We start from the raw sequence: 121,632 nt of genomic DNA on the forward strand, positions 1-121,632 counted from the left end.
TGTTGGTGTCGAGTCCTCTCAGGAAATTTGTGAAAATCATCGGTGAAAGCGCAGATGTCCTATTCCGTTCTCGACCCTTCTATCCCTGTCCATATCTCTGTTGACTTTGACAGGTTTGCACCAGTTTCTTTGCTTTGCCTGCAGGAGTTGGTCTCTCACCTGAAGCTCTCAGGTTCCCCTTATGATGCTCTCCCTCCTCGATTTTTCAAAGAGGTTTTCCTCACTACAGCACCATTTGTGCAATCCATTGTAAATAGTGGTTTTCCCTCTGGTGTTGTACTTGTGAATCTTAAACATGCATTGATTCAGCCTCTACTCAAGAAACCTGCTCTTGATCCTGATATTACTGCAAATTACAGGCTTAATCTCCAAACTGCCTTTGATCTCAAACATTAATGAAAAGCAGATTACAAGCAATTAATGTCCTTTTTAGAAGAACACAGTATTTTAGAAGTTTTTCAATCTGGTTTTAAAGTTTTGCATAGTACAGAATCTGCCCTTCTAAGAGTTTTTAATGATGTGTTTTTAGTAACTGTCTCGGGTGAGTCTTATTATCGTGCTTTTACATTTAACTGCTGCCTTTGATAGAGTGGATCATAAGAGTTTAATTTACAGCAGTTGGCGGGTGTTAGGAGTACCACACTGCAGTGGTTCACATCCTATTTGGCACAGCGAACTTTCTCTGTGAAACTTGGTGAATTTTTTTGTTTTTAAATCTCTGAATGACCGTGGGTTTGCTGTAGCCGCTCCAAAGTTGTGGAATGATCTGCCCTTGTACGTTAGGCAGGCCTCTTCTTTCTCAGTTTAAAACTCTTATTATAACATATTTATCTGCTGAAGCCTTTGGCACTCTTTGAGGGGTTGACTCAACTTGTTTTATCAACTTGTTTTAACATGTTTTGTTTTATTTTTATTTTATTCATTTATTTATTTTATCTTATTTTGTGTTATTTTGTTTTATTGTGTTTATGCTATTTGTATATGTACAGAACTTAGTGATCCATGGTTTTAGTGCTTCATAAATAAAGCTGGTATGGTATGTTTGGCACCACTGTAGCAAGTCTCCAGCTACTGAGGGGACCCACCACGACACGTCAACACACAGGATGTGGATGAGTGCACAGTTCACTGCATTTAATTGGTTGAGGCTACAGAAGCCACGCAAGCCTCTATCTTTAGACTCTAGCTCTGTTCTGTTTTCAGGCTACTAAAATAGGGGAGGCAAGATTAGGTTCTGATAGCTTTCTTCCTTTAATAACTAAAATCATCAATTAAAAATGTATTTTGCATTTACTTATCTTTGTCTAACAATAAAATGTATTTGATGATCTGATCATTTTAAGTGTAAGATATAAAAAAAATCAACAAGGGGGTGAATAGTTTTTCAAGGCACTTTCATGGTCTGTAGAAGAATCAGCCAAAGGTTTGAAGCAGTTCAATGTAAAATTAGAATAACTGTCTTGCCTCCTCAGCTGAACCTTGACTGTATGGATGAAAACATCCCAGCTCATCACTGTACAACACTGCACTTCACTGATAACCACACGGGTGACTTTGAGTCCACAATCAAGTCACTGCCTGCTCACTAAAAAAAAGAGTTTGTAACCAGTGATGGTTTTATTGTCTGAAATAACTTCAGCATCAAAACAGAGACACCACAGCTGGTATATCGGTCAGTGTTCACTCTGTGTTCGGGGATATTATACAGAAGAAATTAGAAGAAAAGTAGCAGTGCTTGAATTGTTCAGTTGAAAAATGTGTAATAATGAACTTCATGTTTCACAAATGTCCTGCAAAATGCAAGAAAACTTGTTAGTACTTCAAAAAGGGCAGTTTTCATGCATGCTGTCAGAAATGAAAACTTCTGTCATCATGTTTCTTAATTTTTTTACACCACAAAAGAAAAATCCAGTAACTGTCAGGGTCTGTGGGATGAGCAGACCAAGTGTAGAGGTCGAGGACCCAAATGCGGACAATGGGAGACAATAATACTATAATAAAAGGCACCATTTATCAGGTTGGTAATCCAGACAAAAAAAATTACAATAAAACTAAAACTTTAAAGAACTACACTAAGCAAAACATTAGGAGGCACAAGAAGCTAGAAAACACTGAGGGAAGGTGAGCTGATGATCCATAAAGGACAAAGGGAGACTGACACAATATATACACAGGAGAGAGCTTAGGGGATATTGATCCCCTGATCCACACGATCAAGATATGCAGCAACAACGTTGGAATGCCATTCGTACTGGAGAAGTGTAGTCAGATGGTAATGAAGACAGGAAAAGTGGTCAGAACTGAGGGGATCGAACTACCAGAAGATAACATTCCAGACGCTGAGGACAGCTACAAGTATCTGGGAATTCCACAGGCAAATAGAAGACACAAAGAAGCCGGTAGGAAAGCTGCAACCACTGAGTACCTGTAGAGGGTTACGCACGTCCTGAAGAGTCAGATGAATGGTAAGAACTAGATCCGGACTATCAACACCAACGCCCTGCTGGAATAATAAACTGGCCAACTGAGGAGATGGAAGCCACTGACATCAAGACAAGGACGCTCCGAACCGTGTATGGAGGGTTTCACCCCAAGTCCAGCACCCTGAGGCTCTATGCTAAGCGGAAGGAAGGAGGCCGGGGACTAGTGAGTGTCAGCACCACAGTCCAGGACGACACAACGAACATGCACAAATATATCAGGCCGCATGCTCAGTGAATACCACAGGCAGCAGAAACCCAAGAAAGAGGAGGAACCATCACAAAAGGTTAGTCCCCTATGCAGTATGTACCACCATCAGATAGAGGAAGTGGCTGACATCCAGAAATCCTACCAGTTGCTGGGCAAAGCCGGACTGAAAGACAGCACAGAGGCACTAATCATGGCAGCACAGGAACAAGCTGTAAGTACAAGATCCATAGAGGCTGGGGTCTATCACACCAGGCAAGACCCCAGGTGCAGGCTGTGTAAAGGTACCCCTGAGACAATCCAGCACATAACAGCAGGGTGTAAGATGCTAGCAGGCAGGACAGAAACATCTGTGGCCTGGAAAATGTTCTGGAAGTCCCGAGGTCAAAATGGACCTCCCTCTAGGGGGGTGGTCGAGAATGACCAAGACTGACCGAACTAAGATCCTGTGGGACTTTGAGATATAGATGGACAAACTGGTGATGGCTAAATGAATGGACATAGTAGTGGTGGACAAGGAGAGGAAGATGGACATAGTGATAGACGTAAAGATACCGAATGACAGCAACATGGGTAAAAAGGGACATGAGAAGCTGGAATTCTTATATATAATTTTACGGTACTGAACTTTTACGTCATTTAATTGTTTACTTATTACTTAATTACTTTAGTGTAGTATGGTGTAGTATACATTGGTGTTGAGAAACTTACAGTTAAAGATGAGATCTTCAATATCAAAGTGTCATTACTGACTAATTAGTCTAAAGAAGAAGTCTGTAGAGAAACAGTATAGATCCAGATGTGTGATAATAAATTGCTCTTTCAAAAGTGTTGCTCTGCATGCATCATAGTGAACTACAGTATCATAGACATCATCTGCCTCTTTCTCTTGGTTTCTTTTTCTCACGCCACAAGATAACCACAGACAGCTGTGTTACAAGTCTCTACTCTCATTCTGGTAAAACTCTCATAACTAATTCGAATTTGCTGTTGCTGCAAGTTTTATGAGCATATCTTGTGATTTTTTTCTTTTTACAGGAAAGAAAGAAAATAAGAATCATGGTAAAGTACAGAGCAGCAAAGAATACTTCAAGTTGATTTGAATGATGGCAGATAGCTGCTGCACTACACTGACTGTTCATCGTGTCACTTTCAGGTCGTCATGTCTGCAGGTTTCTCGTCACTTGAATTTTTTTCTGAACCACCAAATAACCACATGAGATTCACGTTGCAAGTAGCACGTTTCTGCCTCTAAAAGAGGAGTGTGGTGGAGAGATTCTAAACACAACATCCATGCAGCACAACCGGACTGCTCCTAGTCATACACTTCTTCTAAATGTAAGGACGACAGCATCTTATATCCATCTAACTTCAGGGTCGGGGGGCCCGCTGGAGCCTATCCCAGCTGTCTTAGGCACCATGTCTAATACATGTCGCTAGTCTAATACATAGACTGAGACAACCATTCACACCTATAGGCAATTTTAGTGTTTCCAATAAACCTAACCCCACTAGCTGCATGTCTTTGGAAGGAAGCCAGAGTACCCAGGGAGAACCCACGCAAACTCCACACAGAAAGAGGCTGATGGTGGAATTGAACTCAGGTCTTTCTTGCTGTGAGGCAACAGTGCCAACCACCATGCCGCCATGTTGCCCAGTATATTATAGCTGGGGACCATAATTTTAACAGAATGTACTCCTTTTTCTTTTTCAAAGAAGACAACTGCATCAATGATGGTATTTTAAAAAATTGACAATACTCTCCAGATGCTTGAAGCTTGGTACGAGACACACATATGTGGATAATTAGCTTAGACTTTCCCTTGTAAAGAATAATCACTGATTTTTATTTCAGATTTGTATTTCAGAAATTCTGCAACAACGTGTTTCTTTTACATTACTGCCATCTTGTGGCTGCAGTTTGATATTTTCACTGAAAACTGGGCTTATTTCAATTTCACTAGAGACTGTGAGTATCTAGTCAAGACTTTTAATTGCTTATCAGCTGCTTTCCTTTCTATAAAAGTCACTGCATGCCACTGCTAAGTATTGTGTCAGAAAAATGCTCTTATAAAGGGAGACAGTTACACAGTGAGCATAACAAGTTCATTCTCTGTCTCCAAAAGTTGATTCTGTTCATCTGGACGTAACGTTTTCACTGGGAGAAACATTTCATCACTCATCCAACTGACTTCTTCAGTCTCAGCTGACTGCAGGTTTCCCCAATCTTATAAACAGTACATTTGCATAATGACTGAAACCAGCTCACTGAAGGAACGATGGGCTGGGAGGTCAGTTCCTTCGTCATAATTATGCAAATTCTCATGACCATTGATCAACAACCACCATCTCTGAATCGAGCAGGGGGCCTAAGGGTACATCTTTCACCATGTTACAATGCTGTCATTGCAGCCATTCCCCAACTCTCAGTGAATGGAACTCATAGCCATTGATCAGCGGTTGTTGATCAATGCTTGCAATGTTGTTGAAAATGTTTACATCCTGGTTGAAAACATTGTTCTGTGAATGATATCCACTGTATTTGTGCTGTTGATGCCTTTTGAAAGCATTCCTAATAGCATCTATCTAGTAATATGCCTTGCTCAATGGTTCATGGAAGTATTAACAGTTTTTTTTATCTGCCTTTATAAATTGAAATTCTTCTCCCTTATAGTAGTAAACGCTTGTGCTACATGCAAGAGGCAGGTAGAGTCAGCTCAGTATCCAGCTGTTATTATGAAAATTTTCTCTTTGGCATGCACAGATGCAACCGCTGATAACAAAATGGTGCAAACAGAGGTGAATCCACATAAATATACTTTTTATATCTCAAAGTCCTGAAGACCACAGTGGTTATGATGGCGTCCTTATATGCCGACACCCGTGTTTTAGCTAGCAAAGCGCTGTGGTCAATGTGGAGTGAAGACACGCTAATGACAACGAGATGTGAGCAGGGCAGACGTTAAATTAAGGTGAAGTTTAAGTTCTCAGTCAAATATGTGCTTATCTAGTGTCATTTAGTTCCAATATTCATTTGTGGATATTGATCATTAAATACTGACACGAGCTTATGAGTAGTGGAAATGCAGGTAATCGTGTCTTTATCAGTGGTGGGAATAACGGCCGTTACTTTTTTCAGTAACTAGTAATCTGAATAATTACTATTTCTATTGTTACATCGCCGTTACTAAGAAGAAAATGCGGTGTGGACTGATTAGCTGAGGAATAATAAAGAAGTTGTGGTAAACCAATCACATGACCAATTTAAGGTGGCATAGCAACAAGATGTTACGTCAACCCAAGACTCAGGGTGGTCAAAAACCAAAAGAAAAAATCTCCTCTGCAACGTGTCCAAGCACACTGGCTTCACCTGCACAGCGGTGGTACCAAGGTAGGTATCCCCAACAAAATTTTAATCCCCCTGCATCATGAGCATGTTTTGCACAGAGAAGCATTTTTTTGAAAAATGCATTGATAGCACAAAGATTTTCTTGTAAAGCAAAGGGGGCCGAGCAAAAAAAGTTTGGGAACCACTGTAATAAATAAACTTGGATGGATTTGATGCTGGCGTGACCAGAGTGCACACATCTGCTGTTGCTCACAGTGGTCCAAGGGTCCGCTCAGGGAGTTTGTGTGTTTGCTCAGGCACATGAAAAATTAGAGGGAACATTGTCTGTGAGTCAATGTCCCTGACATGGATCCTGGAATGCCTAGAACTGTACAAGGTCAATAGGACCAAAGACCCCTCATCACAAATCAGTGGGGGTGTGGGGAACAACTGAGAACGTGTATTGGATTAATCCCTGTTTCCCCCTGGCCCCTGGTCCCCCGGACCCTTTCCCCCACCACACTGTATATATATTCTCACCTGGTGTCTCACTGTAAATAAACGCACTTTCTCTTTGCCAAGGATACCTGGTCTGCACGTGAGTCCGTTTCAAACACTGTGACAGTTTCTTTCTTCCCCCATATCACTGGAAAAATGCTTACCTGTTGACAGTGCAAGCCAGACCACAATACACTGTGTTATTCAGCTTATTCTACAATACAATTCATATAGCACATTTAAAAACCCTAAGGCACACCAAAGTGCTTCACAATAAAACAGTAAAATAATAAATCTGAGACCAGATTTTTAAAATATTTTTGTTATTTGGTTCAAATGCTGATTTTTCTGAGTTTATGAAGAAATTCTTTTACTATGACAGCAGGACTTTACACTCTTTTCTTTTTCAGATGTTGTATTAACAGGAATAGTGAAGTGCACTGAACATACCACTGGATGGCACCAGAGGAATTTTCCGCACTCATTTTTTTAATGTGAGGGTTATGTACTTTCACTTCACTGAGGCAATGGAACCTGAAAACTAAGCCTGTGTGTGAACACAACACTGAAACTGAGACTGTGTGCTGTTCATGAAGGAGTCGTGTCCTGTGCTGTTTGAGTGCCAGCTTTGTTGTTGTTACAGGCTGGGAGGATGAGGATGTGTTAATAGTAGGATACACAGAAGAGCCACCCGGAGGGCATAAGAAGGTGACAGATGAAGGTGTGTGTTTGTGCGTACAGAAGCAAGTCCTGGAAAGTTGTGAAAAATAATTTTTAAAAAGGATTTTTAGACAGACAGGAAGTGATAAATATGAACTCAAAGTAAATATGAGTTCATATTTACTTTCTTTTCTTTGTAAGCTCTTTTGACTATGAATATAAATATGAACTCAAAGCAGGGTACTTATATTTACTATGGATTACCTCCTTACCATATCAGAACAACTTGTGGGCAGAGCTCCCTGTGTGCCTTATTTGGGAACAATGAATATGATGATTAACATTTTGAATTTTTCCAGAACATAAACCCTTTGTGATAAAGAAGGTAAGATTAACTGGGCCTCGGCTGAACTCACTTTACTTTTTGTTCTTTTAAATATTATTAAACACTAAGTAAATGTAAAAGTAAATATACCACTTTATTAGGTACACATTGGTTCCCCATTTTCCCTTCAAAGCTGTCTTAATTTTGGAAACATTTCCCACATTTGGTCCATATTGACATGACAGCATCAAACATACTGTGCAGATTTATCAACTGCACATCCATAATGTCAATTTTCATCCCACCACATTCCAAAAAGTGCTGTAAATGGCCTGCATTTGTATAGCACTTTTCACTACATTCAGTCATTCACCCATTCACACACACATTCAGACACTGGCGATAGCAAGCTACATTGTAGTCACAGCTGCTCTTGGGCGCACTGACAGAGGCGAGTGCTGTAATGGATTGAGTTCTGGTTCCTGTGAAGTAAAGTAGTACGGGGAACTCATTGTCATGTGCAGTAGAAAAGAAGCATGAATGCAGATCCAAAACCTCTTTAACAACAATGGTGAACTTTTACTGTACTGGTGTTTTTAGAGACAAATTAACTGTTTTTATTTAGAGTGATTTTTACATATATACACTTTGTCAGCTCCTTTCTCCGCCTTGCACATACCACACATCTCTCTTCTCTGGGCCCCAGTAGCTACTGAAAATAGGAAAGGTGTAGTTGGTGTGAAGGCTGACAGACCTGGCTGTGCCAGGTTCCCCTGGCCAATTCACAACCCACTGCTCCACCCCTAACCTGCAGCTAAGCCACACACCATACCCTGCATACCCCCATCAATCAACTTGGCCAGCCAAGCTCTGTCTGTATTATTGCCTCTGGACCTCCCCTCACTACAGACCCTCCCTCATTCTTCCACTCTCGCTCCCACTTTTCCCTCTGTGAACACCGCCCCCCTCCTCGGGCACATACCGCCTGGTATTTGGGACAGAACCTGGCTTCCAGCACTGGATGATGCAAACCACAGGGCAGTTTTGTCATACCCCATGTGACAAGCCATCAGGTTGTAATGAGCCGCCTGGAAAATAATTTCCTGGCAGCTTTTAGGCACCGACAACTGGGTGTGGTCTTCCTTATTGTGATTGTCAAGACCAACGCTATATAATCTGACCCTGTGTGCAGGGTCAGATTTAAGGTGCACTGTTTGACCATCAATCATCATAACTTAGTCAAAGGCTGAGTGTAGAGTGATGTCACAAGACTGCTCCAGTGGAAGATCTTCTGTGGAGCACCCACACACATTGACGCAGTCCTAGTGGATGTTTTGGGACACTTAGATTATTTGATGAGAACAGGGAGGTCCTCCAGTCTCTGGCAAAATTACTATTGACAAACTGAAAGCACAAGAACATCACAAATGGAGGTTGTGAAAAGTGTTTGAATGGAGCCTAGTGAGCTGTGTGTCTGACTAAAGACTGTAATGTCTGTGTTAGTGTGCTCTCTTTACTGAATGACAGTTTGACCACAGTGACTTCCACTTTTACTATGAAATATGAGTGTGAAGTGGTTTAAAGCTGACTCAGGAAACAACCGACCCACTAAAGTCTGTTTAAAGATGTTTCATGTAGCATCATGTGACCTTAGCACTGATCCTGTTGTGGTTGATCAGGTTTACTTCTAACATTGAACCAATAAAGAAGTTATACAGCTTATCCTTTTTTGGACCGAGTATTAAGGAAATGTAAACTCACTGTGACAGTGTCACGTAAGTCTCTGCCTCTCCCTACACTGTGGGTTAATCTACCTCTGATTGGTTGATGTAAGTCTGCAGTATTTGCTTCCCTTTTCTTTTTTAATTGTTCTTCATATTCACTCCATACATACACTTACAAATACACTCAAGTCATTGAAGGTTTCCCTTAAGCTGTGCGATAAAAGGGACCCTAAAATGCCACCAGACCATCAGCAGTATATGGATCCACATACCATAACACAACCTCCATGGTGCTTTACAGCTAGCTGCAGACAATCACTGAACCACTATATTCACATTGGATTGAGTTCATTAGACCTGTTTTCACTGATTTTCAGTCCAGTTCTTGTGTAAATTAGCACAGCTCAGCCTTTTACAGAAGATAACAGTATGTTTTTAAGGCCTGCCACCAGTTTCATCACATTTCCTTAGAGAGACACTGCACACCACACATATAGCTCTATGGGAATTTTCTTGCAAGTGTACAAATACTATTGCACGCCTGTTGTGTGTTATATTAAACATTTTTCATAGACTCAGCTGAAAAATTAAAACAAATTACGAATTTTTGATACATGGTGGCAGTAATGAGCTTTGAACTTGTATTGATACTTTAATGAAAATATTATTTTTGTTTGAATTTTTTTCTAATCAATTAGTGTCTTAATCAAATTGCCTGGATAAATTGTTTGGGTGAGTTAACTTTGATTCCCCCAAAATAGAAGAAGCACAATGTAAATAATATCTCTTCAAATCTCAGTTGTTACCCTCAATGGCTAATCAAAGCACTCGAAATCACTTTCAGTTATGTACTGATGTACAAAACAATGGACATAAGGAGCTTCTTTCAAAGAAAAAACTCAGGTAGATGTTATTTTATATATTATGCTTTGTGTGTTGTTCAGTATATTTCTATGCAAAACAAGATGAATTTCAATACACAGCAGTATATTCACAATTGAAACCAGATATTTACATACACTTTAGTGAAAAACAAAAAAATGTTTTTTCTTTACTGTTGAACATCAATTTTAGAGTAAACTTTTTTGTTTTAGATCAATAAATATTGAAATATCTTTTGAATTAGTTAAATGTCAGAATAAAGAGAGACCTGTCTATTTTTATCACTTTCATCAAATGTAGGAGTACATGTACACTAAGTTTATTGTTAATTAATAAGAAAACTCCAGACGATTGTATTCTGAGCTTAAGAAGCTTCTGGTTGGTTGGTAGAGTCCATGTGAGTAAATTGGTGGCACAGCTGTGGATGCATATAAGGCAAAACACAGAGCCTGTTTCTCTGACATGCAAAAATCAAGAGATATCAACCAAAACACCAAGAAAAGAACTGTGGAGCTCCATAAGTGTGGCTCAATTTTGAATACAATAATACATTCAATTTCTCTCTATTTAACAAATATGTTGTTTATATTTATATATGTATTTTATATCTAAAAAAATAAGCATTTAGTCTGATTTGATGTTTAACAATTAAACAAGTGTTTATGTTTTTATCTGAAGAGCCGGTGCTTAAACGATGCTCGAACAGGTGCTTAAAGAATGGAGAACACATCTCATGTTTAGCTGTTTTTTTGTAAAAATAATCAATGTTAGCCTTTTCTGCAGCTATAGGGCATATATGGTATCACTCTTGGCTGGAAGCAGTGCTTAAACAATGGAAAAAACACAAACTTTGTTCACAGAGAGAGAGAGAGAGAGAGCAGAAAGAGAGAGAGAGAGAGAGAAAGAGAGAGAGCAGAAAGAGAGAGAGCAGAAAGAGAGAGAGAGAGAGAGAGAGAGAGAGAGAGAGAGAGAGCGGGTTTTGAGATGTGAGAGATTTGTGACGTTTAGCGTGTTTGGAGTGTGTAGTCAATCTGTTGTCTTGTGTAGTTAGTGTGTAGTGTTGTGGATAGTTTTGTGTTTTGTGTCAGAACAATGAGGTGACTGCTGTCTCCAGGTAGAATCAGGATGATGCACCTGCTGCTGTCAGACCTGCAGGTATCAGGCTGTGATGTTCTCCTTTATAGAGGACAGAAATTATTTTTTTGGAGTGGCACAAAAAATTTGTGTGGCATCTTATTGCATGCAGAACAGCTGATTGTTCTGTAAATAGTTTGAAATGGTTATTTAAAAAAGGGGTAAAAGGTAAATGGCTGCAAGTAACTTTGTTATTTTCAAAACTTGTGCGTATGATTTTAAAATTGACAATTTATATTTGTATTTAAAGAAATATGAAATGAAATATGATTCATTACACATGTCTGTTACAGTAAAAAATATAAGCTTTTTTACTCGGATTTTATGTTTTTTGTCTGATTTTAGATCAGTTGTGTTAATACAGTATGTCAAAATGTAAACCTGACTGTAAATTCAGACACGTGAGGCTGTGCTGAAAAGGATGATACCAAACAAGGCAAAGTAAAAAGTTTTTAAAGGTAAAATGTGGAGGGAAAATCAAAAGTAGTCAAAAATGGCCAATTACACCCAGGACCCCAGAGGGTTAAACATTTTTTTAAAGTAATGCAACAGTTACTTTTCAAGTAATTAATTACTTTTAGAATATTGTAACTCAGTTACTAACTCTTACTTTTTTGAAGAAGAAACTAGCAAATGGGAGCACGTTTGTGTCATGAATGACGATCTTCTATTGTGTCTTTATTAAGAAATGATATCCTTTTTGTGATTCTATGATTAATCTTGTGTCAGCATGAAAACTTCTCTACCAGACTCAGGATGTCATAAACTGGCCGTAGCGACTCTACTGGATGCACGGCAGTAAGAATCAACACACCCACATATGCCTACAGCTGCATTCGATCCATTATTCTTCCTCTCTCGTTGTCCTCATTATACTAGAGGACAATATATGCATTGTTCTACTGGTCATTGCTTTGCACAACATGGTAAAAAAAAGTACTCACAAATCTCTAGTGCAATGGAGGCCTATGAGCATACTTTCTGTGTATGTATTATTGTAGGGTCTACCTTACAATACGAAGCACCTTGATGCGACTGTTGTTGTGATTTGGCGCTATATAAATACAATTTCATTGAATATAGAGCACCTGCCTCCTCATTGTGCTGCCTGTTGTTGTTGTTGTTGTTGTTGTTGTGGTTGTTATGACCATTGCTTAACCCCACACATCAGTGATCCAAGATCAAAGATGTTTGAAAGCAGTATGGTGTGAAAACATGGCCCTTTGCAACACTTTGGGGTCATTGTTGTCCACAAGGACCACAGGTATTATAAAATCCAATAAAAACCCCATTAATAAATCAAATTACTTAAAACTTATTCCAATCATGCATAGCATAGTAATGAATAACTTCTGTTATTTTCAGACCATTTGATGAATAAAAAACACATTTTTGATAGCAAAAGATTTCTTTAGAGGACAAAAATGACCCAAGGACAACACAAGGGCTAAAGATAAAGTTTATTATTCTACTTGTAATACAAAATGTTTGTTACATGTTCATAAATATGAAGTCTGTCCTATAAATCTCCAATGGATTTATGATGAAGACATTTTTGACTTTACAAGAAATTGAGTTCAACTGTTTGTTTGTTCTTTAATGCAATTTTTAGAACAATTTTGCTGGCATGTTGGGCAAAGCCTGAGATAATGATGACCTTTTAATGTGTCAAAGACACTTTAAGAAACACATTTTAATATATACATATATAGATAAAGAGCTGCTCTTGAGGGTTCCTCTTATCTAGTGTGAGACAGAGCCTGAGAACGATTGTCTCAACATAAAAAGCTGGTAACCATTACAAATGCTTTAGTTTCAGTTCCTATGAGGGTTTGAACGAAGCCTGTCAAGAGTGACCACAGTTTGTTCATACTCATCAGAAAAAGTAAATACAAGAAGTGAATGTAATACCAACATCATGAACAGAACAATTTAAGTCCAGATGTGTTTTTATATTTTATCTTCTTTAAGTTGATGTGTTGTACAGGCTCTAGGTGTCCACAGCCTGGTCATTGAGTTTTATTGATAATCATAAAACAAACTCACTCAGGTGTTGTGTTGTCTCTGAAGTTGACAACAGCGTAGGGGACATGCTCCTGCTCTTGAAATGACTGAACAGTGGAGTAGGGATGTTCTGTTTGGATCTTGGACACGTTGATCTCGCTGTAGTCAAGTTCCTGCTCTGCTGGTTGAGCTGAGATGTCGTCATGCTGGGGTCCAAAATTTACCTGATAAAAAAGAGAAATAACATGTTAATAACATGTTAAAAGGGGCTAACGATGGCTCCCGGGCCTGGCAGATCCCCATGTACTAAATAGAAGCGAAGAAGTTAAAGAATGGAGAACAAGGAGGGAGGGAGGGTGGAGCATGTAAACAAGAATGATCAGCTTGCAGAACTGGGGGAACCTATATAGATGACAGCTGGAACTACGGTGTTTGTAGGGGTAGTCCTGCTCCTGAAATTCCAATACATAATCTCCAATATCTGTTAAAATGAAGCTGCTCTGTCATGCATGAAGGAATAATCTAGATAGATCAAGGGGATGTTCCTCTGTTGTAGAAGAATTATTGCATTTATTTTGTTTACCTGCTCCAAGTTTTCCATTGTTTCACTTGTTGATGATTGGCTAGAAGTTCTCCTTTTTCTGGTTAATGAAATAAGGGAATATGAAAGTGAACAGATGGTGTCAGGTCAGTGTGTGAATGACAGTTTGAAAGAGAACACAGTGATGCTCACCTAACACACCAGCAGACAGTGAGAAGTATTAAACCCAGCAGAGCTGCAGAAACTCCTGCAGCTGCTGGTGTCCATGTTCCTGTGATACTTTGGACAGTGAGAGTCTTTGGAGCAGAGCTGATATCTTTGTTGGTTTTCACAGCACAGGAGTAGTTTCCTGCATCCTCCCTGCTGACTGGGTCTAGGATCAGATGTTTGTTCTGGTTCTCTCTCGGGGTCAGAGGTCGACTGTTCAAGTACCAAATGTAGTTTGTGTTGTCAGTCAGAGGACAGCTGGTACTGCAGGTCAGTGTGACTCTCTGACCCTCTGTCACCACTGCAGAAGGACTCATCTTCACTCTCAGCTCTGAAAAACACTTAAACTTGTCAGTAACTGTAAGAGATATTTTATGTTAAGTGTTTCTTATAAACAGCAGGTTGGTGTTTAGCGTCAATGTTACAAAGTGAGAGAATATTTTTCTTTTACAAATATGAGAACTGTATTAGGTTTAAGAAAAGAAAACTAAATAATTTAGTAAAGATTTTATTGTAAAGGATAACATGAAGAGCTTTAACTCTATGTAGGAGATGACAGATTTAATTGCTCACATAACTTAACATTTGTCTGTCTGTTCTTTCTCTGTTTGGGGACTGATAACCATGCATGGACTGAAACAGAAAAATTAGACTAAAAAAACCTTTCATCACTGACTGAATGAGGAAATAAAATTGCATCAGTTTGTATAAACATCTTGAAACGTCTGATGACTCCATCATGGATCAGGTTGTGTCTCCTTGACCAGTTTGCATAGATGAATGATGGTGCTTCATGCTGTTTGTAACCCAAAATGAGCCCACTGGCAGTAAATGGTCCAAGGGCCACAAATCTTAGTGTACGTGTGACAGCTGTGACATTACTGGAGGACATTTTTAGTTGTAAACCCGAGTGGATGAACCATAATCAATGGATTTATGAACTGGAATTCATGCTGTGTTGGACTGAAACCTGGAAGAGGTTTGGTGATTTTGTGCTGAGTCTCTGCTTCTCCTCATTGATGCTCTCTCTCCTTCAAAGCAACACAAGACTACATTTAAAGTCTAAAGTTGTGGACATTTTCAGTAACAATAAAGCTGAAAACGTGTGTATAAATATTACATCTCTAAAATCGTTCTCACAGATTGTTCTAGTCCTTATGCTAACACATACCTGGGATCTATTTTCACCACTAAAGTAACAAGTGCAAACATAGGTGAGCAGAGCTTCTGTTAATTGCCATTAATAGCTAATAATTGCAGCTAACTCTGGAGTTGCTCGTGGATTTCATCATCAAGCTGAAACGTTGTAGTCATGCAGCTGTAGGCTGTTAGAGCTGGGTGAGTCTCCCCACTACCAGCTTAGATTAGTTTCTGTTAGCTTATTTGAGTAACACACAGGACTAACTGGGATCTAAACAATGAACAGTGAGTCAAACAAGCTGTAATTACCTGTGACAATCAGAGTAACTCCAGGAAAATCAGACTCTATCACTTCTTCATTTTCTGTTGTGATGGTGAACCTGTATTCTGCTGAGTCATCTCTCTTCAGCTTCTTTAATCTGAGGATGTGTTGGTTCTTCATGATGTCATCATACTCCACATGATCTGCATCCTCAGTCAGGTTCCTCCTGATGTCCTCCTCAGCTTCTCTCTTGACTTTATACCAACATTTAGACTGTATCTGCTCGTAGTCAGGATGTGAGTATTTACTGGAGATGTTGACTGAAGATCCTTCCAGAGCACAGATTCTGCTGTGGACATAATTCAAACTCCAGCAGGAATCATCATTAACACCTGAAATATCAATGAAACAGAGAAGAGATATTTTAACTTAATTAGTCAAATCAGTTTATTTCTATCACACATTTAAACACAACAACAAGTAAAAAGCACTTTGAAGTATACTTAGAATAAAAACAACCAAATAATTAACAAAAGCAATAATAAAATAATAACATTAAATATATATAAAAGAAGAAAGAAATACACTGGGCAAAATGACAGACTGAGTTACTCTTGGCTGAGACTGAAAAAGCTGAGCAGAAGTCAGGAGATGAATACTGTTAGTATCATAGATGAGCAGATCTGAAGAGGGAGAGTTTTGGATCTGCAGCTGAGAATTGTGATGTGATCACCAACGTTTTAAAACTGATCCTGAACTTTACAGGAAACCAGTGTGATGATTAGTCTTAATTGCAAGAAGTGGTGGTAATACTTTGTAAGTGGAGAGACAATAAGTTTACTCACAGACGTCAGCAGAGCGCACATCCTCAAGACCTTTTACAGCACAAGACAAACTGTCTGGATGAGAGATGGAAACTAGAATTTGTTTTCCCTCCTGCACTGTAGGCTTTCTGGTCTCATACCACACAAAGGAAATCAGAGGCTCAGTCAGAAAACAGCTGCTGTTACAGGTCAGTCTGATGTGACCTCTGTGTTCAGCAGGAGTCCTCTGGACATGAATTTCTGTTGGGAGATGATGAACACATTTTCCACCAGTTCATCTCTGTCATGTCAAATAAATTAACAAATAAAAATGAAATTTCAAAGTGCAGTTTGTCCAGAACTTCACCTCTGGGATATGTGATGGAGCAGGACTCGTCCACTGATGTCTGCTGAGAAGAACACATTCTCCCTTTAGCATAGGTCACACTGAAGCAGGTCTCTGTGATGGAACCTGAGAAAAACCAACAACTTTCAGTAAATTCATTAGAGTCTGAAGAGTAAAGTGTTTGTGTTTAACATCTCATAACATGATGAGGAGGTGTCCATCATGACTCACCCACAGAGACTTCAGGGGCTCTGAGATGCTCGTAGCCTTTGACAGCACAGGAGTATGTGACTGCTTCCTCACTGCTGAGCAGCTCTTGGTACCAGGGAGACCAGTCCTCATAGAGAAACTCTCTGTTCTTGTACCAGATGTAGGCTGCAGGCTTTTCAGTCAGAGGACAGCTGCTGCTGCACATCAGTGTTACTGTCTGTCCCTCTGTGGCAGGAATCACCTTTACCTGCAGCTCTGAGAGGTCACATGACCAACATGAATACACTGATCATCCATAAACTCATTCATTTGTGATGCATTTGTAAAAAGAACTGTACCTGTAACATGGAGATGAATTCCACTTTGTTGGCACTTTGATCTGTCAGCAGTTTTAATGCAGCAGTAAAAATTTGCATCTCTCTCTGTCAGATTATTGATTGTTAGAGTGAAATTACTCTCTGCTGACATGCTGTACTTTACATGTGTTTCCTCTACTGAGAACTTTATCTTGGAGACAGTATCGTATCCAGTGTACCAGCCATTTCCTGCAGTGGGATGTTGATCTGAGCAGGGCAGATTCACTGATGAACCTTTCAAGGCACAGATGCTGTTTGCTTTTCCCTGAACACCTTTAACACAACATGTGATTAGAAAACATGGTGAACATTTATGCTAACTTTCTTTTCTGTGCTAATCTGTGATGACAGCATGTTACTGTGAAAGATCACAATCTGGTGCTTTGATACACTTGACAGTTCAGAACAGTAAAAGTACAAATCCTGTTAACTGTCAATCTTCTGTTTTCTAAAATCATTTTGTAACTTTCTGCAGGTTTGACACTAAAACTCCTGCCTTCCAGAAACAGCATCACAGTCATCATGAGGAGGAGAAACAAATTATTCCTACCTGAGAGACACAGAATGAAACCCATGAACAAACATCCAGCTTCGGCCAACAACATGGCTGCTGTAGATTTTCTCTTCTAATGAGAAAGTTGATGTATGATGATTATAAAGAGCCGATCACTGCTGCTCTCAGAGTTTGGAAAATATCAGAAACATAAATGTTAAAAATCAACATCTGTCTACCAGGAATCACTGACTTGTGTGAGTGTGTCAGCAGACAAACTGCATTCAGCTTTAACACCATCACTTCCTCATTTACTTATTTGCCCCACAAAGAGCCCTCTAGTGAAGAATCCATGTATTGACCTCAAATAAATGTATTTTCTATTTCTTGTCATCATTATTAAAATTATAATATTGTTTTTTAGTTTACAAAATGTAAAAATTGCAATATCATTAAATTTCACATAAATATTTTGTGTTTATTTACAACAAAAAACCTTCAGTGATAACAATGAGAACGTGAAGATGTGAAGCTGTTTGTTGTTGTTAATTTAACAGATGTTAAACCTCCAAACATGATGTCTTTAATGTTTTAATTTTTGACACAAACAATGTGAAGGATTTTTATGTTTGAAGCTGCAAATCACCCAGAAAGTAACACAACGCGCACAACTATTGATAATGGATTGCATATATATAGTGCTTTTCAAGACCCTCAAAGCGTTTTACGATTCCACTATTCATTCACACACTGGTGGAGGCAGCTACAGTTGTAGTCAGAACAGAAGCGAGGTTGCTGTATCACGCCCCTCTGGCCATCACCAGTAGGCGATAGGTGAAGTGTCTTGCCCAAGGGCACAACAACAGAGACTGTCCGAGCCGGGGCTCCAACCGGCAACCTTCCAATCACAAGACGAACTGCCAACTCTTGAGCCACGATCGCCCCATTCAACACAATCATGCCAGACATTGGCTGTATCCCAATTCAGGGTCTGCAGCCTTAAAGTACGCAGCCTCAACGGTCCTCAAGGGCCGCGTACTTAAAGACCGCTTAGGCTGGAAGTGCGAGGCTTGTGTAATGGGACGGTCTAGCCTCCGTTGCGCTGCCCAGGTTGTCTAGCAACCATGATACTAACAGCTGGAAACGTTTCATACAGCTTTGTTTGACAGAAATGAAGGAGAAAATCTTTTGTTCATTTGTTTGTTTCTTTCTACATGAGCTTTGATCATTCTCTGTAGGATTAAGCTCAGCTATTGAACGGAGTATATTTTAAAGTAAAGGCTTTAAAACCAAGTTAGTACAAACGTCACTAATGTCACATAACTTTGCTGACATGTGGCCAACAGTAATGTTTTAATGTTCTTCATTATTAAACATTTGCACATAAATACGTGACATAATATTCAGTACTTACTTAAAGTTTACTCTTCGGGCGCCCCTCATCCGCCGTTTTTTTCGGCAAAATTATCCACACCCACCGCCGCACTATGCATTCTGGGATATGTTGGGCCACGAAGTCTACACTGCCACAGCCTTAAAACTCAGGGAAATGAAGGATGCATTTCAGGGCCGCATTTCGAGCAGCCTTTGAATTGGGACAGCCTTTGGCGCGCCGCTGTGACGTAATCGGCCTTGAAATGCGTACTTTAAGGCTGCAGACCCTGAATTGGGATACAGACATTGACACCACATAATATCATCAGACATCTTTAAATTGAAAATCAGGTATTTGTACAGCAGATGATGTTTTTTGTAGTGTTTGCTTTCATGTTGTTCTGTCTCTAAACACAATGAAATGCATGTGATGCAAAATACAAGACCTGCTAATCGTGTTACTTTAGGCGCTTTAGGTTTTCTTACTTTCTGGGTGATCATGTCTTCAGGTCGTTCTTTTAAGTTTGTTTTTTGAACCACAATATGACCTCAAACAATTTCATGTCTCTGCTTTCACCATCAATGCTGACAGATACATGCTCTTCCACTTATATGGTTAGAGTTCACAAGGAAGGTGGAGTTTATCACAGTTTCCACGGGGCAAGAGGTGAGGCGACCCTGGACAGCCCAACAGTCTCTCACAGGGCAAACACAGAGAGAAAGAAAACTAGATGTACTCACACCTGTGAACAAACACAGGAAGAACATGTGAAGGCAAAGTCCCAGACATGAAGCCACGAGCTTGTTAAAGCGAGACGACCACCATAACCACTGCACCACCACACAGACAGAGCTTTCATGAAAACACAATGAAATTGTGGCTCGTCACATGTTTAACTGAGATCATTTGTCACTGAAAAATTATAAAGCCAAAAATTCTGGAAGAAAAATAAACAGAAAACAATTCATTCAAAGTAGATTCAGTATTTTGTCAAATATCTCATGTAATACATTCTTCACTAGAGGGCTCTTTGTGGGGCAAATAAGTAAATGAGGAAGTGATGGTGTTAAAGCTGAATGCAGTTTGTCTGCTGACACACTCACACAAGTCAGTGATTCCTGTCGGACAGAAGTTGATTTTTAACATTCATGTTTCTGATATTTCTGAAACTCTGAGAGCAGCAGTGATCGGCTCTTTATAATCATCATACATCAACTTTCTCATTAGAAGAGAAAATCTACAGCAGCCATGTTGTTGGCCGAAGCTGGATGTTTGTTCATGGGTTTCATTCTGTGTCTCTCAGGTAGGAATAATTTGTTTCTCCTCCTCATGATGACTGTGATGATGTTTGTGGAAGGCAGGAGTTTTAGTGTCAAACCTGCAGAAAGTTACAAAATGATTTTAGAGAACAGAAGATTGACAGTTAACAGGATTTGTACTTTTACTGTTCTGAACTGTCAAGTGTATCAAAGCACCAGATTGTGATCCTTCACAGTAACATGCTGTCATCACAGATTAGCACAGAAAAGAAAGTTAGCATAAATGTTCACCATGTTTTCTAATCACATGTTGTGTTAAAGGTGTTCAGGGAAAAGCAAACAGCATCTGTGCCTTGAAAGGTTCATCAGTGAATCTGCCCTGCTCACATCAACATCCCACTGCAGGAAATGGCTGGTACACTGGACACGATACTGTCTCCAAGATAATGTTCTCAGTAGAGGAAACACATGTAAAGTACAGCATGTCAGCAGAGAGTAATTTCACTCTAACAATCAATAATCTGACAGAGAGAGATGCAAATTTTTACTGCTGCATTAAAACTGCTGACAGATCAAAGTGCCAACAAAGTGGAATTCATCTCCATGTTACAGGTACAGTTCTTTTTACAAATGCATCATAAATGAATGAGTTTATGAATGATCAGTGTATTCATGTTGGTCATGTGACCTCTCAGAGCTGCAGGTAAAGGTGATTCCTGCCACAGAGGGACAGACAGTAACACTGATGTGCAGCAGCAGCTGTCCTCTGACTGAAAAGCCTGCAGCCTACATCTGGTACAAGAACAGAGAGTTTCTCTATGAGGACTGGTCTCCCTGGTACCAAGAGCTGCTCAGCAGTGAGGAAGCAGTCACATACTCCTGTGCTGTCAAAGGCTACGAGCATCTCAGAGCCCCTGAAGTCTCTGTGGGTGAGTCATGATGGACACCTCCTCATCATGTTATGAGATGTTAAACACAAACACTTTACTCTTCAGACTCTAATGAATTTACTGAAAGTTGTTGGTTTTTCTCAGGTTCCATCACAGAGACCTGCTTCAGTGTGACCTATGCTAAAGGGAGAATGTGTTCTTCTCAGCAGACATCAGTGGACGAGTCCTGCTCCATCACATATCCCAGAGGTGAAGTTCTGGACAAACTGCACTTTGAAATTTCATTTTTATTTGTTAATTTATTTGACATGACAGAGATGAACTGGTGGAAAATGTGTTCATCATCTCCCAACAGAAATTCATGTCCAGAGGACTCCTGCTGAACACAGAGGTCACATCAGACTGACCTGTAACAGCAGCTGTTTTCTGACTGAGCCTCTGATTTCCTTTGTGTGGTATGAGACCAGAAAGCCTACAGTGCAGGAGGGAAAACAAATTCTAGTTTCCATTTCTCATCCAGACAGTTTGTCTTGTGCTGTAAAAGGTCTTGAGGATGTGCGCTCTGCTGACGTCTGTGAGTAAACTTATTGTCTCTCCACTTACAAAGTATTACCACCACTTCTTGCAATTAAGACTATTCATCACACTGGTTTCCTGTAAAGTTCAGGATCAGTTTTAAAACGTTGGTGATCACATCACAATTCTCAGCTGCAGATCCAAAACTCTCCCTCTTCAGATCTGCTCATCTATGATACTAACAGTATTCATCTCCTGACTTCTGCTCAGCTTTTTCAGTCTCACCCAAGAGTAACTCAGTCTGTCATTTTGCCCAGTGTATTTCTTTCTTCTTTTATATATATTTAATGTTATTATTTTATTATTGCTTTTGTTAATTATTTGGTTGTTTTTATTCTAAGTATACTTCAAAGTGCTTTTTACTTGTTGTTGTGTTTAAATGTGTGATAGAAATAAACTGATTTGACTAATTAAGTTAAAATATCTCTTCTCTGTTTCATTGATATTTCAGGTTTCAGTGATTTCTGCTGGGCGTTGAATTATGTCCACAGCAGAATCTGTGCTCTGGAAGGATCTTCAGTCAACATCTCCAGTAAATACTCACATCCTGACTACGAGCAGATACAGTCTAAATGTTGGTATAAAGTCAAGAGAAATGCTGAGGAGGACATCAGGAGGAACCTGACTGAGGATGCAGATCATGTGGAGTATGATGACATCATGAAGAACCAACACATCCTCAGATTAAAGAAGCTGAAGAGAGATGACTCAGCAGAATACAGGTTCACCATCACAACAGAAAATGAAGAAGTGATAGAGTCTGATTTTCCTGGAGTTACTCTGATTGTCACAGGTAATTACAGCTTGTTTGACTCACTGTTCATTGTTTAGATCCCAGTTAGTCCTGTGTGTTACTCAAATAAGCTAACAGAAACTAATCTAAGCTGGTAGTGGGGAGACTCACCCAGCTCTAACAGCCTACAGCTGCATGACTACAACGTTTCAGCTTGATGATGAAATCCACGAGCAACTCCAGAGTTAGCTGCAATTATTAGCTATTAATGGCAATTAACAGAAGCTCTGCTCACCTATGTTTGCACTTGTTACTTTAGTGGTGAAAATAGATCCCAGGTATGTGTTAGCATAAGGACTAGAACAATCTGTGAGAACGATTTTAGAGATGTAATATTTATACACACGTTTTCAGCTTTATTGTTACTGAAAATGTCCACAACTTTAGACTTTAAATGTAGTCTTGTGTTGCTTTGAAGGAGAGAGAGCATCAATGAGGAGAAGCAGAGACTCAGCACAAAATCACCAAACCTCTTCCAGGTTTCAGTCCAACACAGCATGAATTCCAGTTCATAAATCTATTGATTATGGTTCAATTCTCTCGGGTTTCCTACTAAAGATGTTCTCCAGTAATGTAAAAGCTGTCACACGTACAGTACAGTAATATTTTTACATTTCTGGCCGTTTGAACATTTACTGTCAGTAGGTTCATTTTGGGTTAAAATCTTTACTAAATTGTATATTTTTTTCCTTAAATTTAATACAGTTCTAATATTTGTAAAAAGAAAAAAAATGTTCTCAGTCACTTTGTAACATTGATGCCTAAAAACCAACCTGCTGTTTATAAGAAATAACTCTTACATTTACTGACCAGTCTGAGTGTCTTCCAGAGCTGAGAATGAAGATGAGTCCTTCTGCAGTGGTGACAGAGGGTCAGAGAGTCACACTGACCTGCAGCACCAGCTGTCCTCTGACTGACAACACAAACTACATTTGGTACTTGAACAGTCGACCTCTGACCCCGAGAGAGAACCAGAACAAACATCTGATCCTAGACCCAGTCAGCAGGGAGGATGCAGGAAGCTACTCCTGTGCTGTGAAAACCAACAAAGATATCAGCTCTGCTCCAAAGACTCTCACTGTCCAAAGTATCACAGGAACATGGACACCAGCAGCTGCAGGAGTTTCTGCAGCTCTGCTGGTTTTAATACTTCTCACTGTCTGCTGGTGGATCAGGTGAGGATAAAGACTGTTTCCTCTGTCAAATCTCTTAGGTTTCATCTAGAATTTACACACTAACCAGACACCACCTGTTCATGTTTGTATTCACTATTTTTCATAAACCAGAAGAAAGAGGAACTCTCACCAACCTTCAAGAAATGAAGATTTGGATGATTTGGAGGTGATAAAAATAAAGTACAGTTTTAGTACAACACAAAACATCAGTGTCATTCTATACTTTTTCATACAAGTCATTTTTTAAGAGATGATACGTTTCTTATTCATTATTTAATCAGATCATTGTTCTTTCTTAGTTTTTTGTCTTCTTTTAGTTTTTCTTCTGCTGAGACAGAAATGTTATGTACCACATGTTTTAAGGTCCTGTACTCTACAGCAACAAATAATAGACCAGTCAGTTTTTTTAAAAGCTTTATGATAGTTTTTTAAAATGTCAGAGCAAATTATTTAAACAGACTCACTCACATAGTTTAACTCATATAGAAGATCTATGAATATAAGTTTGAATCTACTACTTTGGGCTAATTCTACCATCCAGCTGAGCTCTTAGTTGAAGGATCTGCAACAATGTATTCATTATTGTAAAAATAACAACAATCATCATCATCACTGAAAATGTAACTTCTCTGTTTCTTTGTTATCATTTAAACTTTGGTCCCCAGTATGACGACATCGCAGCCCATCGAGGAGAGCAGGACCTGAACTACCAAAGACTCCACGTCTACAAGAATGAAACAGATTCTCTCTACTCCACGATTCCTCCATCTCAGCCCCGAGAACAACATCATATCCACTACAAACCTGAGTATGTCTGAAATATTAATTACACTGTAAATGAGGGCTATATTGTTACAAAACTGTAGATTATTACAGACTGGGCTTTATAATAACCTGAATAAGATCAAAGTGGATTATAGAGTTCATTACTTTGTGTTTTGAATATAGAGGGCTGTGAGCTCCTTTCCAGATTCAGTGGATCAAATAAGGAAATTGTTTTTGTTTTTGTCTTATATTTCACATAGTCAGTCATCTTTTTTTAACTAGATCAAAGAGGACTTCCAGACAGTCTCCAAGAAGAACATCAGACAACAAAGAGCAGGTACAGAACTGGATTCAAACAAAAACATCTCCTCATCTGTCGTGTTTGTCTTCACCTGAAATAATCCAAAAAGTCTTCAGCTTTTTCAGTTTTCTCACAAACTCTACCTGAAGATTTTCTTTTATAGAGTTTTTATTAGATTATATACAGTTACACCATGAACATCATGTGACAGGGACACACTACTATTATATTTTGAGATACTACAAATGCCATACATCGACAATCATTAGGCTGATATCAGGCTTACATATTATTTTTGGACATTGAACAGACGTGAAGTTTAGCCCTGACTGTACACAGATTTCACTCTGATTTGAACTACATCAAAAAGCCATGTAGTATAATTTATGTTAATAAACTAGGAAATAATTCCCTGAAACGACCACTAAAAGGCTTGTTTACCACATGTTTAACACAGACATTTATCAGTTGAGCTCTACAAAGTGATGTTTATAATGCTCTGAAAGGAGAGTGAGCTAAAGATTTAGTTTAATATAAATGTATAATTACTGTCTCGTCTCCTCAGATGAACCCTGAAAGTATCTCAGCTCAGTCAGCAGAGCAGGATGATCATCACTACAGGAGACTGCACTTCAGTCAGAACCACACAGCTGATCTCTACTCCACCATGGAGCCACTGCCTGCTCACTAAAGAAGAGTTTGTTACCATGGTGATTTAAAGGAACATTTTGTGGAGAGTTTGTGTCTGAAATAACTTCAGTGTCACAGCAGAGACACCACAGCTGGTGTGTCTGTCAGTGGGTTTCACACATTGTACTAAAACAGACAACACAGGAAAGTAATTAACAGAAATATAGAAATACTTCAGCTTCACTTTAAAGAGGTCCAATGAAAATAGGAGACATGCTAATGATATTACTCTGTGAGCTTTGGTTTGTTTTACTTTCTGGGTGCTCTGCAGCTTTGACTGTAAAATTATTAACTCTGTTTCTGACGCAACATAAAACATCAAAGTCATCACGTCTGCAGGTTTAACTTCTGTCAAGTGTTGGGGGTTTTTTTTCTAAACCACAAAATAACAACTAAACCACATGTCTCTGTTCCCACTGTTACACTGACAGGTATTGATGAAAATATAATTACATTTAATTACATTACATTTAATAATTTCCTATGTGTACTTTGTAAAAACTAAACAATAAAAAGAAAAAATGCAGCAAAGAAGAAAACAAATTCTAAGGAACATTCAATATGATGTCAGTGCATCGATTCTCCACTAGAGGGCTCTGCTTTGTGGGAAAGACATATGAGGAAGTGTTGCTTTTAATGCTGAATGCAGTCTGTCTGCAGACACACTCACACGAGTCACATCTTTTTAACCAACAACACAAAGCATCCCTCTGAAAATGACATAAGGGCTGAACTAACAACACGTAATAGAAGCATAACAGAATTTTCATGCTGGTGAGTATTTTTTTTTAGGTAGGGGAGACCGGGGATAGTTGTAACATGGGTCAGTTGTAACTCTTCCAATTTCTCCAATCAGGGCTAAGTTTCAAATGATGTGACTCATCCTGTGCATGCCCAATTCAGTTCTGCTATCACATGTGAAAAATCAGCACATTTTGTCAAACACAGACAATTTCAAGGTTCAAGGTTCTTTATTTGTCACATGCATAGTTATACAAGTATAACACACAGTGAAATGTAGCCTGACACGCTCCTCGACATGTGCAAAAATTGGGGGGGGGTGTAGAGGAAGAACATTATATATATATATACATACATATAGTATATACACTGGGTGAATGTGCAGTAGTAGCAGCAAGCAGGTGAATTCTGTACATTAATATGAATAGACATCTGACTATTTTACGGGATAGACAATATAAACATATTTAAAATTAAAGGAATTGAAATGTACATTGTGCCTGGGTTTAGAGTGTCTGGAAGAGTCCTGTCTCAGTCAATTATAGATGATGTGAGAGGGCGGGTGTGTGTGTTTAGGGCACGGATGGCTTGGGGATAGAAGCTCCTCTTGAGTCTCTCTGTCCTTGCCCGGAAGATGCGGAACCTTCTACCAGATTGCAGAAGTTGGAACAGTTTGTTGCCAGGATGGGACGGGTCCTTCAGTATCTGCGCTGCTCTAGTCCGGCATCTCCTGGTGTAGGTGTCCTGAAGCGGGGGGAGAGCAATCCTGCAGCAGCGTTCTGCTGTACGGATCACTCTCTGGAGAGCTTTTTGGTCCTTCACACAGCTGTTCCCAAACCACGATGTCATGTTCTGTGTGAGGATGCTCTCCACAGCGCCTGTATAGAAAATCCTGAGGATCTTTGGAGAGACCCTGAACTTCCTCAGTTGTCGTAGGTGATACAGGCGCTGCCTAGCCTTTTTGGTCTGGACCTGAATGTGGGCAGCCCATGTCAGGTCTGAGGAGATGTGGACACCAAGATACTTGAAGGACTGCACCCTCTCCACTGGAGCTCCATTGATGATAATGGGCTTGTAGTCTCTGTGCTGACCCCTTTTGAAGTCCACCACCAGCTCCTTGGTCTTGCTGACGTTCAGCTGGAGGTGGTTGTCCTGGCACCACGATGCCAGATTCTTCACTTCATCCATGTAGGCCGCCTCATCGTTGTTGGAGATGGCACCCAACACCACTGTGTCGTCAGCAAACTTCACAATGGTGTTGGAGCCGTGGGTGGCCACACAGTCTGAAGTGTAGAGGGAGTAGAGCAGTGGCGAGAGGACACATCCCTGAGGTGCTCCTGTGTTGATGGTGATGCTGTTGGAGAAGCACCTGCCCACCCTCACCACCTGAGTTCTGCCAGTGAGGAAGTCCAACACCCATGCACACAGACGGCTGTTAAGTCCCGGATCCCTGAGCTTTGTGAACAGTCTGCAGGGCACTATTGTGTTAAACGCTGAACTGTAATCAACAAACAGCATTCGCACATAGTTACCCTGTTTCTTGTCCACGTGGCTGAGAGTGGTGTGTAGGACGTGGGCGATGGCATCCTCTGTGGATCTGTTGGATCTGTAGGCGAACTGCAGCGGATCTGTGGTGTCTGGGATGGAGGAGGAGATGATGTTCTTCAGCAGCCTCTCAAACACCTTCATTACTACCGAGGTCAGTGCAACTGGCCGGTAATCGTTCAGGGATGAGGGTTTGCACGAAACACGAAGCACGAAACACAAAAAAAAGTAATTTGTATGCCAAAAAGTAAGTTTTTCTACTTTATTTCAATTTGTAATAGCATTATCTGCTTTGCAGCTAAACTCAAACTTAAATTATGTTATTTGTATGTCTATGGGGATATATTCTGTGTAAGTCTTTAGTGCTAATGTTTTAGCCGTTGGCTGTAATGTTAGCTAGTTTATGGCTATAGGAGTCTGGGTCAGTTGTAACAGCAACAGTCTGGGTTAGTTGTAACAATAATGTATGTTACAACTTACCACACTATTACTTTAACTTATATTGAGGCAACGACATCAGCAGAGAGAGGTTCACTGGTCGCATTTGTATATGTGGTTAATGCCATTGGCAACACAATTCCTCCACTGTTTGTGTTCCCACACATACATTATGCAGACCACTGTGTCAGAGATGGGCAGTAGGAAGTACTGGTTGTGGAAATAAATCAGGATGGGTGCAAGAAACAGATTTCCTCATCTTTCTGAAGCACTTTGCAAACCACACCAAGGTAAGCCATGATAAAAAGTAATGGAATTGCGATGCTGGTGAACAACTACATTTTTTCAGCTTCATTGTTATGTTCAAAATTGGTGCAAGAGTTGTAGGTTATAATGCCCACTGAGCCAATGAGGCCAAACTCAAGGAAGACCAACCAAAATGAATGAAATATTCAGCTGCAGAAAATTCCATAATTTGTCTTTTTTGGGGGGTTGGAATATGTTCAAAAGCTAGATTTCTGCATTCTGTCACACACACACACAGCTACATAAATGGATGTAAGTGCATTCATGTGTTGAATAAACAAAGATTACATGTTAATGTTTTGTTAGTACCCTTATTTCATTGTGTTACATTTTACCCCAGGATATGTTACAACTAACCCAGACTATGGGGTTAATTGTAACATTTCACTCTTTGTGTTTGAGACCATACCATGCAATGGGTAATTGTGCTGCAGAGAAAATAGCTGCACTATTTAATAGCAGAGACATGTAAATACTTTGCATTACATTTTGAATCCACTACCTTAAAAGAGCTTCAATTTACAGACAGAAATGTCAAAAATGTTACAACTATCCCCAGTCTCCCCTATCATTAGCCTAAAATAAATACCAGAGTCTTTATAGCCAGTCTTCAAACTCACCAGCCTTTTTGAACTAACTGTGGGATCTTCTAAATGTTAACTTTATTTATAACACACATCTGTGCTCCACAATAAACTTTTTTGAACACTTTTCTTACGTCTGCCACCGTTCTGTTGTGGAATTCTTCCAAACACGTTAATTCAAGATTCTTTCTCTTTACGTCTACAATGCTAACTTGTTAGCATAATGTTGCAAACTAGCTCTGAACTGGTATTGATACTGTAATGAAAATATTATTTTTGTTTGCATTTTTTTCTAATCAATTAGTGTCATAATTAAATTGCTGGATAAATTGGCTGGGTGAGTTAACTTTGATTCCGCCCCAAAATAGATACATAAACAAATGCCCTCGATCCTCAATGAGCTCAAATAATGTTGTAAAGGAGAGTGGACCAATATTCCTTCACATCAATGTGAAAGACTGTTAAAGTAAAAACAAAAATAAGTTATTAAAGTAAAAAAAATGTGTCGGTCAGATTGGTAACAAGTCCAGACTGTTCCCTGCCTCTTTCACTATGTTATGGATAGGCTCCAGCCCCCAGCAGAAGGGGATGGATGGAAGTGAAAGAATAAAGTCTGGCTCTCAAGACTACCATGACCTGAATGATTGAGATCCTACACAGACAACATTTTAACCCATTGCTGTTTAATGTTTCATGACGTATTTATAAATTTGGACCAAGAAAGGAACAGGACCAGTTTGTGAATTAAAAAGTCACAAAACCTGAAAAGGCAGATTTTTGAGAACCAGTTCAAATGTGTTTCATGTTCAGCAGAAAATACTTTTATTTCATTGTGCTTGTTTGTTGATCTGCAAAGACAAAGAAAAAAAACTCAAATATGTTAAAGGATGAAATTTATTGTTTCACTTTTAATGCAAAATGTTTGTTACATGTTCATGAATATGAAGTCTTATTGATATTCTATCCTGTAACTATCCTGGATTTTTGATGAAGACATTTTTGACTTTACAGGAAATTGAGCTGCACTGTTTGTTTGTTTGTTTGTTTGTTTGTTTGTTTTCTTTATTACAGTCTTTGGGACTATTTTGCTCTACAGTTTTGCTGGCATGTTGAGCAAAGCCTGATATAATGATGACTTTATAATGTGTGAAAGAGACTTTAAGAGAGATATGCACATAGATAAAGCACTGTTTTTGAGGCTTCCTCTTATCCGGTGTGAAACAGAGCCTGAGAGCGATTGTCTCAACATAAAGAGCTGGTAACCATTTCAAATGTTTTAGTTTCAGTTCCTATGAGGGTTTGAAAGAAGCCTGTAAAGAGTCACCACAGTTTGTCCATACTCATCAGAAAAAGTAAATACAAGAAGTGAATGTAATACCAACATCATGAACAGAACAATTTAAGTTCTGTACAGGCAGATGCGTTGTTATATTTTATCTTCTTTAAGTTGATGTGCTGTACAGGCTCTAGGTGTCCACAGCCTGGTCATTGCGTCTGAAAGTAACAAAAATGGTGCATTAATTAAAAAAATACAAAAATACAAAAAAAAATCTAATTTTATAAGGAATCTGCTCTGTGGCTTACACATGAAACGTGGTTTTTAAAGGAGGATTTACAACACAATGTAGGCAGCACGGTGGCATGGTGGTTAGCACTGTTGCCGCACAGCAAGAAGGTCCTGAGTTCAATTCCACCATCAGGCCGGGGTCTTTCTGTGTGGAGTTTGCATGTTCTCCCCGTGTTTGCGTGGGTTCTCTCCGGGTACTCCGGCTTCCTCCCACCGTCCAAAGACATGCAGCTTGTGGGGATAGGTTAATTGGATAATTCAAATTGCCACTAGGTGTGAATGTGCGAGTGAATCTGAGTGTGAATGGTTGTCTGTCCCTGTGTGTTGGCCCTGCGACAGACTGGCGACCTGTCCAGGGTGTACCCCGCCTCTCGCCCCATGACAGCTGGGATAGGCTCCAGCGCCCCCCGCGACCCTGAAAAGGATAAGCGGTAGCGAATGGATGGATGGATTTACAACACACTTTAGTCCTCCTGCTCAGTGGGGAAACATATTTTTTTTCACTTACTGCAGTAGAACAACTTTATGTGAAAAACTGATTTGCAGTGTAAATGTAGTCAAACTTCTTTACACTGACAGGATGGGCTTCTCTGGTCCCACCAACTTAAGAATAAAGTTTTTATAAACATAAAACTTAAGCATATGTGTAAGTTCAAAAAGTAATCAGTAATCTGCAATGACTCATCTGTTCTTTAGTTCACTGCCACTAGCCCATCTTGTCAAACTCAATACTGACATCATTACTCTTGTCCAGTCATCGTCTTCTTACCCACCCTCTCTAAGCCAATCAGCTTCCATTTCACTCTGCTCCACCACAACCACCCACACATGCAGGGCTTGGGGTGCAGCTGTGTCACTGAAGTGCAGGGGAGGCACTCCCCCTCTGTCCCCTTCTGGCTGCCTGTGGCTCAATTTTCTTCACACACCCCCATTCTCTGTGAGCCATCGGGGTGTAGCGGCTTTGAGGAGGAGTTGGCTGTCTGATTGGAGTCTGGGATGCCGGGCTTCCCTGCTACTGCGGGAGCGGTCTTCTTGTCTCCACCCCAGGGAAAAGGGTAACATCTCCTGGGTCTAGGTGTAGTTTCCCCCTCTGGTGCTGGTTGTGCCTGGACCTGGGGTATAGAGTATGTTTTGGGAGTGTGATTGTGTGTACAGTGTCTTTTTGTGTCTGTCGCCACATTGGGTGGAGTATTTGTATATGTGTGCATGAGGGTGGGAATGCATGTTTGTGTCTGTGTGTGCCTGTTCGTCTGTGTCTATATGTCAGGTCGGGTCTTAGACTCCACCTCTCTGGGAAGATGCCTGGTGCCTGTGGCTTGGTTGGGCCCCTTCCGGGGGGTGGGGGGCCCACAGTCCTCTGGGCCTGCGGCAGTGCATTTCCTGTTAGTGACTTATATAGTAATAACACTAAAGTTGTTGCTTATGAGACAACTATTAGGATAATAAGCATACAATGAAAAGCATTTTGAACAACAATACTTAATATGACTTAAAATCACATTATTGAGTTTGTGATAGATATATTTATTGTGGGGTTTTCGTATGTTGTTAAATAAGGACACAGAAGGTGTGTCTTGTGGTAGAAAAAGAGACTTTAGAGGAAGGATCAAATCTAATTTGTGTAGCTCTACTTGCTGGATTCATACTCATCAAGAACCTTCAAATGTGTTTTTGTAGTTACACTCACTGCCAGAAGAGAGCTAAAAGTAATAAATGTAGTCTACTTCTAGTCTACTAATAAATATAGCAGATAATGCCAGAGAGAGAGAGAGAGAGGGAGTGACACAATACGGCTCAGTGAAGTGTATCACACTATGCACACATCATTCATTGTAACAGCTGTCAACAACGTTTTTTCTTCTGATTAGGTTGGTTGAGTTTCTGGTGACCTCTTCAGGTTGTACACTGTAAAAAAAATCTAATTTTATAAGAAATCTGTTCTGTGAATTACACATGAAACATGGTTTTTGAAGGAGGATTTAAAACACACTTTAGTCCTCCTGTTCAGTGGGGAAACATATTTACTAAAGCAGTGTATTTATATCTAAATTCATGATATTCATACTTAAAATTTGGTGTAATATTACGCTGCGCTAACTTAGAGGAAAGTATTTTGCTTTTTACAACATTTATTCATTTTATTTTACCTTACCTTATATAAATATAAATACTATATAGATTCCATGTTTTTTTGTGATCTTTATTGTGATCTGGAATTGTTTTCCTGATAAATTGATATATGTGAATTTTACAGGTCATGTTATAGTTACACTGAAATATATGTATCACTACAAATCAGAAAACATGCTGTAGTTCTGGTCTCACTGAAAGTTTTCTTTTCAGCTATACATGGCTGTGACAGGTTATCATGCTAAAAATGATAAATATGATTCTGTTCAGACCAATGTTCACAGGCTTGCTCCTGTTTGTTGTTGTGGAAAAATAGGGGGAAAATGGATCAACAGGGTTTGTACCACCATTGACAAAAATGCTCAATTATAGCAGCTCTTGTATATCCGACGCGTGGATGCAGTCTTGTCTCATCAGTGGTTGGGAGTGAAATTCTCACCATCATGTAGGCACCAGTTTGGTAATGAAGTGTGTCATGGCCTTGAGCAAAGCTTAGTTAGAGTTTATGAAGACTGAAAAACAACTACAACTTTGTACAAGAAAGTTACAAATACATATCAATAGTACAGAGAGGTTAGAGGAGGTGAAACACACATTTTCCATCACATTTGTCATTCCCCTTCATCAAGACCAGGTATTTAAGGAGCAGCTGTGGCAGCAGTTCTCTTCCTGATCATTGTCTCCTCTCTCTACAGCATTAACTCATGCACACATCCCTGTGGTGATGATCACTTTGTGAGTCTGACACAGAAAGCAAATAAGTTATTTTGTCCTGAGTTAATGCCCCTTAAAACTGACCTATTTCAGACTTACAGTTCAATACTATTCAATATAGCAAATCTCCAACTGGACAGTGTTAAATAAAATTATTTCCTTTTAAACTTGAAGCTTTTAACATATTTCTTTTTGCATTGGGACAGAAATTAATATGAAAAAGGCTCTTTTCAAATTTGTTTGGGTGAGTGGAAAATATTTTTTGTGGTATCGTAAAAAAATATTTGTTATATAAATATATTGGTATGGAAAACATTTATTATTCATAGATACAAGCTCATGTTATTCATCTGAAGAAACAGACAGATAGAATGAGTGTGATAAAGCAGCGGTCTCCAACCTTTTTTGCGCCACGGACCGATTTATGCCTGACAATATTTTCATGGACCGGCCTTTAAGGTGTCACGGATAAATACAACAAAATAAAACTAGTACCGGTACCGAAAAAAAGAAAATTTATTCATAACACACGTGAAAAGACCAAGGAAAACCAAGTAAATGATAAAAACGATAACAAAATAATGCTGAAAACCGATAAAAACCCTGAAAACTATACATTTCACACCTGAGCCTCAACTCTCGCAGCCCGGTGCCAAACGACTCACGGACCGATACCGGTCCGAGGCCTGGGTGTTGGGGACCGCTGTGATAAAGGACATAGTGTGTTGTTACACTGGTAATGCCAGGAGAGGCAGTATCGGTTCTGTAAGAAAGTGGAAGAAGAGAGCGTCCTGCAGGAGGCAGTGAACGGACACTAATGTTATGAACATGTGGCTAAGAGAAGGTTCAGTAAACAAGTAGCAGCAATATTCCTGTGTGAGGCTCAGTCATTTCATTTTTATTTTTTGAAGATGCAACATTCTGCTCTACCAGGTGTAACAATTGAGTTTAACATCCAGGCATCCATGAAAACGGAATTTATGACATTTAACGGAGTTAGAAGTTAGCAGGAAGTTACCTCGCTAGCTTCTATCTAAATACAATATAGCATGTCCTGACTGCGGGGTACAGCTCTGTTATCACTTCCAACTAGTGATGGGATTTCTGGCTCCTTTTAGAGATCCGGCTCTTTCGGTTCGGCTCACTAAAAAGAGCCGGCTCTTTCGGCTCCGAACCGGCTCTTCAGGTTGTTTTGTTGCTTTATTTCATTTATTATTAACAATAATATAAAATTATGCACAAAAGGAATTACTAACGTAAAAAAAAAATGGTTTTATTTATATATGTTTATATATAAATATATGCGGTGGCCCCTAGAGACAAAACACGTACAAACTCCAAAACACATTTCTAGCATGAACTGAACTTCCAAATCAGAGCTACTAGATGACTTAAATTACACAATTGAAAGCATATGTGTGTTGTTTGTGTATTTATACACAGGCACTCATATATATTCAAATAATTTTAAAAAAAAGTTCATTTACCTGTTACTACCACACACCAAATCCGGTCGTTGGTACTTGCTGGCTTGTGTAGCCACAAGATAACAAAAGCTCAACACTGCGCCCAGCATCCTGGAGCACTTCTGTTGTCTTTTGTACGTGTTTTGAGTTTTTATGTGCTTCGGAGTTTGTACGTGTTTTTACGTGTTTTGGAGTTTGTACATGCTTCAGAGTTCGTACGTGATTTGAAGTTTGTACATGCTTCAGAGTTTGTACGTGATTTGAAGTTTGTATGTGCTTTGTCTCTAGGGGTCACTGTAAATATACTTTTATTTATTCACTCCACATAAAATGTAATAAATAAATCATATAATACAAAAATCAACTATTCACATTTCAACTTTTAACTATTTAAATTTTCAGCTTTTGCTTTTTACAAATTTAAAGTGAAAACAACACAAAACACTGCAAACCACAACACAATTAAATATAAATTATAATATGAAAACAAAAAGAACATGCATATTCTCTGTCATATGGGCCTGCATGAATAAACTTTCTGAATCCTTTATCATCTGCAACCGAAAATAGTTGTGGATGGTGATGACGCGACGAATCCGACGAATCCTACTTCCGGGTCTAAACGCTCCTGTGTTCAATATGACACAATGCTGTGTTCCTGGTTGTTTTAACCAATCTGGCTCAAAACAACAGTCTAATCTGTCATTTTACCGGTTTCCTTGTGAAAAGAGAGAGAAGAGGAAGTGGCTGAAGTTGATAAGGTATGTTACAACTCGTAAGTGAATGAATAAATTTGTAAGATAAGAGCTAGTGGGCTCTTACTTTAGTTAGCTAATATAGCTAGTGATGAACAATTAAAACCTGCTACTAAAAGACAAACTGGCTTTTACGAGTAATTGTACTTATATAGGCAATGGATTTTATTGTGTGTTTTTTTTAATACAAAGACGTTGTTGCATTTTTGAAGTCATTTTTATTTCTCCAAGCAAAGATTGAGAGCTAAGGGTCACTTCGCTATATATATGAACCTTAGTTACCTTTCGACCCTCAGAGGAATAAAAATTACGTCCAAAAAGCGATGTCTATGTAAGAAAATACATTACAATCCCCAGCCTATGTGCCAGTTAATTACCAAAATAAAGACCTAACCAACAAATAGCAAGCAAAGGTTGCCAGTACTTACCTTTCTGATAAGCTTAAAAGCAAATTAGTACAATAATGTGTAAGAAAAGCATCTGGACTTCTTTAAGTTTTAAGTTTCTTGAAGCTTCTCTCATCTGGATGAAAGAAGCTTCTCTCTGTTATTTATCTCTATTTTTTTTTTCTATTAATCATAACTAATGGAGGGCTAGCGTATGATCTGAAATTTCTCTCTGCCTTTTTAAACACTTCCACAGACGTGAAAACTTCACCCCAAACTGCAACTCAAGAGTCTGCAGTTGGCACTTCCCTCAAGGAAAAGCTGCGGGGCCAACAAGATTTGCATGGAACGACGGGAAGTCTTTTCAGTTCCCAGATGACCACAACCCTGTTAGAAAAAAGAGCAGGTCCCAGCTATTGGTGAAAATCAGAGTGAAAGATCAGATGAGCTACATCATTCCAACAATGCAGATACACAGACAGCTACTGCAAGTTCCACAAGTTCTTCCCAAAGTCTTCTGGTGCTAGAGATTCAGAATGACATGCTAAGAATAGAGAATGAAAAACTTAAAAAACAAGTAGAGAAGCAGACTTTCTCATTCAGTCAAATATCTGACAATCCTGAAAGGGTCCAGTACTATACTGGATTGCCCAATGCTGCTTCTGTCCTGTTTTTAGAAGCGCTTCTTTCCAGATTTGATCTTAACTATCATTCTGATTGGACTGTCCAAATGATGCCCCTAATTGACCAGTTATTTCTAACCCTGATCAAGCTCAAACTTAATTTTATTCATGAAGACCTTTCAACAAGGTTTAACTGCAGCAGAGGCACAGTAACTAATATTTTTACAACAATTGTTAGTGCACTGTATGACATTTTGTATGTTGGCATGCTGGAAAACAACATTCCCTCAAGAGCCAAGAATCAAACATCGCTGCCAGATTGCTTCCAACCATTTCCTAACTGCAGGATTGTGCTTGACTGCACGGAAGTTTCTGTTTGTAACACAGAGAGACTTGACACACAAAGTCATTTGTACAGCCAGTACAAAGGACGGACCACACTAAAGGCTCTAATTGGTGTGGCTCCTAATTAGGGCTGGGCGATATATCAAAAATTTATCGTTACCGAAATTTATGACTCTCATCGACGTCATTTTGCCCATGTCGGTAAATTCGGTATTTTAAAAAAAAGAAAAGGCATGTGCAGGTCGGCGATGTTCATGTCCCTTTAAAACGCTGTGCTACGTTACAGACTTGACGGGGTGGAGTCACATGACTCTACTACCTGTTATGCTGGGCAGACACTGTGCGATTTTTTCAGTCGCGCGATTCAGCTCCTGCTCAAACTGTACGATTGACTCGCAGGGGTTAGAAGTTCATAGGTCACGATGCAGGGTCTCACACTATACGGCCCGATGCTCTGATGCGACCTGAGTGCTCACACTGTGTGTCCATAAAATGAAGGTTATAACAGAAATTCTGTCGCTCGCTCTCCCTCTCTGTCTTTCACTCACACAGACACGCACACCACCACCATCAACTTTACTAAATTGCTAATGAAAAACATTGATCAAGCAGCTGTGATTGAGCAGCAGTGTAGATCCAACTATTTTCACAGTTGTTGTGGTCGCGATCATTTTGTGATGCCACATCGAAAAGCCTCGGATGAGCTTTCCAAAGTTCTACAAGTTGTGCCTCCGTCGCTTGTGTCCAGATCACACGCTGCACTGTCGTGTTGCGTCGTCTTTTTCGCTGACATTTGTGTTTGCGCGTGCGCAGTGTGACAAACTGCGGTGACACCCTCACGACGGTCGTGAATCCTCGCGACCAAGCGATTGATGATTGGGAGCTCGTCGTGAGGTGTCAATCGCTTCTCGTTACCCCACGTATACTATACGATGCATGACGCACGATGAAGGCCAAAATCGTGCCGCTCGCCAAAACGGTCGCACGACTCAAAAATCGGCTCAAAATGGGCCAAAAATCGCACAGTGTAAGCCCAGCATAACAAGACGAGACACGGGTGAACAAATGGAGGACGATTTAAATGTTGAAGCAGCAGCGACGGAGGTAGAGCTGGTGGAGGAGGAAGAGGAGACGCTTGTTAACAAAAAAAATGCATCATCAATCGTTTGGCAACATTTTGGATTCAACAAGGATGATATTGATCAAACAATTGTTAAATGTAAACTCTGCAAAAAGACTGTTGCGTCAAGTCAAGGTAACACAACCAACCTCTTCCACCACCTGCAGCACAAGTTTTTGTTTAAGAGTTTATAGTTTTCACTAGTCACATGGCAGTGCTTAGTATTTATTATAGTTTTTTCTGTGTTCAATTGACATTTGTGTTTGTGACATTATTTGTTTACAGGTTATAGTACCTCAAGGCCTTAGCAGAGATAGGCCTTTGTCCATGATGGCATTACATTTGCACAATCATTGTTTACTTTGTGAATAGCCAATGTGAAACATATTTATTATTAAACTATTTTGTTTACAAGGGATACACATTTTTTAGAGAGCATGGTTACATATTGTATCCTACACTTTTTATTTTGTTCAGTTAATAAATCTTAACCACTAAAAGTACTTACTACTATTGTCTTCATTTATTTTCAGTGACATTTTACAGTCCTTTAAAGTGGTAATAATATAATTGCAATGAATAGGTCTAGGGGGAATAATATTATCAAAATAACTGGAGGAACTATGCTGCCTGCCACAGCCCCATCAAATGAAAAAAAAAAAAGTTTGGTTTTTTTGGCACTTGGGGTGGTTATCGTCCATTTATCGTTATCGAGGTTAACTGCTCAATTTATCGTGATATTGATTTTAGGCCATATCGCCCAGCCCTACTCCTAATGGTGTAATAACCTTTGTAAGCAACTTGTACGGTGGAAGTGCCTCAGATAAGGCCATAACAGCTGACTGTGGAGTACTGCAACATCTACAACCAGGTGATATGGTCATTGCAGATAAGGGCTTCACAATTCGGGACATCCTACCAGAAGGGGTCTCACTGAATATTCCGTCCTTCCTCACCAACGGACAATTCACACAGGAGGAAGTGAACAACAACAGGAAGATTTCCTGTGCAAGAATACATGTAGAGCGTTCCATTCAAAGACTGAAAGTTTTCTCAATTTTGCATCACATCCCATATCAGTTAAAAAAAAAATATTAATAAGATCTTGAAAGCATGTGTGTGTCTTACAAATTTACAAACACCTATTCTCCGTGAAATTGAATAAATTATACCTGTGAGAGTTCAGAGGTAAAAGTACATTGTGTCATTTTCTAACTACTTGTGGACCAGAAAACACAACTGTTGAATAAGTTTACTTTTATTATTTATAACTCCTAAGTGTTCTGGATTGTTTTGTGTGTATACTCAGGATGTTACAACATAAAAACAACTTAGTTGCATAGTTTCAAATTGAGAATGGTCTCATTTGTGATTCGTATAATGTTTTACTGTTTTTATCAATGGCTTGTTACATTTTTCATTCCATTCCAGCTTCCTGATTACTGCCTAGTTTTCTTGCTATGCATTTTCAATTAAAATGAAGAATACCAGATACATGTGTTACTCTTTATTTTCAGGAACAGTTTGTCCAAAACATTTTATTTTTTCAAATCTAAAATTAATATAATTTAAAAATTTATCTGAATATATTTACAAAGTTACAATGACAAAAAATGTACAATTTCCAAATATTTACAAATAGTTTTAAAATTAACTATAAACATTTGGACTGATAAATTACTCATGCTGATATGAATTCAAAGCTGCGATAAAATATGGGGTAAAAAAAACTTCCCGGTAGAACGTTTCCAATGCTTCAATGTTAACAGCCCAAGTTTGTTCTCTATCCACATGCAAGATGAAAAAGTCACATGGAGTCCAAACAATAAAGTGACAGCTTTTCGCCCCTGTGAGATAGAGGTTGCCCTGGATCTGATGCCAGTAGTTGTGATTCTTTTTTAATACCAGGAAACCACTTGCCTCATCCAGCTGTAGGAAAAAGTCCTTACTTTCAGCCTCCAATACAGTTTTGGCTCTGGCTGACCATGGGCATTTCACCTCAATGATGCACTCATTAGAGACAGTCCCATCTGGAGAACCACCAAGCAGGCCACTGTTAGATAAAAACAGTCCCCTCTCCTTGATAGCTGCACCAGTACAGTCAGTGTACAACTGCTTGGCCTTTGGCTCATGAAGGATCCCCCAATCACATGCCTTTGGGGATGAAAATACAACTTAGTCATAAAGGAATTCTTAGATGCACAGACCCTTTTTACTAACAACTTACTTTAGATCCTTCTGTCAGGTTGTACTGTCCAAGCAGAGTCTTAAATAAGGAAGGGGGGTATGAGCGCTGCTGGACTGCACTCAGGACCAAACCGAAGTTGCTGGCTGTGATTCTCTTCTTGCGATATGCTGACCTTTTATAAAGAAACACAAAATAAGAGACACAGTTAACTAAAATTTCCTACTTAACACTTAACAGAATTAATTTCAAAGCACTTTCTTACCACAATGCATTCTTCGTTTGCCCAACTGTTGCTTCCTCGATCTGTTTATTCTCTTCGTCAGACACAGCCAGTGATGCCAAGAGATAACGAGCCTTGTCTTCTGCTTGGGGAAATCCCAGGTTCCTCAGCACTTCATCAAATGTCTTGGCTGGTTTAGCCTAGATTTAAAGCAAAAGGATTTTAAAGGTTTTAATGGAACCAAGCAATTTTGACCACAGAATAGACAAAGTCAGGTACAGAGTATATAAAATACATGTAAAAAATAAAGTGGGGACAGTGGAAGCAAACAGTCTGCTGTATGTAGTTTATAAGAGTTTACATACATGTACAATTTATACCACATGTTAAAGTAAATATCAAAGTACCTGGGAGCATTCAGGACTCAAAATCCAGCCCATCCCAGTAAAACGTTGCAATTTCGATAGGGATGCCACTGCCCATTCCTTGTCCTCCTGGGAGACAGGTCTTTCGATTCCAGCTGAAAAAAAAATGCTTTTAGTAATCTGAATAAATAATAATTATAGCATATAAAACACAATGCTTTTTAAAAAGTTAAGAAAATAATTATTATAATTAATTCAAAGAGCAAATTTTAAATAAATAACTGACCTTGTGTTGTTGAGGGTGTCATCACAGACACTCTCTTGGCAGTAATTTCTTCTGCTTTGCATGATTTTACCCTCTTCCACACACATTCCACGTCAGTGCGAGACACATTCTTCTCCACCCAAATCAACAATGCCGCCATATGATGGCACTTATCATTGCCAATCGGGCACTCACAGGAGCTGAACCTGACTGACTGACCCTCAACATGCACCTACATTGAAAGAAAGTTAATGCTTACCCTAAACATTCTAACAAACACTTGCAGCGCTGCTCTGTGTACTGGTACTAGGTTAACTAGGCTAATATAACTGGTACTAGGCTAACATTACTAACTCTCCAAAACCTCCATGTTATGTAGATTTTCATCTTCGTTTACTTCCACTGTTATAGCATTGCTGTACGTGTGTGTGCTTTATGAAATACATCAGAATACAGAATATCTCATGTTTAATCGTCGGCTAGCTAGCTTACTCCTAGCTCACCTCAACATTGTAAATCTTCTTTTTCATGGATGCCTGGACACTTCCCTTTATAATTCTGCCTGGGAGAACAGTTACACTGACCACTTTACTAGAGTTGAAGGAATTAAGACCCTTTTTAACCCTAATTGGTACTTTGCTAAAGAAGGAGGTAATCGTGAACCAAGTCACTGGCTCCGCCATCGTTGTTTCTTGAGGAGCACTTAGACCCGGAAATACCAGCAACGTCATCTGACTGAACAACCGGATACCTTTCTAATGTGACGTTGTTGTCCCTGGCTCTCTTTCTCTCTCTCTCCCTCTGGCTCTGTTCCTGTGCTACTGAGTGTAACTACCGCCCCTCCCCCCTCTGCCCAGCGTAAAGCACAAGGCTCCCGTGCAGAGTGAAGCGGGAAAAAAGTGCAAGAGAGAGAGAGAGAGAGGGCGAGAGAAAGAAAAAAAAAAACCCACGTGACGGCTCGCGATAAGGATCCGGCTCGCGTCGTTCACGTCAAAGAGCCGGCTGTAAGAGCTATTTCGTTCGCGAACGACCCATCACTACTTCCAACATAAATGAAGACAGAAAACTACACAGCAGTGACGTTTGTAGGGTTACTGAAGTTTGGCTAGCTGGTATATAATGATGTGCTACGTGACCGCTAGCGACACAGCTATGTTAGCATAATATAAACAAGCTAACTTTTTTTCCACTCAATAAAAGTTAACATGAGTGTTCTCGGTGGTCAGGAACAAATGTAATCGCATGGCAGGATGCTGTAAAAGGACCAAACTTCAGCCAGGAGAACAACTGAGATAATCCATCCACAATACGAGGTTAGTCATTCATATACTGCTGCATGGGCTGGGCTGTAGTTACATCCTAAGGTTTTAAAAACTGAGCTTAAATAAATACTTAGCGGTAATAAAGGCCGAGGGAGGTCAACAGTGATCACTGACTGTTTTAGGAGATTTTTGAGATTAAATAGAAGAAAATACATAACATTAAATATGTTAACAACACAAAAGCCATATTAAACGCAGACTACTTTAGGCCCGGAAGTAGGATTCGTCACGTCATCACTTAACGACCGGATAGCAGCTCTTGTATATCCGTCGCGTGGATGCAGTCTTGTCTCATCAGTGGTTGGGAGTGAAATTCTCACCATCATGTAGGCACCAGTTTGGTAATGAAGTGTGTCGTGGCCTTGAGCAAAGCTTAGTTAGAGTTTATGAAGACTGAAAAACAACTACAACTTTGTACAAGAAAGTTACAAATACATATCAATAGTACAGAGAGGTTAGAGGAGGTGAAACACACATTTTCCATCACATTTGTCATTCCCCTTCATCAAGACCAGGTATTTAAGGAGCAGCTGTGGCAGCAGTTCTCTTCCTGATCATTGTCTCCTCTACAGCATTAACTCATGCACACATCCCTGTGGTGATGATCACTTTGTGAGTCTGACACAGAAAGCAAATAAGTTATTTTGTCCTGAGTTAATGCCCCTTAAAACTGACCTATTTCAGACTTACAGTTCAATACTATTCAATATAGCAAATCTTCAACTGGACAGTGTTAAATAAAATTATTTCCTTTTAAACTTGAAGCTTTGAACATATTTCTTTTTGCATTGGGACAGAAATTAATATGAAAAAGGCTCTTTTCAAATTTGTTTGGGTGAATGGAAAATATTTTTTGTGGTATCGTAAAAAAATATCCATCCATCCATCTTCATCCGCTTTATCCGGGGCCGGGTCGCGGGGGCAGCAGCCTAAGCAAAGAGGCCCAGATCTCCCTCTCCCCAGCCACCTCCTCCAGCTTATCCGGGGGAATACCAAGGCGTTCCCAGGCCAGCCAAGAGATATAATCTCTCCAGCGTGTCCTGGGTCTGCCCCGGGGCCTCCTCCCGGTGGGACATGCCTGGAACACCTCACCCAGGAGGCGCCCAGGGGGCATCCTTGTCAGATGCCCGAACCACCTCAGCTGGCTCCTTTCAATGTGGAGCAGCAGCTGCTCTACTCTGAGCCCTTCCCGGATGGCCGAACTTCTCACCCTATCTCGAAGGGAGAGGCCAGCCACCCTTCGGAGGAAGCTCATTTCTGCCGCTTGTATCTGCGATCTCGTTCTTTCGGTCACTACCCACAGCTCGTGGCCATAGGTGAGGGTAGGGACGTAGATCGACCGGTAAATTGAGAGCTTCGCTTTTACACTCAGCTCCCTCTTCACCACGACGGACCGGTGCAGCGTCCGCATTACTGCAGCTGCAGCCCCAATCCGTCTGTCGATCTCCAGCTCCCTTCTCCCATCACTCGAGAACAAGACCCCGAGATACTTGAACTCCTCCACTTGGGGCAGGAACTCATCCCCGACCCGGAGTGGGCACTCCACCCTTTTCCGGCTGAGAACCATGGCCTCAGATTTGGAGGTGCTGATCCTCATTCCCGCTGCTTCACACTCGGCTGCGAACCGTTCCAGTGCGAGCTGGAGGCCCTCACCCGATGAAGCCAACAGAACCACATCATCTGCAAAAATCAGAGATGAGATTCTGAGGCCACCAAAGCGAAAGCCCTCCGCCACTTGGCTGCGCCTAGAAATCCTGTCCATAAAAATTATGAACAGAACCGGAGACAAAGGGCAGCCCTGGCGGAGCCCATCACCCACCGGGAACGAGTCCGACTTATTGCCGGCAATGCGAACCAAGCTCTTGCAACGGTTATATAGGGATCGAATGGCCCGTAGCAATGGGCCAGACACCCCATATTCCCGCAACACCTCCCACAGGACACCCCGAGGGACACGGTCGAAGGCCTTCTCCAAGTCCACAAAACACATGTAGACTGGTTGGGCAAACTCCCATGCACCCTCAAGTATCCTGGAGAGGATAAAGAGCTGGTCCAGTGTTCCGCGACCAGGACGAAAACCGCATTGTTCCTCCTGTATCCGAGGTTCGACTAACGGACGAACTCTCCTTTCCAGCACCCTGGCATAGACTTTCCCAGGGAGGCTGAGGAGTGTGATCCCCCTGTAGTTGGAACACACCCTCCGGTCCCCCTTCTTAAAGATGGGGACCACCACCCCGGTCTGCCAGTCCACAGTTACTGCCCCTGATCTCCACGCAACATTGCAGAGGCGTGTCAACCAGGACAGCCCTACAACGTCCAGAGCCTTCAGGAACTCGGGGCGGACCTCATCAACACCAGGGGCTCTGCCACCAAGGAGTTGTTTAACTGCCTCAGTGACCTCGCCCCCGGAAATTGGCGGGTCATTCCCCTCATCCCCAGACTCTGCTTCCTCCTCGGAAGACGTGTCAGTGGGATTAAGGAGGTCCTCGAAGTATTCCTTCCACCGCCTGACAATTTTCTCAGTCGACGTCAGCAGCGCTCCGCCAGCACTATACACAGTGCAGGTAGAGCACCGCTTTCCCCTCCTGAGACGTCTGACGGTTTGCCAGAATCTCTTCGAGGCAGTCCGAAAGTCTTTTTCCATGGCCTCTCCGAACTCCTCCCACACCCGAGTTTTTGCTTCAGCCACTGCCCGAGCCGCATTCCGCTTGGCCTGTCGATACCTGTTGGCTGCCTCCGGAGAGGCTAACCAAGGCTAACCAAGCCCGATAGGACTCCTTCTTCAGCCTGGTGGCTCCCTTCACCTCTGGTGTCCACCATTTGGTTCGTAAAAAAATATTTGTTATATAAATATATTGGTATGGAAAAACATTTATTATTCATAGATACAGATACATAGATACAAGCTTATGTTATTCATAGATAGAATGAGTGTGATAAAGGACATAGTGTGTTGTTACACTGGTAATGCCAGGAGAGGCAGTATCGGTTCTGTAAGAAAGTGGAAGAAGAGAGTGTCCTGCAGGAGGCAGTGAACAGACACTGATGTTATGAACATGTGGCTAAGAGAAGGTTCAGTAAACAAGTAGCAGCAATATTCCTGTGTGAGGCTCAGTCATTTCATTTTTATTTTTTGAAGATGCAACATCCTAAAGGTATATATAGAAAACATGTTGATCCTGAAGCATTTATTGAAGCTTCTGAGCTATTTGTGTAATCTTCTCCTGAAGTTCTCAGGTAGATTTGGCCTTTCGATTGGGAATTTACCATCTTGTACAAAGTTAAAGACTTTTATTTAAGTTTGGTAGAATTCTATTTCAAAGAAAAGCAAGACTCTCTGCTAAGTTGATGAAATCACATTTTGCATTCTAAGTGGATGACATCACACTCCATTTGCACTCCCTGACATGACACTCCAGATCAAAGGATCAAAGGGAAATTGAGCAATAACATTAAGTAGGACATCAGCGTGCTCTCAGTATGTCTCAGAACTGTGCAACTGTATAGGAACACACCACGAGCCAACCTTTAGTCAAAGATTTGACACGTTAAGTGTATGCAACAAACCCAAACCCCGATCGAATAGAGAAAATATCATTCGACATTGTAAGACAAAAGACAAGAAAAATGCAACATATGCAGCAAAACCTTGATCCCCAGGAAGGGACCTCATCGGCCGCTGTTCACCCTAAGCAGCAAAACCCAAACCCAAGAGGGAAAAACAAGACACCAAATGAGGGGACTCCATCTGATGCTGCCAAACCAAAGGGTGCAAACAAGAAGAAGATGCAGAAAAATGCAAACCCAAACCCCAGAGCCAGAAACCCTGGACCCAATCGAGGGCCTGTGCCACATCAGCCCAATGCCCACTTTAAACCCAATAATGGGCCTGGGCAACATTGGCAAAATCCACAGTTTTTGCCAAAACGAGGGCCTGTGCCACATCAGCCCAATGCCCACTTTAAACCCAATAATGGGCCTGGGCAACATTGGCAAAATCCACAGTTTTTGCCAAAACGAGGGCCTGTGCCACATCAGCCCCATCCCTGACCATAAAACCACCTGGGCCACCTCAGCCACAGCCTCACTTAACACCAAATGATGGCAGTCGTCCATACAATGAGACTGATGAACTGGGTGCGCTGAGATTCCACCTGCAGGAGGCTCAGCACATGTGCAAAACCAATCTTTATAAAATGACAGCTGCAAACCACAAAGCTGCTGCAGCTAAAACTCAGAATGATTGGGTTCACCTGCAGCTACAGTGCTGTAGCCAAAACGCTCAAAAAACCATCCTTGAGCTCCAAAAACAGCTGGAAGAGGCTCGTAGAAAGACACCCGAGGAGAACTTCACCCCTGAGGAGAGTGAGACTCCTGTTGAAGACAGCAACACAGCTGCAGAGCTGAGTGTGGACGCTTCAACACAAACTGCAGAAGTTCCACACACAGACTCTACAGATGTAAAAACTGTTCGAGAAGCTGAGTTGGAGGTCCAGTGCAAAAAACAGCAAGAAGAGATCGAACAACTCCGTGAGCAGCTCCTCAAAACTCAAAAGAATCTTGAAGAGGAAGTTGCAAAGCGCAAAGATCAGGAACAAAGAGTCAACTGTGAGCTCACTGAGCTGAAAGACAAACTCAGCACCAGTGAGGCTCTTTGTGAAAAAAATGATTTGAAGGCGCAAAACTTAAAAGAAAAGCTGGAGAAAACCAAAGCTTCCCACCAGGAAATCGTGGAGCAAAACCTGGAGAACACAACAATCCCCAACCAACTCGGGCAAACAGAGGAAGAAAAGATCACACTTCAGAAGTTTTTGCTGTCTCTGCAAGAGACAATAAAAAAGCAAGAAGACCAGTCCAACGTTGCCAATCCTGAAAATTCTCCAGCCCAAAACGAGACACTCCAGGAGAAACAGCCAGAAAAAGAGGAGGCCAGCGCTACCAAACCAGAAAGTCCAGAGGCCCGAGATGACCAAGTGCCAAAAGAAAAACCAAAAAAGAAAAAGAAGCGCAACTGGTTTTGGAGACTATTCACTTAAGTGCCTTCCACTCCGTCTCCTATAAAATCACAGTAATATACAACTAAATATTATCAGTCACTTCCAGTGCCAAAACACCCATTTAAAAGCATATTTGCTTTAATATTTAGTTGTGTATAACTTTGTCATCGGTCGCGGCAGATGGCCACCCCTCCCTGAGCCTGGTTCTGCCGGAGGTTTCTACCTTTTGAAAGGTAGTTTTTCCTCCCCACTGTCGCCAAGTGCTTGCTCATAGGGGATTGTTGGGTTTTTTCTTTAGTTCAGTTCAATTCAGTTCATTTGTATGTAAATACTGTTGGATTTAATTGAACTGAATTAAAGAAGATTTTTAGGAGACGGCGTAATCACTGAGTGAACCAGGGTATTATAACATCTTACCCATGAAAAACTACCATCAACCAATCAAATAAACAATTGGATTTAACAAAACATCTGAAGTGTGAACATTTTGTCTCATTTAAAACATGTGAAAATGTCCAATTATAACAACCTAACAGCAGAAATAAAAACGTTTACATCCTGGTTGAAAACATTGTTCTGTGAATGATATCCACTGTGTCTGTGCTGTTGATGCCTTTTGAAAAAAAAAGTCTAAAGTATTGTAGTTGAGTACAGCTCCAGGTTTTGTACAGAGCACTATCCATTTGCTGTAACTTTACTCTGCTATCTCATCAATAATGAATTTGATCATCATCTGTTCCCTGAATGCAATTGACACCCTCTTCTCAACGAGAAGCCTGGGCTCGGGTGGGCCTGAGTGTCCTGGAGGTACTTTCCCTGCCGGATACACGGGTGGCCAGGTCGTGTGCCTGGCGGGACTGTTGAAAAGTTATTAGCTACATTTGCAAAGCCCTTTATTAAAATATGCTCTCATGACATTCTTGTTTGTCGGACGGTGGTCAGAGCTATCAGTGGCTGATGAGTGGGACATGATATGTGACCTCTCGGGACACTGGGGAGGGAGCCCGAGTTAGTGTCTTGGGTTGAGAGATACTGACCTCAATAAACAGCTTGAGGATCTGCGGCTGTATGGTCTGGACACTCAGGTGAGGAGAGGAGCTGAGCTGGAGACATCTGACAGAGGCCCTGGTTCAGAAGATCTTAAACTCACAGTTTGAAGTGAAGACAGAGCTGAGTGTAAAAGCAAAGATCTCAATTTACTGTCTGAGCTACGTCCTTATCTTCACCTATGGTCATAAGCTTGATTTAAAGATTGAAAGAATGAGATCACGGATACAAGCAGCAGAAATAAACTTCCCCTGTCAATCTTTTCTGTTCTGCGAGAGCAGACATTTTTTATATATAACTGTGCTTTAAAGAATATGATTGTTTCCTTGCATGACAAATGGAGATGAGTTCTCTGTCACAAATGGTGTGGTCACCTGCAGGTTGAAGGTCATTGCAACTCCAACCCACATCCACTGCTACTGTACTTAAAAGAAGTTAGGACAACATTAAAGACTTTGTTCAGGTAATTGCATTTGGATCACCTAAATCATGCCTGGACTGACAAACAAATCGTCCTTATAGATGTTACAACATGCCAAGCTTCTGTTGTTGAATGCAGCAACCAGCAATGACACTGGACTGTCATTCCTACCGGAGAATTGTAGTCTGATTGCATTACCAGAAAGTAACCATTTCAAACATTGAGGACAGCTATCCGGTTGTTCAGTCTGACGTCACTAGCCGTGTCTGGACCTAAACTCCGCTGCAGGTCCATATATCAAACGATCACTATGGCATTACTGAGAGTTGAAAAACTGTCTAAAGTCTTTCATCTTTAATAAAATGATCAGCGTTCTGCTCTACCAGGTGTAACAATTGAGTTTAACATCCAGGCATCCATGAAAACGGAATTTATGACATTTAACGGGGTTAAAAGTTAGCAGGGAGTTAGCTCGCTAGCTTCTATCTAAATACAATATAGCATGTCCTGACTGCGGGGTTTTGGAAACAAATTAAAACGTACAGCTCTGTTATCACTTCCAGCATAAATGAAGACAGAAAACTAAACAGCAGTGAAACTTGTAGGGTTACTGAAGTTGGGCTAGCTTGTATATAATGATGTGCTACGTGACCGCTAGCGACACAGCTATGTTAGCATAATATAAACAAGCTAACTTTTTTTTCACTCAATAAAAGTTAACGTGAGTGTTCTCGGTGGTCAGGAACAAATGTAATCGCATGGCAGGATGCTGTAAAAGGACCAAACTTCAGCCAGGAGAACAACTGAGATAATCCATCCACAATACGAGGTTAGTCATTCATATACTGCTGCATGGGCTGGGCTGTAGTTACATCCTAAGGTTTTAAAAACTGATCTTAAATAAATGATTAGCGGTAATAAAAGCCGAGGGATGTCAACAGTGATCACTGACTGTTTTAGGAGCTTTTTGAGATCAAATAGAAGAAAATACAAAACATTAAACATGTTAACAACACAAAAGCCATATTAAACGCAGACTACTTTAGGCCCGGAAGTAGGATTCGTCACGTCATCACTGAACTAGTACCTTGTACTTGGATAGTACTAGTACCTTGGAATATCACAGGCAAATGGCAACCATGAAGAGGCCGCTTGGCAAGCTGCAACCACCAAACACCTGCAGAGAGTAAGGCGACTTCTGAGGAGTCAGCCAAATGGGGTGGACAAGATCCAGGGCAAAATCTACACCCTGCTGTTCGTCAGATACCCTGCTGGGACAAGAAGTTGGCCAAAGGAAGCAATAAAGCCACTGACCTTATCATGCATAGAGGGTTTCAAAGCAATAAACAGCCAAGTTTATAAGGGTGCAGGCTGACTGAGATTAACTGAAACAACAACAAAGCAGTTCGGTCAATATTAAGATATTTTATTCCCATACCATTTATACTTCAGGATTAAGCCAAATACAAAAAAATAAAAATACAAAATAATTTGTTCCTCCTGTCCGTGTTGTGCACATAGCAGCAGGGCGTCTGTTCCTTTATCTTTCACAGAGACGATTCATTCAAATACATCTTTCATGTCAGTTTTAAGATTTCATATTAATATCATATTTTATCAACAGACATGAGGCTAAATATTGCGTTTCAAGTCAGTATAAATAACTCAGAAAGGCATTAGATTACTACGGAAGGAAGAAAAGGTACAAATGTGGGTCCCACACATAAGGCAGAACTGGTTCAACATCACCACCATCTCAGCTGCACCTGAGAATACTGCTGATGCTCTGGTGGCAATTCAGGGTCCCTTTTATCACACAGCTTAATGGAAAAATTCAATGACTCGGGTGTATTTGTAAGTGTGTGTCAGAAGTGAATGTGATGAACAAGTGAGGAAAAAAGGGGAAGGAAACACTCCAGATTTACCTCAACAAATCCAGAGGTAGATTGACCCAGTGTAGGGGGAAGTGGAAACTTACATGACACTGTAACAGTCAGTTTACATTTCCCCAGTACAACTTCAACTTCTTCATTGGTTCATATGTTAGAAGTAAACCTGATCAACCACAACAGGATCAGTGCTAAGGTCACATGATGCTACATAAAACACCTTTAAACAGGCTTTAGTAGGTCAGCTGTTTCCTGGGTTAGCTTTCCACATATTTAATACGTTTGTACTCATACTCAAACTGATTCATTCAGTTTGAACAGAGAGCACACCGACACACACATTACAGTTTTTAGTCAGACATACAGCTCAGTAATCTCACTGCTCCATTCAAACACTCTTCACAGCCTCCATTTGTGATGTTCTTGTGCTTTTAGTTGTTCAGTAGTAATTTTGCCAGAGACTGGAGGACCTCCCTCTTCTCATACAGATACATCTGGGTCTCCCACAGCATGTCCACCAGGGCTGCGTCGCTCACCTCATCCAGCATCACCTCCTGAGATAGTTGGGGACTCAATCTGCACACAATGCAACGGACACAGTGATTAATAAACAAAATAATGATAACTAACTGTGCAGAGAGACATGCTAAAGATAGTAAAGAAAGACTAAATGCAAAAAAAGGGATAAATAAAAACAACAGGAAAAAATCACCATTGCTGCTGAAGAGCTTTTGGAGCTACGTTCATGCTTCTTTTCCACTGTAGGCTTGCTTACAAGACAATGCTGAACCACATGGTACAACAGAAAAAGAGTGTGTGTGCTAAACTGATCGACTGCAGTGTAAACCTGTTATTTGGTACTTTATGAGTTTCTAACAGAAGTGAAACTACAGCATTTGGTCTCAGGTTCTCACGTGAGTACAGCGAAAAAGACGAGATGCAACATAACCTCATGACCTTGTGACACTTTACGGTCCTTTTTATCACACAATTTAACGGAAACACTGACATCAAAATTTATATGTATGAACTGATATCATATTTATAAACACAAACATCTACCTATTTAATGATGCACACGGTTCTCTGTAGGGACCAGTTCTATTTATATTCTACATGCTCCTCTTAGGCAGGCATATTATACATACTTCTATTGCTATTTAAATGATGTGCACCTTTATCTATCCATGAAGCTAAAAGACACAGCAGTTAGTTCCACAGTGCCTCTTTTACCTCCTCTTCCTCCTCCTCCCCCTCAACAGCAAAAAGCCGCCCCTCTCCCTGAGCCTGGAGATTTCTTCCTGTTAAAAGGGAGTTTTTTCTTCCCACTGTCAGCAGTGGTTGTTCATAGGGAGTCATAAGATTGTTGTGGTTTATTATCTATTACTGTAAAGTAATTTACCTTATAATATAAAGTGCCTTGATGTGGCTTGTGATTTGATGCTATATAAATAAAACTTAATTAAAACCAAACTGAATTGAAATGTCATAACTACATCCATGAAAGTAATTTATAATGTGACAAAACTGCAGTCATGTCATATATAGGTTGGTGATAAATGTCCTACTTCTAGATAACTGACATGCGGCAGATTTGATCACTGTGACAGTTCACATGAAATGTACGTGTGAATCAGTTTATACAACTGTCTGCATTTAATCAATAGTTATTATTAATCTCTGGCTCTCTTCCACAGCATGTCTTTGTTCGGTCTCATCCACTCAGCCCCTATGTGAGTTTGATTTTAGTGCAGGTTTCTTCCTGCTTGCTCATAGAGGGGTCATATGATTGCTGGACTTTCCTCTATTTTCTGTATTATTGTAGGGTCTTTACCTTACAATATAAAGTCAAATCACAACTGTTGTTGTGATTTGTCACCATTTGAATAAAACTGAATGAAATTGAAGTAAACACTCAGTCTTACAGGAACTCCTTTTAACCCCCTGCAGATGAAGCGTCTGGGAATAAGAAACAACTACAAGCATTCTAAGATAAATGGATGAGAGCAAGTTGGTACAAATACAGAGAGGCTGAGAAAAGAGGATGCATTAAAAAAGAAGCAAAACTAACACGTGTGTCGTTTCTGACCTGTGGTAAATGGTGTCGATCATTTCACACCACGCTCTGGCCCTGTCCACTGCACAGCCATCAGAGTCTGTACACTGTGCAGTAAGAGAGACGTATTTATAATGAGCAAGAAAAACATGCTTTAACAAATGTTTTTGTTATTAGAACACCAATACATGCACAAATGTCAAATGGAATAAACACAAATAACAGATTAAATAAAAATAAGTAATCAGGGCACATTACAGCAATGGCCAGAGTTAACCACTCACAGACATAAACTGAAAAATGATGCACTCACACAGTCCACCAGCATTTTGCCCAGCTCTTTTGCTCCTACAAAGGACTTGGCCAGCTCCAGTGGGTTGGAGGGTCGGAACACATCCACAGAGCTCACCACCACCTGAGGAGGTTTACCTGGAGACACACAGGAGCACGCGTACAAAATGATAAAGGGGAGGGAGACTTCAAATAGAGACACTGAACTCCAGCTAGTTATTCACAATGTGATAGGTATGCATTCCTGTGTAGCTCTGATACAACTGATATATACACCCACTGGCCACTTAATTAAGTACACCTGTTCAACTGCATGTTAACACAAATATCTAAATCAGTCAAACACATGGCAGCGATTCAGTGCATTTAGACATGATCAAGATGAACTGCTGAAAATCAAACTGAGCATCAGAATGAGGAACAACCTTTATTTGAGCGACACAGATGTTGGTGCCAGACAGGCTGCTCTGAGCATTTCAGAAGCTGTTGATCTGCTGGGATTTTCCCACAAAACCGTCTCTAAGGTTTACAAGAGAATGGTCAACTTAGTATCAACTAAGGTAATTAAGAGCATTTCTAAACATAAAACATGTCAAACGCATGGGCTAAAGCAGCAGAAGACCACACCAGGTGTCCTTCTATCAGTTAAGAACAGCAAACTGAGGCTACAAGTCACCAAAAATTGACAACAGAAGATTAGAAAAACAGTACCTGGTCTGATAAGTTTCAAATTCTGCAGCAACATTTAGAGTGTTGGGTCAAAATGTGGCATAAAAAACACAAACGTCTGCACTGCTACTGGTCGTGCAATGGTTTCAAGGACACTTTCCCGGCACTCTTGGGCCCCTTAGTGCTAAATGACATCATTTAAACACCACAGTTACCCGACTATTGTTGCTGAGCGTGTCTATATTGTATGTCTATGTGGTCCTTTATCACCCCACTGTACCAATCTTTTGAATGCTGTATCCAGCAAGATAATGTGCCATGTCTGGTTCCTTGAACATGACATCATTTATGTGCATCCAACCAATCTGCAGCAACTCTGTGATATCATGTCAATATGGACCCAAATCTCTGAGGAATCCTTTCATCACCTTGTTGAATTTGTGCCACACAGAATTAGGGCAGGTCTAAAAGCAAAACAGAGTCCAACCCAGTACTAGCGATATGTACCTAATAAAGTGGCCAGTGTGTGTGTATATATCAGTTTACTTTGCATTTAATGAATACTAAAGACACAGAAGAAGAGATATGACTCACATAATTTAACATTTTGACACACAATTACTTGGCTCACCTGTTCCAAGAGAGACCACTATACCCAGCTTCTTTAAGTCCTTCTCACGGCCCTAAGAGACACACGTGCAGAGAAGAAGTCACGAACAAATCCATGTGGCTTAACGTCCATTAAGTGCATAAAGGAAGGAAAGTGAATAGAGCTCCGGTTGCCTACCTCTGCTTTTAAGGCCTTATTGTACTGATGGACTTCTGTCATGGCATCTAGTGTCGGGTTATTGGCCAGCAGCCCTCCATCCAGAAAGCGCCCCATTGGTCGGAAGTAGGTGGGAGCAGCGCCGCTGGAGCGAGCAGCTCGCCATACAAGTTGTTCTGATATGAACACAAGGATATAAGTAAGAAAGTCATGCATAGTAAATGCAATTACACTGTTCTGAGTTCATAATTATCACTTCCTGTCTGTCTTTTTCACGACTTTCCAGGACTTGGTCCTGTACGCATACACACACCTTCATCTGTCACCTTCCTTATCTTTCTGGGTGGCTCTTCTGTGTATCCTACTATCAACACATCTTCATCCTCCCAGCCTGTAACAACAACACGGCTGGGACTCACACACAACACAGGACACGACTCCTTCATGAACAGCACACACAGTCTCAGTTTCAGTGTTGTGTTCAAACACAGGCTTAGTTTTCAGCTTTTCTTGCCTCAGTGAAGTGAAAGTAGATAACCCTCACATTAAAATATGAGCTCTGAAAATTCCTTTGGTGCCATCCAGTGGTATGTTCAGAGCACTTCATTATCCCATTTAATACATTTGACATTTGAGGGCTGGTGCTGTAGCTGACAAACACAGGTGATATCTGACGTGCCTTGTGGGATGGTGAGAGGCTTGAATGTGGCAGTGGTGGTGTATGGGGCCTCTCTGGAGACGGATGGAGGGTCATAGTTCCTGAATATATGAAGCTCGCCTGGATGTCTGTCTGCCAGAACACTGGTCACCATTACCCTGTAAAGAAAGAAAGAAGTGAAAGGATGTTTGCCTGTTCTCCTTAAACACCTGAAAATTTGAACAGCAGCATTTCAACCAAATTACAAAAATATTTTTAAAACCAATCTGGCTTCAGCTGTATTATTTTAGTGTTAAGAGAGCCATGCTACACATATCTAAGCAAGTCAGTACCTTTTCTTAATTCTCAGGAACTGAACCTCGGAAAAAAATTAGGTGACTCAATTTAACACATCAGGGTAAAACCAGCTCAAAGTTTTAAAAACTGACCAATCACAGCAAAAGAGTGGGATATTTAAAGCTTTTATATGACACTGTTCGCACCAGCAGAAACTGGGGCGACTAAATTCTTAGTCGAGTAAATAAGGAAAAATCTTTGGCTAATTGATTAGTATAAAACCTAAGAAACACTGAGGTCTGAACAATGACAGACTTAAAGGAAGATTAAGGCTGCATTAACAAATTTCTGGTGCTTAACTATAGCAATGGAAAAGCTGCAGCGCCATCTTGTGGCAGATGGCTGCATAACATTTAGAACGCAACAATTTGTCATTCTCTCTGTAAGCGTGACAGGTCGAAAAGTTATGAATGAATTATAATAAAACTTTGTAGGAGTGTAGAGTGGGTTCATGTTAATCACATTTGACCTCTGACCTCACCTTCAATGTAAAACTCAAGGTTAAAGTGATAATAATTCTATTTAGAGCTATTTATAACTGTTTATTACCGCCATTGTCAGTATTGACAACATATAGTTATATAGGGAATGGTATATGGGGATTGTAAATATCATGTTACTGTCTCTGACTTCTTCTTCGAGGTCAGATAAATTCAAACTTTCATAAAATGTCAATTTTCTTAAAATGGTGTTTAAAATTCTGCTGCCTTCGTTTATATTGCCATTACTTAGGAAATGATTCTGTTATATGGGGATTCTAAATATCACACTATAGTTACCATTTAAATATCATGTCACATTTGACCTCTGACCTCACTTTTACGTATCACATCTGCCTTTGTTTCACACGATGATGAATGAGCTGCTAGTTGGTTAGAAATAAACTGCATTATAATATTATATAATAAGCTCAAGTTATTTCAGTTATTTACAAATCAATACCTATTATCTATTGCCTGCTTGTACACAATGTTTTAATAGAAGATACATTACTCTTTGCTTAAAAGTAAATGCTGCCCAGATGACGAGCAGCTTGGGCAGAGGTCTGCAATTCTTTTGAATTTTAGCTTTTTTTTGGCATTTTTCTGCCTATTATCACATTCAGATATCTACCTGGGGAACTTTATGTCAGTCATCTTGGTGTTTTCTCCAAACTCTGTTTTTAGGAAGTCCTCTAGCGGTGCTGATTCATAGGGTCTTGATCCTTTGAACACCTGCTCCTTCATCCTAAAGTACAGGCAGCGCAGGTACTCCATGGATTTACCTACACATAGAAGAAGTGTCATTGTTGTTCTGATGCTATGTGATGAAAACCCAGCACTGGAAAAGAGAACACAAACACACCGTGGATTATAGCCAGAGCCAGGATGCCTCCCGTGCTCGTGCCAGCTACCCAGTCGAAGAGCTCTCTGGTGGGTCTGCCCGCCTCCTTCTCCAGAGCGATCAGCATCTGGATCAGCACCAGGCCTTTAATACCGCCACCATCAAGACACAGCAGACTGTCCATCCTGTCGGATGGCCAAGACCAATATGATGAATTTTATCCAGCCAATCACTTGCATATCCAACTTTTTAGATCCTCTGGAACAGAGCAGAATCCTCGAAACAGAGTTTACTGAAAAGAGTCATGTGACCAGCAAAACCAAACATCACAACACAGAGAACAGCAAAATAAAACAAAGCAAAGTAAAGTAAACCTGGAGAGAAAGGCCTTAAACGCATGCAGGTCAAAGCCCACAAATGGTAAAGAAATCAAGGAGGGCAGAGGCTTTCAATGCATACTGAACAATGGCATTACTACACTGTGAAAACTATTATTGTGCAGCACAGAACAGCAGAAGTGCTTTGACCCTGGATTCTTTCTAAAAGTGAGCTGTGGGTGTATCAGTTATACACTTTACAATAATATGAATTATTAATATTACATTTGTATTAAAGTGGTTTTAGAAACACTTTCATGGTGAGTTTATGGCCACAGTCACATTGTCAGTGTGCATGTGTATCTCAATCTGAACACAATATGATTATTTTATAAATGATGGTCCCACTTAGAGTTAAATAGACAGTATAGATAAAGCAGAGTATGATTTAGGATGAAGTATGAGGAATATCACATCCACCTGTTACCGTCACATCCACTTTGAAAAAAAGACACATAGTTACTGTGGTGTAGGTAAATATGTGTCATTGTTACAGCACAGTAACTATACAGAACTATGATAACTGTAGGTAAAGTCACAACGGCCATGTCTGTCTTATATATTCAGTGTTTGCCTACAACCTTCTGTGTGTGCTTTGATTATGGGTAAGTAGTAGCAATAAAGGCGCGTGATATGTTATACTCACTTTCTCGTTTCCATTTGGGGGCCGTCTATTTCAGATATGCCTCTGCTCATTGCACCCACTGCAGCCCCCACATACAAGATGTCCTCAAATCCTAAAAGCCAATCACAACAGCTGTTGGTACAGGAGCAAAACATGACATCACATTTGTGCATAAACTAAACTAAACTAGGAAAAAACGGGGTCGGTTCGATCCCCGGGCTCTCTGTCCTGGTCGTTGTGTCCTTGGGCAAGACACTTTACCCTACCGCCTACTGGTGTTGGCCAGAGGGGCCAATGGCACGATATGGCAGCCTCGCTTCTGTCAGTCTGCCCCAGGGCAGCTGTGGCTATAACCATAGCTTGCCTCCACCAGTGTGTGAATGTGAGAGTGACTGAATAGTGGCATTGTAAAGTGCTTTGGGTGCCTTGAAAAGCGCTATATAAATCCAATCCATTATTATTATTATTTTAACTTAAATATGAAGGAACACTTGAATCCAGCTCTTACATTACGTTTACAGCGATTTAAGATTATCCTAAATTTGATCATTAAATATATAATACAGAAAGAATGATCTATAGCTAAGAAAAGTAAGGGTAAAAAATTGACTGACAACACAAACTCGAATATTTGAAGTGACAGAAAAATGGAAATGGAGAAGCATGAGGGAGGAGCAGGGGTGAGGGGGTGGTGGTGTTACCTATGCCTTGAGGCTTGACCTTCTTGGAGATGGGAGGAGGAGGAGGACTGCCGGGGGAGGGAGGGAGGCAACGCTGTACTCCTACACTACACAGCAAGTCCAGCAGTATCTTTCTATTAGGACCTTTCATGTTAACACACAAACACACACACAGAGCAGCAGCCAACAAGTTAGACGTGCACACACGCCACAAAGATGAGAGACGGAGAGAGATGAAAGGAAGAGAGAAAGCAAGAACATAAGCAAGCTGTTAGCAATTATCATGCATTTTCAAAATCAGTAAGTCAATACAAACTTAGTTTACTCCCATTTCTTCTTTGTGAATGGTTTCCTGCACTGTCTATGTATTTGAAAGCAAACATCCATTAGCTGGCTCAATTTAGCCGTAACATGCTCTGAGCTTTTCTAAGAAATCAAAGTGAAATTTTAAATCTTTGTCTTTGTCTCCAGCTTTCTGCCAAAAAAGAAAGTGATCAGAAAAATAACAGTAAACAGCTGCATATATCAACAGAAAGAAATTAGAAACTGTTTTTATTTCCTGTGCGATGACTAAGGCTACGTTCACACTGCAGGCAAAACCGCATCAAATCTGACTTTTTTGACCTTGTGCGACCCATATCCGATCATGGTATGACAGTGTGAACGGCACAAGTCCGATATTTTCAAATCCGATCTGGGTCACTTTCGTATGTGGTACTGAATCCGATACATATCCGATGTTTTAGAAAGCGACTGCTGTTTGAATGGTCATGTCGCATTAAATCCGTCTTTTACGTCACTGACACAAGACAGACAACAATTATCAGCGCCGGAGAAGACATCGCGAACACTTCCCGGCCATCCAGTGTAGATGTCAGTGAAACTGTTGGGAAGACAACGTTGGAGAAACGTGAACATTTTATTTGTACTGTATAATCTGCAGATTATCTGCAACTAGCCTTTGAAGCACCGCTCCTCTCTAAAACAGCAATAAGGATAATTATTAGGCCATATGTAAATAAAAAAATAACTTTATAACTTAAAGCAAAATTGGAAAACGTAAAGTCCGAAACAAGTCTTTATATTAAAGGCCATCAGTCAAACAATACTGTTTGGTCTAAACAGAGCGCGTTGTGTGTGACGTCTTCTTTTGCGCATGCGGGCCGCAAAAGAAACTAGAGCGCGTTTGCTGTCGCATTTTATTTGTAGTGTGAACAAGCAGACAAAAAAATCGGATTTGATCAAAAAATCGGAATTGAGCATTAAGACCTGCAGTGTGAACGTAGCCTTAGAGTTAGTGAGTTTATTTGTATGCTCTTTTCCATTTTCTGCTTCTGTGGACCAAAATCTAACCTAATCTAATCGGATATTTCACTAAAAGGCAGTAAGGCCAAGATGCTGCAATACTGCATACTGCAAAAAAAAAAAAAAAAAAAGCATGATCACAAAGTTTAACTGACTATAAGCAATAACTAATATTTTTTCATTGCTTCATAGTGATAAAGCAATATATCTGTAACAGGAAGTGTTATCATATCATATAATATTAATACATAATGGGATAAAGTGGCAGATTATAAAACCCTTAATTACAGCTCCAACACAACATGCAGACTAATATCATCCACAGTGGACACATGCTTTCAAATCAGACTACATGAGATCAAACAGGGTTGTTAGGTCAGGCACATTAACTCCTAATTTCACTGTTAACACCACCAGTCCAAGCTCAGACTTCTATGTTCTTTATATGTTTAAATGTTTCGCTTTAACCCCCCATCTCACTCTCTCTCTCTCATTACCTTTGCTGGTGCGTGCAGCGATGAGTCCAGGTGTCTCGCCCAAATCATTGTGAATCTCCACATCTGCACCAAACACTATTAGAGCTTTGATCAACTCTATGTGGTCCATCTGAGCAGTCACAACAAATGAGAAGAGGTTTTTTTTAAGGATATGGAACAAAGGATAAAACAAAAAAATACAACCTCAATTCCAAACAAATTGGGATGCTGGGTAAGAAGTAAATAAAAACAGAATTTCTGAGTTTCTCAGAGGTGAAGATGGCCAGAAGTTACCTAATATGGAAAAAATGTGTTTATAGAGGAAATCACTGATTGGGCTCAAGAAGACTTCCAGAAGTTTTTGTTGAAACTATTACATCTGGAAAGGTTCCACGAATGCTGGAAGGTGCTAGCAGGTTTTAGAGCAACATACGCTTCCCTTCAACAAGGCAATACTAAACCACATACTGCAATTATTACAACAGCATGACTTTGTAGGAGAAGAGTCCGCTGAGCTGGCCTGCCTGCAGTCTGCAGGACTGTTGAGCAGCTAGAATCCTAAATCAGACAACAGTTAGACGTCCAGCAACTGGTCTCCTGAGTTTTACGTACTGCTGTCAAAACAAGAGGGGCTGCTACTCAGTGATGTCGCAACAGTTTTTAAGATGTGTTGCTGCCATTAAATTCAAAATAAGCAAATGTTTTTCTTAAGCTGGCACATTTTCACAGTTTAAACATTTAAAACAAAAATTGTCTCACTGTTCTATTTTGAGTAAAATATGATTATCAGATTTGCATTTTGTAGTTAGTTACATTTCACACAGCATTGAAGGTTTTTTGCAGTTGTATTTGAACAATCAGTACTTGTTGCAATAGCTTAGCTGGGTTTGTACCCCCATTGTGAAAAACCTCAGTTATGCAGCTCACATTAAAATAATACATATTTTTTAAAATGGAAACACTGTGGCAATTCAGACAGCATTTCTCTAACCATACATTTATGCAGTGCTTTATGCTATACGCACTATTAACCTCACATGGCCAATTTACAATCACCAACTAAGCTACAATGCACATCTTTGGTCTGTGGGAGGAAAGCACAGGGAGAATATGTAAGCTCCAGATACAAAGCACCAGCCTGCCAGGACATTTGAACCAGGAATCGTCTTGCTGTGAGGCGGCAGTGCTAACCATGTGCCCACAAACAAACATTTGATGTTGAATAAGAACTCATCAAAACAGACTGGAAAGAGATTTTGCAGTGTGAACACGCTGGCTGTAACACAGAGCATGACCTCAGTTTTCTTTATGAGTATTGCAATCTGATTTCAAAGGTGCTGCGTTCTACAACTCCCGTAATCTCACAATGTCTTGCAAAGTAACCTTTCTCTTTTCTCCTCATGAACATTTTGCAGATCGTATACACACCTTCATGGCTAAGTGCAGAGCTGTGTTTCCATCCTGGCCCCTCAGGTTGGCATTCGCTCCGTGGGTGAGCAACACCATAGCCGCCTCAAAGCGACCCTTCTTGGTCAAAATGTGCAGAGCGCTCTCTCCGGTCTTACTGAGGTAGTTCACTTCACAGCCACACTCTAACAGCATGCGACACATCTATCACCCAGACATGAAGACAGAAAGAAACATGAAGTCAAGTCTCTAGCTCCGTGTTAATCCCTCGCAGATGTGCTGATTTGAGAGACCAGAGAACGCACAGCCATCACTGGCAGGCGGCTAGATTTACTCAGGATTAAACTCAGTGTGAATTTCTCAGGATGTTTGCAAGAGTAATGCCAAAACTAAACAAACCATTATGAATTTTTACACAGCACACGACGTAGTGTTTCTAACCTCAGCAGTTTTAGCCCAGTGGAGAGGCGTCCCTCCATACAAAGAGTCCTCTGCCTGGAGCTGGTTTGGATCTGCTTTGAGGATCTCCTCCACACAACTAACAGATGAACACGAAATTAAAACAAGAATATTAAATATGTACTACATTCTTTATTATAGTGTAGAGAAGTCACACATTACAGACAGACAGACAGACAGACAACTTCTAGAGAACCGGTAAAAAAGGAGAACCAGAGTAGCTGTTCCCATTTTCAGTGTTCTTTAGTATTGTGCAGTAAAACACAGACGCACAATCGGCCAATTTTGCTCATCTATAGACACAAAAATAACTCATTGTTCCTCCCACTCACCCCTTCTCGCTGTATTTCATGGCGCTGTGGATGGGGTAACCTGTACCGCCAATGATGTCACACTTGGCCCCACCTCCTAACAGGGCCTTGACAGCCTCCACTCGGCCTGTACGGCAGGCCACATGGAGCGGCGTCTCTCCGTTCTTGTTGAGTTCGTCCACACCAGAGCATAACCGCGAGCAAAGGACCTGGATGATGAGAGAAAGGTGAGAACGAAAACAGCAGGAAAAGTGGAGAGAGGGAGAAATCATTTTAATGTGCACTTTAGAGGGTCTGAGGTCTGACTCTACCATCTTGCTTTAGCTGAGGCTCACCTGGATGATTACCGTAGAATCCTGCTTGGCAGCGTAGTGGATCGGTGTCTCTCCGTTTTGGTCTTTGATGTCAGTGCGAGCTTGGCTTTCTTCCAAAAGCTCCTTCACACATGTGGCGTCAGCTCGCCCACATGCCAGATGCAGCGGCGTCTGGCCTGATGCGTCCCGAGCATTGATCTGACTGGAGATGCAAAGATTTTGAGCTGATGTTGTGGGAGCTCTGCACCATGAAGCACCGCAGAGGCTTTCTGTGTGCTTTAGTCAACAAACTTTCCTAAGCTTCTTTTTATTTCCTAAATTCTTCAGCTATATGTTTTCAAGTCATATCAGTAAAGCATGAGAGCTGGGGAGAGGGGGGGTTGTTGTTTTGTTTTTTAAGCAGACTTGTGTTATTATTGCTTTGGTCAAGGAAGGACTGCCTTTTCCTGTTTTTCCTCAGCAACTCATTTCACTTCGGATTTCCTTATTATGTTATTCTCGTATCCAGACCGTGTCCGTCCATTCTCTCTGCCGCTTATCCTTTTCAGGGTCGCGGGGGCGCTGGAGCCTATCCCAGCTGTCTTAGGGCAAGAGGCAGGGTACGCCCTGGACAGGTCGCCAGTCTGTCACAGGGCTAACACAGGCACACTGACAACCATTCGCACTCACATTCACACCTACTCTCCAGATCGTGTCTTTTAAGTTAAACTTCCCAGCAACGCTACTTGTAGAGGATGGTTTTCAGGCTGAATCAGAGACTTTTTTTGTGAAACTGTTAGAACTAAATATCCACTAATAGACTAACTGAATCAAGTAGCTTTCAATTTTACCTCAAAATTACTCAAAAGTCACATTTTTTATTAATAAGACAGAAACTTTTGCCAATAAGGGAGCAATTTAAAAAATGCACAAGAAAATGAGTGAAAAAATAAATGACTTGTATCTAATGAGCTATAAGCTTCGATAATACCATAAGTGCTTTGAGGCAACATTTCTATAAACCAATTAAATAATCAATACCATCTGTTGCACTGGATTCATTTAGCTGGCACAGACTTCCTGACTAATGAGTTACATCTCTCTTCATTCGGCATTATTCATCCACCCATCAATCAATACCATAAACACGAAGATGCAACTGTGAGACGTACTGCTGTCTGATATTTCACTCACTAAAAGGCCAATAAATACAAAATAATCACAGAAACCCAAAAAAGAATATCAATTTGGCTTATCTTACCTCTGCACATAGTTATGTTTGAGACACTCTCTCAGGCCTGTTTCAACAGCAATGTGGGCAGAGCTCCAGTCTGGGTGAGCACGGATGCAGTCCACGATTGGCTGTGTCGACTCACACTTCAGAAGAAGCGTTTCATAGAAAGGTCGAAGTTTGAGGGCGTACTGTGGGAACCAGTTCATGGCATCTTCCTCTGACACCACCTGAAACAGCCTGCAGGCAATGCAATGATTACAAGAAGAGGAAATGTGGATAGATTACCAAAAGTTCTGCTAATGTGGTACCAATGAACTAGTAGATAAAGAATAAATAATAATATTTCTCCTCTGCTAAGAAAAACAATTCAAAAAAGCTTCAAGCATTAGTGTTTAAGACGTTTATTCCTTTTATTTCTTTGCTGCTTTAGCTTCCAAAAGTTCCTTTTAATGTTTTTTTACATACTATACATAAATAATATTTTACTTTTGCTTTCAACATATCCACAATCAATCCTTTGCTTGTGTCTCAAACCATCTCAAACCTCACCTCTAGTTTCTCTCCAAACCACTCAACCTTAGCTGTCTCTCTGATACACTCATCTCTAATCCTGTCCCTCCTGGTTACTCCCAACAAGGATCTGGTTTGCGCTAGTAAACTAATAATATTTGACATGTCTGGTATCAGCTGAGGCCAATGCTAAGACCTTCTTTCTATCTTTCTTCAAACCTGCCTTTCAGATCTGTAGCCAAGCAGCAACATCCCGAGCTGAAAAGTTATGCCAGCGCAGATCTGCCAAACTCTGCAGCTCCCGGAGTGGCAATATGAGGCCAACTCCAAAAGCAGGTCAACTCCCTTATAAGCTCATGGACAACTTTAACAGCAGAAAGAAATAAACATGTTTACAGCTGGGTACATCAAATGCTTTGGTTTCTATGACTAATCCTTTTCACGACAACTGTTCAAGTTAAAGTGAAGACTTGTTAAGGGTTAAAGTTAGGGGTAAGGCTACCCTGATTGTCAATTGTGACAACACAGGAGATCTCCTGACCTCTGCTCATAGGAATAACAAACCTGGACCTCTCAGCTTGTTTGTGTTCTTTGATACTTTAGGGGCATTTGTAATGGAATTACCTGACAGGACCTATATGCTTTTTGTAGTGGTAACAGATTGTCCAGATAATCCCGACTGATACTCTCTGCTTTCATTTTTATGACTGAAGTTGTAACATTTTACTTGAAATGTTACTTAGCACTAAATAGCAAATATACATGTACTTTACAGATGCAACTTCCCAAGCAAGATTGCTAGTACTAGTTTATAATTTAGTACTCCCTCCTTGTGTCTACATAAGGTCAACTCTGGTGCACAAAAACCAACAACATGCCTCCCAAAATGCTAACAGTGAAGGCTGAAAACAGGGTTTTGCAAAAAAAATGGATGATGTCATAGTTACTAGCATATCACATGATTGCTACAAAGCTTTATAGCTGATAAAATAAAAGGCATAGCCTTAGCTGCCTGTTTGAGTAATGGTGATGTAGGCTAAACCAGTAAACCAGTAAGATGACACAGGATGAAATGAGCAACTATGCTAATAAAAGCAACTAAAGGTGCAAAAGAAATGTTTTTGCAGCTGACACTGAACTTTCACACCCATGTCAGAGTCACACAGAACAGTGTATCTACGTGATCAACACAGACCTCAAAGCCACATTCGGTGTCTCTGGGCAGAGAAGGAGACAGTCCCATGACTGACTGTACTTGTACAGAACTATGCGACCCTCCTCTTTTAATTTCACTTTCCCTCCTCCTCCATAGTCAGACAGCGGCACTTCTCGGACCCGGTAAGGGTTGGTGAAGAGGGTTGACACAGAGGAGACTGTGTCCAGCAGCCGCCCTAGGAACTGCATCGTTACCTGGGAAGACAAAGGGGAGGCTGAAACAAACTACAGCAGCCTGTAGTATTGCTGTCAACATTAATGAATGATTTATTCCACCCCAGGAGCGCATGTTACCACTGAACAGGAGCGACATGTGCAATATCTAAGAGATACATACATATAATACTTATTGTTTCTATTTTGTGGAAATACAAGTGAAGTAGCTTGCGGGTATAAATAAGCGCTATATTACAGTTATTATTAGGAACTGAGTGAAGGTTAGCCCACTCACCACTTCCTCTGACACTCCAACACCTGCTTTGTTGATATGAACACTGAGTATAAAAGAGGCTAGTTCTCGTTTGAATTATAAATAAGTGGCTCCATTTATGCTGCTCATTCACGAGTTTCAGCTTATCTACAATCAGCCAGACAAACTACCAAGGCTAAAAAGCCGCAGACGGCGAACACTGAGCGAAACACCCTAATCGTTCATGGTTTTTTTTAATCGCAAACTCATTTAGAGCACACAGAGTACAGTTAGTGGGCTACTTGTGAAGTGCGGCTAATCGCATTAAGCAGTAAAGACGCAGCCTGCTGCTGTCTGCTTACCTGCTAGCTGCTCTCTGTGCCGACTACCTGACTTCTGACACATACATCAACAACCGCCGCCCTGCAACCAACCCTGCAAAAGAATTTGATCGACGTGTGTTTAACCAATCACAGCTTAAGAACGTGAAGGAGCTTGGCAGAAAAGGCGGGGCAAAAATAAAGTCACACCAACAACGACACGACTTTTGACCGACCAATCAACGACATGTGAGGATTTCAACAGTATTATATAATTGACTTCAGGCACGTGAAGTAATTGTTTGCTTTAGAAATAAAAAAGCTAATTGTTTAAATTTAAATTGTGTTTCCACACAACTCTGGTCTGTCGAATTAATTCGATTAAAATACATTTCTTCCTATTTTTTTCCCCTTTTTCAATTTTTACCAGTCTTTATCCCTAAGTCCTTCTTTACAACCCTTGATTCTAGAATTTCCTCCTACGTTTGGAGGGTAAAAGACCTCAAGTAGCTAATATGCATTTACAGAAACCTAAGACTGAAGGGAGCCTGGCACTCCCTAGCTTCCGCGTTTGCTATTGGGCTGCCAATATTTGCTCCATGGCCTACTGGTTAAAATCTGGGAAGGTTGTGGGCCACACCACTTGGCTAGCAATGGAGTTTGACTCAACTCAGGGTATGTCTCTTGCCTCCTTTCTGGGTTCTTCTCTACCTTTGTCAATTGACAACTTCACATTCAGCACTTCCTCCGGGTGTGGGCTCAGTTCAGGATGCAGTTCAATCTCAAGAATTTCTCACTTCAAAATCCTATCTTATTAAATCACCTATTATTCCCTTAAGCTTTGGACAACTTGTTTTGGGTCTGGTTTAGAGCAGGTATTATTTACTTTAAAGATATCTTTATACACAACTAGACTAGCATTATTTGATCAGCTGTCAGCAAAATACACTCTTCCCAAAACTCAATTTTTTAGATATTTACAACTCAACATTTTTTGCAATCCAACCTCTCCAGTTTTCCAGAAGCTCCAGCTACTAAGTTACTGGACAAGCTCCTTAGTTTGCAACTATCAGGCAAAGGTATAATCTCCCGCATCTATAGCAAACTGTGCAGGATAACTTCAGCTCCCTTTGAAGGCCTTAAATCCACATGGGGGAAGGAGTTGGGTATATCTATGTCAGATGACGTTTGGGATTCAGTCCTCACTCTGGTAAATTCTATGTCACTCTGCACCCGCCACTCCCAATTCAACTCACACAACTCACAATTCAAAGTAGTTCATAGGGCCCACTTGTCTAAATACAAATCAGCTAAGATTTATCCTGGCTCTATCCCTCGCTGTAACAGCTGCGGGTCTGATGATGCCAATCTAACCCACATGCTTTGCTTTGGACCTGCCCTGACTTGGTAAATTTTTGGGAGGCGGTTTTCTACACTCTGAACAAGGCTACTGACCTGAAACTGGCTCTCAACCCCCTACTTGCTCTCTTTGGTACAGTGGGTGAGGATGATAAGTATATCACTGGGGCAAAACGTTGGGTGCTGTCCTTTGACTAACAGAATTGCTCATCCCACAGAGGTCTGATGACCTACCACTCTATAGGTTTTACTGTGTTAATGTAAATGTGAAGCTCAGCTAATTTCTGTGTGGTTTGCAAAGCTAGGTTTTCTTGGAATCAATCGCTCCTCCGTTTTTCCGTTTTGTTCCAACGTGAGAAGTTCTGTTTTGTATTCAGTGTAACCAGTTTTTATGTTTCCCTTGGGTTTTTTTTTCTTTTTTGTTAACTGTATCCACAATTGCTCAATAAAAATATTTTGAGTAAAAAATTTTGTTTCCATTTTGTTCATTTTTCTCAACAAGGCTCCCTTAAAGGCAAGACGACAGACTGATGTAAAGGAAAGTTTAGCTTGAACATAAGCTACCAAATAACAGTCATGTGGTATAAAACTGTTATTATTATTATCATTATTAAGCAGTTTTAGTTGTCAGCAAGTCCTTGGTTCAAACGCTATTGTAAAACATACCCCACAAGAAGCTTAAGAGTACCATGACTGTGTCATAAAATGTGAACCTCTCTTTGGCTTTCAGTAAGCTTCAAAACAGCATGTTTATCACACCAGTGACCTGTTCTTATTGTTTGTTTTTCCTTCCAGAAAAACCTGACATTCACACCAGCCTCCAGCATATATCGCCTTTGTTTTTGAATCCTCGTGACATTTTGGCTTTTGCCATCTTTGTTTTGTTTTGTTTTTTTCTATGAGAGATATGATCATGTTTGAAGAAGAGTTTAGAGTTTTCGATATTTACACTTAAACCGTGCTTATAACAGGGTGTACTTATCAGACGAGTTAAAGTGAAAGCCCTGAGTCTTTCAGTACAATAACAAGCTGAATGAATTGTGACAAAGTCAGCTTTGTCCCTCCCTTAACAACACTCCTTCAATTACACAATACTTAAAGCCTGAACACAAACCAGTCACATATACATTGCACACAAAAAAAATTAAAAAAAGTTAAGGGAGCATGTGATTATCACATTATAACAGCAACTCAGTTAAGTTTCGGGGATATCAGTCAATCCTCTCAGGAATAACAAGCCATTGAGAGGCAACAACAAGGCATAGATCATTGCCCTGCCCTTATCTTTCCTGACTGATCTTTCTCTACTTTTGTTTTTTGTTAGTGTCCTTGTTACTGCTGGTAGAACAACGGCACATTCAGGTTGCACAGGTAGCGCAGCTCCCATTTTAGGATGGCCTATCTATACGTGCCACTACAAGAAGGTTTGCTGGGTCTCCATAGTCTTAATAGTGTAGATGAGATCCCATTAGGCATGAGGAGAGCTGGATCAACCCACCAACGACACGGGTGTCTGCTCCTTTGCGCAAGGAGGAACAGGAAGAGTACTGCAAGAGTCTCCGGTGGGACACTCATGCATGTTTCCAAACTGTCAGATTTAGATTCCTTGAGGGTCTCACAAGGTCACAACATCCTTTAGTTTTGACCTTCCGGTTCTATATAAGCGGAGTTCAACAGATGGGTTGAGTCTCCTTATATTGTGCTCATTTACAAAGACTCATTCAGACTGATGGCAATATGTTGGCAATTTGTTTGCATTTATAACTTTGACAACAATCATTTGCAAGACTTCAGCAATCCCTCTTAGAGTGATTACAGTCAATCCAAGTCAGACTGCACTGTTTGCAGAGAGGTCGCCACCTATCAGGTGACCTGTGCAATCCTCTTGTGATCCAAAGTGGCCGTGAAAGTGTAAACTTGTCAAGCTATGGGCAACCAGGTAATCACCACAAGTTGCAATCAGTGCAGAATAGAAAATACAAAATAATACAATACAATCACCAATCATACAGTCTTTTTTTTTTTGTGTAGATTCAAGAATGTTGCTGTGCTGTTTTTACTTATGTGACTGAGCCATTAGTTTGCACTGAATTGGGATGAAGCTTTATCAAGCTAAGTGTGTCCAGTGTTGGATGAGTTTTCGGTTAAGCCCGTTTAATGTGAGTTTGCTCAGCTAATGCTGGATGGATCATGTTGGATGATATGAGCACTCTTGTTCCTAGCATCCAGCAACTTTTTAAGTGATTTAATAAAATATCAGTATGTTTTGAGCCTGTATCAAAACAATCTTGCCATGCAAAATATTGCAATATATGGCAATATTTTGCATGGCAAGATCACTGCAACTCTTAGCAATCGTCATCAAATGAAACAGTGCTGGGAGTTTTCTTCAGATAAGTTGCTTGTTGACTTTGAACATTCACTCAGCACAAGTGTCAGTGTGCCATTTTCATCTCTGCCAGGTGACTTACAGAATGCTCTGGAAATGAACAAAAGTTTTACAGATGTGCATTTTCAGGATAAAGTGCTTCAGCGTGTGTCTGCTATATCTGTCAGCAGTGTCAAATATGAACTTGAGGATGTTTTTGTAGTTGGCCATGTACACACTGAAGCCAAACCTCAATTCTTTAAAATCAAGTATATTTTGAATGTTGATACTTGTTGGGTATTGTATGGGAAACTGTTACTTCCTTGCACTTATGAATGTCATTTCCATGCTTACCAAGTGGCAGTTGACAATGACTCGATCCTGTTCAATCCAGGAAATGAATTAGACTTTCAAGCTCTAGACACCTATTTAGTTGATGATAGGCTGTTTGTGTCCTTGAGGTATTCTGTGTGACATGATTGCAAGAACATTTTTGTGTGTGTGTGTGTGTGTGAGAGAGAGTTTGCTTGTGTCAAAATTGGGGACTTCTATCAGCTCACACACCAGTCAATCGGGGACACCTCTCCCTTTGGGGACCAAAACCACCGTCCCCAATTAGATTTACCTCTAACAACGTTCAGCATGTTCTAAAACATATTTTAATCCAAAAATCTCACCTGACCCCAAAAGTGACATTTTTTAGATTTTTTGTGTATGTGTATGACATTGCCCCCCAAAATTTTTGCAATCTGTGTATAACTCTATGTTGCCCCTAGTGGAAGTGTGTGAAATTGCAAGAATTTCCACTGTCCCCAAAAGTGACATTTCTTGGATTTTTTGTGTGTGTATTACCTCTCCCTAACCCTTATATTATTATAGTGTAAGATTTCTTTTAATATACTGATCTTTGTTGAAAATCTTATTCAACATTCTTTGGTTTTATATAAACAATGGTTTTATATAAACAAACATTTGTTCTCTTGACTAAATAATAGAAATCAGTAGACTATTTAGTAGATTATATTTTCAAAGGGTAAAGAAGACACTAGAAAATACAAAAGAGTCATATTTCACGTAATTATGATATAAATAGTTTTAATATTTTTTAAAGAATTATTTGGCATGATGTGAAGCAGATGCATGAAGTAATGGAGCACTTTAGGTTCATATTTGCTTTCTGAACTGCAGCTTGACATAAATTACTCTAAATTCTTGATACTTGTATTGCAACATATTTAAGATTAGGGATGGGTACCGGTGTCTGGTGCCATGATGGCACCGGTTCTGACATAAACGGTAGTAACCAGACCGAAAAGCAGCGCACATTTCGGTGCTTTATTTCGGTGCTTTTTTTTCCTGAGCTGTGATACACTTCTAGCCAATCATTTTACGTTTCCGAGGATAGTAGGCGGGGCCAGGTACGTACGTTCTTTTATGCAGAGCTACAGATTAAAAATGCCCAAGGCGAAGCGGTCAAAGTCTGGCTGTACTTCACAGCAAAATATGCAAACTCAGCAGCCTGCAACAAGTGCTTTAAGCTGATACTGTGATACTGTCAAAGGAGGTAACACCTCGAATCCGATGAAACACCTGGCGACGCATAGCGTTTTTTTTTAAAAGCCGAGAAATGCGCCGTATTTGATGGCAGCAGCAGCCGTTCTTCTCTGCGTGAGTAGCTTAATGTTGTTCGTGTGCAATTTACGTTGAGTAGGCTGACGTTATTACATTAATGCATGTAAGGTGAACTAGCAAACATCATCATAGCTACATGCGGCTGTCCTCTTGTTTGATGGCAGATACTCCCTTCACCCTGGCCAAAAAGGCTAAAATGACCAAAGAAAAAGTGGAAAACAGCTAAACATAGGTTTTTGGACAAAGTTTGTATTTTTTCCATTGTTTAAGCACTGCTTCCAGCTAAGAGTGATACCATATATGCCCCATAGCTGCAGAAAAGGCTAACATTGTTATCTTTTTACAAAAAAACAGCTGAATATGAGAGGTTTTTGGACCAATTTTGTGTTCTCCATTCTTTAAGCACCGGTTTGAGCACCGGCACCGTTTCAAAAGTACCGATTTGGCACCGGTATCGGATAAAACCTAAACGATACCCATCCCTATTTAAGATTTTTCTTGAATTTCTGTTAAATGGTGCAGGGATCCAAAATTTGGTGAAACAGCTGAGCTAAATTTAAATTTCAATGTTAATACCTTTTAGGCAGTATGTAAAATACTGCCTAAAAAGCATAAAAAGTCACAAGCATATGGCATAAAACTTAATTCTCACCGAAGTCTCTTTAAGAGCTGATCAAAAACTGTGTAAGACAATGGTCATTACATATGGATCATGACAGAAAAAAAATTATATCCTGGATACAAGCGGGAAAGATTAGCTTCTGTAGCATGGTTGACTGGGCCTTAGAGATATGTGCAGAGCTTGACTCAAGTTAAATTCAAAGTCAGCTTTATTGTGAAAACCCATATGTACAGATGATACACAGGAATTTTAAATTGTAATGCTCCCACGGTCTACAGTGTACAGTGAACAACTTAAAGATAAAAACAAAACAAAAGTCCTATGTACAACATAATACAATGAACACTAGTGTCATACAATCAGAGTGCTTTCGGGAAAGAGTTCGTGTGTGTGAGAGTGAAGAGGGACAGAGCAGGGACAGCCTAAAGGTTGGGGAGGTGAGGTAAGACCTCTATGTCACCATAGGCCTTGATCGCAGCGATGGAGGTGTGTGCAAGCAGCAGCATGTAGAGCAGCTTTAAAAGGTATGAAAAGTGATTAAAACCTTTTTAGTTTCTTATACCTGTATCTTAAGGGTTCTGCTGACAAGTTTCAGCATTTTCTGTTTGAATGTAAGAAAGTTATTTAGTAATAAATGCTAATACTGGTTTGCTAGATGTGCCCTTGATGATTTGGAAAAAAAAGCCTTGAGCTAATTAGCCCGAAAAAGCTAGCCACATATAAGTTACACATTCAGAGCTGTCTTGGATCAAACATCAAGGGATGTTTGAATGAACCAAACTCTCAATATTTTAGGGGATTTCATTTTTTTTAATGCTTTTATGATTCTAAAATAATAAATGATGTTTATTAGCATCCTTAAGTTTTTCATGTGCAAGCTGACAATGAGGATTATCTTGTTAATTAAGAGAGGCTAATAAAACGGAAAAAATAAATAAGCTTCATAAAGAGGAATATGTTATTTGTTTTATTTATTTATTATTCTGAAACAAAGAAACATAAATAAGCTGCAGGATTTTGAATGTCCCCATTTAGGTTAAAGTGCAGTGTATTTGTGTTAGAAACGTCCCCAAAAGTCATAAGTATATGGCATACTAGTGACTATAGTTGTATTTTTTTTTTTTTTTTTTTAAATGGTATCATGTCCCTATTTTCTGTATAAACCTACCCATGAAGTCAGAGAACAATTTATCAATGATTCCCACACTCAAGTAAGGGTTATGTTGTAAAATCCTTCATCATGTCTAAGATTTGAAAATATGGAACAAATACCAATCAGAATGAGGACTAAGATAAAGCAATCCATCCCCCAAATCATTACACATACCTAAACATATGCATATGTTTAATAATCAGAGTTCATTGTATTTACCAGTTCCCTAAGGAAAGTTTCCCATTGAATGTCCACATTTAGGTTAAAGCGGAGTGTATTTGTGTTAGAAACGTCCCCAAAAGTCATAAGCATATGGCATACTAATGACTAGTTGGATATGTTTTGGGATTTTTTTTCTAAAAATAGTATCATGTCCCTTTTTCAGTATAAATCTATCCATGAAGTCTGTAAACAATTTATCAATGATCCCCACACTCAAGCAAGGGTTATGTTAAAAAAAAAAAAAAAAAAAAAAAAAAACCTTCATTATGTCTAAAATTTAAAAATACGGAACAAATACCAATCAGAATGAGGACTAAGATAGAGAAATCCATCTGAAAAGTAGTTACACATACCTTAATATATGAAGATGTTTAATAATCCGAGTTCATTGTATTAACCAGTTCCCTAAGGAAAGTTTCCCATTGAATGTCCCCATTTAGGTTAAAGCGGAGTGTATGTGTTAGAAACGTCCCCAAAAGTCATAAATGGCCTGCATTTGTATAGCGCTTTTCTAGTCCATAGGACCCCAAAGCGCTTTACACTACATTCAGTCATTCACCCATTCACACACACACACACACAGGCGATAGCAAGCTACATTGTAGCCACAGCTGCCCTGGGGCGCACTGACAGAGGCGAGGCTGCCGGACACAGGCGCCACCGGGCCCTCTGACCACCACCAGTAGGCAAACACGGGGTTAGTATCTTGCCCAAGGATATTTGACATGCAGCCAGGATGCAGCCTGGGATCGAACCACCTGCTCTGCCACCTGAGCTACAGCCACCCCTGTGGCTAAGCATATGGCATACTAATGACTATAGTTGGATATGCTTTGGGATTTTTTTAAAAGATGTTATCATGTCCCTTTTTTCTGTATCTACCTACCTATAAAGTCAACAAACAATTTATCAGTGATCAACCCACTCAAGGGTTATTGTTGTAAAATCCTTCATTATGTCTAAGACTTGAAAATATGGAACAAATACCAATCAGAATGAGGACTAAGCTAAAGCAATCCATCCCCCAAATCATTACACATACCTCAACATATGCATATGTTTAATAATCAGAGTTCATTGTATTTACCAGTTCCCTAAGGAAAGTTTCCCATTGAATGTTCCCATTTAGGTTAAAGCGGAGTGCATTTCTGTTAAATTTCCTCCTCAGCCTTGTTCCTGCTCTGGAAAGCAGCTGGGTCCTTTTTTTATTCCTGTCTCTCTTTAAATACTTATGTTTAATGTTCTTCTGTTTGAGAATTTTATTATTTCCTATAAATTTTTGTAATGACCAATGTCTCAGTTCGACTACACAGCAAACATTGGCACACGACTTGACACATGTAGAATTTATTTCATATTATACTAATGACAAAATATACTAATACGGTGGGATGCAAGAGTTTGGGAAACTTTGTTAATAGCCATTATTTTCCTTTATAAATCGTTGGTTGTTACAATAAAAAAATGTCAGTTAAATATATCATATAGGAGACAGTGATATTTCAGAAGTGAAAAGAAGTTTACTGGATTTACAAAAAGTGTGCAATAATTGTTTAAACAAAAATCAAGCAGGTACATAAATTTGGGCACCACAAAGTTTAGTTGTCATGAAATCAATATACTTAGCATCTTTATTTTCCTATTATATTGTTTTATTTATTTCTCCACAAAAAGTGACCCGACTGCAAAATGACAGTTGCTCATCCACTTTCCAGGGGTGGGGCCATCTGCTGTGACGCATTGAGAGAAGGAAGACAGGATAAAGACATGTTGTGGAAGAGAGCCAGAAATTAAAGTATGATTCACACACCTATTAGCACATAGTGAGTGAAGACAGTGACTGAAGAAGAAATAGTCAATGCATCATTGGAATCCCCCAGCGCCCTACGTCTATTGCAGCATAACTAAGGGAGGATTCAGGGTCACCTGATCCAGCCCTAACTATATGCTTTAGCAAAAAGGAAAGTTTGAAGCCTAATCTTGAAAGTAGAGAGTGTCTGTCTCCCGAATCCAAACTGGAAGCTGGTTCCACAGAAGAGGGGCCTGAAAACTGAAGGCTCTCCCTCCCATTCTACTTTTAAATACTCTAGGAACAACAAGTAGGCCTGCAGTGTGAGAGCAAATTGCGCTAATGGGGTGATCTAGTATTATAAGGTCATTAAGATAAGGCCTGATTATTTAAGAACTTGTGTGTGAGGAGCAGGATTTTGAACTCTGGATTTAACAGGAAGTCCATGAAGGGAAGCCAAAGCAGGAGAAATCTGCTCTCTCTTTCTAGTCCCTGTCAGTATTCGTGCTGCAGCATTTTGGATTAGCTGAAGGCTTTTCAGGGAGTTTTTAGGACTTCCTGATAATAATGAATTACAGTCATCCAGCCTGGAAGTAATAAATGCATGAACTCGTTTTTCAGCGTCATTCTGAGACTGTTATGAAATGGCTTTGTGCAGGCTGGAAAAGGACCCAAGGTGCAGACACTGAGGCAAAACTTGGACTCAAAACAGCTTTAATGCTAAACTCAAAAGTAACATAACTGGATATATCAAAACAAACTTACCTGGGCCAACTCACAGCATGGCAAACAGGTAGATCACAACACAGAGAAATACAGGGCTTAAATACACAGAGGGAGCAATCAGGGAATGGGTAACAGGAGGGAAACACAGCTGGGGCAAATCAGGCCTAACAAGACAAAGGAAGCAAAACCAGACGCATTTACATGAGACAGACTTTCAAAGTAAAACAGGAAACATAACACAGAGACGCGAACTTGACAAGGGAATACAGCTGACAGGGGAGACAGCAACTAGAGAACACAGAGATGTAAACCATAAGGCAGAACTCAAAGAAACCAAAGACTAGAAATAATAAATAATATAATAAACTCAAAACCCTGGGTCAACGACCCAGGCATCCTAACAGAGACAGGATATTTCTAATTTTAGAGATGTTGCACAAATGGAAGAAAGCAGTCTTACATATTTGTTTAATATGTCCATTGAAAGACATATTCTGGTCAAAAATGACTCCAAGGTTCCTCACAGTGTTACTGGAGGCCAAGGTAATGCCATCCAGAGTAAGAATCTGCTTAGATACCATATTTCTAAGATTTTCAGGGCCGAGTACAATAACCTTTGTTTGATCTGAATTAAGAAGCAGAAAATTAGCGGCCATCCAGGTCTTTATGTTTTTAAGACATTCCCGCAGTTTAACTAATTGGTGTGTGTTATCTGGCTTCATGGATAGATAAAGTTGGGTTTCATCAGCATAGCAGTGAAAATGTATGCTATGTCTTCTGATGATGCTGCCTAAGGGAAGCATGTATAATGTAAACAGAATTGGTCCTAGCACTGAACCCTATGGAACTCCATATTTAACCTCAGTGTGTGAAGACGACTCTCCATTCACGTGAACAAATTGGAGTCTATTAGTCTATTGACCTCCTGACCCAGTATGAACCTTCTAGATGCCTCAGGTCATCTGGATCCGTTTTTTATCAGTTCCCAGAGTCAGAACCAGACACAGAGAAGCTGCATTCAGCTTTTATGCTCCATATATCTGGAACAAACTCCCAGAAAGCCTCAGATCAGCTGAAACACTCAGTTTATTTAAATCCAGGTTGAAGACTCACCTATTCTCAGCTGCATTTGAATAAAGCACCAAATCCACACTTTTAAGCTTAAATTTCAAAACTTATATTTTAACTACTGATTTTATCTAGTGTTCTGATTTTATCTACTGTTTTTTAACCAATTTTAAATCATGCTGTTTTTGTTTTTTAATGTCTCTTTAAAGCACTTTGAATCACCTTGTTGTTTAATTGTACTATATAAATAAACTTGCCTTCCCTATTGTTGCTGTATAAATAACATTGAATTGAATCAATCAAATCCACAAATCAAATCAATCATATGCAACTGGAAATCTGCAATTTCAACAAAGATCAGTATATCAATAGAAATCATTACCATCCAATATCTCCTAACATATTCTGAAATCTTTTTTCCTTGATCACAAATACTTGAGTCAAGATGAATATGTGGCTCTTTATATCTGTATTGATAAAAAGAGCCACTATAATGCTAATCTATGTTAAGATTACAAGGATGCACACTTACAAGTCCTCTCTTTCAAATCCTTCTGTGCTGCCATTTTAAGTATAAAGACTGCCGCTTCCTGATAGCACATCTCTTAAGAGTCTTCTTACAGCAGTTGTGCCAGCAAGTGAAATATAAAATAAAAAAATAAGAATTGTTCTTTCTTCAACAACACTGATTTACTCATATGTTCCCATACATATCTGTTTTAATCTGTCATTTAATCACAGGAGAAGCCAATGTAAATTGTAGAGAGTCGTCTCTTCTGCCATGATCTGATAGAGTAGCAGCATTAGAGCCAGGGATTAAAAAAGTTCAACATGCATAAAGGTACCTGGTACTGGGGACAAAAAGGAGTTAGATCCCGTTCAATCGGCTGCAAGACAAGCTCACTAATATTAAGTCCTGGCATACATGGTATCCATAGAGACCTGTGAATCTCAGCTAAACGCTCATATTATCCATTTCTACCATTTCTACAACCACCAAACACAAACACAAAAGCAGTTACACCATTTCATGAAATGTCAGTAAACAAACACAGTGGAGCCTCATCAGCCTCAGCTAACCAATAAAACAATACATGGTTTTGAAAAGAAAGCTCTTACAGATTCCAGAACTGCAAGCTTCGTCACACTCTGACCAAAAATCAATGAACCAGCCGCAAAATCAGACCACAATATTTTTACGATCAATAATCAGTAACGTTATAATCGGACTTTGCTTGTTGTTTCCAATGTTTAAACATCTATATGGGACTACAGAATGTTTCCTTCTCCCACAATGCCTTGGAGATGTTTACTATTTTTAAAAAATATATAATTTTCTGCCCAGTTACAGACATTTGATTGGACCAGGGCGAGGTCACGCATTTTTCTTTGGCCTTGCAACTTCTGATTGGTGGGACTGACGTGAACATGGCCATATTACTGTGATTTTATTAGCTCAAACAATTAAAAAGAGATGTCAATCAACACAAATCGGACAATAGAAGCCGAAGTTACAGCCCCTCTGAATTTAGAGGGAAACCTTTTTAGGTATGTAAATAAAGTTAAATCATTTCTGTTCAATACCTAAGAAATTTCAACTCATAAAAGGTAACAAAATGTGCCAAATACCTGGCTTTCTATTCCTTTAAAGTGCTGTAATTTTTCACTGTTTTACTTCAGAAGTATTCATCTTTGCACAGATAATGTTAATACGTTGATTACTGTCTTGATGCATGCTCAAACATCCAGGTAAGTAATTCTTGATTCTATGGCTTACTGTTTATATGAACAGGGCGTACATTTAAGACCAATTTTCTGTATGATCAACATGGCCATCTCAAAGTTTCTGGCTTCGATGCTCAACCCGTTGATAGGCAGCTCTGAACACCACATCCAGAACAACTTGTCGAGAAAGTGAGAGATGCCATTATGGAGGCAGATGAAACAATGGTCTTGTACAATGTTACACCTCTTACTTCACTTGGGTTCCAGTCACTGAAGAATAGGTAGTTCATAACTTGTACATGGAAGAAGTGGAAAAGAGATCTTTGTTATCCTATCCTGGAACACCACCAAGTCATTGGTTCAGGTATGTGGATGACACCTAGCTGAAAATCAAATCTCAGGATGTACCACAAGTAATGGATCACATTAACTCAGTGGATTAACACATCAAATTCACCAGGGAGGATATGAGTGATAAAATGTTTCTCCCATTGAAAATGCTACGTCCAGAAGAACTTAATCAACCTTTTGGGATTTACTTATGTGGATGATCGAGCATGCATCAAGACATGCAAATAGCAGTTTTTCCCATAAAAAAAAGTAACCCATTCTACTGCATTGACCTGTATGCACATGTTCAAAGGTGAACTCTTTTGATATCATTGTACACAGCATTTTTTGGAGTGATTTGTTCTCCACATCACCCTCAAAAACACTATGCAAAAAGAAAAGTTTGTACATTAAGACACTATGGAGGGGGCTGTCTTACACCATAAGGTAGTGGTAGACTTTATTTAATTGTAGGAAAAATGAATGGAGAAGTCTACCTGGACAGTTGTTCAAAAGAATCTGAAGAAAAGACAAGTGTGGATTTTCAGGCAAGACAATAATTCCAATCACAGAGGATAGAAAACTTTCAATTGGATTGAGAGAAATAAACCAATTATGAGCCCTCTGGTAACCTGATTTGTTTTGTATTCCCAAAGCGAGAGCTGTGTTTGCATTCTTGACACAAAGCTGAAGTTGTTCCCAGAGAAGGTTAAACTCTGCCTGGGCTGACCTTTGTCACTGATTCTGTTGGTGGTTTTCATGGATTAAATGGTGTCTGGTTTGTGAACCTTGGGGTCTCATCTTTGGCAAATGACATGGTACTTCAGGCTTCTTAAGGCCATGACCTTCAGTGTGTACTAGAGTGGTTTGCAGCTGAGTGTGAAGCAGCTGTGATTAGAGTTAGCTCCTCTAGGTCTATGGTACTGTGCAGAGCTCTGTCATCTGAGGGGTGCTTGAAAGAGAGACACTGCTCCACCACATCAAAATGACCAGGATGCCTACTGGGTGCCTCCCTGGGCATATTCCACTGACTGGGATCTCTCTGGGGAAGATCTAGAGCTTGTTGGAGAGACTATGATAAAGTGTTTATTACCTAATTTCAGTCTTTACATATTTTAGACTGTTTTTAAACATAGAAAATAGTGTGAAATAAAATCCAGCAAAACAAAACAAAAATTATAATACTAGAACATTTAAAAGGTAAAAGTGATACTTAAATTAACAGTGGAATAGTAAGGCATCTCGTATTTTTCTCATTTGACAATTTTATTCACTGTGTACAAAACCCCAAACATTAGTTCCTCTATACTTTAAAGCAAGGAAACTGAGAAATTTCATTTAGAAATTGATTTAATTTTTGCAGATTAATATATTGTTTTTTTTAAGTTTTCATAAGATAAACAGTGATTAAAATAATAATTAATTAAATTAATAATTACAATAATACTGAACCGACTGATTGAACATCTTTAAGTGCATAATCATAATCTTGCCATTAGGCTTTGCAAAAAACGTTGGTTTCTCAGATTTTTTTTTTAGATATGTGGGCGGGGCAGGGCCTGCCGGTAGGCGGGAGGCGCGCGAAAGGGAGAGGCGCGAAAGAAGAGGCGGGTGGGGGAGGGTCACAATCCGGTTGTTCAGTGATGACGCGACGGATCCTACTTCCGGGTCTAAAGTAGTCTGCGTTTAATATGGCTTTTGTGTTGTTAACATGTTTAATGTTATGTATTTTCTTCTATTTGATCTCAAAAAGCTCCTAAAACAGTCAGTGATCACTGTTGACCTCTCTCGGCTTTTATTACCGCTAAGTATTTATTTAAGCTCAGTTTTTAAAACCTTAGGATGTAACTACAGCCCAGCCCATGCAGCAGTATATGAATGACTAACCTCGTATTGTGGATGGATTATCTCAGTTGTTCTCCTGGCTGAAGTTTGGTCCTTTTACAGCATCCTGCCATGCGATTACATTTGTTCCTGACCACCGAGAACACTCACGGTAACTTTTATTGAGTGGAAAAAAAGTTAGCTTGTTTATATTATGCTAATGTAGCTGTGTCGCTAGCGGTCACGCAGCACATCATTATATACCAGCTAGCCCAACTTCAGTAACCCTACAAACGTCACTGCTGTTTAGTTTTCTGTCTTCATTTATGCTGGAAGTGATAACAGAGCTGTACGTTTTAATTTGTTTCCAAAACCCCGCAGTCAGGACATGCTATATTGTATTTAGATAGAAGCTAGCGAGCTAACTCCCTGCTAACTTCTAACTCCTTTAAATGTCATAAATTCCGTTTTCATGGATGCCTGGATGTTAAACTCAATTGTTACACCTGAGCAGAACGCTGATCATTTTATTAAAGATGAAAGACTTTAGACAGTTTTTCAACTCTCAGTAATGCCATATGATCGTTTGATATATGGACCTGCAGCGGAGTTTAGACCCAGACACGGCTAGTGACGTCAGACTGAACAACCGGATAGCTTTGGATCGCAGTCATGGAGGTGACCGTCTGAGAGCAGCAGCGCATGGAGCAGCTTTAAAGGTATGAAAAGTAGCTTAAGACATTTAGTTTGTTATTGCCATGCCTTTAGGTTTCTGCTGAAAAGGAAATTACACGACAAAAAGAAATGTCAGTATTTTCTGTCTGAATGTAAGAAAGTTATTTCAAGATGAATGTTGATATTGGTTAGCTAGGTGTACCCTTGATAAAGCCCAAATGAGCAAACATTGAAATCAGAGTACTAAAATGTACGGGGGAATGATAACAAGACAATTTTCTCTAGATTGCTGATTTTTGCTGTCTTGTGAACAGCATTCCCGTGGTGACATTTATTTGTTAGCTGTTTTCGAGGTGGCCTCGACACCAGCCTGAGTTTTTGTTTTTTTTTTCTTGACACCAGCCTGAGTTCGAGTCCTTTGCCCAGTGTCTTCCCCCCTCTCTTTCTGCCCCGCTTTCCTGACATTCTTTACTGAGTCAATCGAATAAAACAGAAAAAAGCCAAGAAAAAGTACAAATGTTAAATTTCAGTGTAATCTTTAATGTAATCATGAGAGTTGATAGTGTGCTTTAGTAATTAACAAATATTTTTAATAATTTATCAAATATTTATATTTTATCATAAGCGTTTAAGAAAAGGCATACTGTATTTTAATTTGGAGTTGGTGAACACAGGGAATAATTAAGTCTTTAAATCTCTTTTTACAGAAAAGAAATCTTGCATTTGATATTATGATGGAAACATCAGGTAGAAGAAGAAAAAGAGTTAATCCTCAACACGATGCAGAACACTATATTAAACTGAAAACTGACAAGACTGGTCTAACAGAGCAATTCATCAGCCCATGCAAAGGTATAGTGTCATTTGTGTATTTTGATAATTACAGCACGCATAAACGCATAAATAGTAACACTTCGCTCCTGTATGCAAATTAGACATTCAGTACTGATAACCTTGCATTTATCAAGTGTTTATGTTATAGTTTTTTAATAGGCTGTGTAAAGAAGAGTAACTTTATTCATAAGTTTTAAAATGTCTTACAATTGGTGGAAACATTTTTTTTTTAAACTAGAGCAATATTTTCTTCTTTTAAAGGTCGTGGTGTAATTGCCTCACAGTTTTTCAAACAGGGGGAATTTGTTCTTGAATACCGTGGAGAACTTTGCAAAGCAGATCCTTATCTTGAAAAAAACAAGTTCAATGATACGGTGGAAGTGTTCTTATTTGATTTCAAATGGAAAGGAACCTCTTGGTGGTAAGACAATATTTCATGTTACAGTGTATTTTGGATCTATGCTATACTTAATACACTACTACAAATATCTATTATTTATGTAACATGCCACACAGTATGTTGATTTACTCCACTGTTGATACTTTTTTTTCTTCAAGCACTGATGCTTCTGTTGAAGACAAGTCATTAGGAAGGCTTGTGAATGATGACCACCGAAGGCCTAGCTGTAAGATGAAAACAGTTGAAGTTGAAGGAAGGCCACATCTTTGCCTGTTTGCCTTGCGTGACATTGACCCAGGAGAAGAAATAACTTATGACTACGGGAAAGCCGACTGGCCTTGGTGCAAGATGGTAAACTATTGCATTGCACTATTGCTGCACATGATGTCAAATAAGTCTAACTATATTTGATTTTGGCCCAAAGATATCACATAAACTACTGTTAAAACAGCTTAGATTTTAAACCTCTTCAAGTTTTTCTTAAACCTCTTCAGAACATGGTGTTTTTATTTTTGAGTTGAAATACAAAGTATGTTTTGTATTTCGATAAGATAATAGTATTTAATATCAGTGAATATACTGGTATGGTGGGGTGTGGTCTGTGGGGCCGCTGCATTGGCTCATCACGCTGTCCTTGCATTAAAGCCTGTACTGGGTCCTTACTGACTTCTTGTTGTCATTTTGTACAGGACCCCACTGAAGAGCTGCTTCTGTGTTTGTTTATTGAGACGACAACCAGAAATAAAAATGTTGAGGGGTGGGGAGTAGGGCTCTAGCCACCTTGTCGGTCTTTTTATTTCTGGTTGTTGTCTCAACACACACAGCTTTTCAGGAGTGTCCTGCACATAATATGTTCTCATCAGTATCTAATGAGTATCTTATGAGTAGCCTTAGTTCAGTTTGCCATTTACTGTCCTCACTTAGGTTAAAGCAGAGTGTATTTGTGTTAGAAACGTCCCCAAAAGTTAAAAGTGTGAGGCCTAATGATGACTGTAGTTGGTGATGTTTTTGTAGTTGTAAGTGAAGTCATGTCTCTGTTTTTAGGATAAGTCTACTCTAGAGATCAGCAACCAAACCGGTGATCTTGAACACTGCATTCAGGTAAGTGTTATGTTCTCATCAGTATCTTATGAGTAGCCTTAGTTCAGTTTGCCATTTACTGTCCTCACTTAGGTTAAAGCAGAGTGTATTTTTGTTAGAAACGTCCCCAAAAGTTATAAATGTGAGGCCTAACGATGACTGTAGTTGGTGATGTTTTTGTTGTTGTTAGTATGGGTGGGTTTTAATAATCGATTCATTGATTAAAATCGATTCTGGCTTGGATAACGTGATATCGATTCATTAAAATCCAGAATCGATTTTTTTTTATTTTTTATATAAATGTATTTTGCCCAAAATCCTTCTCCTTCTTATTGGATTCAAGTTCACCTTTGAGTTCTGTGAGAATAGTTTGCAGCCTTGTCTTACTAGTCATTTCTACACAGACGCCATGAAATGCACAGTTGCGGGCACGCACAACACAAAGCACACGGTCAATTTAGGGGAGGCTTAGGTTAAAGCAGAGTGTATTTGTGTTAGAAACGTCCCCAAAAGTTATAAATGTGAGGCCTAATGATGACTGTAGTTGGTGATGTTTTTGTAGTTGTAAGTGAAGTCATGTCTCTGTTTTTAGGATAAGTCTACTCTAGAGATCAGCAACCAAACCGGTGATCTTCAACACTGCATTCAGGTAAGTGTTATGTTCTCATCAGTATCTTATGAGTAGCCTTAGTTCAGTTTGCCATTTACTGTCCTCACTTAGGTTAAAGCAGAGTGTATTTGTGTTAGAAACATCCCCAAAAGTTATAAGTGTGAGGCCTAATAATAATAACAGTTGATGATATTTGTCAAAGCTGAGCCCAGGGCAAACTAAGCTAAATTAGTGGTTTTAGCTAATAGCTACAATAAGCATAACAGTTACTGTTAGGCTGTCATTTGTTCGCATGATGCTTTTTCTTATACACGCAATACATTTATTACCCAACTAATTCAACAAAGTTCTGTCCATACAAGTACTGTGTAATTGAAAACACAAAGATTGTTCATTATTGTTAAATATGTCTGCTATATAATGAATTTCACAAGTACACTGCTGTGCAGTTTAGGTTTGTTTTAATATTAATTTTCATATCCCTCTTAAAAAATACCCTATGCAACCTTGTTTTCTAAATGACATACTATTTTTTTTCAAATGTATATCCTCAAACCAGTGATTCCAGTGTTGAATTTTATGCTATAACTAGTATTACTTTTACAGTTTAATATTTCCTTATTTGGTTTTATAGATATCAAAAATATGTTGTAATAATATGATACTTTTAGAAACTCAGTTTTTGTTTTTTGTCCATCCTTTAAGGCTGCAGTTCCTCCTATATTTGCCACAACATCATTACTTCAACCAGCATCTGATAATTGCTTCGTTGAATACTCAAAAAAGAGGTCCTCAAGACAAAAACAGGTGGAAAATGTTTAATATACATGTTTTATTTATCTTTAAATAGCTCTAACTTTTAATCTGTCACAAAAAATACTTCTATCATGTCTTAAATCTTAAAGAGATGTTATTTTTTCCCCAAGGTCTCGACATATACAGAAACATCTTCTGATGAATCCGATCACACAGACTATAGTGATGCTAATTATGTTCCAGACACTGAAGGAAGTTCCTCTCAGCTAGATGAAGATGAACCTCTTTATCCAACTGCACAGAAGTCTCTGCCTTCTCTGCAATACCCCGATTTATCTCCACAAAAACTAGATAATTATTCAGAAATTTTAAATAAAGGCAATGGTGCCACAACTTTTAAGAAGAGGATCTCAAAAACTCCAAGAAAGAGAAAGCTCTCGTCCCACAGTGCAACAAATAGCAATGAAAGTACACCGAAGAAAAGCAGAACTCAACAGATTTTGGACTCGATCAAAGTGTTACCACCTTCAAAGTCTGGAAGTCGCCGTGTATATGATAAGAGAAACTATTGTTTGTTTTGTCTCCAGCCTACATCAAAAATTGCACGACACCTGGAAACTGTACATAAAAATAAGGAAGAGGTTGCTCGTGCATTTCAATATCCCAAAAATTCAAGAGAGAGGCGCAATAGGTTGAACATCCTTAGAAGACACGGAAATTTTGCCCATAATGCCAGTGTTGTGAAGAGGGGGGCTGGTGAGCTACAGGCCTGCTATAGACCAAAGAAATCCACAGAGGGCATTGATTACATTCATTGTTATCACTGCCAGGGACTCTATTCTAAGAAAACACTGTGGAAGCACATGAGAATATGCCCAGCAAAGAAAGAAAGTGAAGAAGACTCCCAGAGTGGGAAGCAGCGGGTTCGATCCAAATGTGCACTGAAAACTGCTGTTGTTCGTGAAATTGGAGAGGGCTTGAAAACTGTGATTTCCTGCATGAAATATGACGAGGTAACTCAATTAATCCAAAATGACCAACTTCTTCTTCAGTTTGGACAGCACCTTTATGATCTAAATGGTTCAAGAAAGAACAGACATGACTACATAAGGCAAAGGCTTAGGGAACTTGGGCGACTGCTGCTTATAGCTCAGAAGAATACCCCCATTCAAAAGGCAGAGGAACTGATTTATCCTGCAAACTTCAACCATTTGATATCTGCAGTGAAAGAGGTGGCTGGGTACAATCCTGAAAGAAATACGTTCCAGAAACCTACCTTAGCTCTAAAAATTGGCAACAATCTGGGAATTATCTGTGAGCTTGTAGAGACTGACAATTTGTCCTCAGAAGACGGAGACTCAAGCCTTGTGCAATTTGCCAGAGAATTTAAGGCTATCAAAAATTTTAGATGGAAGGGACTGATCACCAGAGGTGCAACAACAACCATGAAGGAGTCTAAGTGGAATGCACCACAGATTTTACCTTTAACAGCTGATGTCAAATGCTTGGATCGCCATATGGAGACTGTTAAAAGCGGTGCTGAAAGAATGCTGAGGTTGACTCCAACTCCATACAGCTATGCAATGCTTGCCAAAGTGACACTAGCTCAAGTGATCATTTTTAACAGAAGAAGAGAAGGAGAGGTATCAAGAATGGAGGTGTCCACCTTTAAAGACAGAAAAACGTCAGAAATCAATATGGACATGGCTGCTTGTCTGACCTCACTTGAGAAAAAAATGTGTGATTTCTTCACCAGAGTAGAAATCCGTGGAAAACGAGGGAGAGGAGTTCCTATTCTCCGAAAACCATCAATGGTCTCTGCAATGGAGCTCCTTGTGGAAACTCGTGAATCTTGTGGCGTCCCCAAAGAGAACATTTACATGTTTGCTAGACCAGGAGCTTTATCTGCCTATCGAGGAAGAGACTGTATCCAAATGTTGGCAAAGGAGAGTGGAGCAAAACACCCTGAAATCTTAACATCAACAAGGCTCCGAAAACATATCGCAACAATGTCGCAGGTGCTTAATCTTCAAGAAAATGAAGCAGATCAACTAGCAGACTTTCTGGGTCATGACATACGTGTGCACAGGCAGTATTACCGCTTGCCTCAAGGAACACTTCAGCTTGCTAAGATGAGCAAATTACTTTTGGCACTGGAGAACGGAACTGTTTCACATTATAAAGGCCAAACACTTGATGATATTGAAATTGACCCCGAAGGTAAGAGTGTAAATTTTATTAGGATGCTCTAAAATATAATAATTGATTTTTTTTTAATTATTAAATGCTCTGGAAACCTTTAGAAAAAGTTGATCTGGAAAATTCAGATAACTCAAGCGATGAGAGTGAGCCTCTTCAATCGGCTCTGGAGGCAATAAAAACACCAGAGAATGAGACAACGGATCAGGATGGAGACAGAGGGCCATGGACTTCTTCATCTCCAGGGACGTCTTCATCTCCAAGGACTTCTTTCAGTCCTCCCTTGAAAAAGGGTACTGACCAATTTGTTTTGGCATAAACATAAACTTTATACATTGGCACAGAAAAATAAATATGGTTCAGTGAATTAATGAAGTGAAAAGGTGATAAATAAATGACGGTCACGATCATCAACTCTGCGAACAAATAATTTAGAATTCATCCAATATGCACAATTTTGCTTTTACTTTGAACAGGCTTGTGCCTACCTTTAAATCTTTTTAGACCTGTCTGTTGTCCGCCTCATATCAGATCGTACCTTAAGGTCCAAATTAGACCTCTCAGCCGCAAAAGAATCCAGGTCATGGCACCAATTATTAAATTCATTTCTTTGTATTCTTTTAACAGCGAAGAAAGACACGGCTCAAAGTGGTCTAACTCAAAAAATGATCTTTAATTTTACATTTTCCGGAAAATGGAGACTGAGCACACAGACATCAGCTCAAGTCTGAAGCAGCAGCAGGCAGTCTGGTTATTTATATACTTACTCTAGACGTCACGCACACTTTAAGTTTCGATCAAACACTACTTAGTTTCACTTTCTGCCTGCAGCTCATATTCTTTGCAAAAGCATGCAGCTTCCTATCATCTGATTATGTAGCTTGTCAGTGCAGCTTCTGCCCTTTTTGAAAATTAGCAGTGTGTAACATACCCTTTTTGAGGAAGGCAACGCTGGCCATCTCTTATACGTAAAAGAATATAATCAGCAAATAAGCACTAAGAATATATATATTAAATACATGACATTATTCATTGAGTAGAGGAGGAAAACATTTGATATTGAAAAAGTTTTAAGCAGTGTATTGATGTCTGTTTTCTTTTCTTCGAAGGCAACCGAAGTAACGCCAAATGTAAGTGGGAAGATCATAAGGTACGTGCAGTTGAAAAACACATGATGCGTTTCATCAACACATGCAAGTTGCCTCAGAAGCTGGACTGCACTCAATGCATCAATGCAGAACCCTATGCACTGAAAGACAGAAACTGGACTGGGGTAAAAAATTATGTTAGAAATCGCATTACTGCCTTAAAAAGAAAAGCTTGTGCAAAGGACTGAGGGCTGTTTGTGATTTCAGTGAGTTAAAATTTCCTGTTTCTCTGGTAAAATGGTTCTGAAGATGTTTTGAAGACGTTGCACTCCAAAAATTTCAGGTTCAGTAAGCAGGTGTAAGTTTGTTTCCTAAAACCTTTTGTCATTCTGAGAGGAAAAAACAAATCTTTTCAAGTTGACATTTTTTTCTTAACATGGTTTTCATTGTGTCCACTTCGCACTGTATGAGATGTATTTGGAATCAAAGTTTTTTACATTTGCAGGTAGAAGCACTTAATGAATTGTGCAGATATTTTGTTGTTTCTTTGTTGCTGCAAGTTCCTGTGTATACATGAAGTGCATGTAAAGTGCTAAAAACAACACGGTAGAAATAAAAGAAGCAGAATATTTAAATGTTTCTGTGGCACAATAAGTTGTGATTTCTTTCATAATAAGTAATGACCTGACTTTGAAGTTCTGGCAAATCCATTGGATTCTGTCAAGTTAGCAGACCTAATTGCAATGAATATTGTTAGGTTGGGTAGAAAAAGATGGCTTTTAACATTGTGACACTGAGCAGCAGCAGCATCCTAAAACATTTCTAGATGGTTAAATCATAACATTACCTTGTACTTACTTTGATGAAGTAATATCCCCAAAACTGAAGTTATGTGTGTATTGCTGAAGACCGCAAATGGAAGTAACGACCCCAAAAGTGGCATAACATAATTTGTGTATGTGTGTATTGCTGAAGACCCCAAGGGGAGTAACGTCCCCAAAAGTGGTATAACATAGTTTGTGTATGTGTGTATTGCTGAAGACCCCAAATGGAAGTAAGGTCCCCAAAACTGACATAAAATAACTTGTGTATGTGTGTATTGCTGAAGACCCCAAATGGAAGTAAGGTCCCCAAAAGTGGCATAAAATAGTTTGTTTATCTGTGTATCGCTGAAGACCCCAAAGAGGACATTAAACATTCCCAGTCCCCAATGGGAAGGTAAAAATACTGTCTGGACAAATGTTGCTTAAAATGAAAATCTCAAGTGATTTTTTATTTCTGTGGTCTTGGAGGAGTAAAACTGAGTTGCCAGCTTGCTTCTAAACCATACAGAAAGTGGTGTCCCCAAAGGGTGGGAGTTAAGATATGCGACCCCAAACGGGACTTAAGCGTGTGTGTGTGTGTGTGTGTGTGTGTGTGTGTGTGTGCGCGCGCGCGCGCGTATGTATGTATGTGCGTGCTTGTTGAAGTAGAGCAAAACATTTGTGTGGACAGTTTTTTAAATACATGCCATCTCTGTGATCCGTCAAAACATTGTGTTCAGGTGTTTAATGTCTTTATGTGATTGTTTACTTTTTTTTTTTTTTTTTTAAATGAATGTATTTTTCTTGACATGTCCTATAGCAATATACGAATGTAATCAAGGATGTATTCCTGTGGTTGTTTAAGTGCTTTGATGTGATTCTATTATCGAAAATAAATGGTTAAATAACCAAATATTTTGGACTATTGGGGGTACATTTTTGTCTCTTTAGGTACGAAATAGGTTGTCGCTGGGGGGGTACCCTCATAGGTACCCTATTGTACCCTTTTCAAGAGAACATTTCTGTACTATAGTTTCAAGGTACATTTATGTCTTAGGAAAGTACATGATTGTACCTCAGATGGTACAACTTCATAAGGTACAAAAATGTACCAAGCCTAAAGGGTACAGAAATGTCCTTCAAAAAGGAACACCCCCAGCGACAAGCATTTGTACCCTTTTTGGTACACTTTGGTACCCCTATTTCTGAGAGTGTACTATGCTGTATCGATTCCCCCCCTACTACTACTAATTGTTTCATAAATAGCTTCTTGCCTTAAACCAGAGGGAATTTTTAACTTGGAGGACTAATGTTTTGCATTCAAACCAAATGCCGAACGTTTATTTTATGTTTATGATTAAAATAATTAAATAAATACATGTTTAACAAAGTAATGTAAATAAAATTTGTCAATTTCATGGCATAGAAGGGAATTTTCGTGGCTTAGTGGGACGCTTGAAAAGAGCCATTGATTAAATTGTCCACTGGTTCAAATGTGTGACTGAATACTTGAATAAGGCAAATATTATTAAACCAGTTAACATTATGAAATGTAAATATAAATACAATGTAAAATTCCGATGACCTTCGGTGTTAAAACATTTGTATGAAGTCTAATTAGGTCTGTAATAATTTAATTAACGTTAATAACCTTTTCGTGTCTTTTGACGCTGATGTTTAAAGCTCAGAGCCGCGCGGGCTTTTTTTCTCCTCGGGTTGCCGGCGACCAGATAGGTCGCGCCGCCGCCGCTGCTGCTGTGCTGTCTCCGTGTGTTTGCAGCCCTTCGCACGGTTTGGTCGATCCGTGCAGACAGCGGAGCTTGTCGTCTGGAGAGACGGACACCGAGACAGGTAGCTCAGTTCGGGTATGAAACATGGAGCTCTCGGCGGCGGGAGATCGCATTTTCGCCGCGGAAGCCATACTTAAACGCCGCGTCCGTAAGGTGAGCTACAGCCGCCACTGTCCCGCGTGTTTTGACTACGTGCAGATGTTCCCCGTCGGCAGCGCGGCACTGCTTTAGTCCATAGGCTCAGGGCTGTCATCTTACGCCTATGAAATACTGCAGAGGCCTTCATGCGTTTGCTTTTACTTTGCTAGTCCGAGCTAGATCAGAGCAGCGAGGCTTATGACTCGTGGCGCGGACATTGAGGCAGCGACAGGGCAATAAAAACAACACAAAGAACGGGGTGGCTGCAAAGACACGCTAGCCCCGCTGATGGTATTGTGGACTGTGCTGTGAAACTGAGAGGCCTGGTTTGCTTGCCAGCTAATGGTAGCTAAAGCTATACGGTCACAGTCAGCGGTTCATAGCCCAGTTTATGTGTAGCTGCCACATTAACGACAGCTTGACTTTGTTACTTTCTCGTGCGAGTTATGAAGGTGGTTGCAGAAGCACAAGTTCTCATACGCCGGTGATGGGAAAGGAGTCTTCAACCATAGCTGATTAAGGACTTTTGAGAGTTTCCAATGTGTTTTCAGTATTTTGCATGTAAGAGACTCTGTCCATTATGGCATGTTGCCTTCTGAAGTTGCCGGTATACACAGTTAACCAGCAAGGCCCACCGTGCCTCCAATGGCTTCAGAAGTCCCTGCTTGGAGTTTTTAGCGTATCCTTCTTGCTGTAAAACACTTGCAACACACGAACAAACGTAGATTTCACATAAACGATACCCAAACGTGAAATGTATTTGATCTTATTATAAAACATAGGAAGATTTAACCCTAGCGAAGACGTGAAAGAAATGAAGTCCTCTTCTGTAACTTGGACTGAAATGTGCTAAAGTGCATTCAGTTGCATTGCAGATTTGGTGTTGCTGTGCATTAACAGCATGTGGAGTTTTGTTTCCATGTTGGTGTAAAGGCAAGAATATCCTATTTGTAATTAAAAGACTCAAAACCTGTGTTTGAATGTTGTTGTTTTTTTCTTTTTAAAAAAATCTATTCTCATATGAACTGTTTTAGTAATTCTAACATTTGTCTTCTTCTTTCAGGGAAGGCTCGAATACCTGGTGAAATGGAAAGGATGGGCAATGAAGTGAGTGCCTTGAATCCACAATGTTAATGTGACACAAGCATTGGTTCGATTCAGCTGAAAAATGCACATTAACTGTGCTTTGGAGCAAAATGAATGCATGTGTTTTTCTTCATGTTGCTGCATTTGTGTTCAGGCACAGCACTTGGGAGCCGGAGGAGAACATCCTGGATGACAGGCTGATTTTGGGGTTTGAGCAAAAGTGAGTGTAGCTGCTTCATGAGGAGCCCTGCGTGTGCTTTGAGTAATCAGTCTTGATTTTTATTTATGTATTTATTTTTTCTCTATTGCTTGTTTTTATATTTTGGCTCCTATCTTGAAAAGTCTAAAGCATGTCTGCTCAGTCCCCCGGGCCCATTTACCTTTTTATCATGTGTTCTTGTTTTAAATTACTTCCAGTGTCTCTTCCTCTAAGTGCTTGTGTTTACTCATACTTTCATCCCCCCGCATCCCCCTTTCGTGTCTTTACATTCCTCCTCTTTGCTGCCTAATTGAAAAAAAAAAATCTGCACCGAACTTCTTTTTGTCTGTTGCCAAGCTCTTTGAAATGCTCGTGCTGCTCATGGAAATATTTAGAGTAAAGTTCAAGTATCAGAAAACTTTTAATGGGAGGCAGGGGATACAACAAATGACTGAAACGGTGTTTTCGCTACATGTCATTCCTCTCTTCGCTGGCTCTTACATTTCCTGTCCTTCTTCAACATTATCCCTGATGAAAATAAGAGCAAAGAATAAGATTTTTTTTTTTTTTTAAAGGAAACCTAACTGTGTTCTGACATGGCTGCAGAGATGCTCTTTTTGCCCACGCTCACCCACAGCTTTCATGTCTGTCATCACCTTTGAGTCATTCTATTTGCTCTCGTTCTCTTGTTCTTTTTGTTGCGTGTGTCTTTTCATTTGTGGTCATTGCCATTCTAACTGTCACTACTTTTTTTTTCTTTTTTAGAGAGCGGGAAAGAGAGTTGCACGGGCCAAAGAAAAGGGGACCAAAACCCAAGAACCTTGTAATGAAGGTACAGTTTTTTTTTTTATGCTCCTCCACAGGGAGGAGCTGCTGCATCTGAAATCATATTTAAAATTTTGACGAGTGGACTGGAAACTATGACTAGTTTGCATGAGTTAAATTTGCAGCTTTGTTGAAATCTGTACCTTTGTTCAGTTTGCATCACCACCCTGCAGGAAAGTGGAACATTCTATTTGTGGTTTCTGCTGTTAAAGCTGAGAAAAAGGTCAACCTACTTGAACCTCAAACGGTGTCTGAAGTTTATTTAAATCTTCATACAGTGCATGCTTTGTCTTTGGAAAATGACATGAAAAGAAGCGTGAGCGGCAGGGACACGTTTGTCCTGTGCTACATTTCACCTGAGGCACATACTGCAGCAACCTTTGGTCATAGAAAAACGCTTTCAGAAAGCCGTGTGAAGGGGGAGGGTCATTTATATCAACAACAATAAATGGAGTTACAAAGGAGACACGTCTGACTGAAGTTACATTCAGCACGGCTAAACGTTGTGGTGTTGGGTGCATTAACTTCTCTTTGTAACTGCTGATTTTGTTAATTTTAATTCTTTTGATCTCAAATTAACTTTAGTCTAATATAAGCTAAATTAGCTGGAAAGTGTGCACTTTTGAGGCATTAGTTACAACGCTGTCATCCAAGAAGCATTTTAATGGCTGATATAAATCATTGTGACTCTAGTGTTGCCAAAAACAACTAACTTAAGTGAGTGCCCATGGTTACATAGTCTCAGCTCCACCCTCCAGAATTGTAGCTAGAATGAGCTGGAGGAGATCTGGTTCACACACTGCTGAAGAGCAGAGCAAGAGCTACCAGGGTTAGCTGCAGTCCGAGGTGCTGGAGTTGAGCCAGATGTTTTAGCCAAATGTTTAAAAGTGGCTGCTGTTGCTGTGTATCACTCAGTAAACGTGTTTAGAGGTTCAAAAAGCTCACTCTACAAAAATGGTTTCTTAAATGTGCTTTGTCTCGCAGGCTCGCGGTCAGAAAGGAGAGAGCGGCAGCCGAGCCTCAAACACCCGCCAGACCACTTTGCGTCCTACTTCGTCCACTTCTAACCGGGCAGCTTCCTCCTCCTCCTCTGCCTCAGCGCATCTTTTACCGTCGTCCTCCAGCTCGGCTGTCGCACCTTCCCCTAAACTTAACTCCCTTGCGGCCACACACAAACTGAAGAAAGACATTCACCGCTGCCACCGGATGTCCCGGCGCCCTCTGCCTCGCACAGACCCCATGGCGACCACCTTCTCCAACCCTGGTGGCTTCCCGTCCCGCATGCACGTTTCTCCCTTCTCTGAAACCGTCCGCATCCTTAACCGTAGGGTGAAACCCCGGGAAGTCAAGAGAGGCCGAATCATCCTCAATCTGAAGGTCATCGACAAAGCGGGCCGGGGTGGCACAGCGGCCGGGGGTCGGAATATTTCGGCAGGACGTCAGAACATCCCATCCCGCAATCGTATCATTGGGAAGAAGAGGGAAGCCCCATATAGACCTTTCCAGCCTCCTCTGAAGATGCTGGGGTTCCCGATGTACGGGAAGCCATTCGGGCTGCAGTGCGGAGGACCTGTGCCTTTTCACTCCCACCCAAGCTCATGCTCCAGCACAGGAGCTAGGGAAAGCCGCACCAGCCCCTCTCAGTTCCAGGCACCTCCTTCTCCTTCCAGCTCCAGTGGGTCTGAAGGAAAATCTCCCACCAATGCTGCTGCTGCCCAGTCTCAGCCTTCCACTGGGGCCTCGCCGTCTAGCAAGGATCCCAAGTCCAGCAAACCTCACGCAGACACTCAGAAGAGCCAGAGCACCAAGTCCTCCACCCCTGCCGCGTCCTCAGATGCAAACCAGGCTGCATCATCATCATCCCCCTTCCTCCCCTCCTCTCCCTCTTCCTCCCTGGAAGACGAAGAGGACGAGGGCGCCCCGGACCGTACGGTGCCCTCAGAGGAAGGCAGGAAAAATCCTCGCCAGTGCAGGGTTAAACACCAGTTGCCCACCGCGCTTCCCCCTGCCGCTCCCGGGGACCAAACCTCTGCCCCCACCGAACCTCCAAGGGTGCCCGCTGAGGGAGACCCCGACTGGCACCCTGAAATGGCTCCGAGCTGCAAGGATGTAGTGGTCACAGATGTGACCACCAACCTCGTCACCGTCACCATAAAAGAGTTCCCATCCCCTGCCTCCTGCCCCGCTTCACCTTCTGCTAGCCCCGAAAATGCCTCTTCCCCCCCTCCCACCGCCGCCTCCGACGACCCCTCCCCAGCGAAGCCATAGGAGGACGGACATTATGAAGTCAAATGCCATTGAAGAAAGGAAAAAAAAAAAAGTGTCATGCCACTTCAACTCGCTTCTACCTTTACCTTGAAGGGTATGTCCATATTTGTGTAATGAGTAATGAAATATAACCCAACACCGCCCTGTCATTGAATAGTTTAAAAAAATTGACATATTTTTTTTAGAAGAATTATATAAATTTGAGATGGGGCAGCTAATACGCCCTTCTTGGCATTTCAGTTGCCATATTTTGTCCACTTGCACAACACTGACTGTTTGGCTTGGATGGAAATGGTGGTAATTCTTTCACTTGCTTCATGCTGAGTTTATCTTGTTTGGTACAATGTAACATTGTCCTGAAAGTGGAACCGTCGCCCGTTTAGTGTGCAGGTTGAACTTTTAGAAGGCATACTCGGCCTGTGTGGAAGAAACTTAATATTTAGATGCAAGCTCTGCTCTGGAGGCTGTTGTCAGCAGCCTGCAGGTGTCCTGACCTGTTAGTCTCGTTGGAAGTTCAACTCAGTGAACTTAACACAGCTGGATTTGGATATTGCATCAATGCAATAGCGAGGTAAATGCACTTGACTGCATCATTTAAAAACCAACCTATTCTGTGTGGTTTATCAGTTTTTCCAAAGCCTTCTCCTCTTGCTCTCTTGAATGCACATGCATATACATATAAGTATTTATATGCACACACAACCATAAAGGCTGATAAAGAATATGAAATTCAGTAATTTTTTTTTAAGTTATTGCTGCCATTTGCAGTCTCTTACATATTTGCCTTGTTTTTCACTCTGTTCCCGCCACCTACTTCGACTCCATAACGTCCACCAAGACCCTAAACTGGTCTGCAGTGAATTTGAACAGTTTCTCTGTATGCCGTAATCACTAAAATTAACTTCTTAAACTGTCCAGGTCTAGAAGGTCCATGAGCTGAACACAGTTCAGACTGAACGTCGACAAAATGCAGCTAAAAATAGAAGTTGACTCGGCGACAGGTGTTTCAAATCTGTGGAACATGAATCCAGGCAGCTGTGGCTTGTACAATGTAGCGACTGTTAAGTTTTGTCTATTTATCTTCCACTTTTGACTGGTTAAAAGCTGTTTCCCATGCTTTTCGTCCTGTGGATGTTGCCAGTTTGTCCTTTTATGCTTCGTAACTGTTCTTTATTAGTATGTGCTCTGGTAGTAACGTCAATAGAAGTGCTTTATTCTTGCTACCCATAGGGCATGCGTGTGTCTTTCCACTGATGCAGAGCCGGTGCGAAGCCACTTCCAACTTGGGTGCCTTACGACGAAAAGCCTACATTTCCGCAGATTCATAACCGAACATTACATGGGGTTATGTAGCAAAGGCTGGGGTGATTTACACGGGATGGAGAATCTGTGTTTGGTGAATTTCTTGAGAGACAACGGTGGTTACAACTTTTGGCGCAGTCAGTTTTGTGAAGCTGCTGAATGTCGGCTGTTTGGAACCAGCATTGATATTTTCTTGTAGTGGAAATGCATGAAACTGGTTCTACAGGGGGCACCTGCACTACTGTAGTGGAAAAGGGTTCATCTAGTCCTATAGCCATCAGACTCTAGTCATCATGATGAGAAGTAAGACAACTTTGCCTCTTGCTCCTGTTGTACCAAGATTTGTTTTGCTATAACTGAGGCCCAACATGTCTTTTAAGTCCTGGCTTTAGACTTAGTTGAGCTTATTGTCAGCTTAATGTAAACAGTGCTCCTGGACACATGTAGAGGAACAGTGAGGACCAAGGATACCTCGATGTTCCAGTCTAAACAGGACACTGCGTTTTTACTTCCTAAATGAAGCGCCGTTTTGCCTGTTTCCTGTCTTGTTGCTTTTACCCGTTTATGAAGGATAAAACCTTTGGACCGCTGTTTAATAACTGGAGAGGATGCTGGCACAGTTGTCTTCCCCTTTTCAGACACATCAGACAGGCTGTCTTTCAGTAGGATCACAGTACAGCTGGTGTGTCGGGGAGCTGGATGGTTAGAAAAGCTGCTTGATCTCTAACGGTTTGATCCAGCGCCCTTGTGTTCTTGGCTGTAAACCTTTTGCCGTGTACGTTACCTTACCTTCAAACGCGTCAGCCGTACTTTAAAGAAACCTTTACAGACCCCTTTATACACAGATTCTTTTTTCCTCCTGCTCTTTCTAGGCCTTCCCAGACTCTTCGGCTCTAAACTCCGCTCTATCTACAGTATGTGTTAGAATATATTAAAAGCTTCCGCATGCGTTGCCTTAGAGCTCACCGTCGGCTGCACTCGAGGCAACTGTAACCTCATCACACTTGGCTCTTATCAAAGAGAACGGCTGAAAACGTCATTAAATCTCGACTTTAGCTCGGTGACTTTAAGGGTCGCAGACTGTAATAAGTTTTTATGTTTTCTGTCGTCTTCTTTTCCAGAAGTTGCGAGTACCGCTTTTTCCGTGTCTTTTAACAGGCGAAGGCGACGTTCCTGTCATATACTGAATGGTTCTAGTTGTTGTCAGTGCTGTTTCAGTACTCTCTCTCATAGGTTACACTTGGAAGGATTTATTCCAAAATGACACATCCATTAATATGAAGAAAAAAAGAAAAACGGTCTGTAGTTCAAATTCGAATCGATGTCTGTTGATAATAACACTACTTAAATCCTTATTTGACACAGTAAAAGCAGAGTGGTCCTATTTTTTTTCTAGAATTATTTTCTTCTCAAATGGATATATTGTAATTTGGAATAGATTTTTTCATCTACTCTATAATATGTTTAAGTGGTGGATAGAAGTGACTCTTGCAGTTGGTAGATTTGTAAGGTATTAGACTGCTAAGTGATGTTTTTTTTTTTTTAAATTTTGTTTTAAATTTTTTGCTTATTCTTTGTCATACGGAGTAGCACAACTCGATTTAGTGGCCTCTTTCAACCAAATAGGGCTCTTGATTTTTATAATTTCCGATTTTTAAAGCTTTTCTTTCCCCCCTTTTAAATAGTTTTCTATGTGATCTAAGTGCTAGATTCATGTTGGCACTAATTAGAAGAAAAAGAAGGATCCTTGTTTAAACGTATGAAATGTGATGCTTAACGAAATGGAAACGAGCATTATTTTGTTGTTTGTACTGTAATTAAGTACTTTTTTTGAAATATGCATAACATTGTCAATGTGATGATGTTTATTTGAATGCCATTTTCTTTTGGCTTTTTTAGTAGTCTAAGATGGGTTTGATCAGAAGGACTCACTGATTTTTACATGTCAAGACTGCAGTTTCGTCTGGTTTTATGCTAATATGAATTATGTACATTGTATTGATGCTAAAGAGGAGGAGTTGGAGGCTGACATTGTAATGTATCTGAACTTCAGAAGCATGTTTTACAAACCCTTATTGTACAGATTATGTATTCAGTGTCACGTTACCTGTTACTGTTGTTGCTTTCTGTGTGTTTCTCGTACAAAGCTTTTAATTAAAAGCTCTCTAAAAAAACTTCCTTTTGGCTGTTGTCATATTTTAGTGTGATTTAACATAAGAGGCAGACTGTAGAATTAACAGCTGTAGTTTTTCATTTTACTTGGTGCCCGAAGTGGTGCTGACAGCAGAGTTAGGCTCATCAATTCAACTTCAACACTTAAAATCAACTCCAGATCTGCCCAACTTATGAAACCTCACCTGACCCGGGCTACAGCCGTCTGTTAAATAGATTTCACAGGACTCTGAATTCCTCTGAAAAATTAAGTGTACCTTTACTGCTTTCACAGGAAATAAGAACAAAAGTAGCAGCTGGCCGCTGCTAATCAGACGCGCAATTCCTTCAATTCATTATCAAGTGTGAGCACCTTTAGACTTTTTTTAACAGTTTGCTGCTCTGGAGTGTTCTGGTGTGTGTTAACAAAGTGCTAAATCTTCCTAGGAGTGTATGGCTTAGTAAGTTCACCCTAACGTCAGACTGAAAGGGCCAAAAACTTGGCCCTAACTGTATCAGAAAAGAGGTGGAGAGGGAAATCAAGTCAAGTGGCTTTATTGTCATTTCAACCATATACGGTGGTACAGTACACAGTGAAATGAGACGGTGTTCCTCCAGGATCATGGTGCTACATGCACACTACATAAAGTGCACGTGTGCAAAACTTGCAAAAACAGTACAACACCAGGCAGAACAGAAAGATGCAGACACAAGGCAGTGCAACAAAGTGCAACAATGACAAAGGATTGTACAGAAAGCACTTGAGTTAATGGAATGTTTAAAGGTGTGTGTGTTGTATGTATATGACACTGTGCAGGAAATGTTTGACTGCCAGAGCTTCACATCAGGTAATCTCTCCATATCCACCACCCTATTTGTCATGTTTGTTCATATTCACATGGCAGAGTGTACAGGGAACGTCTACGAAGTACAACACAAACAAAAATATAATGCATATATAAATGTTCTCAGACAGTGTCACCGATATGTAACGGGCCTCTCACAGCCGGCTGCACATAGAGACCAGTTCTGTTATTGGAAAACGAATCATTTAAAAAATATATATATATATATATATATGAAAGTTAGTTTGTGTTTTTACCACAGAAATATAGAGCATGAAAAGGCTTCCAGTTACTCATGGATGGTACGTACTGACACTACTTAAAAACACTGATAAGTTCTTACTCTGATACAGCGGAAATGGCTAATAATGATCCTGCTTGGACCATCTGGAAAAAAAAAAAAAAAGACCAATTTCACTTGAGCACTATTGCCAGAGTCCACCGTGAGGCGCTGTTGAGCTGCTCATTTTCTTTCAGAGTAATGGAGCAGCAGCATCTGTGTTCTCAGATGGATTGTGAGAGTTGGGGGTCATATTAAGGTCATCACGCCTGTGTATTCATCTTTGTGTGTTTTGATGTGGAGATGAATACGTCGAGTTCAAACAGCTTCATCCTTTTCCACAGGCAGTATTTCATTTTATTCTTCTACCCTTCAGACTGTGGGACGTATAACAGAAAGACACATGTAGTCTCCTTTCACTCCTTCCCCGTGCTGCCTTTGGTTCTCTGTCTGTTTCCTTCCTGGCCCGATACCACAGGCGCTTACTGTATGAGCCAGATGGAGCTAAAACAGACCCAGAGTTTGATACGAGTGGCCAACATCTGTGTGTTTGTGTTTGTGTTTGTGTATATAACATACACATGTGCATTAGTGAGTGCAAGCTCAGTCACCTCTGGAGATTAAGCCACAATCTGGGTTACTGGTCATTAGACTGAAGCCCATCTGCGTTTGGTGTTTGAGCTTCTGATGGTTATAGATACATATTCCGTATTTTTCATGTGATTTCATTCATTTCATTCTGCAGGAGTTTGACTTGAGGGTAAAAACTAACACAGCAGTGTAGTTCCACAGTATTCCTTATATCCTGTTAAATAGAAATTTTAAACTGTGTGTGTCCTTGCAAAATAGGTACTAAAAGTGAATGTTTTCTCTTTGCTTCATAAATATTCCAGCCTGTTCACAGCGAAAAGGCCGGGTCAAGTTGATTGCAATGTTCCACACTGGAAAAAAGACTCCTAACAAGGTTAAGCTGCATCGAGAAAACTTTTTTAAAAAACACTCTCAAACATAAGCCCTGCAAAATCAATGGGTGACACCTCACCTATGGAGCAAGCACACAAGAAGAAGAGGCAGAGATGCCTTCGTTGGCTCTGCAGACTGGAAGGAAAGCAGTCGGAGGACGTGTTTACATTCGCTTCCCAACCGTACACAGACGGCAGTGCTGGTTTTACTTAGCCGGTCTGTCGCTTTACACTGAACAGATAGGTAAGACGTTTTGAACAAACGGTGAATTCTAATGACTTTGACAAACACAAAGTGCCACCAGCTGCTCCAGGTTTTCACTTATGCCATTCATGGATGGGCTCAAAATCTGACACAACCAGCCCTGAGACAATAAATCTCACTTTAGATCTTCCAGCGTTGACAGCTGCACTTTTTAATTTGACTGGCTGCCTGGAGTGGTGTTGACAATAGAGACGTCAGACGAGGAGCGCAGAGGGAATTGTTTGGCTGCCGGAGCTGCGGATCTGGTTTCATATTCTAAATCATCTGTTCATCTGATATCCATATGAAAATATTGTTTGCTGCAATTTCAACCTTGTTGGTTGGAAACCATGTTTTGGCTGCTGTGAATCTAGCCAGTGCACTGCTGCTCACTGCCTGAATGCTATCATCATTGTACCCGACTGGGTGGGACACATGGGGCTGCTTTCACAGTCTTTCTCCAGACATCAATTAAATCCTTAAAAAAAGTCACTTGTGTTCATCAAACAGAGTGTGAGTGTGTGTTTTTTAATCCACTCTGTAAAATAGCTTAGATATAACTCCACACCTTTAATTCATTTACTATGCACAGCTATACGAAAATGCAAAACCCTATTTCCTCAGCCACTTACTCTTGGGTGGAGGCTGTACCTCAAGAGGTTCATCTGCTAATGAGTGGAGGGTTGGTGGTTCAATACTAAGCTATTTGAACTCTTGTGTATGGGGCTGCATAGCTGTGGACCAGTCAGGGTGCCTGTGCTGACTTCTGTCCACTCCTTAAAGCACCAACAATGAACATGTGAGCATCAGAACTGGACCACAGAGCAGTGGAAGAAAGTGGCTGCTCTATATGAATCACGTTTTCTTTTACATCACATAGGTGGGGCTCTGTGTGCATTGCTTACTTGGTGAACAACTAGCACCAGGATGCACTATGGGAAGAAGGCAAGCAGGCATTATTACTTTGTTGCATATCACATACACCCTTTCATGCCTGTGGCTTCTAAGGTTTTGATGGGCCTCCAAATTCTCCAGATCTTAGTCCAGTCGAGCTTCAGTGGGATGTACTGGGCAAGTCAGATTCATAGAGGCCTCACCTGGCAGCTTACAGGATCTGTTGCTAACATTTTGATATCACATTACACCTTCAGTGGAGTCCATGCATTGAAAGGTCGGGGCTGTTTCGGCAGCAAAAGGGGGACCTACACATTATTAGGCAATTAGGCATTAGCTAATGAAAACTGTCACTGTGAATCGAGAGGTCCAGGCTGACGCTTATATTAACAGCTGTGAGAGAAATATCTTTTGGAAAGTGTGTTACAGACATCAACAGCCGCTAAGAATGAAATAGAAATGAAGTAATGAACAAGTCCCTGAACCTGTTGAACATATCCATCAACCTTAATTTTTTTGGTTAACGCTAATAAAACCTACTCGCCTCCTACACTATCACAGCAAATACAGTAAACACTGCTGCAGTAACGATGTAGCAATCCAAGGGTGTCAAAAGCTGCTGTTCCGTGAGAAGCTGCTGGTGATTCACGCAGAGATACACAAATTCTCCTTTAGCTACAGCGGCGCTGGATGTGACAAAGATAGCCCTGCTGACATTAACCCGATAATTCGTGACACCAACAGCAAAGAACACCTTGGTGTCAAACGTCAGCGTTTGACCTGCCTTAAAATGAGAACACTGAAGTCCAGGGTTGTCAAACTCATTCATGGTCCACCTACAGCACAAACAGGCCTTTGATCTCAGATGGACTGAAATAAAAGTGCTGCATAACAAGAAAAAGAATACAAGTTGTTTCCATTCCTTTGAGTGTAAGTACAGGCTCATTCTGAAATTAAACGTTGAATAAAACATGTATTTTCAAAAGACGTGATGAGCATCCAGAGCTTGCTTGAGAAAAATAAATGCACTTTCAACAATATGTCTCAGTTTTTCAACATTCAGCTGGTCGACTTCTGTTGCAAGTCAGGGGAAGACGTAAGCACGATGATGTCTGTGTGAGTAAGAAGGCTATAAAACTGCAGATGATTCAGACCTAACAACACAATGGCTGCTGCTGTAAAACACAGTGAAAAGTTTCTGCTTCATTCTCTGCAATCCAAGCAGCGGGCCACGGGTGGATATGGCAAGTATGTGTTTGTGAGATATCTCTGGAAAGTGTAAGCTAGGTGAAAGGTGTGTCATGGGAAGTGACCTCACTGATTTTAGTTGTTTCATTACAAAGCAAGAATCACATATTAATAGCTTTATTTTCCTTTCTCAACACTGACATCAGATCTTTTCACAGTGGTAGATTACATGTCTTTCTTTTTCTTTAAATTTAAATATGCATATTTATTTGGATTGCTATGCAGAGAAAACTTTATAAAAGTCTTTCCTCCATCCAGCGGAGAGGATTTGTTTGCCGAACAGAGCCACAGAGGACAGAGGGTCAGGGTTGGATCATTCCTGTCGGCGTTAGTGCTGCATTAGTCGGGACTGCCTCTTGAGGAAAACATGTTCTTCCTCCTACTCAGTATAAAAACCCTGGTGTTAAAGGTCCCACGTCTCTGTTTTTCCTTTCTTCTTCTCCTCTACACTATCCAGCCTTTCCACTTCTGCTGCAGCTCGTCTTACGTGCGATTTCTTACATCAGATGTCGCATGTAAATAAACTCAGGCTGTACACATAGTTGTGAAAGAAAAAGTGCACTGCACACTGGGATTTTGCATCCCTTATCAATGCAGTTTGGATTCTTTACATCGGTTTTTATGTTAAGTTTTTAAAATGTGTCCACCCCCCCCTTTCCTTCCTTTTATCTTCCAAGCCTCCAGAACAGGATGTGCGCTCAGGCAGCGCAGTCACACGCTGATCCATCATCGCCTTGTTTGCTCGGCTGCTGCTGGAGGTTCACCTAGGCTCTGACCCGCGCATGCCCACAGCCTCGCTCCTCCTCTCCGAGAGATCCCCATAGTAACGCGCGGAGGAGAGCAGCTTAGCAACACGGAGACTGGAGAGGGAGCATCTCTGCTCCAGACAGCGCGGTGCCGTCAACATTAGGTACACACAGAGGGTGGTGAGGAAACAACAGCAGCAGAGCCCCGGATCTACCCGCTCCTACAGTAAGTGTCACATTCCGCCTGAAAGATCTGGCGACTTTATTTGACACGTCAGGCTGAGATTATATTGAGGCGGGCTGCAGTCTTCCTACATGCTGTTCTGAGTTCCAGCCTCCAAAGCCCAGACAAGTCTTTGTTTTTGTTTTATTTTTTAAATTATTTTTTAAAGGATTTTTATTTGTATTTGTTTTTTATTGCAGGCTCGTGTGTGTGTCACCTTGTGTCTGAACTCCTGATCTACATCACTGCTCTTCACGGTCACCATGAAGTTCGCAGTGGTGCTCGTGGGAGCGGGCACTCTGGCCTTCCTCGGCGCGGTCATCTGCATCATTGCCAGCGTTTATCCGTTTAAACGCGCCGCTCTCGTCAGCGATAACGGAACCCTGACGTCGGAGTCGCTGCTCCAGCCTCTGGAGCCGGGGTCGGTGGCTCACGCCGGGCCGCTGGGCGCTCTGCACGGCGCGGAGTCGTACGATGGTGGAAACGGACTCGGCGGCATCGGCGTGGAGGTTCCCACTCTGAACGAGCTCAACCTTGGGGAGGAGACGGGTGGAGGGCCGGCGAAGCAGTTCAGCTTCAGCCGACTGATCTGCACTCCTGTGCCGGTGGGAGAGTGCAAGACTAAAGACCTGAGGCAGCGGAGGGACCACCAGCAGCAGCAGGCGGACGATCCGCTCTACGGCACAGGGGATGAAGACCTGCGGACCACCGCGGAGGAACTCCGGCAGATGGTCCTGCAGCAGAACGACCAGATCCTCATGGACCAGAGGACCATAAGGGAGCTGACCGGGAAGCTCAGCGAGTGCGAGAGCGGCCTGGAGGACGAGCGGAGCATCCCGGAGCGCAGCATCGGGGTCTGGAGCGGGAACCGCCGCGTCATGGCCGGGGATGATGTGACCTCATCCGCCGCGGCACAGCTGCAGACGGCGCGGGCCGTGGAGGAGCTGGCCCGGGCCATCATGGAGCTGAAGGATCGCATTGAGAAACTGGAGGTAAACACAGGGATGCTGAGTGCGGGCTTGTCGCTGATTAACCTCCTGTCTGAGTTTTGTTTGACAGCGGGAGATTTGGAGAGGCACCAGAATGATGCATTAGCAGATGAGTCAGTGCCATTCAGTCTAAATTAGGCTCATTTCAAGATCTATCCTAATTTTAGCTTGATATCCACTGTGGTGGTTTAGGACTAACCATTAGAATTGACTTATGATTCAGATTAAAGTGCCACAGCTCTGCTGGTTCTCTGAGCCTGAAGAGGGGCTCTGGTCTTTATCTCTCTACACCTCTTTTCATTCTCCCCTCCCTCTTTTATCTTCTGCTCCTCTTTCCTCTGACAAGTAGCCTAACTCGTGACACAGATACCCCTGATCTCTTGCGCAAGCTCCACACGGACCCATGGGAAATCTTTCCACCTGCTGGCCCTCACGCTCCTCCGCATCCCCCCACCCTGCTGCCTCATACCCTGTACCACCGCATCTCCCACAGCAGGATGGAGACATAAATAAAACATGAAGCTGGCTGGACAGGAAGGAGGGAGGTGGAGTAGGGGGGTCAGATTTTATGTGTGTGTGTGTGTGTGTGTGCAAAGATTGAGACACACACCCACACACAAACACTGCTGCATCACTGCTGGTGCTCTCCAAGCACAGTCAGTTACAAGGTTGTCTCCGTCAGTGAGAATTTATATCCTGGACGTCCACATCCAGTCCTGCCTCAGCAACTCTCTTGATATTATATATCGCCCCCGAAGCCGTCTCATCCACACTAACAGCTCTCTCTCTCTTTACAGCTCCTCCACCAACACCTTCTTTTTTCAACTTATGCTCTGCATAGGCTACTAATACTGCCAGTGCCCGGCTGCTACAAAAGCTCTCTCCATGGCGCTGCCTTATTAGTCGAGCCCCTTCCCTGCAGTTTCATTTCAGTTTTAAACCACCACTACATCTAACATCGATGGCAGCCATATTTAGAGGCAATAAAGACAGGACTGGGCTCTGCTCATTGCCATTATGTTAAATCTGTTCATGTATTTTTCACAAATATCCCCACAGTGAATAGGAACTGCACTGACAGCCTTTTTTAACAGCATTTTCCACTTTTAGCCAATATTCTCACCCTCAGCTCTCATAAAAAATAGTTAATTAATATTTATTGACATTGCTCAAGGCATCTCTACGCCCAACCTAAGGCGCAAATAAACAGCATTAAAAATTGAAAGTGATCAATACGATTAGAGGTCATTGACATCTGGACAACACGCTCTGAGGAGGACGGAGCTCAGAGTCCTTGTGCTTTTTTCATTTAATCTTGGGAAAGGACTTGTCTGCAAGGCTGGGTGTAATCCAAAGATTTAATTACAAAGTAAAGATTCAGATCTTGAGACATAGATCAGGGCAGATGTTTGGCAAAGGAGAACTAAATGATTACATCATATTAAGCATACGTGGAAAAAAATCAGCTCACAGGAAGCTTCGGTGATGCAAGATTAGTGCTAAAGATAAAGCTGCGACAAAGCCATAAAGAAATATGGTAAATTATAATTTACTCATCCCAAAAAGCAAATAAGCTGAGAATGATGTAGTTAAATATACAGCTTAATAATTTAAAATATCACAGTAAGCAGATGTCTCGGTAAGATAAAAAACTACATAAAAGAAAGGAGAACAATTAAATAGAAAACCAAGTATTAATCTAGATAAATACCATGTAAAAATATACACAAACATATAACAAACACAGGTTTGTTATAAAATGTTCAAATTTGTAGTCATTTACAATTACCAATGTAAATTTTCATGACAACAAATGAGTCATATCTAAATATATTATTTTTGGCACAAAGCCTACATGGTGAAAATATGTCTTTGCATGTAACAACACATATTCTGGGGTGGATATTTCCAGACATCATGGGTCAGGAAAGCCAGGAGTACAGCAACATCCAGGATAAATGGCTTACAAGGAGATGCCTCTGTGTCTAGACAGGCTGCATTCAGTGCCACTGTGTTGTTTGACAAGGATGTCTTTCAGTGCTTGAAATTCAAAAAAGTCATTTCCTTTTGACATTGAACAAAAAGCTCTAACATTACCATGCAGACTGACTCTTGGTTAGCAGCTGTGAAAATGCTGCCAAGATAAAAATGCTCGATGTTAAAGCACAGAAAACATTTCTTTTAAGAAAAGGCTTCAGCCAGACTGATATAAGAGTAATACTGATATTTAGTGATTCAGAAATCCAATATATCAATCGATATTTCTTTTAAAAAACACAAATCATAAACAGATTTGCTTAAAATTTATTGTTTTCAGTTATTTATGACAGTGAACTTTAAAAATAATCTTTTTGTTATTTTAACAAGTTGTTCAAATCAGCTGGTTGATGAATTTTTGGTGTTCCAAACACTGGCTAACAAGGAAGTTGCAGAGTGCCCTCTGGTGGACAAACTATGTAACATCAACATTAGTAACAAGGCTGAAGGGTGTTTCTCCCACGTCTTTGTTGCTTTTTTACTTTTCATTTATCTTCAGCTGTAAAACCTATTTGCTGATATGTCAGTATCAGCAAATAGGTGAGTGATATCGGCTGATATGATATATAATTGGTTGTACTCTAGAAAAGTAATCATTAAAGGGCCACATGTAATAAGCCAAAACAGTTAAATAGTAGCGTGACTTTACTTTTGAACAGAGAACACAAAACACGGTTTGTAATCTACAATCCTTCTGCCACTCTCCCAACCTGACTCTAAAACTACACTAAGTGTAAGTAAATATAGAAAGTGTTTCATGCTACTAATGTTTACAATCAGTCATAAAATGCTACTTTAGCAAAGAGAAAAGTGAAACATATTCCTTTGTAGACTATCTCCAAATCACACGGTGGTTAGATCTGGGTGGGTTCAAATCCCACTACTTCATGGAGTTAAGTGGGTTCAAATATTCATAGAGGAACAAATTATGATTCATTTTATTATATTATAAACACATCATTTAGTGTGGGTGTGCCTGGTTTCATTTGTGAATACACAGGTGACATCTATATATATATATGTATATATATATATATGTATATATATATATATATATATATTACTTCCAAACTGTCACTGGAACTGTAGCATTGCTCACCTACTGAATCATTTTATGTCCTTGTCATAAATCTGCTGTTGTTAAATTTGTTCTCTAAATGTGTCTAACCAGTAATAACTAGCATCAATGCTAACACAGACCTTGTGTTTCTTATTTCTCTCCTACAGGCAGAGATAGGCCCTGCTGCTTTGAACCTCACAGACACATCTGTGGGCGTAAATAGTGGCGGCAGCAGCAGCGGCAGCGGCAGCAGCACAGCTGGTAACACCGGCAAGGCTCCAGCTCCGCCTTCCAGCAGTACTTCCTCCCTATCTGCAGGGTCTGCCCCAGGGGGCCGCCGTCCTGCTTCCCCAGGCTCCTCTGCCTCCAGGCCTCCTGCTAAGGGTCCCCCTGGGCGTGGAAAGAGCACCTGGAGGGTGGAGGACCTGGAAGGGGAGCTGGAAAGGAAGATAAAGATGCTAGAGAAGGAGAGACAGGCCATGAGGAAGGAGACTCAGGGCCAGCATGAGAAGATCAACAAGGGCATCGACAACGTCAGCCACCGTGTCACCGAGCTGGAACACAGTGAGTATGGGGGTGGGAAGAAAGGAAAAAAAGAGGAGGCGAAATAAAGACATGACATTGTTGGCTAAATGAACGAAGGAAGGGACAGATTAACTGATGTAAAGGGTAGTAAGACAAGGGCAACATCAAGCTGAATGTAGATCAGAGCATTGCAAGAGAAGGCTGAAATGAAAGTTTAACGAGCTCTGCTGGTGAACTGGGTCATCTCAGCAGCAGAGAATATGCTTTAGATTAAAATTAGATGATTAATGAGTGCTTAAGAGTGGGAAAATGTCAAAGTGAGAGCTGAGAGCTAAAAATAAAAATAAAATAAAGGAAGGAGAGAATAATATATCTGAAATCATCCGCTGCTTTTACCTGCTTTAATCTTCATCCTCACGGGGGACCTATGGGAAGGATTCTTGCTTTGCGGGTATCAGGAACGAGGTCTGGATGTGTCACGTTGGTTTTGAAGGGCTTTATTTGCAGATTTTCTGAGCAGAAATAAGGTTACTGCAGGTGAAAGCTTCTCGAAAAAGGAGTATACGCTCTTTGATAATGGGAGAAGTGGACGCTCAGAGGTGAGATTGAGAGTTTGCGAGGTGCCAAGAGGAAGGTTAATAGGAAAAAGTGCTGATTTATCCCCTTTTTTTTTCACCACTCTGTCATTCTCCCAACCTCTCTGACCACCTCTACATCTTCTCAGCTTTAAGAGCTGCAGTGTGGCCTCGAGTTAGAGAGGGTGATCATTAACTGTAACATCTGAGCTCTTGCCAAGCGCTCTGCGCCCGAGTGTGGGCTTGAGCGCAAACTAGCAGAGACAAGTGAGAAGGGAAGCCTCAGTGTCCTTGTATAAATTAATGCAATCATCGCTCGCTGTTTTCTCTCTGGGTCTGCCTTACAGCGTCTAACTTCTTTCTCTTCATCTCCTTCATGTGTGTCTCCAAAGCGATGACGGAGCCACCGTTCCCTGACGGCTTTGTCATCTCCTTCCCTATGCGGACCAACTACATGTACGGCCTGGTCAGGAAAGAGATTACTGAGATGTATGCCTTCACTGCCTGCCTATGGCTCAAAGCCAAAGAGGGTGGCATTGGGACCCCCTTCTCCTACTCTGTGCCGGGGCAGCCCAATGAGCTGGTTCTGTTACAGGGAGTCCACAATCCCGTGGAGCTGCTTATCAACGACAAGGTAACGAGGGTTTCTCAGACCTACCTGTCTGTTGTACCTGTGCTAATATCTGGACGTTGGGACAAGTCAGAACATTTTACATGGGAAAATTAATGGTTCTTGTCGGGAAAAGCATTAATATCTCATAACCTTTAAGGTTTCCTTGTAATTACTCAAGCACAGAAGCCTGCAAGGAAACTAATTACGATGTCTTACAGAACAGTAGAGTATAGTTGATGGCTTACTGTTATTAAAGTGAGCGATGTAAACATGTTCATTCTCACAGACTTATTGAATTTTACAAGAGTGATGGAAAAAGCAAACCTGAAAATGCCACAGCTGTGTGCTGTCGTTTGAGTAAACAGTACGTGAATCACCATCTACATTAAGTTTGGGTTTTGGTTCTCAGCCTCAGGTGTGCGCTGGTGTTGATCCCACTTCAGCCATCGATCACCCCCCCCCCCAAAAAAAAAGAAAATATGTGTATTCCCATAATGCAGAAAACGTAAAACTAAAACAGACGGTGCACTTCAACAACACATTAAAAATTTACAAGTATAAACTAGATAGGAGGGAAAAAAAGAGCATTAAAATCAGACTTTTTTGTGATTTATCATGGCCACAATTCAGTCGCAAACTGCAACATTACTTTGCCTAAAATTGTTCTTTGTCCAGAACAAATGCCTTGATTAAAATCAATTAAAAGTAAGAAGAACCTGCCCTCTGTTTGTGTTTTTCTGCATTTGTAGCAGCGGGATCCACAGCAAACATACATTATTGAGGAACAGTCAGTTCCACGCCAGTGTTTTCCTTTAATATTGCTCATATAGTTGCTGTATAGTTCCCATGAGAGAGTGCAATGTAGTCGAGGTTTACCGTGGTGAAAGGTGTTCCAATTATAATGCGAGCTCAGTGTTTGCAAGTTTGAGAAATTCTAACTGCGGCCGCTGTTTCCTCTGGCCTGTAGGTGGCGCAGCTGCCCCTGTCCCTGCCACAGGATGAGTGGCAGCACATCTGTGTCAGCTGGACTCTCAGAGATGGGGTTTGGAAGGCCTACCAGGGTGGGAAGATGAAGGGACGAGGGGAGGGACTGGCGGCCTGGCACCCAATCAAACCCGGGGGAGTCCTCATTCTGGGACAGGAGCAGGTGAGACGGATGCATGGATGGATGGATGATTCATAGGTGAATGATCCATGGATAAACATACACAGAGAAACCAGGAGAGCTATTTTAAGGAACCACCATTAGCTTTTCACACATGAAGAGGCAGAAACCTAATGGTGTTTATCCTCACGCTTGGCTGCTTCATTAGCGAAACAACTACATTACAAAACGGTTACGAAATGCGACATTATCCCTCCCTGGTGTCAGAAGAACAACCCGAAGCTCATCCCGCAGCTCTTTTGTCCTTGCATAAAAGACAAAAACACTGATGGAGCACGACGTAATTTGATGGATAGTTTCAAGAGGGAGCAAGTATTTCATTAATCTCCTCTGAGGATGGCTGATGGATTGCTGCTGGCTGAGATGTGTTGACTTGATTTTATCGAGAAAAATCCCAGGACACAAGAGGGAAATTAATACTTTTAATTGTATTTGTGCAAAATCAGGAAAAAATGTAATATTTTCCTGCAGAATAAACTTTATTTTAGCTCAGTGCCTTCACCAGTTACCTGATTTGACATTTAAAGCATAGTTTTGGTATTTATCCAAAGAAGTGGGTAATCGTTATTTACTTAATGTTAATTAAAAACTTTGTCAAGCAAACTGCTGCCAAACGATATTCCAATGGAAATCGTCCTTTTCCCCCCCACCACAAATAATAATGTAATAATGCTTAAAATGGCTGGTGTTGAAGTTCTGAATGTGCTATCTCTTCTACCCAAGGACACACTGGGTGGACGTTTTGATGCCTCCCAGGCTCTGGTCGGGGAGCTCTCTCAGTTTAACCTGTGGGACCGGGTGTTGAAGCCAGCCGAGGTGGCCGCCGTGGCCGACTGCAGCTCCTCGGCCCTGGGCAACATCGCGCCCTGGACCGACCACGACGTAGATGTCTACGGCGGCGCCACCAAGGAGTCCCTGGACCCGTGCCACGCCGCCCAGAGATCCAACCCCTCTGGCCCCAAACAGTGAAGAATGACTGGGAGAGGGCAGCCATGCTTGAGAGGTCAATTTAGGAGTGAATTGAAGAGTCTAAAGAGTTTTTATCCAAGTTGGAGCATCCAGTATAATTTGCTTGTTGGGGGTTGGTAAGCTTACTACCAGTGGACTATTAAATTGTCAAGCGTGGTGTATCTGTTCTGTTCTTTGTGTTGGTGTCCACGCTCATGTGTTTACTTCTGCAGTGAGATACAGTGAGTTTAGTCACAGAATCACCTTAGTGAAGGCTTGCATGGGTCAATCAACCTCTGGCGTGAATGTGTTTAAACGGAGACTCTGCATTGATAGAGTGGAATCTGTGGTTTAGATGATAATCTCTTGGGCCAGTCAGCCATACGAGATTATTCCTGCAGGTTTCAGTGCAGTCATGGAAAGAACCTTTAACGATGCCACATCTAAGGGTTTCTCCATTGTTGTTTTTTTGCAACACAGTGACACAAAATTCCATCTCTTCTTCATCCCGTGTCCAGCTGGTTGTGTTATGATGCTACAGCTGATTTCTGACATGCTCTAGTGGTCATATCTATTTTTATTACTCAATGGGGAAACCGAGTTTGGTCCGTTTTTAACTGTATATGATCCTGTCGAGTAAAGTCTGTGTGCTTTTCGGTTTTTCTATATTGCATACCACGATTCGGTAAACCAGTGGACTTATAAATGTATAATGTGTAATGTACTTCTGCTAATGTTGCTCTGTATCAGTCTGCTCCTCCCCGCCCCATGCCTGCTGTAGCCTCTCGTGCATCTCACAGCCCAGCAAAGTGAAGTTGCAGCGTTTTTCTTTTCTTATTGTTTGCAGCTTAGATAAAACAGCGCTCTCAGCCGACCCCTGAAATAAAACGTCATGTCTAACTAAGCACCACTAAGAGAACTGGTATTACGATATAACTGTGGTATCACTGAATGTAAATCAGATGAAATGTAAATGTTTTGTTTTGTTTTTTTTGGTGAAAATTACAGTGTACGTATTCCACACTGCCCCACTCTACACATGTTTTTATTAAATCCTCACAGACTGAGGGGGAGGGCATGAGGTGGACTGATTCCATGATGGCCATTTTGTACTTAACAGCTGGCTCTGTGCAGAAAACACAACCTGAAGGGAAGACTGTGCTTCCACTGAGCGACAGTAAAGTCAAACTACTGCCACCTTTTAAGTAACCTGAAGAACTACAAGCCAAACAAATAGATAGTAAAATCATTAAGCCTTTAGATTACATTAGATTGTTGGCATTTTTTATTGATAGTTATGCACCATGGAAGCATTTGAGTCCCGTTTTTTACATTTAATGAAGGATATATATATATATATTTCCCTTGTTTTAAGTTGCTTGGTTTTGAGCACATTTTTTCCAAAGTTGATCGTACGGGACTTTTTTTACTTAAATAATTAATTTAACTTGCTTGAAGACATTTCACTTCTCATCTGAGAAGCTTCTTCAGTTTTAGGGTCAAACGGTGGAGTGTCCCAGATTTAAGCTCTGTGGGAGTGTCCCCCAAGAGGGACAATGGACCCCCTAATGATCCTCTAATCGCCTGAGCCAAGGTGCGAAACTGGGTGTGGGTCACAATTAGCCAAGGTTTCAGGTGAGCTCATTGTGAAACCTAGCCCCACCCCATCATGTGATTTGAGGTCTGATGGCCCAGGATGTGAGTGGGCCTTCCCAGACGATGAGCTCAGAACCTTAAAGAACCTTAAAGAAGTCCAGGCGTTTTGTTTCTAAGCTCCTTAGACTACGATGACCTGGATGACTGAGAACCTTCACAGACAGTTAACTAAACTGTGATGCTCTGTGTTTTGTTTTGGGGGTTTTTTTGCGGCGAATCTGTAAAGTCACATGGCTGTATTCCTCTGATGTCTGGCATTTGATTTGAATCTTTCATAGTCAGCTTGAGATGGATGCGCTTAATGGCCTGCATGGAGTTGAGGCGGATATGCGAGGCGGACATCACAGGAAATAGAGGAGGGAAGAGCAAACCAGATGCACTGTGAGGGCCGAGGGTTTAATTCTCGCTTCGTCCAGCTACGCTAAAAAATGTATCCAGTCAACACTGTGCAGCGAAATGAACTGTGGTTAAGATACACTCAGTGCTTCTGTTCACTTATTACCTCAATCCATCATTCCCGCAAACAATTTGACACCCTGTTGTAAAGTGCCTGCCAGGGCTCTCGTGCCCACAGAATGGTCAGAGTTTTTTTTTTTAGAGTTTTCTTCTTCGTCGTCTCTTTCTTCTGTTTCTCTCTCTCGGTTTTGTTTGGTCGTTGATGGCTGTGACAGTGTTGCGCTTGTCCTTATCTGCATCTTCATGGATCTTCTTTGGTATTGTGAAATAGGTGGATAAAAACTAATAAAGTGGTTATGACAACAGTTCTGGAGTCGTAGCTTTTTAACATGACGTCAAAAAAACAAAAGCAAAAAGAAAGAAAAGAAGAAAGTGTGGGATGTGTGTGCTGGGTTTGAGTGGCTGATTCCTTCAGACTTGCCAAGCCATCCGGATTACACTTCAACTAAACAATTGCACTCAGCATGCAAGCCTTTATACATAATCACACACTAAGAAAAGGCTTTAAGCTCTTTTTGTTGTGTGCCAGACTGGATTAACAGCGTATTTGCTGTCAGATGGCACGTGTGTGTCTTTTACATGGAGGCAGTACTCAGCAAAGACACTCCACAGAAATCCTGACCGCTGATGTAGACATAATAGATTACTCATAAATTTAACGAAGATCATGATGATTCGTGACTGCTCATCTGCCCACACACCACATTTCTTGGCGATCGGTTCATCTTAGCTGTGAGCTCAAGTCTAACCTCCAACTGCACAACACTTCATTAAAGTTCTCAATCTCACTTCAGCTGGTTTCCTGTGACTTCCTCAAAACCCAACCTTTACAGTCTGATGACCAGCAATTTATGTCTACACTCTCTATACTTTTATCTCTAAAACACCAAATTTAGCTGTAATTTAAGTAAGTTTCCTTTTATCTGTCTAAATTCATTTTTTTTTTTTTGAAAGGGGAGAGTTTGGTTAGAAGAATCCCCTCGAGGTTCTCACTGTGTTTGATGCCAAAGAAGAAGAAATAAAAGATATCTATGATCTGTTTCCCAAGAAGATATTAATAATCTATGGGAGGCAGGAAAGAAAGCTTTAGAGATAAACTGGCTTCTGCCACTCTAGACTGAAAAATCAACAACTGTGTGGGTCACAGTAAGATTTTCATGCAGAAACAAATGGTGGCTAGATACCTTTGGTAATAGGAAGCTGACCTTTGTGGCTTCAAGGATAGACTGTAAAAAATCAACACATCAAGTAATGTTTTCAACCCTTGAGTTTATTCTGGCTGTGCATATTGTTTTTTTTTTCAAAGCCAGAAATTAGAGGACAAAAGGATAGACCAACTAACCACTAACCATTGGTTAGCTTCGTTACTAAGGTACATCCTTTTTTTCCATGATTTTAACAGAGACGCTAACAATGGATCATTAAAGATGATTAAATTAAGCTAATAGGTAGGCTACTTAGAAGCTAAACAGGTCTCTGTAGGTTCAACAAGCGATGTAGGTACACCAATCTTTTATGCCATTGGTGACTCATCAGTGGCTCGTTGGTCTAGGGGTATGATTCTCGCTTCGGGTGCGAGAGGTCCCGGGTTCAAATCCCGGACGAGCCCCACTTGTTGCTTTGCTCTAAAAAGTTCCAAGGGAATGAAGAAAAAGAAAAAGCAGGGAAAATGGTTAAAGAAGTGGTTTTTATTAAAGTTTCTAATAACAACTAATCTTTTTGCAACTGCAGTTATTGCCATCTCATGGCACTTCTGCATTGGCCTAATTTTTCAGACACAGAGGCTACGTCCATGTTTGGTACCATGTATGCCCACAGCTGAATATGAACAAGAACGTGAACAAGGCTCAACAACACCCACATGCCACATGTCAATAATTCCTAATTAGAGTTTAAATTAGCATGTTATATAAAAGGCTACTCCCTGTACAGCTGTTGCGAAGGAGGAAATGAAAAAAACAACACAATTTTTTGCACCAGGCTGAATAAACCTGCTTCTGCTATAAAGCTGAGTTGATTTTTTGGAGCGAGCAATTCATTTTCAATTCAGATTTATTTACATAGCACCAATTTCCAATAACAGTCACCTCAAGGTCATTTATACTGTAAGGTAAAGACCCCACAGTCTTCTGAAGAAAACCCTAATAACTAAACTTTGTGACTGTGGGAAGGAAAAAACTCCCTTTTGACAAGAAAAACTCTCGGATCAGAAAGAGGCAGCCGTCCATCCTGACAGTTGGGTGGCTGTGGCTCAGGAGTTTAAAGCAGGCTGCCTGCTAACCAGAAGGTTGGTGGTTCGACCCTTGTCTAACCCCAAGTTATACCAGAGTATGGATTTGTGTCAATGTTAAATAGAAACTACTTACATTAAAAAAAAATGAATGAGGTGAGTTGTATATAAAAAAAGTGCTCAGTTAGAATAGAAAAGTGCCATATACCATGAGGGGAAACAAGAGAAGATAGAGAAGAGAATGAAAAAGAGAGGATGGGGGCAAAAGCCCCCATATCAGACGCACAATAGTTTCCTGTGGATGGATTATTGTGGGATGTTTGGTTTTCAACATCAAACCATGCTTGTATACAACAATGGCCATTTGAGGCAAACAAGCACAACCAGCCAAATCTGTGAGAACAAGACAGGGAAAAATTGCTTCTCTTTCTGTCTGAACACACTTTTTGCCACATTTGTGCTGATGCTGGCTCCTCGACATGGAGATTTAAGGACATATTTCGAGAGTCATCAGCCAATCACTCAGATGGATAATTAGTCAATCACTCAGATGAATCATCTAAGCAGCAAATATTGTTTTTCATTGTTAATTTCTGATTCTTGGCTCCATCTTTCTGTTGATGTCGCCTCTGTCACAGCTTGTTAGCAGAGTCACATGGAGCGTTCCTTTCCTCTCCCCAACAGTCTGCTTCCCCAGCTGTTGAATTATAGATACCTTATTACCTCTGTGTAAGGGCGGTATTTTATTATGAAAAACCTTATGTGACACACTACCAACCAGCGACAAGTCTAACACGAGTTTTTACATTTAATCTTACAGCCTCTCAGAATCTTTCTGCACATTTTTTTTTTCTCATTTCATTCAGGACAGACTTGGCAGGGAGGCGAGCGCCAGTCTTTCTCGTGACTACAGAAAAAAAAAAGATTACAGATGGATTTTATTGTCACTGCAACTCATGGCTTCATTGTCATGAGCCCTGCAGTCATGCAGCTCTTACAGATCCTCTCATAATTGTACAATTAAGTAGTTATTCACCTTTACTTGCTTTGCTTTAAAAACCTAGGCTCCACTATCCAAACTACTTTTACTTTCTTTTTCTTGGCCTCATCTCATACTTAACATAAAATATTTACAGTGTGTTTTCCCCTTGTGATAAATAATTTCCTCAAGGTCTTTATATCACCAGCTTTTCTCTTGACATAGTTTCAACACATTTTGTTTGGAAGTTGTGTTTTGATCGTGTCCTGTGGATTTTTGAAATTTGGCCATCAATTTCTGGAGCAAAGACTACTCACATTGTTGGAACTTTTGGTACAACCCTGTCTGGATTACGACTTTGATACAGGATATTGGACTGGACTAACGGAGTTAACGAGGTAATTGCAGGCTAGCCAACGCGTTACCAGGCTAACAGCTGACTGAGGAATCAGCTGACTGAACCTGCTACCAGGGTAACCAGATAAAATGGGGCCGAAGAGGACACCGACAGCTGAGGAAGTCGAGGACATTAAAAAGTCCCTTGACTTCATAATGGAGGAAATTTCTACTATCAGGTTGCAGCAGAAAAATATCATTGAAATTGTGGAGGAGGTAAAGCTCCTCCGCATCCAAAATGCCGAAAAAGATAAAAAGATTGCATACCTGGAAAGTAAGGTCGCTGACCTGGAACAATACTCCAGGATAAACGACGTCATCATCACTGGGCTCCATATTAAACCCCGGTCATACGCTCAGGCGGTGACCGCTGACAGCAACGAGGAACCTGGAGAGCTTGACATTAGCTCCACGGAACAACAGGTGGCTGCTTTCCTGCGGTCCAAAGGGATTGCCCTGGACTGTAACTCTGTCGAAGCATGCCACCCTCTTCCCAGGAGGAACGGCAACATACCGGCTATTATATTAAGGTTTGTAAATCGAAAGCACAAGATTACGCTGCTGAAACAAGGAAGAAAATTAAAAGGATCTAATGTCTTTATCAATGAACATCTAACCAAACACAACGCTGAAATAGCCAAAAAAGCGCGACACCTTAAGAAGCTGGGAAAAATCCAAGGCACTTGGACGACGAACTGCAAAATATTCATTAAACTAAACGGATCACCAGAGGAAGCCAAAGTTCTGACCATTAAAAATATGGCGGATCTCGAAAAATATCAGTGAGCAACACGATCTGGACGGCAAACAAGGTAACAGACAACCACACACTCACTTATGACACACACTGGAAGGAAGAACTCAGATACATCTGGAAGAATCAGCTGCATCAGTCAGACAGTTGCAGAATATGATCAATTGGAACTGAAAACATTTAACTATATGGATCACAATACACACGACTTGGAATATGAAATAGATCCAGACAACAACTTTTTCTCATCTAACAATAACAATTGCTGCTACTATACAAATAAAGACTACAATCAGAGGATTAAAACTGAGAATAAATTATCAATTATCCACTTTAACTGTAGAAGTCTCTATGCTAATTTTAGTCATATCAAAGAATATCTTAACCAGTTTTCACATCCATTTAGTGTCATTGCCTTATCAGAAACTTGGATCAATATGGAAAAAGGAACAGACTTTGAACTGGAGGGTTATGAATTCACATTTATAACTAGGCGAAACAAAGGAGGAGGAGGAGTGGCCTTGTATGTGGACAAATCCTTGAAATTTAATGTGGTGGAAAAGATGACGATGGTGATTGATAATGTACTAGAATGTATTACAGTTGAAATTTGTAAAGAAAAAAGTAAAAATGTAATCATTAGCTGTATATACAGAGCTCCAGGTAGTAGTATTGAGACATTTAAAGACTGGATAGAAGAAACATTTATTGAAATAGCTCGCAAAAAAGTTTTCATTTGTGGAGACTTCAATATTGATTTGCTAAACCCAAATAAACATAAAACCACTGAGGAATTTATAAACACAATGCACTGTATGAATCTATTCCCTAAAATTACTAGACCTACCAGGATTACATCACATTGTGCAACTCTCATAGACAACATTTTTGCAAATGACATTGAAAATAAGACTGTAAGTGGACTCCTGATTAACGACATAAGTGACCATCTTCCAATTTTTACAATCTATGATAGGAATTACAAGATCAATAAAATGGACAGTAAAAAAGAGTACAGACGAGTAAGAACAGAAGAAAGAATGAATGCATTTAAAAAAGATTTATTGAAGGAAAACTGGGGTGAAGTATATCAGGAACAGGACGTTAATAGTGCGTATAATAAATTCCTTAGAATATTTACATTACTGTACAATACCAACTGTCCAATAAAGCAATATAGTAGGAAACAGAAATATATGGACTGTCCATGGATAACAAAAGGTCTGCAAAATGCATGTATAAAGAAAAATGCTCTATACAGAGAGTTCTTAAGAACGAGAACTAAAGATGCTGAAATCAGATACAAAAGATATAAAAATAGGTTAACTAATATACTTAGATTTAGTAAAAAGGAATACTATAAGAAGCAATTAGATATAAATAGAAATAATAATAAAAGATTATGGGAAATCCTGAACAGTGTTATAAAATGTGGGACTGGACAAAAGCACTATCCCAAGTATTTCATTTGTAATGACCATGAAGAATACAATATGGATGTTGTGGCAAATAGTCTCAATGAATTCTTTGTAACTGCTGGACCAAATTTAGCAAGAACAATCACTCATCCTGGGAAAGCACAGGAAAAACCCGATACACTGATTGACAGAAATCCATATTCTATGTTTCTCACAGCCGTTGATGAAAATGAAGTTCTTGAAATTGTCAAAAAATGTAAAAATCACAAATCTTTGGATTGTAATGATATTGATATGATAGTGGTTAAAAGAGTCATTGAGGCTATTATAAAACCATTTACATACATCTGTAATTTATCATTTCAAACTGGTCGATTTCCAGACAGAATGAAAATAGCAAAAGTTATACCTCTATACAAATCTGGAAACAAACACCATTTCACAAACTACAGGCCTGTCTCTTTACTACCTCAATTCTCAAAAGTTCTTGAAAAACTGTTTAAAAACAGACTGGAAAAATTTATAGATAAACATAAACTACTCACTGAGAGTCAGTACGGATTCAGATCAAGCAGATCAACATCATCGGCACTATTAGATTCAATAGAATACATCACAAATTCCATAGACAAAAAGCAATATGTGGCTGGGTTATTCATAGACTTGACAAAGGCATTTGACACTATAGATCATGATATATTAATAAGAAAACTGGAACGTTATGGTGTCAGAGGGGTAGTTTTAGATTGGGTCCGGAGTTATTTAAGTGACAGAAAGCAGTTTGTGAA

General features: G+C 40.5%; 7 protein-coding genes and 2 long non-coding RNA genes across 13 annotated transcripts; 5 read left to right on the forward strand and 4 right to left on the reverse strand.

Moving 5' to 3' along the window:
- Positions 1-13,281: 13,281 nt before the first annotated feature.
- Positions 13,282-17,857, reverse strand: LOC309709259 (uncharacterized protein; the record flags this gene model as incomplete). The annotated part of the gene is made up of 9 exons (XM_082537813.1): positions 17,659-17,857; positions 17,091-17,381; positions 16,774-17,007; positions 16,564-16,668; positions 16,239-16,457; positions 15,441-15,785; positions 13,977-14,322; positions 13,827-13,884; positions 13,282-13,467 (listed from the first exon to the last, which is right to left on the reverse strand). The coding sequence occupies exons 1-9, from the start codon at positions 17,711-17,713 to the stop codon at positions 13,282-13,284; spliced, it is 1,839 nt and encodes a 612-aa protein (XP_082393939.1). The 5' UTR covers positions 17,714-17,857.
- A 3,074-nt stretch (positions 17,858-20,931) lies between these two features.
- On the forward strand, positions 20,932-26,194 carry LOC309709260 (uncharacterized protein). Its single transcript, XM_082537814.1, has 9 exons — positions 20,932-21,164; positions 21,270-21,374; positions 21,481-21,699; positions 22,153-22,494; positions 23,324-23,669; positions 23,781-23,835; positions 24,335-24,477; positions 24,717-24,771; positions 25,301-26,194. The coding sequence occupies exons 1-9, from the start codon at positions 20,981-20,983 to the stop codon at positions 25,424-25,426; spliced, it is 1,575 nt and encodes a 524-aa protein (XP_082393940.1). The 5' UTR covers positions 20,932-20,980; the 3' UTR covers positions 25,427-26,194.
- A 3,871-nt stretch (positions 26,195-30,065) lies between these two features.
- Positions 30,066-35,357, reverse strand: LOC309707888. The gene is made up of 4 exons (XR_014277114.1): positions 34,938-35,357; positions 31,893-31,969; positions 30,624-31,718; positions 30,066-30,533 (listed from the first exon to the last, which is right to left on the reverse strand). It is a non-coding gene; the product is annotated as an uncharacterized lncRNA (long non-coding RNA).
- Positions 35,358-35,509: 152 nt separating this feature from the next.
- LOC309707887 lies at positions 35,510-38,914 on the forward strand. The gene is made up of 2 exons (XR_014277113.1): positions 35,510-35,677; positions 36,314-38,914. It is a non-coding gene; the product is annotated as an uncharacterized lncRNA (long non-coding RNA).
- Positions 38,915-39,759: 845 nt separating this feature from the next.
- Positions 39,760-42,077, reverse strand: LOC309707883 (uncharacterized protein). The gene is made up of 5 exons (XM_082535450.1): positions 41,205-42,077; positions 40,961-41,073; positions 40,596-40,753; positions 40,373-40,505; positions 39,760-40,299 (listed from the first exon to the last, which is right to left on the reverse strand). The coding sequence occupies exons 1-5, from the start codon at positions 41,341-41,343 to the stop codon at positions 39,823-39,825; spliced, it is 1,020 nt and encodes a 339-aa protein (XP_082391576.1). The 5' UTR covers positions 41,344-42,077; the 3' UTR covers positions 39,760-39,822.
- Positions 42,078-50,375: 8,298 nt separating this feature from the next.
- pla2g6 (phospholipase A2, group VI (cytosolic, calcium-independent)) lies at positions 50,376-76,510 on the reverse strand. Of its 3 annotated transcripts, XM_082535446.1 has the most exons (20): positions 76,490-76,510; positions 66,622-66,694; positions 65,831-66,045; positions 64,153-64,362; positions 62,934-63,114; positions 62,620-62,807; positions 62,270-62,366; positions 61,850-62,032; positions 60,443-60,551; positions 58,662-58,784; positions 57,982-58,072; positions 56,980-57,143; positions 56,749-56,899; positions 55,321-55,457; positions 54,955-55,032; positions 54,663-54,817; positions 54,507-54,558; positions 53,229-53,344; positions 52,949-53,022; positions 50,376-51,435 (listed from the first exon to the last, which is right to left on the reverse strand). In XM_082535446.1, the coding sequence occupies exons 3-20, from the start codon at positions 66,037-66,039 to the stop codon at positions 51,291-51,293; spliced, it is 2,463 nt and encodes an 820-aa protein (XP_082391572.1). In that variant the 5' UTR covers positions 66,040-66,045; positions 66,622-66,694; positions 76,490-76,510; the 3' UTR covers positions 50,376-51,290. The 3 variants fall into 3 exon arrangements, with proteins under 3 accessions (XP_082391572.1, XP_082391574.1, XP_082391573.1); XM_082535448.1 differs by lacking the exon at positions 58,662-58,784; XM_082535447.1 differs by lacking the exon at positions 54,955-55,032 and having other exon boundaries at positions 76,490-76,509.
- On the forward strand, positions 71,598-89,926 carry LOC309707880 (uncharacterized protein). 2 transcript variants are annotated; one of them, XM_082535444.1, is made up of 6 exons: positions 71,598-71,974; positions 84,351-84,407; positions 85,702-85,803; positions 85,923-87,972; positions 88,056-88,244; positions 89,061-89,926. In XM_082535444.1, the coding sequence occupies exons 1-6, from the start codon at positions 71,948-71,950 to the stop codon at positions 89,285-89,287; spliced, it is 2,652 nt and encodes an 883-aa protein (XP_082391570.1). In that variant the 5' UTR covers positions 71,598-71,947; the 3' UTR covers positions 89,288-89,926. The 2 variants fall into 2 exon arrangements, with proteins under 2 accessions (XP_082391570.1, XP_082391571.1); XM_082535445.1 differs by having other exon boundaries at positions 88,080-88,244.
- Positions 89,927-91,530: 1,604 nt separating this feature from the next.
- cbx6a (chromobox homolog 6a) lies at positions 91,531-99,618 on the forward strand. Of its 2 annotated transcripts, none has more exons than XM_082536616.1 (5): positions 91,531-91,785; positions 92,834-92,877; positions 93,011-93,076; positions 93,821-93,887; positions 94,865-99,618. In XM_082536616.1, exons 1-5 carry the CDS (start codon positions 91,717-91,719, stop codon positions 96,146-96,148), a joined length of 1,530 nt encoding a protein of 509 aa, XP_082392742.1. In that variant the 5' UTR covers positions 91,531-91,716; the 3' UTR covers positions 96,149-99,618. The 2 variants fall into 2 exon arrangements, with proteins under 2 accessions (XP_082392742.1, XP_082392743.1); XM_082536617.1 differs by having other exon boundaries at positions 91,531-91,693.
- A 5,170-nt stretch (positions 99,619-104,788) lies between these two features.
- Positions 104,789-115,381, forward strand: nptxrb (neuronal pentraxin receptor b). The gene is made up of 6 exons (XM_082538050.1): positions 104,789-105,046; positions 105,244-106,035; positions 109,297-109,693; positions 110,622-110,863; positions 111,810-111,989; positions 112,731-115,381. Exons 2-6 carry the CDS (start codon positions 105,307-105,309, stop codon positions 112,974-112,976), a joined length of 1,794 nt encoding a protein of 597 aa, XP_082394176.1. The 5' UTR covers positions 104,789-105,046; positions 105,244-105,306; the 3' UTR covers positions 112,977-115,381.
- Positions 115,382-121,632: the final 6,251 nt, after the last annotated feature.

Source organism: Aulonocara stuartgranti, assembly GCF_965226115.1.
Source record: "Aulonocara stuartgranti genome assembly, chromosome: 6".
Lineage (NCBI taxonomy): Eukaryota > Metazoa > Chordata > Actinopteri > Cichliformes > Cichlidae > Aulonocara > Aulonocara stuartgranti.

Bases quoted from the DNA above. Each gene is read 5' to 3' on its own strand.
- LOC309709260 (XM_082537814.1), top strand. From the start codon at position 20,981: ATGTGCAGCAGCAGCTGTCCTCTGACTGAAAAGCCTGCAGCCTACATC. The intron at 22,495-23,323 runs GTAATTACAGCT...AGTGTCTTCCAG, and splicing joins AGTTACTCTGATTGTCACAG to AGCTGAGAATGAAGATGAGT. The intron at 24,772-25,300 runs GTACAGAACTGG...TCGTCTCCTCAG, and splicing joins CATCAGACAACAAAGAGCAG to ATGAACCCTGAAAGTATCTC.
- LOC309707883 (XM_082535450.1), bottom strand. From the start codon at position 41,343: ATGGCGGCATTGTTGATTTGGGTGGAGAAGAATGTGTCTCGCACTGAC. The intron at 41,074-41,204 runs GTCAGTTATTTA...TTTTTTTTTCAG, and splicing joins GACACCCTCAACAACACAAG to CTGGAATCGAAAGACCTGTC. The intron at 40,506-40,595 runs GTAAGAAAGTGC...TCTTTATAAAAG, and splicing joins CAAACGAAGAATGCATTGTG to GTCAGCATATCGCAAGAAGA.
- pla2g6 (XM_082535446.1), bottom strand. From the start codon at position 66,039: ATGCAGTTCCTAGGGCGGCTGCTGGACACAGTCTCCTCTGTGTCAACC. The intron at 58,073-58,661 runs GTAACACCACCA...ATTGGCTTTTAG, and splicing joins GGTCAAGCCTCAAGGCATAG to GATTTGAGGACATCTTGTAT. The intron at 57,144-57,981 runs GTGAGTATAACA...GCCATCCGACAG, and splicing joins CCCCAAATGGAAACGAGAAA to GATGGACAGTCTGCTGTGTC.
- LOC309707880 (XM_082535444.1), top strand. From the start codon at position 71,948: ATGGCAGCAGCAGCCGTTCTTCTCTGC. The intron at 84,408-85,701 runs GTAAGTGTTATG...CCATCCTTTAAG, and splicing joins ATCTTGAACACTGCATTCAG to GCTGCAGTTCCTCCTATATT. The intron at 88,245-89,060 runs GTACTGACCAAT...TTTTCTTCGAAG, and splicing joins CAGTCCTCCCTTGAAAAAGG to GCAACCGAAGTAACGCCAAA.
- cbx6a (XM_082536616.1), top strand. From the start codon at position 91,717: ATGGAGCTCTCGGCGGCGGGAGATCGCATTTTCGCCGCGGAAGCCATA. The intron at 92,878-93,010 runs GTGAGTGCCTTG...ATTTGTGTTCAG, and splicing joins TGGAAAGGATGGGCAATGAA to GCACAGCACTTGGGAGCCGG. The intron at 93,077-93,820 runs GTGAGTGTAGCT...TTTCTTTTTTAG, and splicing joins ATTTTGGGGTTTGAGCAAAA to AGAGCGGGAAAGAGAGTTGC.
- nptxrb (XM_082538050.1), top strand. From the start codon at position 105,307: ATGAAGTTCGCAGTGGTGCTCGTGGGAGCGGGCACTCTGGCCTTCCTC. The intron at 109,694-110,621 runs GTGAGTATGGGG...GTGTCTCCAAAG, and splicing joins TGTCACCGAGCTGGAACACA to CGATGACGGAGCCACCGTTC. The intron at 110,864-111,809 runs GTAACGAGGGTT...TCTGGCCTGTAG, and splicing joins AGCTGCTTATCAACGACAAG to GTGGCGCAGCTGCCCCTGTC.